Source organism: Ornithorhynchus anatinus, chromosome 5 (genome assembly GCF_004115215.2).
Source record: "Ornithorhynchus anatinus isolate Pmale09 chromosome 5, mOrnAna1.pri.v4, whole genome shotgun sequence".
In the NCBI taxonomy this organism is placed as follows: domain Eukaryota; kingdom Metazoa; phylum Chordata; class Mammalia; order Monotremata; family Ornithorhynchidae; genus Ornithorhynchus; species Ornithorhynchus anatinus.
This window is the reverse complement of record NC_041732.1, coordinates 4,316,431-4,438,735: the sequence shown is the minus strand read 5'-3', so window position 1 is coordinate 4,438,735 and position 122,305 is coordinate 4,316,431. Positions and strand designations below refer to the sequence as shown.

At 58.9% G+C, this 122,305-nt stretch overlaps 6 protein-coding genes across 7 annotated transcripts; 2 read left to right on the top strand and 4 right to left on the bottom strand.

Annotated features, from left to right (window-relative positions):
* Nucleotides 1-1,854: 1,854 nt before the first annotated feature.
* ZNF574 (zinc finger protein 574) lies at nt 1,855-7,548 on the top strand. The gene is given in 4 exon segments (XM_029064345.2): nt 1,855-2,085; nt 4,427-5,240; nt 5,243-5,383; nt 5,385-7,548. Coding segments are annotated over 3 exon segments (2,775 nt in total). The 5' UTR covers nt 1,855-2,085; nt 4,427-4,472; the 3' UTR covers nt 7,251-7,548.
* Nucleotides 7,549-21,298: 13,750 nt separating this feature from the next.
* On the bottom strand, nt 21,299-38,332 carry POU2F2 (POU class 2 homeobox 2). 2 transcript variants are annotated; one of them, XM_029064614.1, is made up of 15 exons: nt 38,249-38,332; nt 35,898-35,963; nt 35,723-35,757; nt 35,551-35,607; nt 34,790-34,909; nt 33,016-33,121; nt 32,027-32,118; nt 31,461-31,574; nt 30,938-31,079; nt 30,660-30,808; nt 28,756-28,932; nt 24,773-24,839; nt 23,419-23,620; nt 23,223-23,284; nt 21,299-21,657 (listed from the first exon to the last, which is right to left on the bottom strand). In XM_029064614.1, exons 1-15 carry the CDS (start codon nt 38,274-38,276, stop codon nt 21,299-21,301), a joined length of 1,776 nt encoding a protein of 591 aa, XP_028920447.1. In that variant the 5' UTR covers nt 38,277-38,332. The 2 variants fall into 2 exon arrangements, with proteins under 2 accessions (XP_028920447.1, XP_028920448.2); XM_029064615.2 differs by lacking the exons at nt 21,299-21,657; nt 23,223-23,284 and having other exon boundaries at nt 23,377-23,620; nt 31,461-31,622.
* Nucleotides 38,333-87,426: 49,094 nt separating this feature from the next.
* On the bottom strand, nt 87,427-92,721 carry DEDD2 (death effector domain containing 2). The gene is made up of 5 exons (XM_029064319.2): nt 92,564-92,721; nt 91,946-92,341; nt 89,634-89,744; nt 89,352-89,525; nt 87,427-87,848 (listed from the first exon to the last, which is right to left on the bottom strand). Exons 2-5 carry the CDS (start codon nt 92,310-92,312, stop codon nt 87,472-87,474), a joined length of 1,029 nt encoding a protein of 342 aa, XP_028920152.1. The 5' UTR covers nt 92,313-92,341; nt 92,564-92,721; the 3' UTR covers nt 87,427-87,471.
* Nucleotides 92,722-96,287: 3,566 nt separating this feature from the next.
* ZNF526 (zinc finger protein 526) lies at nt 96,288-98,289 on the top strand. The gene is given in 2 exon segments (XM_029065022.1): nt 96,288-97,511; nt 97,513-98,289. Coding segments are annotated over 2 exon segments (1,947 nt in total). The 3' UTR covers nt 98,236-98,289.
* Nucleotides 98,290-98,460: 171 nt separating this feature from the next.
* GSK3A (glycogen synthase kinase 3 alpha) lies at nt 98,461-102,020 on the bottom strand. Its single transcript, XM_029066098.2, has 11 exons — nt 101,761-102,020; nt 101,447-101,634; nt 101,070-101,153; nt 100,875-100,985; nt 100,619-100,749; nt 100,376-100,482; nt 100,169-100,266; nt 99,909-100,004; nt 99,623-99,809; nt 99,414-99,506; nt 98,461-99,313 (listed from the first exon to the last, which is right to left on the bottom strand). The coding sequence occupies exons 1-11, from the start codon at nt 101,984-101,986 to the stop codon at nt 99,246-99,248; spliced, it is 1,389 nt and encodes a 462-aa protein (XP_028921931.1). The 5' UTR covers nt 101,987-102,020; the 3' UTR covers nt 98,461-99,245.
* Nucleotides 102,021-104,435: 2,415 nt separating this feature from the next.
* Nucleotides 104,436-111,767, bottom strand: ERF (ETS2 repressor factor). Its single transcript, XM_029064562.2, has 4 exons — nt 111,572-111,767; nt 106,502-106,736; nt 106,245-106,360; nt 104,436-105,811 (listed from the first exon to the last, which is right to left on the bottom strand). Exons 1-4 carry the CDS (start codon nt 111,591-111,593, stop codon nt 104,469-104,471), a joined length of 1,716 nt encoding a protein of 571 aa, XP_028920395.1. The 5' UTR covers nt 111,594-111,767; the 3' UTR covers nt 104,436-104,468.
* Nucleotides 111,768-122,305: the final 10,538 nt, after the last annotated feature.

The following is a 122,305-nucleotide window of genomic DNA, read 5'->3' as shown; positions in this document are numbered from 1 at the left end:
CCCTCTGCCATCCCCCCTTTACCTCTCCGCAGCTAAAGCCTCATTTTCCCCTTTTCCCTCTGCTCCTCCCCCTCTCCCTTCCCATCCCCACAGCACTGTACCCGTCCGCTCAACTGTATATATTTTCGTTACCCTATTTATTTTGTTAATGAATTGTACATCGCCTTGATTCTATTTAGTTGCCATTGTTTTTACGAGATGTTCTTCCCCTTGACGCTGTTTAGTGCCATTGTTCTTGTCTGTCCGTCTCCCCCGATTAGACTGTAAGCCCGTCAAACGGCAGGGACTGTCTCTATCTGTTGCTGACTTGTTCATCCCAAGCGCTTAGTACAGTGCTCTGCACATAGTAAGCGCTCAATAAATACTATTGAATGAATGAATGAATTCTCTGTGCCTCAGTTCCCTCATCTGTAAAGTAGGGGTTCAGTACCTGTTCTCCCTCCCCCTGAGATTGTGAGCTCCACTTGGGTCAAATACTGTGTCTGAACTGAGCGTTAATCAAATTTATTGAGCACTTATCATGTGCAGAGCACTGTAGTGTTTGGGAGAGTGTAGACTGTGAGCCCGTCATTGGGCAGGGATGGTCTCTATCTGTTGCCAAATTGTACATTCCAAGCCCTTAGTACAGCGCTCTGCACATAGTAAGCGCTCAACAAATACTATTGAATGAATGAGAGTGCAGTATAACAGAGTTGGTAGACAACCCCTGCCCACATTGCGCTTACGGTCTTCGAGGGGGAGACAGACTGATTTTGGTACGTCTAACCACACTCTTTCTTGCTATTATTTAATAATAATAATAATAATGGCATTTATTAAGCCCTATGTGCCAAGCACCGTTCTAAGCGCTGAAGGGTTGTCAGACTAGAAGAGGCTCCGATTCCATCCCCTTATCCTCAAATGATCGTCACGAGTGACCGCTTGGCAAGAACTGGGCACGTTATTGTTTCGGATTGATTCTTCCAATTTCACAACACAACTGTTGTGAACACAATTCACAACCTAATCATCGGATTTCGGTGCCATAGCAGATGAGCCCCCCCAGTCTCAAAACTGGCTCCTTAACAAGATAACAGTAATGATAACAACGATGATAATACTGATATTGTTGATTACTCGGTCCTAACTCTACCCCGTGGCTCAGTGGAAAGAGCCTAGGCTTGGGAGTCAGAGGTCACGGGTTCGACTCCCAGCTCTGCCACTTGTCAGCTGTGTGTCTGTGGGCGAGTCACTTCACTTCTCTGTGCCTCAGTGACCTCATCTGTAAAATGGGGATCAACTGTGAGCCTCACGTGGGACAACCTGAGGACCCTGTATCTACCCCAGCGCTTAGAACAGTGCTCTGCGCATAGTAAGCGCTTAATAAATACCAACATTTTTAAACACTCTACTACACGATGATCAGGTCAGATTTCCCCTTGCCCCAGAAGACAGGTTAGCACCTCCTCATCAACATCCTTTCGGGAGACTGGTCGATTTATTTCCTTCTTGGCCTGCCTTCTCAGGTGTGAGGTAAGGATGGGATCCCCCATGTGTAAGAGCTTTAGCCACCGTTACTGTGATTTTTCCCCTCAAAAGGCCCATCGCGGTTGGCCTCGCCCGAGCCGTGGGCTTTGGCTCTTTGTGGACTGGTTCCCCTTCTTCCCTTTCCCCTCCAGGCCCTCAAGATGGCGGCGGACTGCGCTGACGTCACTCCGAGGCTGTTCCTGCCTCTCCTCCCCCTCCCCCCGCGCGCTCGGGCTGGGGGCGGGGCCCAACGGGAGGAAAAGGGGCGGGCCAAGCGCCCGGGGAGGAGGGCGAGAGCCGCGCGGCGATTGGCCGAGAGGCCGGCGGGCGACGCCGAGCTCCCGGCGCGGGATCCCATTGGCTGCCACCCCGACTCTTCGGCCGGCGATTGGGCGGCTCCTGAACCGGCCCGCCGGCGATTGGTCCTTTGAAGGGGCCGAAGCAGAGGGGCGTTGCTGAGGGCGATTGAGAAGGAGGCCCGGGGAGCCCGGAGAGGCGGGTGACGGGGGAGAGAAAGAGGGAGCGGGCGAAGCCCACGGAGCCGGAGAGGAAGCTTCCCTCGCCGTCAGCCGTGTGCAGGTGAGGACGCCGAGGCCTCTAATGGCGGGACGCTGCGCCGCCTTGCCCTGCCTCGGCCCCCTCCCTCCTGCCTGCCTGCCTCGCGCCACGCCGCCTGCGCAGTCGAGGCGCGCGAGGCCACCAACCGCCCCTCCCCCCCCGAGGTGGGCGCGAGCCGCCCCCCCTCCCCACCAGCCCCCTCCGCGCGCAGGCGCGCGCGCCCAGCGAAATAGGGCGGGGAGGAGGCCCTCGCTGCCAACGGTCGCTGCCATTTCCCTGCGCGCGCGCGCGCGCGCGAGGCCGCCAACGGGGGAAGCAAGGGGGGGGAGGGGGGAGGCCTCCAGGTAGGTGGGGGCGCTCAATAAATAATTCCCTCCCCGATTAGCCCGTCATGGGGCAGGGATGGTCTCTCTCCGTGTGGCCCCATGGTCCATTCGAAGCGCTTAGTCCAGTGCTCTGCACAGAGGCAGCGCGCAGTCATTAATTGTTGAATATGATGGGACGAGTGAGAGGGAGCACCATTCGGAATAATCATCGTGGTGCTGGTTAATAATAATGTTGGAATTCGTTAAGCGCTTACTAGGTGCAGAGCCCTGTGCTAAGCGCCGGGGGAGAGACAGGGTCATCAGGTGGCCCCCCCCGTGAGGCGCCCAGGCTTCATCCCTGGAAGAAGCAGCATGGCTCAGTGGAAAGAGCAAGGGCTTTGGAGTCCGAGGTCGTGAGTTCGAATCCCAGCGCGGCCACTTGGCAGCTGTGTGACTCTGGGCAAGTCACTTCACTGGGCCTCAGTGACCTCATCTGTAAAATGGGGATGAAGACTGTGAGCCCCACGTGGGACAACCTGATTCCCCTGTGTCTACCCCAGCGCTTAGAACAGTGCTCGGCACATAGTAAGCACTTAACAAATACCAACATTATTATCCCCATTTACAGATGAGGTCACTGAGACCCAGAGAAGTGAAGTGACGTGCCCACAGTCACAGCTGACCAGTGGCAGAGCCGAGATTCAAACCCATGACCTCTGACTCCCAAGCCTGGGCTCTTGCCACTGAGCCACGCTGGTTAAGCGCTTAGAAGGTGCTGTACTAAGCGCCGCAGGGGGGGACCCAATCCCTCTTATATATATATATATATCCAGTCCCTTTTGTAATAATAGTAATGATGGCATTTGTTAAGTGCTGACTGTGTGCAAAGCACTGTTTGTTCTAAGTGCTGGGGGGGGATACAAGATGATCAGGTTGTCCCACTTGGGGCTCACAGTGTTCATCCCCATTTTACAGATGAGGTCACTGAGGCACAGAGAAGTGAAGGGACTTGCCCAAAGTCACCCAGCTGACAAGTGGCTGAGGGGATTCGAACCCACGACCTCCGCCTCCCAAGCCCGGGTTCTTTCCACTGAGCCACGCTGCTTCCCTCTCTATATATATATACGTAGAAGTTTGTCCTCAAGACTGTAAGCTCGCTGTATTGTTTTATCGTCCTCTCCCAAGCGCTTAGTATGGTGCTCCGCACTCGGTAAGCGTTCAGTAAATACGACTGAATGAATGAATGAATAATGGCACTCCTTAAGCGCTCGCTATGTGCCAAGCACTGTTCGAAGCCCTGGAGAGAGAGAAGTTAAATCAGGATGGGCGCAGCCCCTGTCCCACATGGAGCTCTTAGTCTGAATCCCCATTTTTCAGATGAGGTAACAGGCGCAGTGAAGTGATTCGCCCAAGGCCATGCAGCAAACGAAGCGCATAGTACAGTGCTCTGCACACAGCGCTCAATACATACGACTGAGTGAATGAACGAGCCGGGTAGGGGGGATTAGAACGCGGGTCCTTCGGATTCCCAGGCCCGGGTTCCGTCCGCTGTGCTGTGCTGCTTCTCGTGGGGTTCACCGTCTTAGTCCTCGTTTTACAGGTGAGGGAACTGAAGCCCAGAGAAGTGAAGCGACTGGCCCGAGGTCACAGAGTGGACAGGTTTTGGAGCCTGGATTAGAACCCAGGTCCTCTGGCTCCGGGGCCCCGGGTTCTATCCACTGGGGCCACGCGTGCAGGGAGTTCGGGGGGGAGGAGCAGAAGCAGACCCGGGTGTCCGGGGCTGGAATGAGAGGGCAGGGGATGGGGCGGGGGTCCGGGACGGGGGTCCGGGACGGGGGCGCCGTAGGCCTGAAACGAGATTCTTAAAAGAGGGGAAGGGAGTCGCGAGAAGCTCCCAGCTTTCCCCTTAGGCCTGCGGGGCCTTCTTGCAGCCGAGTGGGGAGACGCTCCAGTGAGCCGTCCTACAGACGGATCGGTGGCCCGGAGGACGGCCCCGGTTCCCCGACCTCCCCCTCTCCGTCGGTGGGAACTGATCCTCTCCCCCCGCCCCCCACGAGGGAGGAGGGGGTCTTCTTCTCGTCCCCCCGCCAGGGCCCCGCTGCCATGACGGAAGAGTCGGAGGAGACGGTCCTGTACATCGAACACCGCTACGTCTGCTCGGAGTGCAACCAGCTCTATGGCTCCCTGGAGGAGGTGCTGCTGCACCAGGACTCCCACCTGCCCCAGCAGCACTTCGAGGTGGTGGGCGTGGCGGACCCCGGGGTGACGGTGGCGGCCGAGGCCCCCGGGGCCGGCCTCTACCAGGCCCTGACGGTGCAGGAGAGCCAGTACCAGTGCCTGGAGTGCGGCCAGCTCCTGCTGTCCCCCGGCCAGCTGCTGGAGCACCAGGAGATGCACCTCAAGCTCCTCGGCGGCCAGGAGGTCCCCGAGCCCCCCGTGGCGGTGGTCCCCCAGAAACTTCCGGCCCTGAGCTCCGGCGGCATCCACTACGAGTGCGTGGACTGCAAGGCGCTCTTCGCCAGTCAGGACCTGTGGCTGAGCCACCGCCAGGTCCACCTCCGCGGCGCCAAGGCCGCGGCCCCCGCCGCCGCCCCCGCCGCCGCCGCGCCGGCCCCCGGCCAGACCCGGGTGGCCGTGGAGCACTCCTACCGCAAGGCCGAGGGGGCCGGGGCGGCCGAGGCGGTGGCCGAAGTGGAGCTGCTCCTCTACAAGTGCTCCGAGTGCTCCCAGCTCTTCCAGCTGCCGGCCGACTTCCTGGAGCACCAGGCCACCCACTTCGCGGCCCCGCCGGCCGAGGCCGGCCCCCCGCCGCCGCCGGCCGAGGCGCCCCCGGCGGCCCCGCCCGCCTCCCCGCCCCCGCCCCCGCCCGCCGAGGCCCGCCGGGCCCGGCCCCGGCCCCCGACCACAGCTACGAGCTGCGCGACGGGGAGGGGGCCGGCGGCGGGGCGGGGCGGGAGGCGCGGGGCCGGCGGGCCCGGCGCGGGGCCGGGGAGGCGGGGGGCCGGGCCGGGCCCCCCCCCGGACCTGCTGTGCTCGGCCTGCGACCAGCTGTTCCTGTCGCCGCGCCAGCTGCAGCAGCACCTGCGCTGCCACCGGGAGGGCGTCTTCAAGTGCCCCCTCTGCAGCCGGGTCTTCCCGACGCCGCCCGCCCTGGACCGGCACCTGGGCGAGCACAGCAGCGAGTCGCACTTCCTGTGCGTGGACTGCGGGCTGGCCTTCGGCACCGAGGCCCTGCTGCTGGCCCACCGGCGGGCCCACACCCCCAACCCGCTCCACGCCTGCCCCTGCGGCAAGACCTTCGTCAACCTCACCAAGTTCCTCTACCACCGGCGCACCCACGGGGCCGGGGGCGCCGCCCCGCCGGCCCCGCCGGCCCCCGCGGCCCCGCCGGCCCCGGAGCCCGCCGTGCCCCTGGCCATCATCATCTCGGCGGAGCCGGCCCCGGCCGAGGACCCCGCGGGGCCGGCCGGGGCGGAGGCGGCGGCGGCGGCGGCGGCGGCGGCGCCCGGGCCGGCGGGGGGCGGGCCGGCGGGGCCGGCCGGGGGCCACCGCTGCCTGCTGTGCAGCCGGGAGTTCGGCAAGGCCCCGCAGCTGGCCCGCCACCACCGCTTCGTCCACCGGCTGGAGCGGCGCCACAAGTGCGGCGTCTGCGGCAAGATGTTCAAGAAGAAGTCGCACGTGCGCAACCACCTGCGGACCCACACCGGCGAGCGGCCCTTCCCCTGCCCGGACTGCGCCAAGCCCTTCAACTCGCCCGCCAACCTGGCCCGCCACCGGCTGACGCACACGGGCGAGCGGCCCTACCGCTGCGGCGACTGCGGCAAGGCCTTCACCCAGAGCTCCACCCTGCGTCAGCACCGCCTGGTCCACGCCCAGCACTTCCCCTACCGCTGCCAGGAGTGCGGCCTGCGCTTCCATCGGCCCTACCGCCTGCTCATGCACCGCTACCACCACACGGGCGAGTACCCCTACAAGTGCCGCGACTGCCCGCGCTCCTTCCTGCTGCGTCGCCTGCTGGAGGTGCACCAGCTGGTGGCCCACGCCGGCCGCCAGCCCCACCGCTGCCCGGCCTGCGGGGCCGCCTTCCCCTCGCCGCTGCGGCTCCGCGAGCACCGCTGCGCCGCCGCCCAGGGCCCCCGGCGCTTCGAGTGCGCAACCTGCGGCAAGAAGGTGGGCTCCGCCGCCCGCCTGCAGGCCCACGAGGCCGCCCACGCCGCCGCCGGCCCCGGCGAGGTGCTGGCCGAGGAGGCCCCCGTCCCCCGGCCGCCTCGCCCGGCCCGGCCCCCGGCCCCGGCCGCCCCCCGCGCCGCCCCCGCCCCCCGCGCCGCCCCCGCCCCCCGGCGCCGCGGCCTGGAGTGCCCCGACTGCAAGAAGCTGTTCAGCACGGAGACGTCGCTGCAGGTGCACCGGCGCATCCACACCGGCGAGCGGCCCTACCCCTGCCCGGACTGCGGCAAGGCCTTCCGCCAGAGCACGCACCTCAAGGACCACCGGCGGCTGCACACGGGCGAGCGGCCCTTCGCCTGCGAGGTCTGCGGCAAGGCCTTCGCCATCGCCATGCGGCTGGCCGAGCACCGGCGCATCCACACCGGCGAGCGGCCCTACGGCTGCCCCGACTGCGGCAAGAGCTACCGCTCCTTCTCCAACCTCTGGAAGCACCGCAAGACCCACCAGCAGCGCCACCAGGCCGCCGTGCGCCAGCAGCTGGCCGAGGCCGCGGCCGAGGCGGCGGCGGCGGCGGTGGCCGCCGGAGGGGCCGCGGGGGCCCCCCTCGACACGGTCACCGTCGTGGAGACGGTGGAGGCCCTGCCCCTGGTGGAGGCCATCGAGATCTACCCGCTGGAGGCCGCCGGGGAGGGGGTGGCCGTCGGCACCGGGTGACGGGACGGGGGGCGGGTCCTCCTCCGCTCCCCGAGGCCCACGGGGCCGCCCCCGCGGACTCCCGGCCCGCCTCGCCCCCGCCGGACTCCCGGGTCCCCGGGCTGTACATAGACGACCCTCGGCGCTTCCCGGAGTGCCCCTTCGGCTCTGTTACCGGTTCCTTCTCCCCCTCCCCGCCGCCGCTCACCCCCCGGCCGCCCCCGGGAGGGAGTGCGGGAAGCCATCTCTTCCGCTCCCGCTCTGCCCGGGCGTGGGGCCGGGGGAGGCGGCCGCCAATAAAGATGGGAGTTGGACCCCGGCTGGCTGGTGTCTGCCTCTGTTTGGGGTCCGGGGGGCGGGGGGGGCGGGGGCGCCTGAAATTGCCCTCCCGGGGAGACCCCGACCTGAAAACCGGGGGACCCCCTCGTCTACGGTGCCGTTGGGCTCCTTGGCCACCAGAGGTCCCCGCAGCCCCGCCGACCGTCCCCTGGCCGCCTCGCTGCTCTTCCCTCCCTTCCACTGTTTTCAGGGCTGGGTTTGGGGGGGAAAGATGGACGGGCGCCCACCCCTCCCCGGGCGCGGAAGCCTCCCGCTCTCCTCAGCCATTCCCCAGGGAAGTAATGGAAATAATCGTCTTGTTTATGAAGCGCTTACTAGGGGCCGGGCCCCGTACGGAGCGCCGGGGCTGGTACAAGCAAAACGGGTTGGACACGGTCCTTGTCCCACGTGGGGCTCACGGCCTCAATCCCCATTTACGGATGAGGGAACTGAGGCACGGAGAAGTCATTTGATAAGGTCACCTGGCAGAAGAGGGGCGGGGCCGGGGTTAGGACCCACGATCTTCTGGATAGAGTAGAATTTAGTAGGTTGAGTCTCCGGCTCCTCTCTCAGGCCGCCCTGGACCCACGCCTGGGAGAGGGAGGGAGGGAGCGCTGCCAAACTCAGCCCTCACCCCCAAAACTGAAGGGGGTCAAGCCTGGCCCAGGAGGTGGGCTGCAGCTAATTAAGAGCCAGAGGCGACTTCAAGTCACAAGGGCCCTGGGCGTATTCTGGGCCAGTCCATCTGGTCCTGTGACTCCCGGGTGGGGAAGGCTGGCTTACCTGGGATACTAAATAGCCGATAAATGCGTGCAGGTGGCCGGGAGGGTATCGGTACCCTTCTGTCTTTGAGCCAGCCTTCATATCAGCACACCTTCCTTCCTGGCAGCCCAGCAGGACCACCCACAGGCTGTTTCTCCACCATTCTTCCCCTTCGGAGGCAAGGGGCCGAGCATTCCGCCGGGCCGGGATTCTGCCTCCTCGTCCTCCTGGACGGTTGGAGGTGGGCTTGCGAGCGGGGATCGGGCCTGCTAAATAATAATTATGGTATTTAAGCGCTTACTCTGTGCCAAGCACTGTTCTAAGCACTGGGGTAAGGTACAGGGTAATCAGTTGGACAAAATCCCTGGCTCACATGGGGCTCACAGTCTTTATCCCCATTTTACAGACAAGGTGGTCGAGGCCCAGAGAAGTGAAGCGACTTGCCCAAGGACAGATGGAGCCGGGATGAGAACCCACATCCTCTTGACTTTCCAAACCCATGCTCTTGCCACTTCCCCAAGTTAACTGTTGTAATGATGATGCTGGTATTGAAGTGCTTACTATGTGCGAAACACTACTCTCCCAAGCTCTCTCTACAGAGCTCTGCTCAAAGTAAGCGCTCAATGGATACTATTGATTGATTAGCGACAGGCCATCCGACAACCCCAACTCACCCATTCTGGCCCCCTCCTGTCAACGGAGCGATCTGGACCTCTCCTGGCCCTGGCCCTACTTTCGGCCTCCCCAACTCCCCAGAGAGTAGTAATAACTAGTGTTTGTTAAGCGCTTACTATGTGCCAGACACTACCAAGTGCTATGGTGGATACAAGCAGATCAGGATGTTCGCCGTCCCTGTCCCACGTGGGGCTCGTCCTCGATCCCCTTGTACAGCTGAGGTAGCCACAGAGGAAGTAAAGTGACTTGCCCAAGGTCACTCCGTAGACAAGTGGCGGAGCTGGGGTGGTGATGACTCTCTTGGGGCAAAGATTTCACCCACAGGCACCCAAAAATGAGCCTTCCACCTCACCAGGGCGCTAAGATTTGAGAGAGACTTTGACGGTCCATTCACCTCCGTGATTTTGAAAGCCATGGCCTTCTTCCTCCCAAGCCAGAGTCCCCGTCTTTTCAGTCCCGTTTTATTCAGGAGCTTCCCATTCCCCTGATCATCCTACTTGCCCTTTCTCTCTCCCCTACATCCTTCCTTGGATGATTCGGTCAGAACTGGCGACTTTTCTCTGCACACGTGTGTGTGTGTGTTCGTTCCTATATGTACATGTACGGCTGTCCGCCCCCTCAGACGCTAATAAAAAAATCACATATGGGCGCTGGACGGATCGAGAAGGCCGGTCTAGGACCCGTAATGAACAGTGATTAATAATTATTAATGGTGATTCATCGTTATTAGCAGCAACTAGTGACCAATAATTATTTATAATAATAATAAAGCCGGTATGGGAACCACGGGCCCAGGTGAACCTTGCACACACATAGAGACTGCCCCTCGTCAGGTTGACAAGTTCCTTGGGGCCCCTGACGCCATTTCTGCTTTTGCCCCCTTGTCTCCCGCTCCTTTCCAAGCTTCTGTTTTGAACGCCACGGGCCAGGCTGGTCTCGATGCAACAATTTTTTTCTTATGTAATATTTAAGCGCTCGGTACGTGCCAGGCACTGTACCGAGCGCTGGGGTAGATAGAAGCTAATCGGTTTGGACACAGTCCCTGTCCCACGTAAGGACTCACAGTCTTAATCCCCATTTTACAGCTGTGATAACAGGCACGGAGAAAGCCAGGTGACTTGTCCAAGGCCACACAGCAACCAAGTGGTGGAGTCAGGATTAGAACCCAGGTCCTGACTCGCAGGCTAGGCCGTGCTGCTTTTTTGTTGGCTTCTAGTTTTCAGTTCTGGTGACCGTGGTGTTAAATGGTCTCTTGTTTTTCTGTTTTCCGCTGATCACCAGAACACACATCTCCTCGGGGCACTTAAATCCATATCTTTATACTCCACTTAAATCTCTACTACCTCCTTCCGGCTGTTATCTATTTTAGAGTCCATCTCCCCTCTAGACGGGAAGTTCTTTTAGGGGCAGGGATCTTATCTCCTAACCGTTGGAGTCTCCCAAGTACTCTTATTACACTGCCCACCGTAAGTACTCAATAAACACCACCGATCGGTTGGTTGTTGGCCTTTTGGCTGTCTTGGGATATTGGGCCAGCAATGGAAGAGCTCAATCGTATTTATCGAGCGCTCGCTGGGTGCCGGGCTCCGTACTAAGCACTCGAAAAAGTACAACACAACAATAAAGGTGACATTCCCTACCCACAACGAACTTACAGTCCGGTCGCCAGTTCCTCGGAGTTGCTTTCCCGAACCGTGCCTCATCACCCCACCTGCCTCCTCAGCCTGTTGTAATTTGGACAGTTTTGTGGTGTTCTTGTTTTCCTGTTGCGGTTTCACCTCGTCCTTGCTCACGCCACAGGAAGAGCGTACTGTCCATCACGAACTTGGGAGCAGTCACTAGCGCTGTGATGCTGTTAAAATCGGTCCTAATAATAATAATGATGACATTTGTTAAGCGCTCACTGTGTGCCAGGCACTCTGCTAAGTCCCAGATGGTGCCCCGGAGAAGCAGTGTGGCCTAGCAGAGAGAGAGGACGGGCCTGGGGTTCAGAGGGCCTGGGTTCTAATTCCAGCTCTGCCAATTGCCAACTGCCAGCTGGGTGACCGAGCGTGTCACTTCACTTCTCTGTGCTTCAGTTTCCTCAACTGCAAAATGGGGATTCAATACCTGTTCTCCTTCCACTGAAGACTGTGTGCCTATGGGGGACAGGGACTGTGTCTGACTTAATTGACTAGTACCTACCCCAGCACTTAGAACAGTGTTTGACACATAGTAAGTGCTTAACAAGTACCGTCAAACCAACAGATGGGGATTAGTACAGCCTGGGCCACCTAATGGGCTTCGTGATTAGGAAGACGCAGCCTTATTCGACTCATTGATTCCTCAAACCGACGCCCCGAGCTGCTGGACAGTAAGCTCCTTGAAGACAGATAGTACATTCACTTACTCCATTGAATTCTCCCAAGCGCTTAGTACAGTGCTCTACACAGGGCGCTCAATAAATAGAGAAGCAGCGTGACTTGGTGGAAAGAGCCTGGGCTTGGGAGTCAGAGGTCGTGGGTTCTATCCTGGCTCCACCACTTGTCTGCTGTGTGACCTTGGGCAAGTCACTTAACTTCTCTGTGCCTCAGTTACCTCATCTGCAAAAATGGGGATTCAAAAATGTGAGCCCCACATGGACAATCTGATTATCCTCTATCTACCTCAGTGCTTAGAACATAGTAAGTGCTTAACAAATACCATAATTATTATTATTATTATTAAATACCACTGACTGAGCCAAAACAAGAACCCTCCAGCCCCTTCTCTAGAGACAGGTGAACCTTCTCACACTGGCATTCAGCCCGGCAAAGCTTCTGTTTTCCTGGCCCCCGGAACAAAGATCCCCACTTTTTTCAGCAAACTGCCTTTTGTTAACACCTCACTTTAGTACCTGTTTTCTTTGCCTTTCTGTGTGAGTGTGTGTTTTTTAATAGTATTTGTGAAGCACTCACTCTGTGCCAGGCACTGTACTAAGTGCTGGGGTAGATAGAAGGTAATCAGGTTGGATACCATCCCTGTCCCACATGAGGCTCACGAGAAGCAGCACGGAGTAGCGGATCGAAGACGGGCCTGGAAGTCAGAAGGTCGTGGATTCTATTCCTGGCTCTGCCACTTGTCTGCTGTGTGACCTTGGGCAAATCGCCTCACTTCTCTTGGCCTCAGTTACTCCATTTGTAAAAGGGGGATTGAGACTGTGAGCCTAAGGACTGTGTGCACCCCAATTTGCTTGTATCCACCCCAGCGCTTAGAACAGGGCCTGGCACGTAGAAGGTACTTAACAAATATAATTATTGTTATTATTACTATTATACACCCTAGTGCTCAGTACAGTGCGTGGCACTTTGTAAGTGCTTAACAAATACCATAACTATTATCATGATCTTAATTCCCATTTTACAGATAGATAAGTGAGTCCCAGGGAAGTGAAGTGGTTCACCCAAGGTCACATAGTAGACAACTGATGGAGCCGGGATTAGAACCCAGGTCATTTGGGCCCAGGCTCTATCCACTAGACCACACTGCTTCTGTTGCCAGTTCTGCCCTGATGAGCCCTTAGCCTTCATACTTTATTGCTTCCCATGAAGTTCTTCAAAGACCACGCACAAGCTCTGACCTTTCAGGCCCCGGACCTCCACTCCTGGAGATGGACAATCCTCGATCTTCTTTCGGGACCAAAGTCATCCGTATCATCCAGAGATAATTGACTCATCAACTTCCTGATGACTCTTTGTTCTTCCTCATTTCTCCACCTTTAGGCACCCCAGACTCCGGGCTTGTATCTGTGTCCAGTTTGGGATCTGAACCAGTGTGGGGGTAATTCATCAGGAGTCCTTTTCTCCTTTTCTTCATAATAATACTTGTTGAGCGCTTACACTGTGCCAAAGCACTGTTCTAAGCGCTGGGGTAGATGCAAGGTAATCGGGTTGGATCCAGTTCTTATCCCACGAGGGGCTCACATGCTTAAGCATAGGCAAAGGGCAGTCTTCTCTGAAAACAGACACACACGGACAGACACACACACGTTCTCTTCCTCTCCCCCGTCCCCCCATCGCTCCACTGGGACAACCCACCAAGCTGTGGAAATCATCACAACTTAATCCAGGTTCCACCTGAACTCTCTTCTCTAAAAAGCAATGTAGGTTTGGGAATTTAGCAACTTACCACCTTGATGATCTCTTTTACCCTTATGGTTAATCATGCAAGGTACCTATTTGACTCTCTTTTTTTGTTGTTGTGCCTTCCTGGGGCACATATTTTACCTCGACCTCCAGGCTTCTAGTAAGCTACTCCCTTCAGCATTTTTCCAAGTTTTTTTTTCTAAAATTAAATATGCACGGGCGGGGTGGGGGACCAGGTTGCCTTCCCTCCCCACTCCTGGCAAGAATGTTGAATTTTAGGTCGATGTCGCTATTGGGGCATAACTCTCCGTATGCATTTTTTCAGTGGTATCTGTTCAGTGCTTATTTTGTGCCGAGAACTGTACTAAGCACTGGGGTAGATACGAGCAGTCAGGTTGGACACGATCCATGTCCCACATGGGGCTCCCTGTCCTAAATCCCCATTTGAATCCCCGTTTGCCTGATGAGGTAACTGGCACAGAGAAATGAAGTGATTTGCCTGAGGTCACACAGCAGATAAGTGGTGGAGATGGGGTTAATAATGGTGGTATTTGTTAAGCACTTACTATGTGCAAAGCACTGTTCTAAGTGTTGGGGGGATACAGGTGATCAGGTTGTCCCACGTGGGGCTCACAGTTTTAACCCCCATTTTACAGATGAGGGAACTGAGGCACAGAGAAGTGAAGTGACTGGCCCAAAGTCACCCAGCTGGCAAATGGCGGAGCCGGGATTAGAACCCATGACCTCTGACTCCCAAGCCCAGGCTCTTTCCACAGAGCCACGCTGCTTCTCTGCGTGGATTCTGCGTGCTTCTCTCTGGATTAGAGAGAGAGTCCTTCTGTCTCCCAGGCCCAGGACCTATCTACTAGGCCAGGCTGCTTCTCATTCTCCACTTATTCATCATAATTAGCATTTACTACTGCCTATTACTCAGAATTTGTTTCTATGACTTGGGCACAAAAAAACTCATTTCTCCCCTCCATAAACTTTACTCCCGACTTCTCCCCTGTGAGTTATTCAGCCAATCCGAATGTAACTTGCGGTCCACTCTCACCACCTACCTTAGTGTGATGGCTTGCCCCTCCTCTCTAAACACATCCTGGTCATTTCCCATCTCCTGGTCAGAACAACACTGTCATTAGGTTTTTTTTATTTTTTGAATATTTGGAATTTCCTTCCAGAGGGATTCCGTGAGGACGCATCCCTGTTCTCCAGATTCGGCAAGTCATTTGAAAAACCGCAGCAAGTCGGCTTACACATAAGGAGAAAATTACACCATCGGAGAAGCTACCAAGAAGACTTCTGGAATCTCCATCTTGGGGAATTTTTAAAGATTTAGTCAACCATCGATCCTAATAATAATAATTATGGTATTTGTTCATTCATTCAATCAGTCATATTTATTGAGCACTTACCGTGTGCAGAGCACTGTACTAAGTGCTTGGAAAGTAGAATTCGGCAACAAATAGAGACAGTCCCTACCCCACAATGGGCTTGTTAAGCGCTTAGTACAGTGCTTTGGCATATAGCAAGTGCTTAACAAATACCATTACTATAATTATTATTACCGAGTACCATTCATTCATTCATTCAATAGTATTTATTGAGTGCTTACTATGTGCAGAGCACTGTACTAAGCGCTTTTAATGTACAATTCGGCAACAGATAGAGACCATCCATGCCCACTGACAGGCTTACAGTCTAATCGGGGGACACAGACGGACAAAAACAAGACAAATTAATCGCAATAAATAATAATGTTGGTATTTGTTAAGCGCTTACTATGTGCCGAGCACTGTTCTAAGCGCTGGGGTAGATACAGGGTAATCAGGTTTTCCCAAGTGTGGCTCACAGTTAATCCCCATTTAACAGATGAGGTAACTGAGGCACAGAGAAGTTAAGTGACTTGCCCACAGTCACACAGCTGACAAGTGGCAGAGCTGGGATTAAGGGGATGGACACCTCATTAACAAAATAAATAGGGTAATAAAAATATATCCAAATGAGCACAGTGCTGAGGGGAGGGGAAGGGAGAGGGAGAGGAGCAGAGGGAAAGGGGGGAAGAGGGCTTAGCTGAGGGGAAGTGAAGGGGTGCAGAGAGGGAGCAGAGGGAGCAGAAGGAAAAGGGGAAGCTCAGTTTGGGAAGGCCTCTTGGAGGAGGTGAGCTCTCGGTAGGGCTTTGAAGAGGGGAAGAGAGTGAGTTTGGCACTGGAGCAGACACCAGATAATCAGGTGGGTCACAGTCCCCACATGGGACTCATGATCTAAGGAGGAGGAACAGGTATTTCATCTCCACTTTACAGTGACAAAACTATCACAGATAAGTTGTTCTGTTTTGCTCTGCTGTCTGTCTCCCCCGATTAGACTGTGAGCCCGTCGATGGGCAGGGATCGTCTCTCTCTGTTGCCAAATTGTACATTCCAAGCGCTTCGTACAGTGCTCTGCACATAGTAAGCGTTCAATAAATACTATTGAATGAATGAATAAATGAAAGTGACTTGCCCACAAAGCGGGCAAAGAGCAGAGCCAGAATTAAAATCCAAGTCCTCTGATTCCCAGGCCTGAGCTCTCTGCTCTGGACTGTAAGTTCTCTATGGTAGGGAATGCATCTGTTTAATGTCATATTGCACTCTCCCAAGTACTTAGTACAGCACTCTGCGCACAGTAAGCGCTCAATAACTACAACTGAATGAATGAATGAGGGTCTTGAAATCCCTATTGCCCTAGGATTCGGATCTTCTGGCCCTGGTCTGTCTCCCGCCATTCCACCCCTGGACAGATGGTGCTGGAGACTTTATTTCTCTCTGTACAGTTTTTAATTTTTTTTTTCAGATGAATGACACACTCAAGTTACAAAAATGGCCTTAAAAGAAGCACATTGTACAATGAACAAGCAGATTGGGAGATAAGAACACTGAAACGCTAACCCGCTACCACGAGAAGAGAGACGGGGAGAGGAGATGGGGTTGGGGCGGGGGGGACTGGGAAGGTGGGGGGGGGGGGGGTGTTACAGACACCGGGACGGACAGAACCAAGTCGGCTGGGGACAGGGGGAACTGGGGGTGTTGGGGCGGGAGGGGGGGTTGTAAAGAAAAAAGATGAGGCTCGAGAGGAATGGGGGGTGGAGGAAGAAGGGGCCTGAGATGGAGACAGATGGCAAAGGTCAGAGGCAAAAAGAAAAGGACATGGGGATTCAAGGGAGATGGGCTAATAGGGATCTTGAAAATGAACCTGCTTGTTGTCCCGGGCCTGGGCCTGACCACCTGGGGAAGCAGGATGGGAAGGAACGTGGAAAGGAGAACAGGATCTCAAAGCCTCCTTAAATCGTCCCGGCCCCCCCAGCTTCCTCACCCTCTGGAGGAGGCGGCGGGGGCCGAATCTCGGGGTCAGGGGGGTGAGGGGGAGGGAAGCTAGTGGAGAGGAGGGGAGGTGTCGGGAAGAGGACGGCAGATGGAGAAGGAAGAGAATAAGGAAGGGGTGACGGTGAAAAGGGAACCCTGCGGAACCCGCTTTCCGCGTACCCGACGGCCTTGGTGCCCAATCCACTTCCCCAAAGAGAATAAATAAATAAATAAATATGGAGCCACCGGGTAAGGAAAGGTGGTGGGGGTTGAAGACGGAGGGCCGGGGAGGCAGGGGGATGGATTAGATGGGGTAGGGAAAGGGGAGAGAAGGTGAGGAGGGAGAGGAGAAGATGGGGCTGAAACGGGGAGATGGAAGAGGAGAGGGATGGGGAGGAGGGGGAAAGGGCGGGCTCACAGACACAGTAAATTGTCTTCTCCGTCCCGGCGACGCCCATCTGGATTTTTTTCTTTTTTTTTCCTTTTTTTGTTAACGAGGAGCTAAAATCTCAAGGACAAATAGTTAAAAATATACATTATTATTCTTTTCTTCCATTTTTGTCGTCTCTTGCTTTGGAGACTGCTGAGGTCAAAGTTCAAACCGTGCCCAGGACCACGGCTTGGGGAGGGAAGGATTGAAAGGGGGAAAAGGGTGGGGGCCGGGGGGGGAGTTTAGTTTTTTTGGGGTTTTTACACTTTTTTCGACAGTATAAAAAGGTAGCGGAGTTGTCTGTGGTTTTTTTTCTTTTAAATGGTTAAAATCTTTGGTTTGTTTTTTTTTTCTCTTGGAGGTCTTTCTCACACTCCCACTCAGAGACCAGTGGGGCCCTGTATCTCTCTCTGTGTCTGTGTCCCTCTGTCTCCTTCTGTTCCTCTCTCTGTCTACCTGTCTTTCTCCATCCCTCCTTCTCTGCCCGTTTCCCTGTCCGTCTCTCTGTGGGGTAGGGGATATCTGGGGGGGACCCGGCTAGGTTCAGCTGGGGTGTCGTCGTCCCCCGCCCCCCGCCAGCTCACGTTCCGTCTCCGTGTTCCCCGGGTTGGATTTTGGGACCTGAGTCTGAAATTGCCCCCTCTCTTCCCAAGTGGTTCTGAGTCTTGGTTGGGGGGGGATGGGGCAAGGGGGTCGGGGAGGGGGTGGGAGGCGGGGGAGGATCTGTAAAGACTTTGGTATCCAGACCCCACGTGTCCCCAAGTCGTGCCCTCTTCCTCCCCGCCCATCCACGGGGCCCTGAACGACCGGGCAGGAGGGTGGGGCGGCAGGGGCAGAGGGGGTGAAGGGAGGGTGGGGGAGCACCCCCCCCCGCCACAGGCGTCACCCCCGGTCCTTTCCCCTCTCCCTCCAAAAGGGGAGCAGAGTGAGGTGGTTTTGGTATTGGCATCATTTTTGGCACAGTTAAGGGGCTCGGCCGGAGGCGGAGGGACCCCCGTCTCCCCCCAGCCCCGGGAGGGGGGGGCCGGGGGATGAGGGGGAAGGAAAGAAGGAGAAGGGAAGCGAGGAGGGCAAGGGCAACAGTTTGGACCCCTCCCCGCCCAACCACCTCCTCCCGGCCCGGCTCCTGGGCTCGACCTGACCCCTGACCTCTCTGGCTCACTGACTCGTTCACTCATCACGCACAGACACACGGACACACACACAGGCTCCGCGCAGACCACAACCACAAAATAAAAAGGATGAGATAGTTTCGTCTCCCGGAGTCGGGCGGGGGGAGGGGGGGAGGCAGAGAAGGGGGTGGGGGGGCTAGGAGGCGCTCTGTCCCCCCACCTCCCCCACCCCACCTCCATCCCGCCCCCTCCACCTGCAGACCCGGCCCAGCCCTCCCCCCCCTACGCCCACCCAGCCCACCCACCCGCCCCGCGCGGACACTATTTGGTTTTTAACATTAAAGTTCGTTGAGGTATTTGGTGCCTTTATATCTCCAGTCCTCGGGGGGAGGGGAGGATGGGGGGACGGAGGGGGGGAGGGGGAGGGTCGGAGGGGGGCCGGGAGCAGGGGGTGGGGAGGCCGGGGGCTCACCTGCCCCTCCCCCTGAGGCCCCCTCCCTCCCCTATATTTGGTTTCACAGCTGTAGTTAAAGCTCGGCGTTGGTTTGTTTGCTTTGGGGGGTCTTCCCCGGTGGGAGGGGAGGGGGCGCCCCCCCCAGCGACTGCAGAGGAGGGCAGCCCCCCACCCCTCCCCCATTCTTGCCCCCTCCACAATCACGTCCTTTCCACCCGCCACCCCGGCCGGAGTGGGTGGGGTGGGGGGGAGCAACCCGACCACCCCCAGAAGAGGGGGGACGAGGTTTAGGGGTGGTGTGGGTCGGGGGAGGGCGAAGGATAGAGTCCTGGATATTTTTCCTTTTTGGTCTAGAATCAGAGTTTTGGTTTTTTTTTTTGTTTTGTTTGCTTGGTTTTTTTTTGTTGTTCTTTGTCTTTTTCCCAACTTTAGTCTGTTGTTTACTCGGCCGTTCTCTCCGGACTGTTCCTCGGGGGTTCTCTCTCGGCGGTTCGCATTTTGGCTTCGGCCTCGGTGCCTTTCCCGGCGGGGCGGGAGCCCGGGGGACCCCCCTCCCCGGCAGCAGGCCCCCTCGCCCCGTCCTCTGTCTCCCTCCGTCTCTCCCGGGTCAGAATCCGCTGAAGGGGTGGGCGGGGGGCAGGACGGGGGACGGAGGGGCCTGGGGAGAATCAGTTCACCAGAACGGGGCTCACGCTGGGTCGTGGTACGAAGCCCAGGGCCTCCAGCCCGCCCCTCCCGTCGACCGTAAGCCCACTGGCGGGCAGGGCCCAGGCCCTGTCGTCCTTTCCCACGCCGGGCGTCTCGCCTCGCTGTCCAGGCCGGTGACCCACTGCCCGGCGGGCCGGGGAGTCAGCGGACGCTCGGCTGCTTCGTGGAAGAGGCATCCGAGGAGGCCTAAGGGCCCGGCGGGCCGCCTACTCTCGACGTGGAGGAAATGGAAATCCCAGGCGGCCCGGAGCCCGACGCTGGTGGGTGGGTGGCGGGGACGAGGGGAGCGGAGGGTCAGAGGCTCCTTCGATCCCGCCGTGACGTCCAGAAGAAAGAGGAGCAGCCGGTCGGCCCGCGGCCTCATCTCCCTCGGGCTCCCCCGCTTTATCGCGGCGAGGCTGGGGGGCGCTGGGCTTGGGGTGCGTGGTTTGGGTTTGGTCCATGGCTCGCTTCCTTCCCAGCAACACTTTGGTTTGAAGAGAGAGAGAGACAGAGAAAAAGGAACAAGGACGGAAAAGGAATCGAACCACCCGAAAGTCTTTGCTTTTTTTTTCTTTTTTTCCTGTGTCCACGGATTCTGGATCCTTTTTTTTTTTTTTTTTTTTTGTCTTTTGGGGTTTTTTGTTGTTGTTTGTTTAAAGCTTTTTCTGTTTGGGGCAGGAGGGTGTGGAGGGGACCGACCCCTTCAGCGTCCATCCAGGGCGCCGTCTCTTCCCCAGTCTCCCACCCCTCGGCCCTCCGGGGGTCCTCTGTCCCAGGACGAGGCCCCCCCTTCCCGACACCCTTCCCCGCATTCATGAGGTATTTGTGAAGAGAAAGAAGCAGTTCTCGCCACTCGCTCCTTCTGGGGACCGCGAGGGTCCGGCGCTTCCGCTCATCTTCCTGGCTCCTTCTCTTCTTCTTTCCCTTAAATATATATAATCTATAGATTCTCTTATTCTTTTTGGTTCAACACGGTGCCGGCCTCCTTGGGCGGCAGAGGGGGAGGGGAGATCCCGCCCCCTTCCCTCCCTCTCCCCCCACCTCGGGTGGCATCTCCCCATCGGGCGGCCCGGCTTCGAACATACGCAAACACACGGTCGGTCCCCCGAGCCGTCCCCGGTCCCCTCCTGCCCCCTCCGGGCCGAGACCCTGATTGGCATTTTTTGGGGGGGGGGGGAAGAAGGGGGTCGGAGAGGGAGAGCGGAGGGGGCGGCCACCAGGCCCGACCCACCCCTCGCCGCCTCCGGGTGCGTGTGTGTGCAGAGGGAGGGAGATACTCTCTTTTTTTTTTGGTTTCTGGGTAATGTCAAAGAACATGAACGATTCCACTGGTAGGCACTGGAATATGAGTTTTTTCGGTGGTAGGGGTGGGGGGGGCGATACCGACGGACGAAGGTGGAAAGGACGGACCTAACTTGCCCCCGCTCCCTTGGAACCCGGTCACCCCGCCCCAGCCCGGCCACGGAGCGCGGAGAGCGGCGCCGAGGGGGACCGCGGGGAAGGGAGGGCGACGGGTGCTCAGGCGGCCCCCTGGAACGGGCAGAGGGGTCGAAGGGAGAGCCGGAAGCAGCCCTCCAGGCCCCCCTGCAGAATTGCCTGCTCCCCTTCTACAAATACAGTCTCAACCCCTGCCCCCTCAGGAGTGGGGGGTGGCGGGGTCAGGGGGCGAGGTGGCGGGGGACGGATTCTGGCAAGCAGGACGCTACAAAACTCTGTACAGACTTTGGATGAAGCTGCCGGCTATTTGGCGTGAGGTTAGGGGGCTGGGCCCTTCCGGCTTCTGGAAAAGAGAAATCCTCGAGGCGGCCTGCCCGAACCCGCTCCGGCCTCCGGCCTCAGCCGGAGTTGGCCAACGGGTCAACTCCGAGCTCCTCAAAGAGGCCCGCGGCAGGCGGGGCGGACCGGGGGCGGGGGGCCGGGGGAGGGAAGGGGGATATTTGGTGTAGCGGTTCTGAGGTTTGGTTCTGGATTCGGGTTTTTGGTTTTATCGCCTCTGGCTCGGTCCGGGCGGCTGGTTTGGCTGTGTTTCTTTTTGGTTTTCTTCTTTTTTTTTTTCCTTTTTTTTTTTTTCTTTTTGGTGTTTCCTCCTCTCTCCTACCTCCTGACCTCCATCCCATGCTGTGGTGCGGGGGGCTGGGGGTGGGCCGGGGGGGATGGGGGAGGCGGAACAGGGGAGGGGGGCCCTCACTCTGGCTTGGCTCCTGCCTCGGCCCCCCCTGGGGTCTGTGCAGCAGCCTCGCTGCAGGAGGAGGAGGAGGAGGAAGAGGAAGAGGAGGAGGATGAGGAGGAGGAGGAGGAGGAGGAGGAAGAGGAGGAGGAGGAGAGGCCTGGCGATTTGGAGATGGAGGCGGCCACGGCGGCGGCGGCGGCGGAGACGAGACCGACGGCCGGCGGGGCGCTGAGCAGGGGCAGCCCGGCGTGGTTGAGGAAGAGGGATGAAGTGACGAGCCCCGGGCTCCCGGAGCCGCCCCCCGCGGCCCCCAGCACCAGGTTCCCGCTGGCGTCAAGGCTGGTAAGGGGCAGCGTGCCACCAGAGGCCAGGGCTGCGGAGACAGGGGGGACGGGCCTTGAGGGGCATCCCCCGTCCCCGTGCCCCTCCCGAGGAAAGACCACCATCACCCGTCGTCACCACCTTCTACCCCGGCTTCCCCTGGTCCCGGGATCCTCCCAAGAGCCCCGTGGCTAAGGGGGGCCGCTCCCTGTGACGGGGCTTTGAGGGCTAGAGGCCTAATGAGGCCTGAGGCGGGGCCTCCCTCAGAGCCGGTGGAAGGGGGCTAAGAGAACAGTTATCTGCCTGGGGCGGTGAACCCCCGAGGTCCCCATGGACCTCTCGCTCTGGCTCCATCTGGGCTCTGAAGCGCTTAGTTCAGAGCTCTGCATACAGCAAGCGCTCAAAAAATACTACTGAATGAAGAAGGTCCATCTTGCCAGCTCTGGCTCCTTCCAGATCTGAGGCAACAGGCCCCATCCCCTTCGGGGTCCTGGTTGCTAAGAGGAACGCTCCCTAGGGACGGGACCCAGAGGCCTGAGGCCTTCTGAGGCGTGAGGCTAAGTAATAATGTTGGTATTTGTTAAGCGCTTACTATGTGCCAAGCACTGTTCTAAGCGCTGGGGTAGACACAGGGGAATCAGGTTGTCCCATGTGGGGCTCACAGTCTTAATCCCCATTTTACAGATGAGGGAACTGAGGCACCGAGAAGTTAAGTGACTTGCCCAAAGTCACACAGCTGGCAAGTGGCAGAGCCGGGGTTTGAACCCATGACCTCTGACTCCAAAGCCCGTGCTCTTTCCAGTGAGCCACGCTGCTTCGGGTAACAGAACCCCTTCATCTCCCCCACATGCACCCCCAACCCGTGCGCTCCTCCCCAGAGGGGAGACTGAAAAGACCTCTTTCCCTCAGCAGTCCTCGTTGCTAAGGAGAGGGGCTCCCCAGCAACGAGACCGAGCCTCTCCATCTTTCCGACCCTCTAAATCCCTTCCCCCGAATTTCCCTGCGTGGGAGCTGAGCGGTCCCCGGTAATGGAAGGAGTGGAGCTGGGATGGAGCAATGCGGCAAGCTCGGCGGAGAGGGATATGTCGGATGGGCGGAGGGTGGGTTGGATGGAATGAGACAGAGTGGAGGTGGGATGGGAGGGCAGAATGCCTTTGGGGGTGTGAATAATAACAATTATAATAATAATAATAATTGTGGTATTATGTGCCAGGCACCATACTAAGCGCTGGGATGGATACAAGCAAATCGGGTTGGACACAGTCCCTGTCCCATATAGGGCTCACAGTCTCAATCCCCATTTTACAGATGAGGGAACTGAGGCACTGAGAAGATCACACAGCAGACAAGTGGTGGAGCCAGTATTAGAACCCGTGTCCTCCTGACTCTCAGGCCGGAGCTCTAGCCACTACACCGTGCTACTTCTCACTACGCCATGCCGTTTAGGAGACGTGGATGGTAAGGGGAAGGGGTGGACGAGGAAATGTGAGTGGTGGGGAAGCGGAGGTGTGGGTGGCAAGGGGAGCTGTCGGGGACGTGGGCGGCGTGGATGGGCACATGGCGGGGTGAAGGGGAATATGGGCATCGTGCTGGGGAGTGACGTGAGGTGGCACGCACCTTGGATGGTGGCCAGAGGGTTGTTGCTAATTAGAGCTGGGCTCACCCCCAGCATTGTGCTTCTGCAAGAGGCAAAGCAGAGAGGGGGAGGGGGGAGGCTGCGGTCAGTGCAGGTGGGAGGGGTCCTAGGTTGCCCCCCCCATAGCAACGGCTCCCTTCCCGCACCCCCTCCTCCCCCACCGACGCTTTCACTTACCCTGTGCTGGGGTTCAGGCCTGACAAGCCGATGGCCGAGTGGCCCCCTTGGGGGCTGGGGTTTGTGCTGTTGGAGGGGGCGGGGGGCGGAGGGGTGACGGAGGGGATGGAGTTGAGGGGGGTGGCACCGCCACCCCCGCCGCCACCCCCGCCGCCCGTCCTGTTGGAGTGCAGGGTGCCCACGGTGGAGGATAAGGTAGTAACTGTCCCAGAGAGAGAGAGAAAACTTAATTAATTCGATTGATGGATGGATTGATAGAGAAGTGGGTGGGGTGGGGGCTGTGCCAGGCGTGTGTCACCTCCTCCCTCCGGCTCCGGGGCGGATCCAGCCCCAGCCTCCCCAGGAGGACCCGAGGCCGGCCGGTGGTAGCCACAGAGCTGGCTTTTCCGGGCTTCCCTGGCCACGGGGACCCCCTGGGTCATGGGACAGTTCTGGGCCCCCTCTCACGGGCTTCACTGATCGAACCAGACCCAGGAACCAACTGTCTCTCTGGGGGTCTTGGGACTGGGTGGGGCTGGAGGGCGGGGGAATGTGACCAGGACTAACCAGCACCCCCAGAGTCACTGCTGAGCGGACACAGATGTCCCAGGAGTGAAGGAAGGGAGACTTTCAGCTTCTCAAGGGCAGGGGTTTTATCTTCTACTTCCTTTGTATGTTCCTCTGGGGCCCAGTGCAGTGCTCTGCACACAGTCGGAACTCCATCAATACTGTTCAGAGAGGAAGAGGGGGCAACTTCTACTCGGTCCTCGGCAAATGCGTGCACACAAACAACATGTACACACACCCCCTTTTATCCATTCGTTCACTCATTCATTCAACTGTATTTATTGAGCGCTCACTGCGTGCAGAGCACTATACGAAGCGCTTGGGAGAGTCCAATAGAACAATAAACAGACACATTCCCTGCCCACAACGAGCTTAGTCTAGAGGTGGAGAGACACACATTTATAGAAATAAATTAAGTGCACACACCCCCTCATATTCATTCTCTCCTCCTCCCATCCCTCACCGCATCCTCAGGCCCTCCTCCTCTCCCTCCCCAGCCTACTCGACCCAACCCCACCTCGGTCCTGCTCTGCCTTCCCCCAGCCCCGACTCCTTCCCCTTCATTCGTTCATTCATTCATTCCTGTTTGTCGAGCGCTTACTGTGTATACTAAGTGCTTGGGAGAGGACAACAGAACATTAAACGGATGCATTCCCTGCCCGCGACGAGCTGACAATCTACAGTCGACAGTCTCGACCAGCCCCTCCCCGCCCTGAGCTGCTTCTCCCCCTGCTTTGGGGTGGAGGGTGGGAGTCGGGTGCCCATTCCTCCCTTGCCCGTCCCTCCCTTCCCTTCCCCTCCAGCTGACCTGTTGTGCTCAGACTGCTGGAAGCCTGGGACATCGGCAGGGTCCCCCCACCGCCCTGGGGTGCCACCTGAGGAGAGAGAAGCGGGAGGTGGGCGAGGGAGTGGTGGAGAGGCCTTCAAATCTGAAGCCAACTGGAAACCGTGGGACCTCGGAGGGGTGGGCTGAGGTGACCGTCTACAGGGACCGCCTCCCAGAAGCCAAGACAAGGAGCAGGAGGAGAGGGTGGCCAGGGCTGGACGTTCCTCCGCAGGCCAGATAAAAAAATATTCCCAGAGAATAGATGGGAATGGACATGGGCTCAGCATCACAGCTCTCAGGTACAGAGCCGGTATCTATTTACCTTAATTTCTGTCTTCTCTTCGCTAGACTCTAAGATCACTGTGGCCAGGGAGTGTGTTTACTGACTGCTGCATTGTATGCTCCTGACTGCTTAGTTGAGTGTTTTGCACGCAGTAAACGCTCATTAAAATCCATCCGTTGGGCAGACCTCCCCACTGTCTCCCTCTGTCCCCACCTTCCGTGCATTTTTCCCTACCTGGAACATCCCCTCCCTACTCGGCTACTCCAAACCAAACTCCTTCCTCTCCTCCCTTCCTTGACTAAAGCCACCCCTCCCTGGCCACGCCAGCTATTAGCCGCCCGCCCGACCGGGTATTTTCCTATCTATTGGTGCGTCAGCCCCACAGCACTTAATGTCCATATCCAGAACTGCTTTTAATGTCCACCTCCTCCTCTAGGCTGTTACCTTCTTTTTTTTACTATTAAGCGCTTGCAAGTGCCAGGCACTGTTCTAAACGCTGGGGTTGATACAAAGTTTATGTCCCAGATGGGGCTCACAGTCTTAATTCCCATTTTACAGATGAGGTAACTGAGGCACCGAGAAATTAAGTGACTTGCCCAGAGTCACACAGCTGACAAGTGGCGGAGCGGGATTGGAACCCACGACCTCTGACTCCCAAGCCCGGGCTCTTTCCTCTTAGCCATGCTGCTTCTCATGAGCAGGGAACATGTCTACCGACTCTGTTGTTTCGTACTCTCCCAAGTGCCTAAGACAGTGCTCGGCACACAATAAATGCTCAATAGATACCATTTATTGAATGATTGGTCTTCCCCCTCCAGACCGTAGCTCCTTGTGGACAGGGAACGGGTCTCCCAACTCTGTTATATTGTACTTTCCCAAGCGCTTAGTACAGTGCTCTGCACACAGTAATAATAATGTTGGTATTTGTTAAGCGCTTACTATGTGCCGAGCACTGTTCTAAGCGCTGGGGTAGACATAGGGGAATCAGGTTGTCCCACGTGGGGCTCACAGTCTTAATCCCCATTTTACAGATGAGGGAACTGAGGCACAGAGAAGTTAAGTGACTTGCCCACAGTCACACAGCCGACAAGTGGCAGAGCTGGGATTCGAACTCATGAGCCCTGACTCCAAAGCCCATGCTCTTTCCACTGAGCCACGCTGCTTCTCCAGTAAGAGTTCAATAAGTACCACAGATCGAAGGATCGATATTTAGTTCCAGAGCCTTTTAAAATTCGGTCTACTCTCTCCTTCTGAACGCTGGTCCATACCTTTTTATTTGGTAAGCGAGCTCATTTTAGGCAGGGAACATGCCCACTAACTGTATTCTATTCTTTCCCAAGTGTGTAGCATAGTGCTCTAAACTGTAAGCTCGTTGTGGGCAGGGAATGTGTCTGTTTACTGTTGTAGGGTATTCTCCTAAGGGCTTAGTACAGTGCTCTGCCCATAGTAAGTGCTCAATAAATGCAACTGAATGAATGTTCTGCCCACAGTAAGCACTCAATAAATAGGATTGATTGATCAAATGAGCCAGGCACTGGACTAAGCCCTGGGGTAGATACCATCTAATCAGGTTGGACACAGTCCCAGTCCCACATGGTGCTAACAGTGTTCTCATTCCCATTTTACAAATGAGGTAATTAAGGCATAGAGAAGTGAAGTGACTTGCCCAAAATCACACAGCAGACAAGTGGTGGAGCCAGGATTAGAACCCAGATCCTTCCAAGTCCCAGGCCTGGGCTGTATCCACTGGGCCACACTACATTATATTCATAAATACACCCCAGAGTTAAGAATAAGAATAAGAATAAGACAAGGACTTGCACCGATATACACCGTAGTATCTAATTTACATAATAAGAATGGTATTTATTAAGCACTTACTATGGGTCAAGCACTGTTCTAAGCACTGGGGTAGATACAAGCTAATCAGGTTGGACACAGTCCCTGTCCCATAGGATACTCACAGTCTTAATCCCCATGTTACAGATGAGGTAATTGAGGCACAGAGAAGCCAAGTGACTTGCCCAAGGTCACACAGCAGACAAGTGGCGGAGATGGGATTAAAACCCATGACCTTCTGACTCCCAAGCTTGTACTCTATCCACTATGCCATACGTAGAGAACCATTATTCTAAATTATGATACTTTAAAAATACTTCCTGGTGGTAAGCGCTGGGGTAGATCAAGATAGTAATTATAATTGTGGTATTTGTTAAGCACTTACTATGGGTCAAGCACTGTGCTAAGCAGGGGGGCAAATACAGTCAGATCAGACAGAGTCCTCTCACTCACATGGGGCTTTGCAATCTAAGAAGGAGTAGGAATTTTTATCCCTGCTTTACATTGGAGGAAACTGAGGCTCAGAGAGGTCAAGTGACGTGCCCTAGATCATACAACAGAACAGTAACAGAGCTGGGACTAGAATCCAGGGTGGCTTAGAGAAGTAATGCAGCCTAGTGGAACGAGCCCAGGCCTGGGAGTCAGGGGACTTGGGTTCTAATCCTGACTCCATCACTTATCCACTGTATGACCTTGGTCCAGTCACTTCACTTCCCTGGGCCTCAGTTTCCTCATCGAAATAGTAGGGATTATGACTGTGAGTCCTATGTGGGGCAGGGACTGTGTCCAACCTGACTGTCTTGTCTCTACCCCAGCGCTTAATACAGTGCCTGGCACACAATAAGAGTTTAACAAATACCACTTGAAAAAAAACCCCAATACTAAGGTCTCCTGACTCCGGTTTTGGGCTCTGTCCACTAGGCAAACCTGCCTCCCATATATAAAGGGAGAAAGCTAGATTAGATATACCATACCATGCATGTAACATATATACTTCTCATTTTATCCCTACTGCCTCTCCCCCATTACACTGTCAGAGACAAGGGCAGCGATCACATCTTTTCCTTGTTTTATATGGAGAGGACCTAATAATAATAATAATAATAATGAGATTTGTTAAGCGCTTACTATGTGCCAACCACAGTTCTAAGCGCTGGGGAGGATACAAGGTGATCAGATTGTCCCATGTGGGGGTCACAGTCTTAATCCCCATTTTCCAGATGAGGCAACTGAGGCACAGAGAAGTGAAGCGACTTGCCCGAAGTTACACAGCAGACAAGCGGTGGTGCTGGGATTAGAACCCATGACCTCTGTCTCCCAAGCCTGGGCTCTTTCCACTGAGCCACGCGGCTTCTCTCAGCCATGCTGCTTCTGGGAGTCAGGAAACCGGGGTTCTAATCCTGTTCCTCCACTTGCCTGCCATGGGACCTTGGGCAAGTCACTTTGAATTCTCTGGGTCTCAGTTTCCTCATCTGTAAAATGGGGCTTAAAGACCGGTTGTTCCTCACTCTTAGACGGGGAGCCCCCGTGAGGCATGGGCTGGGTCTGATCTGGTGTTCTCCTGCCTACCACAGTGTTTGGCACCTACGCTAATTGTGTCACAGATACCAAAATTGTTATGACTACTGTTATGTGTCTTCTGAGGGCCCGGGCAATGTCTCGCTTCCAGGAGGTGTTCAATAAATACTACTGATACTGATGCTTGCTCCTCTCCTTCCTTCCCTTTCACCTCCACTCTCCCCGCCGCCCCCAGCCATCCCCGGTCCACCCATCACCACCGGTCCCCCGACCCCCGCGCTCACCCCCACGGCCCGGACCCCCCCCCCACCCCGGCATCCCCTACCAGGTGGGGGCCGTAGCTGGCTGGCTTGCCCGGGCTGGGCAGCACAGGGGCGGCACTGCAGGGGTTGATGCGTTTCTCCTTCTGGCGCCGGTTGCAGAACCAGACGCGAATGACCTCCTTCTCCATGTGCAGCTGCTCAGCGATGAGCAGGATCTCCTCTGAGGTAGGCTTCTGGTTCTGGGGGGGCCGGGCGGCGAGGCGAGACCGGACGGGAGACCGGTGAGGACCCCGGTCCGAGGCGGGACAGACCGGTGAGGCCCTCAGCCCAGTGGGAGGGGTGGGCGGGGAGGGGGCAGATGGGTGAGGGCACCGGCCCGATGGCGGGGTGATGAGGGAGGGCCCCAGCCTGACTGGGGAGGGGAGGCAAGGGAGGGCCCCGTCCCGATGGCGGGGGGTGATGACTGAAGGCCCAGCCCAATGCGGAGGGAAGATGGGTGAGGGTCCCAACCTAAGGGCAGAGACATGAGTGAGGGCCCTAGCCCCATTGGGGAGAGACCAGTGAGGGCCCCAGTCGGACGGCAGGGGGGAGACGAGTGAAGCCCAGCCCGATGTGGGGAGAAATGGGTGAGGGTCCCAACCCGATGTGGGGGGAGAGGCGTGAGGGCCCCATTCCAATGTGGGGGGAGATGGGTGAGGGCCCCAGCCTGATGCAGGAGAGATGAGTGAAGGCCCAGCCCAAAGTGGGGGAGATGGGTGAGGGCCCCAGGCCGGTTGAGGAGTGGAGACCAGTGAGGGCCCTGGCCTAATGTGGGAGAGACGAGTGAAGAACCAGCCCGATGATGTGGAGATGGGTGGAGGGCCCCAGCCCAATTGGGGAGGAAGGTTGGGGGGCAGTGGGCAGGGTAGAGGAGACGAGTGAAAGCCCAACCCATTGGGGGAGTGGCGGGGCAATGAGAGAAGCCCTCAGCCCAGTGCGGAGGAGAAGAGTGAGGGGCCCCGGCCTGCTTGTGGAGGTAAGTGGGGGAAGAGCGGAAAAGATGGCCCAGTGAACACTCAGCTTTTTGAGAGGGAGGTGAGTGAGGGCCCCCAGCCCAGTGTGGGAGGGGACACCAGTGAGGGCCCCAACCCGATGGGAGAAGGAAGGCCAAATAGGACCCTAGCCCGATGTGAGGGGCAGTTGGTGGGCCAGAGGAGAAGAGTAAAGGCCCAATCTGATGGGGTGAGGGGAGATGACTGCGGCCTCCAGCCCAATGTGGGGGAGTTGAGTCAGGGCCCTCGCCGAATTGTGGATAGCCGGGTAGAGAGACCACAGGAGCCAGAGGAGATGAGTGAAGACCCAGCCCGACTGGAGGGAGATGAGTGAGGGTCCCAGCCCGATGGAGGGCAGGGTGGGTGGGAGGTGGTGGGAAGAGGAGGAGATGATGATGATGATGATGATGGTATTTGTTAAGCGCTTACTATGTGCCGAGCACTGTTCTAAACGCTGGGGTAGGTACAAGGTAATCAGGTTATCCCACATAGGCTCACAGTCTGAATCCTCATTTTACAGATGAGGTAACTGAGGCACAGAAAAGTTAAGTGACTCGTCCAAAGTCACACGGCTGACAAGTGGCGGAGCTGGGATTAGAACCCATGACCTCTCACTCCCAAGCCTGTGCTCTTTCCACTGAGCCACGCTGCTGAGTGAGGGCTCCCAGGACGGTGAGGAGGAGAGATGAGTGAGGGTCTCAGCCCCACAGCACTTATGTATTGATCCCTAATTTATTTATTAGTATTAATGTCCGTCTCCCCCTCTGGCCTGTAACCTCCTTATAGGTAGGAAACACGTCCATCAATTCTGTTACACTGTCCTCTCCCAAGAGCTTGATCCAGTGCTCCGCACCCAGTAAGCGTTCAATAAATATGATTGATGGATGGATGGATTGATGAGGGGCAGGCAGGGGCAGCAGACGGGGCGGACTCACCGCGAGAAAGCTCTTCTCTAAGGCGAAGCGGACGTTGGTTTCGATGCTGGTCCTCTTCTTCCGCCTCCGGCCCGGGAGCCCGTCGAAGCCCAGGCTGGGACTGCTCAGCTGATTGGGGCTGGGCAGGCTGGAGTCCACAGACATGGTCTCTGGACAGGGGAGGGGCTTCGGCTGTCAGACGCCCCCCCCAGCCCGGGCCCCGGGCCCGCCCTCCCTTCCCCAGCCTCCCTGGGCCCCCCCCAGCCTCCGCCCCGTCCCCCGGCTCCTGCTGCCCTCACCTGCATCGTTGAGCCATTTCTCCAGGAGGGGCTTGAGCTTGCACATGTTCTTGAAGCTCAGGTTGAGGGCCTCGAAGCGGGAGATGGTGGTCTGGCTGAAGTCGTTGCCGTACAGCTTGCCCATGGCCAGCCCCACGTCGCCCTGTGTGGCCGCCGACGGGGGCGGGGGGTGCGGGGGTGGAGAGGGGAGGGGAGAAGGCGGGGATCAGCCCTCCTGCTCCAGGGCACCACCCGGCCTCTTCATCTTCCCCCACACACCCTGCCGTGCCATTGGCCACCCCCTGCCCCATGCGGCCCCCGCCCTGGATTCCCCATCACGTCTCACCCCCGACCCCCACCAATCCTGCCCTGGATTCCCCATCCCAACCCCACCATCAGCCCTTCCTCCAGCTGCCCCCCGCCCCATACAGACCACTTCTACCTAACCCCCCCCAACCCTGCAGCCGGCAGCCCCCCGCCCATAGAGCCTCACCCCGGAGTCTCCATCCCGCCCGCCGCCGACTCCAGTCCACCATCTTCTCACCTGAGTGAATCCCAGCTTGATGCGCCTTTGTTTGAAGGTTCGGGCGAACTGCTCCAGCTCCTCCAGGTCGCTGGGCTCCTCGGGGTGGGTGGGGGGCTCCAGGCATTTGGCCGGCTGCGGGTGCGAGAGGTGCGGCTCGGGCAGCCCAGGGCGGGTCACTGCCTGATGGGGCCGGGGGGGGAAGGGGGGGGGCGTTCCAGGCCACCAATGAAGGGGAGTCCCCACGCAAATGTAAACCTGGCCCCCCCGCCCACTCTGTCCTGCTCTGGCTCCCGTTTGTTTGGGCCCAGGACTGTCCCAGGCAAGGAGACAGGTCAGGTTTGAGGGTCCCCCAGAGCTCGTTCTAAGGGTTCCCGGTCCAAACCCCCGGGCCCCCCACAATACGACACAAACCGGTCCACCCCCGGCAGGCCTTGAGAGGCGAGCCCTCCCCGGGCCAGTCGATCCCTCCGAGGTAAGCGGAGACAAGGGTGGTCCCCCACAAGGAAAACCCCAGGGTGAAGGAGCCTTCGTATGGGGTTCCGGTCCCGGTCCCCTTCCTGCCTCTCCAGCCGTTATCCGCTCACCTGGGTGGGGAGGCCTGTCCGGGTCGGGGGGGTCAGAAGGGCCCCCTGGCTTTGCTGAGGTAGCTGGAACAGATTTGGCGTCGGTAGCAGACCTGGAGGGGGCGAGGGGGAGGGGGGCGAAGAATGCGGCTGAGCAGGGTCTGGAGGAGGCAGTGACGGGAAGGGGCTACCCCCACCCCCTCCACAAAGAGAGAGCAGACTGAGGGCAGGGGCCCTCGGCCAGTCTGGGAGGGGCGCGGGGGATTTTGACAGAGCGGACGCTCCCCCGGGACCGCCTCCCCCGCCCCCGCGTGGTCGTGGATCGTGGATCACCCCTCCCCGATGGGGCTCAGAATGGCAGGGCCCCAGTCCTTCCCTGAGGGCAAGACTCCGGAGAGCCAAAACCGTACAAGGCAACAAGGATCAAGGAAAACCCACCAACTTGAAGTCAGACACGCAAACGCTCCCACCCTCGCCCACGATCCCAGGCTGGCATCTCGGACTCTGTTAGATGGAGGGGGGGTGCCCAGGGGACGGGTCCCCTCACAGAATTGGTCTGGCTAATCCACTTTTCTTATAATAGTGTTGTTTAAGGGCTTACTGTGTGTCAAGCTCTGTTCTAATCGCTGGGGTAGATTCAAGCCTATCAGGTTGGACACAGTCCCTGTCCCACATGGGCTTCGCAAGTCTAAGTAGGAGGCAGTAGGGTTTCATCCCCACTTTACAGCTGAGGGATCCGAAGCCCAGAGAAGCAAAGCGAGTTGCCCAGGGCCACAGAGCCAGCAACCGGCAGAGCCGGGATTAGAACCCAAGTCCTCCGACACTCGGGCCCAGGCTCCTTCTACTAGGCCGCGCTGCTTCTCTTAGACCTCTCTCCATCTCTGCCGGGAGGCGAGAGAGGAGCAGGATCCCCGGGGCCCGAGGGTCCGCGGAGTGGACCGGGGGGCTGGGGGCTGGGGAAGACCAGGGCTGGGGAGGCGGGGGCCGGGGCAGGGAGGGTCCGGTCTCACCTTGCTGGCCTTGCTGGGCCTGCGGCAGCAGAAACTGTGCGGGAGACTGGAGGTGGTGCCCCGGGACCAGGACCAGCTGCTGGAGCTGGAGGAGCTGTTGAATGTCCTAGGGCGAGGGCGGGGGGTGGGGAGACAGACACGCAGAGCCGAGGGGCAAGAGGGTGACTCGGGGGGCCACAGGCCCGACCCCGGCAACCCCGGTCCTCCCCTCCTCCTCCCCCCTCACCATCGACATCCGGTCAGCCTCGCCCCTCTCCCCACACCTGCTCCTGAGTGGAAGGGACGCAAAGATTGGTGGGGGTGGCGGGGGCGGGAGCGGTAGACAGCGGAGCCGAGGAGCCGGGGAGAGAGAAAGGGGGCAGCGAGAGAGTGGGAGAAAGAGGGCAGTGAGGAGCTGGGAGGAGAGGTGGCCCAAGAGGGGTCAGAGCAGCAAGGGCGGAAAACAACCGAACACAGTGCTTCGGCCGGGGCTGGAAGGAGGGAGGCCGGAGTACAGGCCAGGAGTCCAAGGTGGGGCGGCGGGACCGAGACGGGGTGAGCGGCGAGGGGGCGGCCTCTGGGCCGGGAAGGGGGAAATAGGGCCCTGAGAGAGGAGCTCCAAGTTGAGGCGAGGGGCCGGGTGTGCGGGGGGACAGAGGTGAGACGGACAGATGGCCGGCCGGCCGGGGGGCGGCCGGGAAGAGTTGAAGGGGGAGCCGGCGTGGGGCAGGCGGCTCCTCGCAGGCGGGCGGGGCCGTGCCGCTGCGGGGCTGGGGGGAGCCCCCCGGGGGGCGGGCCTGACGATCGCCGACACAGAAGGGCTTCCACTTGTGCCTCTAAGCAACTTACTCTGCCTTCTTGCGGGCGCCCTGGTTAATGAGCTCAGTCCTTGTCTGTTTATTGATTTGTTTGTGTGTACGAGAGCTGCCCGCTTCAGCCACGGCCGCGTTTGTCTCTGCGAGATGTTTGGTTTCTCTGTGATGCCGGGGATGGGCAAAGCGACCATGGAGGAGCCTCCCAGAGGAACCGAAGCAACTCTCCGAGACCCCTCGGGGCGGGGGGGGCTCGGACGCCCCCCTCAACCACGCACCCCGTTTCCCACTCCCCCGCCACCTGAGGTGGAAGAGCCGGGGGACCAGGCCCCAGGGGCGGTCCTTACCTGTGCCGTGAGCTGGATAGGCTGGGACAGGGTGAGCTGGGGGGTCCCGGGGGGCTGGCCGGCGGCCGGCGGCAGGTCAGCACCCCCGGCGGGGGGCGGGGGGGGCTGGGAGGCGGCGTTGGCGGCGTTAGCGGCGGCGGCGGCGGCGGCGGCGGCAGCGGCGGCGTTAGACTGCTGCACCGCGGCGGCCAGGATCTGGGCCTGGGCCTGTTGCAGGAGGAGCTGCTGCTGGGCGGGCATCAGGGCCGTGAGCTGCCAGGGGGCCGGGCCCGGCGGGGGCAGCGGGGACGGGGCGGGGGCGCGGGGCCGCACACCCCGAGGAGCAGAGGTGGAGTGAGAGATGACCAGAGATGCCAAGACAGCACACAGAGGAGAGACGGACGGACGGACGGACGAATGGACGGGGAGGCGGTGGGGGGGAGAGACGGGGAGAGGAGAGAGACGGAGTGAGAGGGCGGGAGCAGAGAGCAGCGGGAGCGGCCGTCGAGGGTCGGAGGAGGAGGCTGACCGAGGGGAGCGTGGCGGGGCGCAGAGAAGCCAAGCGCGGGTGGGCCGGGGAGGACCGGGGAGGGCAGCCCCAAGAGGTGGGGGGGGGGCCCGCTGTCACCCTGCTGGTCTCTGCTCCAAGGCACTTACCCCGGCCAGCTGGCTACCCGCCAGCATGAGCTGAGCCTGGGGCAGGTGGGGCTGGGCCGGCTGAGGGGGCGGAGGGGCGGCCGCCGGGGCCGGGTCGCCGCTGGAGTCTTCGGCCTTGATCTGTGGGAGAGCAGGGGGATCTGGGCTCGGGGAGGGCTGCCCGCCCCCGGCCCTCCTAGGAACTGGGGTGGGGGTGGGTGGAGGGGGTGACGATGTACTCGAGGCACCCTGAGTCCGGCTCCTCTTTCAGGCTCTCCTCTCTCCCCGCCAAAACCTCTCCCTGCTTCTCTCCTCCACCCTTCACCTCTCGCCCGCATCCTCTCTCTCTCTCTCTCTCTCTCTCTCTCTGTCTCCTTCCTCTCTTCCCCTTCTCTCCATGGGTCCATCAACCGCGCCTCTCCCACCTCCTCCTGACCGCCTCTCCCGGTCAGGCTACAGGCCTGTAGACCCTGGCTCGGGGAGCAAGTTCGGGGGGGAGCAGGTTGCGGGGAGTGGGATGCGGGGAGGGAAGCACTGGCCCCCGGGAAGCTGGGATGGGGGTGGAGTCTTTGACTTCCTGTTGTTCAGGGCCTTGGGGCCGGGGGGGATTTCCCCAACCACCCCCCACCAACCCTGTGGGGGGGGGGGGGGGGCGGGGGGAAGGAGCGGGGGTGAGTCACGGCCCTGGGGGTAGGAGAGACGAGGGCCTTTCACCATGGCAACCAACCCCCTCCCCAAAGAGCCACCCCCGGCTCTTCCCAGCAGATCCCCGGGGCACTCACCTTGGCACCGGGGCCGGTGGGGGACGGGCTGAATGGGGCGGCCTTGACTGGGGGGTTCTGGCAAAAAAGAAAAGCCATGAGAGGTTGCGGTGACCCCGTGACCCTGCCCTTTCCCACAGTCCCCTGCCTCTCCCACTCCCTCCATCCCATCCGCCCTGCGTCGGGCCCTGACCTGGTGGTTGGCTTCGGGTCCATTTCTTTCGGTATCTGTAGGGGAGCGGGGGGGGCGGGGGAAAGGTGAGCAGTCAGGAGTAGACCTCCCCAGCCCCTTCCCCACCCCCACACACAGACAAATGCACTTCCATCCCCGGGGTGCCCCTCCCCCTGAGCCCGCCAGCACCCGCTACCTGGGGGATCCAGCTGCGAGTCCAGGCGCGGCTTCTCTACCTCCAGGGGTTTAGACATTCTTATTTCTGGAGAGAGGGCGAGGAGGAGAGGGGCACAGGGTCAGCTCCCGGCTCCGGGGCCCCTGGCCCTGCCCATCCCCTCCCCTCCGTTCCCCCCGGGCCCGGGCACCCTACTTCCCAGCTCTCCCCCTTCTCTAATCCGGGCTCTGCCGCTTGTCTGCTGTATGACCTTGGGCAAGTCGCTTTACTTCTCTAGGCCTCCGATACCTCACCGGGAAAATGGGGATTGAGACCGCGAGCCCCAGCTGGGACTGAGAAGTGTAGCCAACCCGATTTGCTTGTATCCACCCCGGTGCTTACTACAGTGCCTGGCACAAAGTAAGCACTTCACAAATACCACCGTGATGATTATTATCATTGTTATTATTATTATTATTATTGTCCCAGGCCCAGGCGTCTGGCTCTCCACACGCCACCTTTCCGCCTGGGAAGAGACCAGGCGACGGGGCGATGGCGGGGGTGAGGATCACGACGGCGGGGCTCTGGGGCTGGAGGCAGAGGCCCCGTATGCTACGGGCGGGCAGTGAGTTGTTTCTGTAGGCCCTTCATAAACCGGGGCGACCCCTCCTGTCCTCCCCAGGTCCCCGGCGCTCCCCACCGCTCGGCTTGGTTTCGGGTGACTCGGGTTTTCCGCTTAGATTGGCGGGCGAGCGAGGAGGAGAGACAAGGCACGGGGGCTTGGCCTCTGGGGTTCGGGGATGGGGCCTGTGACTCAGCTCCTGGAGCCACCCCCGCCCCCCGGATCGATTTCGGCCTCGGTCCGATTCGGGAGGGCCCAACCCGAACCCCGATGCCGACTCCGGCCCGGCTCCCAGCTCCGACGCCCCGGAGCCACCGCCGCCAGACCCCAATTCCCCTACGGGCCGCGGCATCCCCCCGGCTCCCTCGCCCCGAGACCCCAGCCTTGGGAAGTGGGGGTCCTGCCCCCCCAACCCCGGACCCTCAACCTACCCCGACCTACAGCCGGGGAGGGGCTACTCACCTAAAGTGAGCCACTAGTGGAGAGGAGGGGCCTAGGGGTTGGGAGTCCTGGGTCCTTGCCTCTGCCCTCCTCCTCCTCCTCCCCCAGATCATATACACTCCCCCCCCCACACCAAACCGGCTTTCACTTCTCCTCTGCATTTCCCCCAGCCAGTTTTAGCCATGTTTGACCAGCCTCTTGCAGCTCTTACCGAAAACGGCGCTAAAAATAGGGTCTAAGGGCTGCCCTCCCCGCCTCCGCCCCATCTCCCCTGGGCCCGCTGCCCCATCCCCAAGGCGAGAGGCCGAGCCAGCCCTTCTCCCAAGTGTCCCAGGGGGCTCCGCGGGGACCAAACGGGGCAGAGCGTCGGCGCCCCTCCAGCTGGGACCCCCCAGGGTGAGGAGAGGGGGAGGCACAGGAGGGCACGGATGCTGCTCAGCACTCGAAGGGGGACCCCGGCCCACCTCGGCCGGCAATCGGGACGACGGGGTTTCACGCCCACAGGGGTGCTCTCAAACAGGCCTGTGTACACTCAGAAGCCAACAGATGTACACACACCCACACACCGACACACAGACACACACGGGACCCAGGGAAGGACCAGTGGGGTCGCCCCGGTTGGTGCAGGGCCTTGTGGGACAGGGAGATGAGCCCAAGGTCTCCCGGGCCCCTTCTTTCGTCAAAGGAGCTACCAGAATGGAAAGGTCCACTGGCCCCCGGCGTCCCGCCCGCCGGCCCCCAGCCACTCGGCCCGGCTCCCCGTCCGCTTCCTCCCTCTCCGCCAGCCCGCACGGGAACCCCGGCCCCCCGGGAAAAGAAAGAGGGCGGATGGGGGTGCGGTGGAGAGACCAACCGGCGGGGAGGACCGAGGCCTAGCTGTCGGCCTGCCTGGGCCCCGGTTCGGTTCGCAGAAGACGACTATGTGGGGGACCGCCCCCGGCCCCCCACGGAGCAGCCTGTGACACCTCTCAGATTCCCACACCCGCGGGAGACCTCCGGTTTACCCCGCCCCCTTCCCAGACCCCTCCCTCCCACCTGTCCTCGACCCCCTGAGAAGGGGGCAGGCTTGGAGGTGGACAGGAGGGGACAGGGGAGAGAGGAGCTGCAGGCGGGAAGAGAAGACGGGGAGGATGTGGAGGAGGGAAACGGGGGAACGGATGGAAAGGGGGCGCTGGGGGGGGGGGAGGGGAGTCAGACAGAGGAGAAAGATGGACAGAGAGAGGAAGATAAGGAGGAGGGAGACGGGGGTCGGAGGCAGGGGAGGGCAGGTGGACTCCATCCCATCCTCCCTCGCCTCCACTTCCAACCTGGGGGGTGTCCCCATCCTTACCTGGAGCCCCCATGCTGGAGCCGACCATGCTGCCCCGGGCAGGTGGGGAGACGACTGTGTCACCTCCCACCCCCTGGGGCTCGGAGCCCTCCTCCTCCTCCTCCTCCTCCTCCTCCTCCTCCTCTCCTCCTCCCCCCCACGAGCTTCCACCAGCCCCGCCCCGCCCCAACAGCGAACCCTGGGGCAGGAAGTCAGAAAAGAGAGGAAACCACAGGAGCCGGGAGTCGGGTCGGGACCGCCCCCTCGGACGGGGAAACCCCCTCCACTCTCCTCCGCCCCCGCCCCAGGCCCGGCCTGCAGGTGTGCACACAGCTGGACGCCCCCCCTCCGCCCCCAAACCGGCCACGGGAGGGCCCGGGGGACCGGCTGGACCCCCGTCCCGACGGACAAGGCGCTCCCCTCCCGCCCGGGAGAGCCGCGCCTCTGTCTCCGCCCCCGCCCCCGCCTAGACTCTCGACCCGCCGTGGGCAGGGATGGTCCCTCTTCAGTGCCGTATTGGACTTTCCAAGCTCCCAGTCCAGCGCTCTGCGCACAGTAAGCGCTCGATAAATACGACTGAATGAATGAACGGCCGGAAAAGCCCTGCCCCTCCGGAGACCGCCCCCCATCCACCCCACCAGGACAGGGAAGAGACACGGTGGGATAAGGCCCTATGGGGGAGGGGAGGACGAGGCTGGACGGGGGCAACGGTCCCGAGGGGAGGGGGGCAGGTGGATAACACGTCTGGGGCAGAGTACAGCCCCTCCTGGGAGCGGGGGGGATCACTTCTGGAGCAGGCTGGGACACGGTGGGAAGGGGATAAAGCAGCTCCACCTATTCTGAGTGGGGAAGAGAGTTTGGGGGCGCCAAGTGTGGGGGGAAACTAAGGCAGGGCCCCCCTCCGCCCCTTCCCCCCGACACCTCCCGCTCTCCCCACCTTCCCATCCGCTGCAGTGTCGACGGCCGCCCGCGTTTTGTCCCCGCGGCCGCCAGGGGGCGGCAGGCGCCCACCAGATGACAGTCCCGGGGAGGGGCCGGGCCTGGAATTGCCCAGACCCCATCCCCACCCCCGACCCCCCACCCCCGACCCCCGACCCTCCTCTCCAGCAAGGAGACACCGCCAAACCGGACCCATCCACCGACACACGAGACCCCCACCTGCAGCCCCCACGCTGAGAAGGGCAGGGGCCCCACGACCCCCGGCCCGAGGAGGCCCGGCTGGCCCAACCACCGGCCACATTGGGGATGCGAAGCCCACCCACCCCCATCCCACCCCCCTTCGGGGAGAGAACACAAGCCCCCCACGGCGGCGGCCCGGGCCCACGGGTTCCCACCCGGATCCAAGAGCGGGGCCCTCGACCCCACCGTGGCTTTCCCCACGAAAACACAACGAAGATGCAATTGTCCGATGTCGCAGCCGCGGGCGGAGCGACATCCCCCAAACGCTTATATGCCTCTCCGAAATTTAGCCTAATGTCTGTCTATCCCGCTCTGACTGTAAATTCCTTGAGGGCGGGGATCCTGTCTACCTACTCGACGGTACGGGACAATCCCGAACGCTCAGTTCAGTGCCCCGCCCATAGTAAGCGCTCAATAAGTCGCCCCGTTGGACTGATGAAGGAACACACGCCCGGTGGCGTCGGGAAGGCCAAACGGCCCGGACTGAGCGCCCGCAGCCCGTGAGCCCCGGTATACCCCGGCATGTGCCATCGCAACCACTCCGGAACAGGCATTCGGAACTAGGTACACAGACCCGACGGCACCGGGACACGCACACACGTGTGCACGCGTGCACGCCCCTCCTCACTCGGTTCTCCGGACTCTCGGGGAGGTCGGGATCCTGGTCCCCGAGGGGGAGGGAAGGAGGAGGAGGAGGAGCAGCGGGAAGAGGAGGAGGAAAAGGACGAGGAAAACGAGTGGGAGGAGGAAGAGGAGGAGGAGAAGGGGAAGGAGGAGGAGAAGAAGAGAAGGAAAGGGAGAAGGAAGAGGAGAAGGGGAAGAGGAGGAGGAGAAGAGGAGGAAAAGGGGAAGAGGAGGAGGAGGAGGAGGAAGAAGAGAAGGGGAAGCAAGAGGAGGAGGCGGGGAAGGAGGAGGAAGAGGAGGAGAGGAGAAGGAAGGGGAGCAGGAGCAGGAGGAGAAGGGGAAGAAGAGGGGAAGCAAGAGGAGGCAGAGGAAGAAGAGGAGAGGAGAAGGAAGAGGTAGAGGAGCCGGAGGAGAAGGGGAAGAGGAGGAGGAAGAAGAGGAAGCGAAGAAGCAAGAGGAGGAGGCGGGGAAGGAGGTGGAAAAGGAGAAGGATGGGGAGAAGGAGGAGGAGGGGAGGGAAGAAAAGGAGGAAGAGGAGAAGAAGTAAGGGGAGACGGCGCGGGAGGAGAAGGGCAAGCAGGAGGAGGAGAGGAGGAAAAGGAAGGGTGGGGGAGGAGGAGAAAGAGAAGGTTCGCAAGGAAAGGGTCCCCCTACCCCCAGCGAAAGAAGAGAGGATGAGAGGGAGTGGGAGACAGCAGGTTGGGAAGGGGAGGACGGTGGCAGGAGCAGGAGGAGGAAGAGGCGGAGGCCCGCAAGGACAGATCTCCCTATCCCCAGAGGGAGAAGAGGGGATGAACAGACGAGGGGGATAGCAGATTGGAGAGGGAAGGACGAAGGAAGGAGGAGGAGGGAGTGCTTGGTACATAGTAAGCGCTTAACAAATACCATAAACAAATAATAATAATAATAAAAGGAGGAGGGAGGCCCGTGGGGGAGGTCGGAGTCAGGGAAGGAGACGGAGAGGCGGCGTTCCCTCGAGGGCGATGGGGAGGGAGGAAGGGAGGGAAGGAAGGAGGGCCGATGGGTGCGGGCGGGGGTCTGCGGGGGTCTGGGGGCGGGGGGCCGCGGGGGTCCGGGCTCAGGGCCGAGCGGTAATTAAAGGAGACGGCTGGGGCTCCCCAGGGCCCGCGGGGCTGGGAGCTGACACGCGGCCTCCATCGCTCCGCTCATATTTCTCGCCGGATCGATACGTTTGACTCCCGACAAGACAATAATCGCTTGTACGCGGCCGGCGAGTCGATCAAATACATTATTAGAGCGTGATCCCCCGGGGCCCGGGGGGCGGGGGGCGGGGGGTGCCGCAGGGACAGGCGGAACGGCCTCTCTCGAACCCAGGGCCCCCGCCCACCCCTGGGGGTCCCCACCTCGGGGCGGGGGGGCTTCGTCCTTAGCTACCTCCTCAGTTCCTGCTCCCATCCTTCCGTCTGTCTGGCTGTCTCTCTTCCCTCTCCGTCTCTCCCCATCTGTCTCTCTCCCCTTTCGATGTCTCCCCTCTCCCCGTCTCCTCTTTATTCCGCCTTTATGGGCCTCTGTATCTCCAGCTCTGTCTCTTCTCTCCCCATCTATCTCTCTTCCTTCCATCTGCCTCTCTCCTCTTCTTGTCTCTCTCCTTGGCCCTCCCTGTGCCTCTGTCTACCTCTCTTTCTCTCTCTCCATCTATCTCTCTCCATCTGTCTCATTCCTCTCTCGTGTGTGTGTGTGTGTGTGTGTGTGTGTCTGTCCCTTTGTGATTCTCTCTGTCTCTGCCTCGCTCTTATCCTTCTCCATCTCTCCTCCCGTGTACTTCCCAGGCTCCCTTCTCCATGAATCCATCAAAGGGATTTATTAATCACGTTCTAGGTGCCAAGTACTGTACTAAGCGCTTGGGAGAGTAGGATACACTACAGTCGGTAGAGAGGATCCCCTCCCACAAGGAGCTTTCAGTCTAAAGGATAGTCGTGGTATTTGTTAATAATTATAATAATGGTAATAATAATAATGATGATGGTATTTGTCAAGCGTTTACTATGTGCCAAGCACCGTTCTAAGCGCTGGGGTAGATACACGGTTATCAGGTTGTCCCGCGTGGGACTCACAGTCTTAATCCCCATTTTACAGATGAGGGAACTGAGGCACACAGAATTAAGCGACTTGCCCAGAGTCACACAGCCACGGAGCTGGGATTAGAACCCACGACCTCTGACTCCCAAGCCCGTGCTCTTTCCACTAAGCCAGGCTCCTTGCTATGTGCAGAGCACTGTACTAAACGCTGGAGTAGATACAAGGTAATCAGGTTGTCCCACTTGGGGTTCATCTTAATCCCCATTTTCCAGATGAGGTAACTGAGGCACAGAGAAGCAAAGTGACTTGCCCAAGGTCACACAGCTGATAAGCGGGGGAGTCGGGATTAGAAACCACGTCTTCTGACTCCCAAGCCCACGCTCTTGCCACTAGGCCATACTGCTTCCACTGAGCCACGCTGCTTCTCTGTCAAACGCTTACGATGTGCCAAACACTGTACTAAGCAATGAGGGTAGATACAAGTTCTTCAGCGTTCCCTGCAGGGATTGTCCAAGCTCGTGGAATCTGGCCCAAACCACCACCTTCCAGAGGGGGGAAGATCTCACCTAAGGAGGGTGGGGAGGGGGCTGTGGGGTGGGGGACCCCCGCCAGGCACAGTGGGGACAGCTGGGGCTCAGCCAGCTGGGAAAAGCCCTACAACCAGCCAAAGGAGAGGCTGGCTAGGGCAAGCCAGCGGGCACACACTCCTGGCACCAGAGTGAGGGTAGCAGCCCCGGGCCGCATTCATTTATTCAGCCAATTGTATTTATTGAGCGCTTACGGTGGGCAGAACACTGTACTAAGCCCTTGGGAGAGTACAATACAACAATGAAAAGATACATTCCCTGACCACAACAAGCTTACACTATAGAGGGTGGGGAGACAGACAATAGAAATAAATAAATGACAGATAAGAAGATAAGTGCTTTGGGGCCCGGAGGAGAACAAAAGGAGCAAGTCAGGGTGATGCAGAAGGGAGTGGGAGAAGAGGAAAGGGGGGCTTAGTCAGGGAAGGCCTCTTGGAGGAGATGTACCTTCAATAAGGCTTTGAAGGAGGGGAGAGTCATTGTCTGTTGGCTTCCGGTTGCCTTCCCGGGGTTCGGGCCCAGAATTCCCAGGCTCCAGGGCCACCGGCCAAGCAGGAGAAGTAATAGCATTTATGGAGCACTTTCTGCGTGCCCAGCACTGGACTAAGGGCTGGGGAAGAGGATACAGGTGGGAATTAGAGCCTGGCCCTGTCAGGGACCTCATGGGGTTCAGGCCTGGGCCCCTCAGGAGTTCTGGGTCTGGGAAGGCCCAGGAAGTCCCCGCCTGAACCAAACCCCAAGCACTGGAACAGCAGCCTGAACCCTGGGAGGAAGGTTGGGATGGAATGGGTCAGAGACCCCCTCCAAAGCCAGGGCCCTATCAGGGAACACAGATCCCCCACTCCCAGGGTACCCCTGGCCTGGAATTGGGACATCTGAACTCCAAGGGGAATCCAGGTCCAGACCTGGGGCTTTGGTCAGGGGAGAAGTAGCTTCTTCTAGACTGAAGGCTCACTGTGGGCTGGGAACCTGTCTATCAACTCGGTTACACTGGACTCCCCCAAGCACTTAGGACAGTTCTCTGCACACAGTAAGCACTCAATAAATACCAGTGATTGACTACCTGATTGAGCAGCAGCTCCCTCTAGGCTGTAAGCTCATTGTAGGCAGGGAATATGTCTACCAACTCTGTTATATTGTAGTCTCCCAAGCGCTTAGTACAGTGCTCTGTATACAGTAAGCACTCAATAATACCATGGATTGAGTGACTGATTGAGCAGTAGCTTCCTCTAGACTATAAGCTCGTTGTGGGCAGGGAAGGTGTCTGTTTATTGTTCTATTGTACTCTCCCAAGCGCTTAATACAGTACTCTGCCCACAGTAAGCACTCAATAAATATCACTGATCCGATCGATTGATAGATGGATGTTCAGAACCCTGCAGCCAGGTGCTGGGAGGGTGCCAGGGCAAGCATATACCTGGACTGTGGGTATCCCTCACACTAAACCGGCAATGAAGAATGGGTCATCCTCTGGGGAAAGGAGGAAGAGGTGGGGGGCTTTAGTCTGAGGGTGAGAGGGCCCTCTAGACTGGAAGCTCGTTGTGGGCAGGGAATGTGTTTATTGTTGCATTATACTCTCCCAAGCGCTTAGTACAGTGCTCTGCACACAGGAAGCGCTCGATAAATACGATCCTTAAAATAAATAGATCACAACACTCTATTCCACTCACAACCTTCTGCCGGCGAGATCGCAGGCAAGAGCAGAGAGAGGAAAGAGTCAATCAGTTGGTCAGTCGATCGTATTTATAGCATGCTTACTGTGTGCAAAGCAATACACTAAGCGTTTGAGAGAGGTCAATTTAACTTGTAATCTATCATTATTTATTTATATTAACGCCTGTCTCCCCCTCTAGACTGTAAACTCATTTGGGGCAGGGAATCTGCCCATTTATTGTTATATTGTATGGTGTAGTGGGTAGAGCATGGGCCTGGAGTCAGAAGGTCATGGGTTCTAATCCCGGCTCCACTACTCGTCTGCTGTGTGACCCTGGGCAAGTCATTTCACTTCTCTGTGCCTCAATTCCCTTATCTGTAAAACGGGGATTGAGATTGTGAGCCCCACGTGGGACAGGTACTGTGTCCTACCCGATGAGCTTGTGTCCAACCCAGCGCTTAGTAGAGTGGCTGGCACACAGTAAGCGCTTAACAGACACCACAATTATTATTATTATTAATGTACTCTCCCAAGTGCTTAGTACAGTGCTTGGCACACAGTAAACAGTCAGTAAATACGATTGAATGAATGAATGACAATATAATAATAAAGAGGGGGAAGGAGAAAAATAAATAATACAGAGGGGGAAGGAGACAGAATGAGAGAAGAAGAATGGTGGAGGATAAGGAAGGAGGAAGTCAAGATCTGAGATGACCCTTGCCCTCCCCCAAAACCCCACTGTGTTTTCAAGATAAATCTCTCTCCCATCTCATCTTTCTCAACTCCATTCTCCTTCCCCTATCCAAACCCTGTCTCAGTCTCCTCCCTCCCTCAGCCCGCCCCCTCCCCCATCCTTCCTTTCTGCAGCCCAAACCACCCAAGGCTCCTATAATAATAATGTTTTTTATCGAGCGCTTCCTATGTGCCAAGCATTCCCGCCCCTCTCCTCTCCCAAAGGAGTCTCCATCCTCCTCTGACCGCAGTGTTCCAGATCCTGGCCTCCTCTGAAGCCCCTGCTGGGCCTGGGTCTCCCTCCCACCTGACACTCAGGGTCTGCCCTCTCCCCTTCCCACCAGCTCCCTCAGGAAAACAGTTAGGCCACCTGGTCTCCCTCCAGCCCTGCCGCTGCCCCTTGATCCAACAGCCAATTGTATTTATTGAGCGCTTACTGTGTGCAGAGCACCGTACTAAGCGCTTGGGAGGGTGCAGTACAACAATATGACAGGAATGTCCCTGCCCACATTAAGCTTACAGTCTAGAGATGCCAGGTCATCTTTCCTGGGGTTCAGGCTAACACCCCAGGTGGACCGGGGAACTGAGGTGTTTGTTGTTAAGTGCTTACTAGAGAAGCAGCGTGATATAGTGGATAAAGCCTGGGCCTGGGAGTCAGAAGGTCATGGGTTTTAATCCCGGCTCCACCTCTTGTCTGCTGTGTGACCTTGGGCAAGTGACTTAACTTCTCTGGGCCTCAGTTACCTCATCTGTACAAAATGGGGATTAAGAGTGTGAGCCCGATCTGGGACAGGGACTGTGTCCAACCCTAATTAACCTGTATCTACCTCAGTGCTTAAAGAGTGCTTGACACTTAGTAATTACTTGGCCAGTGCCATAATCATTATTATTATTATGACTCTGTGCAGGGTTCTGTGCTACGGGCTGGGGTAGATACAAGATAATGGGGTCAGACACAGCCCCCGTCCCACATGGAGCTCACAGTCTAATCAATCAATCAATGATATTTATGGAGCGCTTACTATGTGCAGAGCAATGTACTAACCACTTAATAATCATAATGATAATTATGGCATTTGTTAAGCACTTACAATGTGCCAGGCACCGTACTACGCGTTGGGGTGGATACAAGTAATTTGGGTTGGACAAAGTTCCTGTCCCATTGAGGGCTCACAGTCTTAATCCCCATTTTACAAATGAGGTAACTGAGGGACAGAGAAGTCAAGAAACTTGCCCAAGGCCACCCTGCAGGCAAGTAGTGGGGGCGGGATTAGAACCCATGACCTTCTGACTCCCAGGCCCGTGCTCTATCCACTGTGCCGCCCTGCTTCACTTGGGAGAGTACAGTACTACTGAATTAGCAGACACGTTCCCAGCCCAGAACGAGTTTACAGTCTAAGCCGGGGGGAGAACAGGCATTGAATCCCCATTTGACAGATGAGGAAACTGAGGCACAGAGAAAGAAGTGAAGTGACTTTCCCATGATCATGCAGCAGCAAGATCCAGTGTTTAGTACAGTGCCTGGCATCTAGTAACCACTTGATAAATACCATAAAAAGAGTGGTGGAGTCAGGTCCTCTGACTTTTTGAGGCCCAGAAGTTGCTTCCCATGGAATAGTGGTGCTGATCTGCCCCCCACTCCCAGGGGAAAGGGAGAAAGGGGCTCATTTGCACAGATTTGGGTACCTTTCCATCCTCCTCACCCTCAGGCAGAAGGGGCTTTGGGTCAGGGGGCTGCAACATGGTCTAGAGGAGAGAGAACGGGCCTGGGAGTCAGAGGACCTGGGTTCTAAACCCAGCTCCACCACTTGACTTTTGTGTGACCCAGCTCTGCCGCTTGTCAGCTGTGTGACTTTGGGCAAGTCACTTAACTTCTCTGAGCCTCAGTTCCCTCATCTGTAAAATGGGGATTAAGACTGTGAGCCCCACGTGGGACAACCTGATTCCCTTGTGTCTACCCCAGCGCTTAGAACAGTGCTCTGCACATAGTAAGCGCTTAACAAATACCAACATTATTATTATTATTATTAACAAGTCACCTCACTTCCCAATGCCTCAGTTTCCTCATCTGTAAAATGGGGATTAAGACTTTGAGCCTTGTGAGGAACAGGAACTGTGTCCAACCTGATTAGGTTGTATCTACCTACCCCTGACATAGTAGTACAGTGCCTGACATAGAGTAAGCATGTAACTAATTCCATAAAAAAAAATCTGTTATCCCCTCTCTCCCTAGACTGAAAGCCCCTTGTGGTCCAACCCCACTACTATGTGTCTATTCCAGTGTTTGGCACAGAGTAAACGCTTAACAAATACCACAAGTATTAGTTTTAACTGCCCTTCCCTGGTTGGAGGGGAGGCGGGAATGGAATTACACGCAGTATGAGAAACAGTGTGACCTCATGGATAGAGCCCGGGCCTGGGAGTCAGAAGAACCCAGGTTCTAATCCCAGTTCTGCCACTTGTCTGCTGTTTGACCTTGGGTAAGTCACTTCTCTTCTCTGTGCCTCAGTTCCCTCGTTTGTAAAATGAGGATTAAGAGTTTGAGCCCCATGTGGAACAGGGGACTTTCCTCCCTCTCATTCAATCCACATATTAGACCTATCGCTAAATCCTGTCCGTGCCATCTTCACAACACCGCTGAAATCTGCCTCTTCTCCATCCAAACTGCTACCACTTTAATCTAAGCATTTATCCTCTTCCACCTTGATTACTGTAACAGCCTCCTTGCTTACCTCTCTGCCTCCTGTCGCTACCCACTCCAGCCCATACTTCACTCTGCTGCCTGTATCGTTTTCCTACAAAAACGTTCAGACCATGTTTCCCCACTCCTCCAGAAATGCCAGTGGTCGCCCAGAATTGCTCTTCCCAAGCGCTTAGTACAGTGCTCTGCACACAGTAAGCACTCAATAAATACAATTGAATGAATGAATCTACCTCCGCATCGAACAAAAACTCCTCACCGCTGGCTTTAAAGCAGTCTATCACCTTGCCCCTTCCTACCTCACCTCGCTTCTCTCCCACAATCCAACCTGCACACTTTGCTCCTTTAATGCCAACTTTCTCACTGTACCTCGATCTCGTCTATCTGGCCACCAACTGCTCACCTATGTCCTGCCTCTGTCCTGGAATGCCCTCCTTCCTCATATCCAACAGATAATTACTCTCCCCCCATTCAAAGCTGTACTGAAGCCCCATCTCCCCAAGAGGCCTTCCCTGACTAAACCCTCATTTTCTTTTCTCCCACTCCCTTCTGCGTCACCCTGACTTGCTCCCTTTATTCATCCCCCCCTCCCAGCCTCCCAGCACCTATGTACATATCTGCAATGTATTTATTTGTAGTAAATAAATAAATACAGTTTCCCTATCTAGACTGTAAGCTCGTTGTGGGCAGGGGGGGTGTCTGTTTATTGTTCTATCCTACTCCCCTCAATGCTTACTACTGTGCTTTGCTCACAGTAAGTGCTCAATAAATATGACTAAATGAGTGAGGGGATGAATGATGTATCCAACCTCATTATCTTGCATCTACTCCAGCACTTAATACAATACCTAGCACATAGTAAGTACTTAATGAATACCATTTTTTAAAAAAAGGTCACAGCCAATCAGAGTCTAGCTCTTCACTCGCCTAAAATTCGACCATATAGCCTCTTGGAAGCTGAAATCTCCATGAGGACAGGATTCGTTAGCAGCTTCTCTCTGCTCCAAGCTGGGCTTCAGACACACAGTTTGTGAACACGCATCAAAAAGGCCCCTCGATGCCAACCAAGCTCCATCTCTGACCTCCCTCTGACCAACCAGGCTAACTCCAACTCTATCCTTAACCCCCCACACCCACTCCAATCTCACAGCTCTTGCTTGATTTTCCCCTAACCTCTCCTTCTCTTTCTCTCCATTGCCACCGTCCTTTCCCCCCGGACTCTCTTCATTCAATTCAATCGTATTTATTGATCGCTTAACTCTGTGCCGAGCACTGTACTAAGCGCTTGGGAGAGTACAATATAACAATAAATAGATACATTCCCTGCCCACAATGAGCTTAGAGTCTCTGCTTTTCCCTCCACACATGACATCTTTGCCAACCCTAAGGAACAAGGAAAGGAGAGGAGAGTTGGACCCAAGTGATGAAGAAGAAGATATTAGAACCTAAGTAAATGTGACACCATTTCGGGGTCAGAGACAAGAGACCTTTCAGTGGAGGGTTCTGGCTCCAAAAATGTCAAAAGAGGGCCTGGAGGAGCCCCGTATTTGACTGTCCCCCACATTTAGAGTGGAAGTTCCTTGTGGGCAAGAACAAGGTTCCTGATTATGTTATACTTTCCCAATGTCACAGATATATCTTTTGAGACCCTTTGGGCTAACATCCATGACTTTTCCTCTGGTAACTTCTTGTGGACCACAAGTTAAGTAATGATAAGAATATAATAAGTTTTAACCGTAATAATAGTTCTTGCTAAGCCCTTACTATGTGCCGAGCACTGTACTAAGTGCTAGGGTAAGTAGAGAGACAAGACAAGCAGGGGACAGAGTTCCTGTCTAACATGGGGCTCAAGGTCTGAGTAATTATGGTACTTGTTAAGCGCTTAGTATGTGCTAAACCCTGTTCTAAGCGTTGGGGTAGATAGAAGTTAATCAGGTTGGACACAGTCCCTGTTCCACATGGGGCTCCCAGTCTTAATCCCCATTTTACAGATGAGGTAACTGAGGCCCAGAGAAGTAAAGTGACTTGCCCAAGGTCACAGAGCAGACTCATAGTGGAGCCAGGATTAGAACTTGTAGTGGAGCCGGGATTAGAACCCAGTTCCTTCTGACTCCCAGGCCCATACTCTATCCACTAACCCATGCCGAGGAGGGAGGGGATTTAATCCCCATTTTGCAGATGAGGAAACTGAGGTACAGAGAAGTTAAGTGATTTGCCCACAATCGCCCAGCAGAAAAATGGCAGAGACAGGATTAGAACCCAGGTCCTCTGACTCCCAGTCCAGGCTCTTTCCACTACACCAGACTGCTTCCAAGATAAATGAATCCAAATGCTCTCTTGAACCTCCTGATACAACTTCCTGTGGGAAAGAATGCCACGGGTCTACGACTTTCTCCAGGAGGAAGTGAAACTTTGACCTCCTCCCACTTAGATTGTGAACCCCACGTGGGTCAGGGACTGTATCCAACCTGATTAACTTGTATCTACTCCAGCGCTTAGAACAGTGCTTGGCACAGAGTAAGCATTTAACAAGGACCATAATAATTATTACTGTGCTTGCTTGGAACCTGCTGCTTTCATCCAGTGGGTTGTCCCCTCTTTGGAATTGTGACAATTTTTTTTTATGGTATTTGCTAATCACTTTCTATGTGTCTTGCATTGTTCTAAACGCTGGAGTAGCTACAGGTTAATCAAGTTGGACCCAGTCTCTGACCCACAGAAGTCTCGCAGACTAAGTAGGAGAGACAATAGGTACTATTTATGAGTGTTTGTTAAGCACTTACTATGTGCCAGGGACTGAACTAACCTCTAGGGTAGATATAGATTAATCAGTTTGGATACAGTCCCTGTTCCACATGGGGCTCACAGTCTCAATCCCCATTTTATAGATGAGGTAACTGAGGCACAGAGAAGTGAAATGACTTGCCCAAGGCCACACGGCAGGCAAGTGGCAAAACTGAGATTAGGACCCAGGTCCCCTGGCTCCCTGGCCCATGCTCTATCCACTAGGCCATGCTGCTTCCCAATGGTTGGAAAACAATTTTGTGTTCTCATTCTTCCTGATTTTGTAGACTTCAATCGTGACCTTTCCAGACCATCCCAACGTGCACACTCCACTCCTCTAAGGCCAACCTACTCTCTGCACCTCGATCCTGTCTATCACGCCACCGACCCCTTGCCCACATCCTCCCTTGGCCCTGAAATTCCCTCTCCCTCACAATAAGAATAACAACCGTGGTATTTATTAAATGCTTACTAAGTGCCGAGCACTGTATTAAGCTCTGGGGTAGATGCAAGATAATCAGGTCCCACACAGGACTCACATTCTAAGTAGGAGGGAGGACAGGTATTAAAGCCCCATTTTGCAGATGAGGGGAGTGAGGCACAGAGAGGTGAAGTGACTTGCCCAAGGTCACACAGCAGGTTCGTGGCAGAACTGGGATTAGAACAGAGATCTTCAGACCCCTAGGCCCAGGCCCCCAACCACTAGGCCGTGCTGCTTCTTCATATCCAATAGTCCACCACCCTCTCCACCTTCAAAACCTTCCTAAAATCACATCTCCTCCAAAAGGCCTTCCCTTACTAGGCCCCAATTTCCCTTATCTTTCCTCTTTTCTGCCTTAACTCACACCTGGCTGTGTATCCCTTGAGCACTTTGATAGTCCAGCCCCTCAGTACTTAGATAAATATTCTTTTATGCTACTATTGCCCCTATCAGTAATAATAATTATGGTATTTGTTAAGCGCCAGGCACTGTACTAAGCGCTGGGGTGGATACAAGTCAATCGGGTTGGACACAGTCCCTGTCCCACGTGGGGCACACAGTCTCAGCGCCCATTTTACAGATGAGGTAACTGAGGCACAAAGAAGTGAAGTGACTTGTACGAGGTCACACAGCAGACAAGTGGGTGGATCCGGGATTAGAACCCATGACCTGACTCCGAGGCCCGTGATATTGTAATGTATTTTAATGCCTATCTTCCCCTGTAGATTATAAATTCTTTGAGGGTAGGGATCCCATCCACCAATTCTGTTGCACTGTGCTCTCCCAAGAGCTTAGTAAAGTACTCTGCACAGAGTAAGTGCTCAATAAATACCATCAATTGATGGTTTGAGTCCTCATCTGTTCTGTCGGTTCCCATGCAGTTTCTCTCTCCCTCTGCTCATCCCGGTTGTTTTCCTCCGCAGCTTCTCCAGCCCGATCAATCAATCCATCAATCAATCGTATTTACTGAGCGCTTACTACGTGCAGAACACTGTACTAAGTGCTTTGGAAAGAACAATGTAACCAAGTTGGTTGACACATTCCCTGCCCACAGTGATCTTATAGCCTAGATGGAGGGGAACTTAGAGAAGCATTGTGGCTTAATGGATAGCGTACGGATCTGGGAGACAGTCAGACCTGAGTTCTAATCCCAGCTCCGCCACGTGTCTGCTGTGGTGACCTTGGGCAAATCACTTCACTTTTCGGTGTCTCAGTGACTTCATCTGTAACATGGGGATTAACACTGTGTAGCCCTATGTAGGACAAGGGCTGTGCCTAACCTGAATAACTTGTACCTACCCCAGCACTTAGTACAGCGCTTGGCACATTGTAAGTGCTTAACAAATACTATTAAAAAAAAGAAAAAACAACTAAGGCTTGGATTTTTATCCCCCTCCCGAGTTGAACAGTTTACACGCGCCAAGACTCAGGGCACAAACCTTTCCCTGCCCTTCTGTGCCCCAAGTCCTAATTAAATTCTTCACCTAACTCACCTTTCCCTTGTGACCCTCCTCTCCCAGTGGCCCCTTCACCAAGTTGCCTCCCTCTCCCGTCTCAGTGAGTAAATCAATAGTATTTACTGAGTACCTTCTGTGGGCCAAGCCCTGACCTCGGCACTGTTTTAAGTGGTTAGTACAGTGCTCTGCATATAGTAAGAGCTCAATAAATACTATTGAATGAATGTTTTTTAAGGGTACTTACTGAGTGCTTGCTGTGTGCAGAGCACTGTTCTAAGCATTTGGGTATCTTGAGTTCATTATAACAGCGTTGGTAGACACATTCTACGATGATTTCCTCCTAAGGAAATTACTCAGGTCAGGAGCGCGTCTGTCTCCTCGTAAAGCAGTGGATTGGTTGGGAATCTGCCCTGCCTCCCCTTTCAGTTTGAGAGTCCTCTGAGAGCCGCCAGATTGTGCCAAACACGCAAACACACGCGCGCACGCGCGCACACACACACACAACCCCAGAGCACAGTGGTTGAGGACAGGGATGTTAAGCTCTAAGCCAACTACATGTCCACTTGTTGTTTCTTGTGCCTAGGCCCCTGTGTTTATTCCCTTTGCAAAAAATACATCCCTGTCCCCAGCGTACCCACACAAGACCGTGTCTACCCCACCCATCCTCCCCTGCCTTCCTCTCCCTCCTCCTCTTCGTCTTCTCTCTCCCGTCCCTGCCTTCCCCCACAGTCTCCTCCCTGGCTTCCAAGGGGAGAATAGTCTACTTGGGATGGCCAGGGAAGGGAAAATGATCCATTTCTTGAGGCCTGCTTTTCCTTTCCCCCCCTCCCCGTGACTGATTTCCTTCGGGCTCAGAACCCGGCTTGTTTTGCTGACAGAGCTGGGGGATTGGAGAGGCGGAGACAGGGAGCGTTCCGCTGCTCACTGCTGGATCCCTCACCACATCCCATCATCTCTCCCCTCCAGCCCATCTGCCCCCTTCCCCTTCGGTCTTCCTCCTCCAGCCCTCCCCCTCCTACCCCTTTCACCAGCCCCATCCTTCCTGCCTACTCCACCGGGCCTTTCCTCCCATCAAATCCCCCTCCTCCCCAAAGGGTCCTCCCTCCCTGTCCCCTAGCCCCTAATTTCTCTGGATAAATATCACTTGGTTGGGAGGGGGCGGAAGCTGGGAGGGGGGCAGGGCTGGGGCCGAAGGGGGAGCAGGTGAATTATTGAAGATAAAACCAGTGGGGGGTGGGAAGGAGGAGGAGGAGGACAACGACAAGGAAAGGTAGCCGAGGTGGGGAAGAGGAGGAAATGGAGAGGGATGAGGAGGAGGAAGAGGAGAGGGAGGAGGAGGATGAGAATGAGGAGGAAAAGGAGGAGAGGGAGGAGGAAGAGGAGGAGGAGGAAGAGGAGGAAAAGGAGGAGAGGGAGGAGGAGGAAGAGAAGGAAAAGGAGAGGGAGGAGGAGAAAGAGGAGGAAATGGAGAAGGAGGAGGAAGAAGAGAAGGAAAAAGAGAAGGAGGAGGAGAAAAAGGAGAGGGAGAAGGAGGAGGATGAGGAGGAAAAGGAGGAGAGGAGGAGGAGGAGGAGGAGGAGGAAGAGGAGGAAATGGAGAAGGATGAGGAGGAGGAAGAGAAGGAAAAAGAGAGGGAGGAGGAGGAGAAAGAGGAGAGGGAGAAGGAAGAGGAGGAGGAGGAGGAAAAGGAGCAGAGGAAGAAGGAGGAGGATGAGGAGGAAGAGGAGAGGGAGAAGGAGGAGGATGAGGAGGAAAAGGAGGAGAGGGAGGAGGAAGAGGAGGAAAAGGAGGAGAGGGAGGAGGAAGAGGAGAGGGAGAAGGAGGAGGATGAGGAGGATGAGGAGGAAGAGGAGGAAAAGGAGAAGAGGGAGGAGGAGGAGGAAGCAGAGTCGGTGATGGACGGTCTGATATTGTGGGGCCGGGGGCGGGGGGTGGTGGGGGTGGCGGAGGGGGGGGAGCCGTCCCGGTCTCCCATTTGGCATTCAGGGCAGCTGACAATAAAAATGCTTTATTGCCGAGAAGCCGGATCGATCGGGGCGGAGGGGGCCGGCAGGGGGGACGCGGACGGCTCTCCTCCGGCCCCGGAGCCGCCGCAGCGCCCGGCCCAAGCCCCCCCCTCCCTCGCCCCTCGCCCCTGCCCTTTCTCTCCCTCTCCCTCTCTCTCCTCTCTCCTGCAGCCGCCACGGCCGCTAGGCCTGATTATATTCCTTCCCCCGGCTTCTCCGGCTCCGGCCTTTTTTTTTTTTCTTCCCATTTCCTCGCCGCTCCGCAGACCCCGGGAGTGGGGGGTAAGGGGGTGGGGTGGGGGACCACCACAAGCCACGTGCTGCTCGGCTCACGGGCCCCCCACACATATGGACACACACACACGCACATACATGCACACACACACACACGCGCGCACACAGACGCACCGACCCCCGGGCCTGGCCGCCCCCCACCCCCTCCCCAATGTCCACCACCCCAGGTCCAGCCCCGGGGCCGCCGTGCTGTGGGCCCAGGGGAGCGGGGGGCAGGAGGAGGAGGAGGAGACCCCTCCCGGGGAGGGGGAGCGGGGGGTCGAGGGGGTCAGGCCGGAACCTGTCCGCCTCCCCTCCCCCCCTCGGGAACAAAGAGAGCGGCAGCGGCCGCCAAGGCCCCGCGGGTGGGGAGGGGGCGACGGGCCAGGCCGAGGGGTCGCCTCCCCGGGGGTGGGGGTGAGGGTCTCACCCCGCTCCATCCTCGAGGCCCCGGCCGAGGGGAGCCCGGGACCCCCGGGGCCGGGCCAGGCCGAGGAGGGCCTAGTGTTTAGAGAGCCAGGAGGGTCCGGCGGGGCAGGGGAGGGCCTGACTGGCACTGTCCCCTGCCCCCGCATCCTCCTCCTGTCCTCCCCACAGTCGGGAAACGGCCACAGAGTGGGGGAGTTGGGGCTGGGAGTCGAGGCCAGGGGGACAGGGGTCCCCGCCTTCCCCCATTCCCCGAGCTGAACACTGGGGAGGGAAGGGAGAGAGCCGGATAGTCCGAGTGGACCTCGGTACCCCGCCTCCCCGGAGCTGGAGCTGCGTGGGACGGGAACCGGGGACCCCGGGAAGGGGTCGCCAACGCCGAAAATGGGGGGGGGGCGACGGTGGGGACCTCGAACTCCGTCTTCTCCCTCTGGGTGGGCGACGTGGGACGGGCATGTGGCAGCGGGGTAGGCCTCGAGGAGGAGGAGGAGGAGGAGGGGCGGGAGTTTTCGGATGCCCCTCCGCCACCTGCCCCGACCCCCTCCCCGCGGGGTGAGACAGAGACCCCCGGAGAGACAGAGACGAGAGGTAGAGCGGAGAAAGTGGGGCAGAGAGCCGGGGGAAGCCAGCCCTGGCAAGAGAGAGAGAGAGAGAGACCCCCGAGGGGCGACTGTCCTCCTTCCCCCAAGGTCCCGGGGTGCAGGGGTCCCGGTGGAGGGGTCCGGGGTGGGCAGGGGAGATCCCGGGGCCCAGGTGGGCAGGGGGCTACCAGGGGCGCCCTCCCCCTCCCCGGCTCCCCGCGCCGGCTATCGACCGGAGCTGTGACATGCCGGATCAATACGGCGGGATATAAAGGCCCGGCCCCGGCCCCGGCTTCGGCTCGGCGCTCTGCCTCGCCCGATCCGCTCCGCTCCGCTCCTCGCTCTCCGCCCCGGACCGTGGGCGGCGGCCGGGGGGCTCGGGCCGGACGCGAGGGGACGGGGACGGGGACGGGGACGGGGACGGGGACGGGGACGGACCTCGAGGAGGAGCCGGTAAGAGGGGGACAATGGGCCGGGGGCTGGGGAGCTGGGGGAGACCCCCGCCGGGGCGGGAGGGGATTTGGGGCAGGGCCCGCCTGGCCCTCCGGGGTTCGGGGGCCGGGGGGTGCCCCCAGGGAGGACGGAGGACGGCAGGAGGAGGAGGAGGGATGCTTGATGAGGTCATTCAAGGGAGGTGGGGGGGAGAGGATGGGGGAGAGAGAGGACTGAGCCAGAGACAAGGTGCAGCACGGGGAGAGACACCCATGGGGGGAGACACCCCCAAGGCGAGGAGAGAGGCCGAGGGTCTGGGGATGGGGATCAAACCTCCCGCCCCAGGCCCCCCTCCCCCCCCCGCCGGCCTTGTGTGTCCGTGTGTGGGTGTGGGCGGGTGCCCCGCTGGCCTCCTGCGCCTTTGTGTAACACGCCGGTCCGGCCCGCCGGCTGCAGGTGGGCCCACCTGGGGTCTGGGTGTCCTTGGGGGTTGGAGGGCAAGCGTGTGTGTCTGGGTCTGTGTGCTTGCGTGTGTGTGTGTTCCGCGTGTCTTTCCCCGAGTGTGCCCCGGGTACGCGGCCACGGTATCTGTAGGGATGCGACCTGCCGGGCTCCTGCCTATGGGACCTCAGTGGGTGTGAGCCCATCCTGGGGTGTCCGTGTGTGTCCGTGTGTGTCCGTGTGTGTGTTTAAAGCTGAGGTTGTGTATGCTCTGTGTCACCTCCCCATCACACACACACATACACGCACGCGCGCTCTTGGGTTCATTCCCAAATCTGGCCCAGTCTCATTCAATTGGGTCCAGTCCCTTCCCTCCCCCATCAACCCCACTGCCCACCTCCATACCCACCCTCAGCCCGCGCCTCCCTCCTGGCTTAGATAGGCACCACCTCAACTCACCAAGCGACCTTCGTCCCTCTCAACCCCCCCCCAAGCCGCCTGCTCCCCCTCCCGCCCGCCCGCCCTCCCCTCCACCCACCACCCCCCACCCCCAGCACAAGTCCAGTCCAACCCAGACAAAAGCAATTACTCCTGAGGTAGGATGTGAGTGTGGGTGTTAGAAACTGAGAAAAAAAAAAACGAGGGAGAGGGAGAGGGCGAGAAAAAGAAAGAGACACAGAGAACCAGAGAGGAGACACAGAAGAGAAGGCGAGAGACAGAGAGACGCAGGAGGAGGGGGCAGAGAGAGGGATGGACAGAGACGCAGACCCAGAGAGTCTCAAAAAGAGACACAGGATCCGATTCCCAGGGACATGGAAATTGAATAGATCGGGTCTGCCCCTCCTCTGGTCTCCCCCAGACCTGTCCCCCTCCGCACGCCCAACCGCCACCGCAGAGTACTGGCGGAAAGATGCCTTTGGGTCTCCCGACCGGTGGCAACGGGGACTGGATCAAGACCTGCAAGAAATAGGGAGCAGGGAAGTAGGGAGAAACAGGGAGCAGGGGAGAGGAGAGAAGCAGGGAAGCGGGAAGAAACAGGGAGCAGGGGATAGGGGAGAAGCAGGGAGGATGGGAGAGGGGAGAAACAGGGAGACGGGAAGAGGGGAGAGACAGGGAGAGGGGAGAGGGGAGAAACAGGGAGACGGGAAGAGGGGAGAAATGGAAAAGGAGAGGGGGAGGAAAAAGAGAGAAGGGAAGAGGGGAGAAACAGGGAGCAGGGGAGTGGGGGACAGGCTTGAGGTGGGAGGGACAGAGGGGAGTTGTCAGAGCAGGGGTCAGAGGCAGAAAGGGCACACACAAATATACGCGGGGATACCGAGCTCCCCAAACACACCCATGGACATCTAGTGCGTATACATACACTCAGACACTCTGCCGTGGCTGAAAGAGATACCCAGTGGGAGATTCATAAACACATATACACAACACACAGATACACACACACAACTAACTAGTATGAGAACGGCTTCCAACCCAGTGTCCTCACCCCTATCTCCTCTCACAGCAATCCTTTCCATCTCTCTGTCTTTGTCTCTCTGTGTTTCTCTTGGGGGTCTCTCTCTCTCCAAATACGCCCCCAGGACACCTGCTAGGCTGACCCCTGACACCCCCACCCCCACCCAGGTCAGCAAAGCAGCTTCCTTTGCACTCCCCAGGGCCCCAAGCCGGCCTTGCCGACCAACAGCCCCACCCCCACCGACCACCACCACCACCACCTCCTTCCCTCAGAGAGGCAGAGATAGACAGAGACCCAGAGGGGGATGGACAGTGGAACTGGAAGGGCTACAATGCAGGAGACAAATCCACGGAGCCGGGGACCAAGAAAAAAACCAGAAACAGCAAAAAAGAGAGGGAGATGAAGAGATGGAAGGCAGGGAGAGATCTGAAGGGGGAGAGACACCGAGATGGGATAACCAGATGAGCACAGGAGAGGGAGAGAAATACAGGGACACCCCTGCCCCCCGCCATAACTCTGGATTTGGGGTTCATTCTCAGCTCATCGTGGGCAGGGAACAGGTCGTCCAAGTCTGTTATACCGTACCCTCCCAAACGCTTGTACAGTGCTCTGCATAGAGTAAACACTCCATAAATACCCTTGATCGATTGACTGATTCTCCCCCAAATAGGACCTGGCCGGAGAACAAGACACAGGCAAAGCTGCCTGCTTCCACCCCGTCGCCTCAGCCCAGGACCGGGACGCCGAAGACTCTCTCCATCGGTCAGCGGGCCGGCCCCCTGCCCCGCCTCCTACTCTCCAGACCCACCCTTTGACCTGACCCCGAGGCTCGTCGGACCCGGGGGACGGGTGGCGGAAGAAGCCCGTCGCTCCCCACCCCCAGCTCGGGAGGTCTTTAAAGGAAAGAAGGCTCTTCCAAGGACTGTTTAAGTCTGGAGGCGGGGGGATGGACTGAATGACTCCCGCACCCAAGGTCGCGTTCTCCGTCCTCCTCCCGCTCCTCCATCTTGGACCGGCTCGGCTCCCCCTCCGGCCAACCTCCGCCTCCCGAACCGGGATTCTGCCACCAACGTCCACCTTCCACAAGCCGACGAAAATGCCCCAGCGGGATAGGCCCCACCCCTGCTGCCCCCCGCCTCCTGTGTATTCCGGGGGCTACCGCTCCCAGCGCGCGCCTCAATAAATCCTGTCGCTGATCTTCCTTCCACCTACCGCCTCGTGGGGTCCTCGCCCCTCGCCCGAACGGCTGGATCCTGTGTCCCCGCCCCGCCCCGCGGCTCGACCAGCCGGTCGTGTCCTCACAGCCCCCATCCCGCACATCCACCCGCCGACATGGCAGCGCCCCGCATCTGGATCCCGCTTCCTGACGACGGGCAGCGGAGGAGGCGGCCCAGACCACCGGCCCCAAAGGGGCTGTGGCCGACTCCTTCACCTCCCTCCCGTGCCCCGGCCGACTCCTCTGTCTCCTTCCTGTGCCTTGGCCAACTCCTCCACTTCCTGTGCCCCGGCTCACACCTCTACCTCCTTCCTGTACCCTGGCCCACTCCTGCACCTCCCTCCAATGCTCCGGCCCACCCCTCCGCCTCCCTCTTGTCCCCCAACCCGCTCCTGCACCCCCTTCCTGTACCTCGGCCCACTCCTGCACCTCCCTCCCATGCCCCAGCCAACTCCTGTACCTGGCCCATTCCTGTACCTCCCTCCTGTACCCCGGCCCTCTGCCCGCCATCCCTCGCCCCATCTGGCACCCTTGTCCTGTCTTGAGGTCAGCTTGATAATCCACCTGTCCCATTTGACAAGCCCGAGGGTGTGCACAGGGGCTTTGCCCACCCTCTCCCTACCCAGCCCCCAGCCAACCCCAGGCCTCCGCCGTCCCGGAACCATGGCGAGGACTGGGCCGGGAGTCCTCCGGGGGCCGAAGCCCAGACAAGGCCAGAGAGATCCCCACGACCCCCTCGTCCCAGAGCTCACAGCCTCCTCTTTCCGTTATCAATCCAAAACCCCACCTTGACCCTTCTCCCAGGTCTTTCCCAACCTCGAATCTCTCCCCCAACAGCACCTTCACTCCAACCCCAACCCGCCACCTGAGCCAGTCGCCCTGAAGGGAGGGAAAATTGGGGAAAACAACAAAAGTGTGAAGAGAGAGAGAGAGAGAGGAGGGAGAGAACAGACTCTCAGAGGACAAGAGAGTCCCTGAAAGAGACACTAGCAGAAAGGCCTAGAGAGAGATGCAGAGCGAAAGAGACAGAGAGAGATTAACGGACAGATCAAGAGAGAGAGAGAGACAGAGACTAACAGAGGGGTAGAGAGAGACTGTGGGAAAGAGAAGGAGACATTGAAATACACTAACGATGGGCATAGAGAGACACTGAAGGAGAAAGAGATACACATAGAGGGAGGCCTAGACAGATGCTGAGAGAAAGAGCCAGAGATGCACATAGAGAGACACCGAGAAAAAGAAAAACACGCTGAGACCTAGAGAGACACTAAGAAAAAGAGACACAGCAAGGGAAGAAGACACTGTGAGAAAGAGACAGTGAGACACTAGCAGGGAGAGAGAGGGCTAGAGAGACCCCAAGAGACAATGACAATGACAGAGAGAGGCCTAGATAGATACGGGGAGAGACAGAGGTACCTTCTAAACAGTAAATGTGTTACGGGGAGGGAATGTATCTGCTAATACTGTACTTTCCCAAGTGCTTAGTACAGTGCTCTGCACATAGTAAGCTCTCAATAAGTACCACTGATGGACTGATTGGTATAGAGAGATGTAGAGAGACTCTCTGAGAAAGAGATAGAGATACACACATAGAAAGGCCTAGAGAGACACTGAAAGAGACAGAGATGCACCCGGAGCCCTAGAGAGATGTCGAGAGAAAGAGACAGGGATGCATATAGAGAGACAAAGAGACACTGACAGAGAGATCTAGAGAGACACTGGGAGAAAGAAAAGATACACATAGAGGCCTAGAGAGGCATTAAGAGAAAGAGACAGATTCACATTGAGAGGCTTAGAGACACACTAACGGAGAGGGCTAGAGAGACACTGAGAGACAGAGAGAGACTTACAGATGCCTAGAGAGACACTGGGAGAAAGAGAGAGAGTTACACATAGTGAGAGGCCAAGAGAAAAACCCAAAGTGACTTAGAGAGATGCTACCAGAGAGGGCTAGGGAGACACTGTGAGAAAGAGATAAATATAGAGAGCACTAGAGACACACTGAGAGAGACAGAGAGACCCTAACAGAGAGGCCTAGAGAGAGAGACACTGAAAGAAAGTGACAGAGAGTCAATAACAGAGACACTGAGAGAAAGAGTCACTAACAGAGACACTGAGAGAAGGAGACAGAGACAGCAAAAAAGGGGCCTCGAAATACACTGAAATAGTCCAAGTGACATTCAGAGAGAGGGCTGGAGAGACTATCCTAGTTGGGCGGAGACGTCAGAGAGAGAGGAAGACCCAGTGCCAGAAAAACAGAGATACGACGGAGAGAGAGACAAGAATAAAGCAAGATGGGGCAGGGCGAGGGGTGTCGGGGGAGGCTGAGCAAGACAGGAAGTGAGGGGTGGTGCTGGGCCAGGAAGATGGCAGATGGAGAATGCCAGGTTGGCGACAGTCGGGAAAGGATGTGAGGGGCGAGCCAGAGAGACTTGACACCCCATGTCTCTCCCCCAGCCCGGATTCTTCCAGCCAGGCCCCCTCCCCACTACGTAACCAGTTGCTACAGAGAGAGAGATAGAGAGAGACAGAGAGACACTAACAGAGAGGCCCAGTGAGATACTTGGAGAAAGAGACAAACCCTAACGCAAAGAGCTAGAGACTGAGAAAAAGAGATACATGTAAAGGTCGGGCACTGGATGAGCCTAGTCCTGCCCCCGCTGTTCTGGGTGATCCAAGACACCTGCTTGACCTCTCTGGGCATCTGTGAAGTGGACAGTGTCATCCCTGCCCCTCTCATCCCCCGGGGTCGGTGAGGGTCAGGCAAATCACTGGAGAGCGGGAAAACCACCGAGGAGCTGGAGGTCCGGTTACTGATCGCTGTCATCATCCTCACCTCCAGCTGCCAGAGGAGACCCTCAGCAGGCCAGGAGGGAGTGGGAAGGAAAGCCTAATTTCTCCACCCCACCTCACCCCAACCCCCACCGGTGAGTCTCCCGACACGTCTCCCGTCTCCGAGGCCCGGTCGGCCCAGGTGTCCTGGTCGTCCAAGGCCCGCCCCCCGGTCGCCGGTTACCTCTTGGGCAGAAGCAGTAGAGTTAACACATTCAGTCCAGCCCTGTCCAGTCGAGAACCTGTGGGAAGAGAGAAGAGGGTCAGATCCATAGAGGACCGGGAAGAGAAGAGCGGGCAGAGACAAAGAGAGATAAGCGGAGATATGGGGGGGACAGGGAGGGCGAGAAAAGGAAGGAGAGAGGGGAGAGGAAAGACTAGGGGAACGGAAAGACAGGAAAGAGGAGTAGGACGGACAGAGGCGGTCAGAGAGCCGAGTGGAAAGAGGAAGTGTGGTGAAGGATGGAGAGGCACCTGCAAACCTTGAGGGAGATGGGGGGAGAAGGTGGGGGACCCCGCCAGCCCCGCCTCAGCCCTCGTGGGCCCATCATGGGTCCGGAGGCTCCCCCAGCCTCCCCCACCTAGGCCGGGGCCACAGGCTGCGGAGCCCCCATCGTCGCCCCGTCCCACTGGCTCCCGGCCGGTCCCCCGGGGGGCCGACCCCCGCCTGTTCCCCCCCCACACCCAGCGAGGGGCGGGGGAGCTAATCAGCGGCTGTCATCTCGCCGCTGAGGTCTTGGTTAAGGAGATTTAGGGCCGGGATCAATAGGAAATTTAAAAATCGATGCCGCGCGCGGGGGAAAATCGATGGCGTTTAATCGCCTTGCCGATCCCCAGTCAAAACAATTAGCCGCGCCGAGTGTTGAACACGGCGGCGACACAGCATTAACCGTCAATATTGGTGTAAGTGATGGCGGGGCCCTGCGGGGGGACCGGGGGGGCCGGGGGGGGAATCCCCGGCTGGGGAGGGGCTGGGGGCGGGCCGCGGGGGGTCCACCACTCCCTTCCCTCCTGACGCATCTCTGGGGCTGTGAGCTTCTCCCCCAGCAGTGCCCCGGCGCTGGGGTCGGAGTGGCGTTTAGGCCCGGCTCTGGGGGAGCGGGACGGGAGTTCGCCAAGGCCACCGGTTCCCTCGAGGAGGCCCCGGGGGTTGAGGGGAAGGGGGGAGATGGACGGGGAATTGATCTGACAAGTTCCTAATCAAATGGTCAATAGCACTGACCTGACCACTTAACCTATCGATAAGCCGGCCCAGGAGGCAGCAGCAGATGGGAAGAGGAGAGGCGTGAGGGGAGGGGGCCTGGGAGGGGTGGGGGCGGGCGGCGGGGAGACGGCAGGAGAGAGGAGGTGGGGCCATGGCTGCCTGCAGTACATGTGTACGTGTGCGTGTGGGTGTCTGGGCCTCTGGGTGAACTGGAGGATCTGGGGGTGAAGAAAAGATTGGGGAGCAGGGGTCTGGGAACAAACACTGGTTTCAGGGTGTCTGTAAGACAGCAGAAGAAGGTGAAGGATGTGAGAGAGAGAGAGACAGAGACAGAGAGGAAGAAAGGAGAGGGAGAGCGGAGGGAGAATGGGGTGGTGGTCCCTGGAGCTGCTCCCCAGAAGGAACTGGGGTGGGAGCGTGGGTGTCTGGGCTGGGGGACGGTGAGTAGACGGTCAGTGTGAGTGTGGGCAGGAGGAACCGTGGGAGATGGAGGGGGGGTGCCTAGGGCATGGAATCCCGTTCCAGGTCCCCCACTGAGGGAGGGAAATAAAGGGAAAGGGTGTGAGTCTGACATCCACCTCAGTGTTTAGGCCCAGTGTATGGCACACAGTAAGCACTAATCGATACCATCATGATGTGAGCGTGAGTGCGCAAAGAAAGGGAAGAGAGGATGAGGATGTGTGAGGGAGTGATGGAAAACACCTAACGTTCGGGGGGGGGGGTGAGCGTAGGTTCATTCATTCAATCGTATTTACTGAGCACTTGCTGTGTGCAGAGCACTGTACTAACTGCTTGCAAGAGTACAGTAGAATAGAAAGACATATTCCCTGCCCGCAATGATCTTATAGTCTACCTGGGGGGAGGCAGTTGTGTTCTGAATGCTTGTTGCATAGGAGTTTTTGTATGGGTGTGATGTGAGCCCACCATGCGGGACAGGCACTGTGTCCAACATGATTAGTTTCTATCTCCAGTGCTTGCCACATAGAAATCACTCAACAAATACTATAATGGTAATAATAATCATCATCAAAATAATGATGTATCCTTACATGTATGGGTGTGCATTTGTGCGTGCTTGTGTCTGTAGGACAGGGCTGATGTGTAGGCCATGAGGTGGCTGAAATCTGGGATGGGGATCAGGAGAGTGGGGCAAGATCCCGGCTCCGCCGCTTGTCTGCTGTGTAACCTTATGCAAGTCACTTAACTTCTCTCTGCCTCAACTCCCTCATCTGTAAAATGGGGATTAAGACTGGTGGCCCTATGTGGGACAGGGACTGTGCCCAACCCGATTACTTGTATCTACGCCAGCACTCAGACAGTGCCTGGTATATGGTAAGGGCTTAACAAATATTGTTATCATTATTATTACTAGGAGGAAAGGGGTGGCGAGGGAGGCAGGAAGGAGAGGATTCCAGGGCAGGAAAGAAGAAAGGGACTGAATGGCGGGGGCAGTTTGGGGTTGGGAGGTGGAACTGTGGGGCGGTGAACAGTGCAGGGAGATCTGGAGAGGAGCAGGAGGGGGGACCAGCGGGTTAGGGCCCAGGGGTGGTGAATAGAGCAGGGAGGACCTGGTGAGGAGCAGGATCGGGGCGGGGGGACGGAGGGAGGGAGTTGGGGGGCCAGAAGGTGAGGGCTGGGGGATGGTGAAGAGCGCCGGGAGATCTGGAGAGGAGCGGGATTGGGGGACCAGAGGGTTAGGGCTGGAGGCCAGTGAACAGCGTGGGGACACCCGATGAGGAGTGGGGTTGGGAGGCCACAGGGTGGGGACTGGGGGGCGGCAAACAGCGCGGGGAGGAGGACCTGGGTTACATCAGGTTCCCCTCAATCTGGGGAAAGCTCCTGTGTGCAGACAGACGACCCTACGGAATCACACGCACATGCACACACCACAGGCATCCACTTGCCGAGCACACAGACACTCCCCACACGCACCCCTGCCACACGCACACTCCAGGCACAGAGACCTATGAACGCACGGCTGACACACCCACCCTTGTGTACACCTGAGTGTGTGCCCGAGGGATCCTGTGGTGGGTGGGTGTGTGCGCGTGTGAGGCTGTGTCAGAGAGCGGGTTTCTGGGTTCCAGTGTATGGGCGTGTGTCTTTGTGTGGGTGTGTTAGTGTCCTGATCTCTGCCCCTTCACGTTCAACCTCCTGAATATTTTTAGGATGGGGGCGATGTGGGAGGCGGGGAGGGGATGTACTTGTGATCTGTGCACGGATGGCGCAGGCGACGGTGAATCTGCTCGTCGGTGTATTTTGGTAGGAGGGGGTGTGTTCCTGGGCAAGTGTGAGTGTGTGTCTGTGAGTATGGGCAGGCCTTGCTCCCCCACTCTGCCTAACCATCCTTGCTGGGCCTCCCTCCCTCCCAACCCACCCCATCCCCGTGCGCCCCCAACACACGTTCACCCCCCCCTTCTGCCAGACACCAGACACACAGGCATATGTGCCTGTCCTCCGGCTGGCGGAGGGCTTCCTCTGGGCAGCATGGCGGCTGGGGGGGTGTCCGCTGTCCCGTGTCACAAGGTTAATTTTTCCGCAGCCAGTCAGCCAGCCAGCCAGGCTGGCCGGGCCCTGAGGGGAGAGTGGGGGAGGGGCTGCCCCAGCCCCCTGATAAATATGGATCTCAGGGCCGCCCCTGCCCCAGCCAGCGACGACGACCGATGCCGAGGTCAGATGGGGTTGGGGGGGGAGGGGAGGAGACAGACCCCGGGAGCGGGCCCTCGGGGGTAGGGGCACAAAGCTGTCTACCTGCACCTGAGGCACATACACAATCACACCCGCACACCATCATTCACATCCACGCAGTCTCAAACGCACACAATCACACGCAGCCACTTACACACGACCACAGAATCCCACACTTGTGCACACCTAATCCACACACTTCATCGCACCCACTTTTATACCTCCACTCAATTGCACACATGCACACAAAAACACACACGTACACAACTGTCCATGTGCACATTCACCCCATCACACAAACACACGCACACACAATCACCGTCTTGCCCACTCTGGGAGAGTGCTATGGAAAGCAGAGATGCTCACAGGATCTAAGGGATTGGGAAAGAGTGGGGCAGGGCACCTGAAGAAAATATTGTGGGAGGAGATGGAGGAGGAAGAGAGCGTGGAGGAGGAGGAGAAGGAGGAGATGGAGGAGGGAAAGGAGGAGGAGGAGGAGGAGGAGAAGGGAAAGGAGGAGGAGGAAGAAGAAGAGAAGGAAAAGGAGGAAGCAAAGGAAGAGGAGGAGGAAGAGAAGGGAAAGGAGGAAGAAAAGGAAGAGGAGGAGGAAGAGAAGGGAAAGGAGGAAAAGAAGAGGAGGAGGAAAAAGAGAAGGGAGAGGAGGAAGAAGAGGAAGAGAAAGAAGAAGAAGAGGAGGAGGAGGAGGAAGAGGAGGAGGAGAAGGAGGAGTCTGGAAGGGCAAAGTGAATTCTGGGGAATTTTTTCCCCCTTGTCTTTCAGAACACAGCAAGGTACCCGGGGGTTGGGGTTGGCTGGGGCTTATCTTTGATCACCCCACAGGGTCCATGAACCCACAGAGCAGGGCTCAGGCCCTCCTGTAGACACACACACACACAGAGACACATGCACACACACACAAGCACACACACACACACACAAACATGGGCCCACGCACCATCCCCATCTTGGTTCCATGGATACACGCAAGGCTGCGACACAAACAGCCAAATGTCTCTTGCCCGTTTGCCTCCCTGCAGCCGGCACGACCCCCGGGGCCTCCCTCGCTCCTGGGGCTTGGTGGGAGTCCAGAGCCCACTCATCCCTCTGGGTCCTGGGGCCAGGCCAAGCCCCCCACCACCTCCAGGAGGAGTTGCCTGCAGACGGCTCAAGGACTCACAACCACACACATACACAGCAAAGTCAGACACACAAAAGACTCACTCCCAGACAGAAGGCAGAGCCCCGCATCCCCAAAAAGCACGGAGATCACCCCCCCCTTTAGCTCTAACCACCAACTCTCGGAGAGTCCCATGCAGACAAAAGATGTGTGGCACCCTCCCCACACATACATATACACACGCATACACACTCTCCGGGGAAATGCAAATACAGTACACACTTGTGCACACGCACGCACATACACACACATTCACAAAGGCCCGCGGCCATCCTCCCGCCAGGTCTCCCACACGGGCACCCGGCCGGAGCGGGGGCGGGGGGGGGGGAGGAACGGGGGACCGGGGCCAGGTCTTTTCTGGGGAAGGGAGGGTGGTCATGGAGGGGGTCTGGTCCAGTTATGGCTGGGGCTCCCATTCATGCAGAGGGTTGGGCAGGGGCCGGGGCAGACGGATGGGCAGGGGCAGGGGAATGGGCAGGAGGCGAGGGGGGGGACACGACAAAGGGGCGTGGTGTCTGGGGAGATTTGGCCGAATCTGACCATAACACGCACTGACCCCACCGCAGTCTCCTGAGCACCGAACGACCAGCCGAGCTGGCGGACACAGCCGGCGATGGCCTCTCTCTGCCCACAACATATACAGGCACACACACCCTAAAACAAAGCACATACCTGTGGGGAAATAACCAGACAAACACAACCGCACTGTAGAGTGACCTACAGATCAGGTCTCTCATCCTCACCGCCCCACCATACACACACAGAGACACAGACTCACACCCGCCAGCATCCCCTTCTTGGGTAGTTTGGGGGTGATGGGTGTCGCGGGAGATGGGGGATGTGAGGAGTTGGAGGGGACCCGTGGGTTTGGGTATATGCGGGCTGGGACATGTGGGTGAGTGGTTCTGTGTTGAGAAGGCACACGGGCACGATGGTGCCAGCCTGAGAGTGGGGCGGTCTCTCCCTCCGAAACGGGGTGGGGGACAGGGGTCTGCGCTTCACTCAGGACGTGCGGAGGTGCTGAATGCATGTGTGGGAATGTGTCTGTGTGTGTGCGTGTGTTGCAGGTGTGGCGAGGGAAGAGGTCTGGGGCAAAGAGGGATCCGGTATTGGGGTTGTTGTCCGGGAGCCTTTGTGGGGAATGCGTGTACGCGCTTGTTTATGACCCAACCTATTGCTTGCAGAAATGTGTACGTGGGAGGGTGGCGGGGTCGGGGGGTGGTCAGAAAGGAACCCCTGAGGTCCAGGGATTGAGTGACAGTTACTCCCCGCCTGTTTCAGAACAGGCAGGAGGCCTGGGTCTTGGGGGGCGGGCCACGAAAGGATCTCTGTGCCTCTGTGTGTGTGTGTTTGTGTACGCAAGCACCCGGGATGTAGGACTGGGTGAGCTGTCTGCCCCCGGCCCCTCCCATCTTCCACCACCACCGGTGTTCTTCCACCTGGAGTCCACAGACTCCGAGGGACCTGGAGAGGTCATCCCCTCTATCCCCCCCCATCCCCTGCCGCCTCTGGCCTGTTCCCCAGCTCCTCCTGACTGGGTCCTCCAGAGAACAGAGCCCCGGGTCCTCCGGCACCTCGTCCCCCGACACCCTGCAGAAAGGCCCACGTTCACGGGGGGCAGGGGAGGAGGACAGTGGCAGGAGAAGCTCTGGGCCTCAGGAAGGAGCGCCGGGGCAGAGGGACGATGGAACCGGGGAAGGGTCCAGGCGGTGGGCTGGGAGGGAGAGAGGGGAGCACAGTGCCCCGGCTGGGACGGAGTGAACCCCAGGCCCCAGCTCTACCCCTGCTGCCACGGCCCACGTGCCAGCTAGACCCCCTGGCTTGGGCCCATCCACCCGAAGCCCAGGATAAACATGTCAGCGGGAGAGAGATTCTAATCGGAAACCTAAATCCCACTCCCTGCTCGGGCTGCACTGGGGAGGTAGAAGAGGTTGGGGGCATTGATGGGGTGTTGCAATGTAGTGCTTTTACACACACACACACACACACACACACTCTGCATTCAGCCCTGTCTCCACACTCCGAGTCCCCTCTCCGAATCTACCCCACACACTCACCCCTCCACCTCGGTGCGTTCTGACCCTGCGCCCAAACCCTCATCCCCATCTGCTTTGCCCTCCCCCACGGCACTGCACACACACACACATACACACACACACCCCTCTGTGCCCACACTCATCCAGCGTACACACACTCACTGGGCACACACCCACTACTCTCCAACGCACCTGCGATCCTCATGCCGACATCTGCCCCTCACAACCACACTCCGCACTGCACAACAGTCTCAAACCCCACGGTCGGGACTTTGCTGTCAGTACCCAGCCCTGTGCCCAGCTCTCTGCCCATCCCTGCACAAGTCGGGGGGAGGTTCCTGGAACCCAACCTGAGCTCTGGGCACTGCCGGGTCTGGGCAGGGAACGGGAGGGTGGGCATCAGGGGGTGGGGCTGCTCCCTCTAAGACCCTCTTTGGTTCTGCTTCCCCTTTTCCCCCATCTCTCCGATTCTTGCCACCCAGCCAACCCACACCCTCCCTGAGAAAGAGAGAGAACAGGCTAAAGAGAGGGTCAGGGAGATGGGCGGGAGGGATGGGTAGGGGACATGGGGGGGAATGGGTAGGTGATAATGGGGAGGTGGGGGTTGGGAATGGGAGAGGGGGGTTTCTGACCAGTTTGGGGGTGTTCTGTTTAGGGTCTAAAGTAGTACCTCACCATCCTCCGTTTAGGGCTAAGACTGTAACAACGATGAATAAATGAAATCCAGGATAGAGGCTGGGGGACAAGGGAAGGAAGAGACGGGGAAACAGAGGCTCAGATAGGGACACTCAGAGGTAGAGGGACCGACAGGCATCCAGAGAGACAGACAGAGGAATAGAAAATCACCCAGAGACAGAGAAAGGGGAGAAAGGAAATAAAGAGGAAGAGAGGGAGAGCGAGAGCTGGACCTCTGTGTGTGAGTGTGTGTGTGTGGTGGTGGTGGTGTGGCGGGGGGGCGATGCAATGAAAGAAAGAAAGAAAGAAAGAAAGGGGGAAAGAGGGAGAAAGAAAGAGGGTCAGGAAGAGGAAAAGGCAGGGGATTGGGAAGAGGGAGAATCAGTGAGAGCAGGGAAAGAGAAAGGGGAGAAGGAGAGGGAAGGTGCGAAGGGAAAAGAGGATAAGCAGGAAAGGGGACAACGAGAGAAGAAGAAGGGGGAAGAATTCGAGAGGAGAAAAGAGAGGAAGAAGGGGTAGAAGGAGGAGGTGGAGAAGAACGGTCCCCCCCAGACCCTCACCGAGTCCCCCATTCTCTCCCCACCCTCCTCCAGGACCCCCGGTAGAGAGAAGGTCCGGGGGGGAGTGTTGGGGGGTGGGGGGCCCTCTCCCTTTCCCTGCCCCCGGACAAAAGGAGCCGCAGCCCCCCACCCCAGCCCCCAGGACCACCCCCCCCTCCGGTTTTGCACCAGCGCGCCCCCCTTCCTTCCCTCCCGCCCCCCCATCTGTCTCCCCCTCTTGCCCCCATGCCCCCCCGCCCCAGTCCCCCCCTCCTCCGCTTTTCCAGCCGCAAATGCAATCGAGGCTTCGCAGCGCAATAAGGGGAAGAAGCGGCAGGCTACCCCCTCACCCCCCCACCCCACCGCCCTCTGCGCTCCGACTCCAATCCCGGGAGCATCTCCCCCATCGCCATCCCCGCAGACCTCTCTTTTTGGGGGGCTAAGAAAAAAAAAGAGGGGGGGAGGAAAAAAAAGAGAAAGCTCCCGTTTGATGCCCAAGGCTGTGTCGGCCGCGGTGATGGGCGGCTCTGCCCTTCCATTCTCCTGCCGAGCCGGGGCTTTTTGTGAGCCGCGGGCTGGGCTTTCCCCGGTTCCCGGGACCGGCTCCCGGTTCCGACTCCCGGGCCGCCGTCGCTCTCCTCCGGGCTCCTGCCCCTTTGGTCTCTCGGTCCCCCTCCTCTCCCTCCGTCCGTCTCCCCGCTTCCCTCTCCTTCTCCCCTTTTTCCAGGTCGTTTCCCATCCCCCCCCCCCCGCCCCCCGTCCCGGTTCCCCCCTTCTCCGTCCCCGGCTCCGAGCCGCGGCGAGAGGGAAAGCGGAGAGCGCCGACGACGGCGCCGGCGAGCCGACGGAGGAGCCGGGGGCCGGGGAGAGAAATAAAGCGTCGGAGGAGCGAGGAGCGCGCTCCCCCGCTCCCTCGGAGCTCTCTGCAATAGGCCGGGCTGTCTGCATTAAGCCGTTTGCAATCAATAAAACGCGGGTCAGATTATGCAAAGCGCAGATATTAATATGCAAAGTTTTAAAGATTTTTAAATGGAAGGGAGAGAGGCGCACGGGCAGGGGAGGCGAGGGGAGAGGGAGGCAGGCAAGGGAGGGAGGGAGGCGGGGGGGGCCGGCGGGGGGAAGCCGTTGCACCTTACCGCTGCTTCCATCGGTAGGCGCCGCTGTCTTCGCCATGCGCGTGAGATGCACGGCTCAGAGGGGATGTGGGGCTGGGACGGGGATGCCGCCGCCGCCGCCGCCGCCGATGCTGCCGCCGCCGAGGCCGAGGCCCCTGCTGCTGCTGCTGCTGCTGCTGCTGCTGCTGCTGCTGCTGCTGCTGCTGCTGCTGCTGCCGCTGCTGCCGCCGCCGCCGCCGAGGCCGCCGATGATGCTGCCGCCGCCGCCGCCGCCGCCGCCGAGGCTGCTGCTGCTGCTGCTGCTCCTGCCTTGCTCTGCCCGCCTCTGCTCCTCCTCGCCTCGGCTGCCGGCGCGCGAGCCCAGGCGCGCGCCATCCCCGGTTCCCCCACCTTGTCCCCATGGCAACCCCGGGCCCAAGGATGCTTACAGAGAGAGAGAGAGAGAGGCGGGGAGAGAGAGGGGGAGAGACACACACACACACACAGAGAGGGGGAGAGACACAGAGAGAGGAGGGGAGAGATACACACAGAGGGAGAGACACAGAGAGAGAGAGAGAGAGGCGGGGAGAGGGGGAGAGACACACACAGAGAGGGGGAGAGATGCCCACACAGAGGGAGAGACACAGAGAGGTGGAGAGACAGAGAGAGAGAGAGGCGGGGAGAGGGGGAGAGACACACACAGAGGGGGGAGAGATGCACACACAGAGGGAGAGACACTGAGAGGCGGAGAGATACAGAGAGAGGGGGAGAGACACACACACAGAGGGGGGAGAGACACAGAGACAGAGGAGGAGAGAGTCACACACACAGAGGGAGAGACACAGAGGCGGAGAGACACACAGAGAGACAGAGCGAGAGAGACGGAGATGGAGAGACACTGAGAGAGGCGGAGAGAGACAGAGGCGGAGAGAGACAGGGACGGAGAGACAGTGAGAGAGGCGGAGAGAGACCGAGAAAGGCGGAGACAGAGCGAGAGACAGAGACGGAGCGACACTGAGAAAAGCGGAGAGAGATGGAGAGACACAGAGAGAGGCGGAGAGAGACAGGGACGGAGAGACACTGAGAGAGGCGGAGAGACACAGAGGGAGAGCGAGAGACGGAGAGACACTGAGAGAGGCGGAGAGACACACAGAGAGAGGCGGAGAGACACTGAGAGAGACGGAGAGACACAGAGCGAAAGGCTGAGACAGAGGCGGAGAGAGAGACGGAGAGAGACAGCGGGAAACAGAGAAAGGTGGAGAAAGAGAGAGGAGAGACACAGAGTGGGGGAGAGAGACAGAGAAGAGAGACACAGAGAGGGGGAAAGAGACAGAGAAAGGTGGAGAAAGAGAGAGGAGAGACCCAGAGGGGGGAAAGAGACAGAGAAAGGTGGAAAAAGAGAGAAGAGAGACACAGAGAGGGGGAAAGAGATAGAGGGAGAGGCGAGGAGAGACACAGAGGGAGAGGGGCGGGGAGAGATGAGAGAGGAGGAGAGAGACAGAGCGAGAGAGAGGCAGGGAGAGACAGAGGGAAAGAGAGACGCGGAGAGACACACAAGAAGGGGGAAGAGAGATGAGAGAGACAGTGCGAGACAGAGGCAGGGAGAGACAGAGAGAGGGAGAAGAGACAGAGGGAGAGGGGCGGGGAGAGATGAGAGAGATGGAAAGAGACAGAGCGAGAAAGGAGGAGAGACACAGATGAGAGGGGAGAGAGATGAGAGAGAGGCAGAGACAGAAAGGCCAAGAGAGACAGAGAGGCACAGAGAGACACGAGGGGAGAGAGGCACAGAGAGAGGGAAGGGGAGAGATGAGAAAAGTGCAGAGAGGCAGAGAGAGACACACGGAGGGGAGAGAGGCCGAGACACAGCGAGACGGGCCAGGGAGAGATAGAGGGAGAGAGACACAGCCAGGGAGACAGAGACAGAGCGAGAGAGAGGTGGAGACAGGTAGAGGCGGAGAGAGACAGCGAGAGACAGAGAGAGGAGGAGAGATAGAGGCGGACAGAGAGGAGAGAGGCGGAGAGACAGAGAGATAGAAGAGGCGGAGAGACAGAGAGGAGGAGAGAAGCGAAGAGAGACAGAGCGAGAGATAAAGAGGCGGACAGAGAGGAGAGACAGAGCAAGAGACGGAGAGACAGAGAGAGCAAGAGATAAAGAGATGGACAGAGACGGAGAGAGCGAGAGATAAAGAGACAGAGAGAGATAAAGAGGCGGACAGAGACAGAAAGAGAGATAAAGAGGCGGACAGAGACAGAGAGAGATAAAGAGACGGAGAGGCAGAGCGAGAGATAAGGAGGCGGAGAGACAGAGCGAGAAATAGAGAGACAGAGAGCGAGAGATAAAGAGATGGAGAGACAGAACGAGAGATAAAGAGGCGGACAGAGACGGAGAGACAGAGGGAGAGATAGAGATGGACAGAGTCGGAGAGAGCGAGAGATAAGGAGGTGAACAGAGACGGAGAGACAGAGCGAGAGATAAAGAGGCGGCGAGACAGAGAGAGAGGCAGAGCGAGAGATAAAGAGGCGGACAGAGACGGGGGGGGGAAGCGGGGCGTTGAAGAGGGGGCAACAAGGGAGATGAGGAGGGGGAGGAGGAAGAGGAGCAGAGGGAGCATTAGGGGCTTTGGGTGGGGAAGCTAAGGGGAGGGAGGGAAGGGAGGCGGGGAGGGGGAGAAAGGGGCTGTCGCCCCCTGCAGGCCCCCTCGAGGAGGTGCAGGAGGGGGCAGATAGGGAAAGAGAGGCCAAAGGGGGCTGGGCTACACACCCCCGCCGGCCGGGGCAGGGGGCAGGGCCGGGGGCACAGAGCCGGGCACGGGAGGAGGACGACGAGGACGAAAAAGAGACACACGCACGCTGCTCTGTTAGGGGCCCGGGGCTGGAGAGACACAGAGTGTGTGTGGGTGTGTGCGCCCATACGTGTGCATGTGTGTGCGGGGGGGGGGGGGCGGTGGAAGACAGCTGTGTGCACGCATGTACGGGATCAAAGCCAGAAGCCATCGCCCGGGATTTTATCCACATCACCAGCACCCTCAGTACTAGCAAGACACTACTCTGGACGTACTCTGCACGTGTTGAACGCTCGAGAAGTACCCCCGCCACACACACACGGGCTAAGCGTGTCATTGACACACGAAATACATGGTATGCGTCCTCTTCGCACACACTAAATACATTCGGTCTGCAGCCTGGGAGGAAATATCACTAAATACATTCGGTCTGCAGCCTGGGAGGAAATATAACCGGGCCCGACCCTGAGAACGGCATAAAGTCTGGGAGTGTGTATACCCATTCGGAGGGAAACAACCTGCTTGCTTGTGGGCAAATGTGTGCATGGATGTTTGTGTGTCCGTGTTTCGGGTGGGTGCGTGTGGCGGGGGGTGAGGGGTGGAATTCTAGCTGTCTAGAGGATATGGCCCTGTGTTTCCGAGGATGTGTTTGAATGTCTCTCTTCCTCTGTGTGCATGTGTGTTTTTGAGAGCGTTTCTGTGTTTGTAGAGAAGTAGCATGGCCTAATGGATAGAGCCCGAGACCTGGGAGTCCGAAGGAGCTGGGATCTAATCCCAGCCTCAACACTTGTCTACTGGGTGACCTTGGGCAAGTGACTTCACTTTTCTGTGCCTCGGTTGCCTCACCTGTAAAATGGGGATTCATTCATTCAATCATAGTTTTTGAACACTTACTGTGTACTGGCCTCTGTACTGAGCGCTTGGGAGAGTACAATAATGAACAGACACATTCCCTGCCCACAGCGAGCTTACAGTCTAGAGGGGAGGGAGACAGGCATTAATTTCAATAAATAAATTACAGATATGTACAAAAGTGCTTTGGGGCTGGGGGTGGAGGGGAGAATGAAGAGAGGAAGTCAGGATGATGCAGAAGGGAGTGGGAGGAGGAGGAAGGGAAAGCTTAATAGGGGAAGGCCTCCTGGAGGAGATGCGCCTTCGATAAGGCTTTGAAGGTATGGGGAGAGTCACTGTCAGATTTGAGGAGGGAAGGTATTCCAGGCCAGAGGCAGGATTTGGGCGACAGGTGAGTTGGAGGCACAGTGTGAAAGTCAGCATTAGAGGAGCGAAGTGTGCGGGCTGGGTTGAAGCAGGAGAGTGGCAAAGTGAGGCAGGCGGGGACAACATGATGGAGGGCTTTAAAGCCAATGGTGAGGAGTTTTTGTTCGATGCGGAGGTGGATGGGCAACCGCTGGAGTATTTTGAGGAGCGGGGTGGTGCGTCCTGAACGTTTCTGTAGAAAAATGACCCAGGCAGCAGAGTGAAGTACGAACTGGAGTGGGGAGAGGTAGGAGGCTGGGAGTTCAGCAAAGAGGCTGATGCAGCATCCAGGCGGGATAGGGTAAGTGATGGTTATTAAATGTGGTAGCGGTTTGGATGGAGAGGAAAGGGCGGATTTTAGCCATGTTGTGAAGGTGGGACCGACAGGATTTAGTGATGGGTTCAATATGTGGGTTGAACGAGAGAGAGGAGTCAAGGATAACGCCAAGGTTATGGGACTGTGAGTCAGGAAGGATGGTGGTGTCATCTACAGTGATGGGAAAGTCGGGGGAGGACGGGGCTTGGGTGGGAAGATAAAGAGTTCTGTTTTGGACATGGGATTAAGACAGTGATTTGGGGATTAAGCCTGTGAGCTCCATGCGGGACATGGACTGTGTCCAACCTGATTATCTTGTATCTCAGCCAGTGTTTACTATAGTGCCTGGCACATAGAAAGTGCTTAACAAATACCAGTAATAAAAAAGGGAATAATAAGCATATCTGTGTTTCTGGGTAGGGGCCTCAAGCCAACCTACTCACTGTGCCTCCTCTCTCTTGGCACCAAACTTTTGCTCTCACTCGCCCTTCTGCTTGGAGCTCCCTCACTCCGCGCATCAGGTGGCAGACCACCGCTCTCCCCATCTTCAAAGCTCTCCTAAAATCGCGTCTCCTCCGGGAGGTTGTCCCCGATTAATCTCTCATTCCCTCTACATACACCCATATGGCCCTCTGCTCTCACTCCTGCACTCCCATAATCAATCAGTGGTATTTATTGAGCACTTGCTGTATGCAGAGCACCGTACTTATGCGCTTGGGAAAGTGCAGTATAATAGACTTGGTTGATTCAATCCCCGCCCTCAAGGAACTTGCAGTCTACGGGGGGGAGACAGAAGTAAAATAAATTACTGAGGGGGGGAAATAGATCGCTTAAACACTTATGTTCTCTCTCACATGCACATCCTTGTAATTTCAGCCCATCTTGACCCTCCACCACTTCCTCCTTCCTATAATTTGTTTTGATATCCCTCTCCCCCACTAGCTTGTAAACTTCTTGAAGGTCAGGATAGTGAACTTTCTAACTCAAGTATACTTTTCCAAGCACTTGGGACAGTGCTCTGCACAGAATAAATGCTCAATTCAGATGACTATTTATGGCCATGCGTTCTTATATGTATGTCATATTGGTGCATGTATATTTCCAAGTGTCTGTGTGTTCTATATAATAATAATGTTGGTATTTGTTAAGCATTTACTATGTGCAGAGCACTGTTCTAAACGCTGGGGTAGATACAGGGTAATCAAGTTGTCCCACATGGGGCTCACAGTCTTAATCCCCATTTTACAGATGAGGTAACCGAGGCACAGAGAAGTGAAGTGACTTACCCACAGTCACACAGCTGACAAGCGGCGGAGCTGGGATTAGAACCCATGACCTGACTCCCAAGTCCGTGCTCTTTCCACTGAGCCACGATGTATCATGGCTGTGCACATATATGTCTGCAAATGTGTTTTTCCATGTGTGTATATAGTTGTTGCTAAATATATGCCATCCCTGCTTGTGTGTCTGTGTGTGTGGGTTTCTACATTTATGTCACAGTTGTGCATGTGTGTTTCTGTAACTGTCATGCCTGAACTTCTCTATGCACTTCTGAGATGTGTTTAACAATCGATATTTATGAAGGTGATAATAGCTGCATTTCATCTATTCCTTTCTGTTCTACGCCGTATGTAGCTTTCTGTTTGCATGTATGTCTGGAGAGGTTTGTATTTGTATTTCAACATGTGGCCATCGCTCATGTGGCTCTGGTGTAGTGTGTAAGCCGTGCTGTACTTTTCTGCTAGAATTTATGAGTGTCTGAGCTTCAAGGCATGGTAGATGTGTGTAATTCTATGTGTCTGTCACTGTGGGACAGACAGGCAAGTCTGTGGATTTGCATAAGTTGTGTGTGTGACTGAGTGTGATTAGATCAGTGTGAATATTGCTGTGTATAATTGACTTGGGGTGGGGGGGGGGGTGTATGTGTATCATTGTGGTAATGATTGAGGCTATCGTGTGAACCTGTATCACTGCACAGCTGATTGAGGGTATGGGGTGTCTGCATGAAGGCGGGGTGTGAATGTCCTTGTGTGTCTGTGTGTTTTTCATTCATTCAATAGTATTTATTGAGCGCTTACTATGTGCAGAGCACCGTACTAAGCACTTGGAATGTACAAATCGGCAACAGATACAGTCCCTGCCCATTGACGGGCTTACAGTCTAATCCGGGGAGACAGTTTTTGGTGATGTAGGTCAGGTTTTTGTTTTCCCTCATTAAGTCATGAGCTCCCAGAGTGGAGGAATCACAAGGTATATTTTTTCCATATTGCTCCCCAAGTGTCCAGGACAGGACTCTATATTAATAAATCGTTAGATTCTGAACTCTTCCAGGCAGGATCGTGACTACCAAATATATTGTACTTTCTCAAGCTCCCAATAAATACCACTGATTGATTGACTGATCCATCTGCACATTGAAGGCACTCAGTTCTGTTGAGGATGATGATGTGATTGAGGACATGTGATTGACTGGGTGGCATATTTGTCTGTGTGTATGCGAGCAGCAGAACACCACCAATAATCATTAATCCCTAGGCCCCCAATTCTATCTCTCCACCCCTCTGTGTCAATTTGGCTGCGGATCAATCAGTCATTGGTATTTATTAAGCGCTCGCTATGTGTAGAGACTGTACTAAGCGCCTCAGTTCCCCTATCTTCCCCTCTCCTCTGCGTCGACTTGGCTGATGTATCAATCGATCAGTCATGTATATAGCTATAATTCTATTTATTTATATACTGATGCCTGTTACTTGTTTTGATGTCTGTCTCCCCCCTTCTAGCCTGTGAGCCGGGTGTAGTCAGGGACTGTCTCCTTTATTGCTGAATTGTATTTTCCAAGCGTTTAGTACAGTGCTCTGCACAGAGGAAGCATTCAGTAAATCCCAATCGATATGAATGAATTTAAGTGCTTACTATAGGTAGAGCACTTAACTAAGATCTTGGGAGAGAACAGTTCAACGAGCTAGCGGTCGCGTTCCCTGCCGATACCGAGCTTACAGTCTAGAGTTCATATAAATAGTTTATATAATTTAAAGATATGTACAGGGAGCCCCTTAAACATTTACCTACCTAGCCTCTGCGGCCTTTATGTCCATATCATTATCCTCTTCTACTTGCCCCACCTTTAATCGTTTTCCTGTCTGTCATCCCCCTTTAGACTGAAAACTCCTCCTGGGTAGGGATCTACCAACTCCATTTTATTGTACCTTCGGAGGACCTGGGTTCCGATCCCGCCTCCGCCACTTGTCTGCTGTGTGATCTTGGGCAAGTCCACTTCTCTGTGCCTCAGTCACCTCACCTGGTAAAATGAGATTAAAAGTGTGAGCCGCACGTGGGACAACCTGATTACCCTGTATCTACCCCTGCGCTAGTAGAAACAGTGCTCTGCACATAAGTATGGTATTAACAAATGCCATAATTATGATGATGAGTTAAATACACTCGATTGACTTTTTCTTGCAGCTCCAGTTTCCCCACTCCTTCCTCTCCTTTCTTCCCCAGGGGCCTTCTCCTCCACTAAGGTCCTTCCGCAACCCCCTCCTCCCCACAATGGGATGGAAATGGAGGGAGAAGGCAGGGCTGGACATCCCTCATGTCTGCTGTGGGCAAGTCACTTCACTTCTCTGTGCCTCAGTTATCTCATCTGTAAAATGGGAATTGCACCCGTGAGCCTCACCTGGGACAGGGACTGCGATTTGTACAGTGCCTGGCACTTAATACTTGTGGTATTTGTTAAGCACTTACTGTGTTCCATGGAGTAGATATAAGGTAATCGGGTTGGACACAGTCCCTGTTCCACATGAGGCTCACCGCCTTACTCCCCATCTTCCAGATGAGGTAACTGAGGCACGGAGAAATGAAGTGACTTGCCCAAGGTCACAGAGCAGGCACGGCGGCAGAGCTGAGATTAGAACCCTTCATCCTCTGAATCCCAAACCCGTGCTCTTCCACTAGGCCATGCTGCTTCTCTAGTAAGCGCTTAACAAATACCACAGTGAACAATTCTGGATTCTCCAGGACTTTACTGAAGGCAGGGAGGTGCTGAGGTCCAGACGTGGTAAGGGGAGGTGCCGAGACCAGGCGATCGGTCCGGAGGGTGACCGGCCTGGAGGGAGGGAGAGAGGCCAATGGACAGAGAACCACACGTGGCCAAGGAGGCGAAGGGCAGAGCTAACTCGAGGTGGACCGGACAGGCTCGGAAAGGGAAACTGAGGGCTGGGAAAGGGAAATTAAAGGCCCGGACAGGGAAAGCAGAGACTGATAGGGGAGGAATAGAAAATGGCCTGGGCTGGGAACGACTTGGAAAGCTGGGAGGTCCCAGGCCGACACAAGCTCAAGGCCAACTACAGCAGGTCTCCTGACAGGAGCTGCAGTTTTGAGCAGCATGGCCTAGTGGAAAGAGCACAGGCCTGGGAGTCGGAGGACCTGGTTCTAACCCTGGCTCTGCCCGTGCCTGCAGTTTGACCTTGAGCAAAGTCACTTCACTGCTCTAGGCCTCAGTTCCCCATTTTTAAAAATGAGGGTAAAATACCTATTCTCCCTCCCACTTAGACTGTGAGGTCCAGGAGGGACACGGACTGTGTCCAACCTGATCATCATGTGTCTACCCTAGCCCTTAGTCCCGTAAGCGCTTAACAAATATCGCAATTACTATTATTATTATAAAGCCCCAGCCAGGGCCAATCTCATCCTCTGCCCCTCCCAGCTAGGGAAAAGGAGTGAGGAGGTACACCTAGAAGACATTAATAATAATAATGATGGCATTGTTAAGCGCTTACTATGCAAAAGCTCTGTTTTAAGTGTAGGGGAGGAGACAAGGTGATCAGGTCTGTCCCACGTGGGGCTCACAGTCTTTCATGCCCATTTTACAGATGAGGTAACTGAGGCACAGAGAAGTAAGTTAAGTGACTTCGCCCAAAGTCACATAGCTGACAAGCAGCAGAGCCAGGATTAGGAACCCATGGACCTCTGACTCCCAAGCCTGGGCTCTTTCCACTAAGCCATGCTGCTTCTCCATTAGCGTGGCAGCATGGCATAGTGGATAGCACACAGGCCTGGGAGTTAGGTCATGACTTCTTAATCCTGTCTCCCGCCACTTTTCATTTCATTCAATAGTATTATTGAGCTCTTACTATGTGCAGAGCAACTGTACTAAGCGCTTGGGATGAACAAGTCGGCAACAGATAGAGACAGTCCCTGCCGTTTGACGGGGCTTACAGTCTAATCGGGGGAGATGGACAGACAAGAACAATGGCAATAATAGAGTCAAGGGGAAGAACACATCTCGTAAAAACAATGGCAACTAAATAGAATCAAGCCTCACTTGTCTGCTGTGTGACCTTGGGCAAGTCACCTCACTTCTCTGGGCCTCAGTTACCTCATCTGAAAAATGGGGATTGAGGCTGTGAGCCCCAGGTGGGTCAACCTGTTTACCTTGTATCTACTCCAGCGCTTAGAACGATGCTTGGCACACAGTAAGTGCTTAACAGATACTGTGTTATTATTATTAGAAGGCACTCCCCGGGACTAAGGCTTCCTCCTTGACAGGCAGGGAACAGATCTGTTTTTTTTGTATTGTACTCTCCCAAGTACTTAGTTCAATGCTCTGCACTCAGTAAGAGCTCAATGAATATGATTGAATGAATGTCTCCCTCTTCCTTTTTTTTTTTGGTATTTGTTAACTGCTTACTAGGTGCCAGGCACTGTTATTAATATAATAATAATAATAATGATGGCATTTGTTAAGCCCCTTACTATGTGCCAGGCACTCTACTAAGCGCTGGGTGTGGATACTGGCCAAATCGAGTTGGATACAGTCCCTGTCCCCACATGGGGCTCACAGTTCTCAATCCCCCTTTTTACAGAGGAGGTAACTGAGGCACAGAGAAGTGAAGTCACTTGCCCAAGGTGATACAGCAGAGAAGCAGTGGGACTCAGTGGAAAGAGCAAGTGTTTGGGAGTCAGAGGTCACGGGTTCTAATCCCAGCTCTGCCGCTTGTCAGCTGTGTGACTTTGGGCAAGTCACTTCACTTCTCTGGGCCTCAGTGACCTCATCTGGTAAAATGGGGATGAAGACTGTGAGCCCCACAATGGGACGACCTGATCACCTTGTACCCCCCCCCCCCGTGCTTAGAATAGTGCTTTGCACATAGTAAGCGCTTAACAAATACCAACATTATTATTATTATTCTTAAGTGGTGGAGCTGGGATTAGAACCCACGACCTTCTGACTTCCAGGCGGGGGCTCTGAGCACTGGGGGGAAATACAAGCTAATCAGGTCAGACACAGTCCCCGTCCCGCGTGGGGCTCACAGTCTTAACCCCCCCTTTCCAGATGAGGCAACTGAGGCCTAGAGAAGTGAAGTGACTTGCCCAAGGTGACCCGGCAGACAAGCTGGGGAGCTGGGATTAGAACCCCGGGCTTTTTTGACGCCCAGGCCCGGGCCCCGTTCGCTTGGCCACGGTGCTTCTCACGCTTGTTTCCTTCCGAACTAAGGGGTCGAGGCCTGTCCCTCCCCGGACCTTTGGCAGTCCGTAGGTCTCCCCCTCCCCTCTTCCACTGGGGTCCCCTCCTCCCCGACGCTGAAGGGCGCAGGAGGGGACACTTCGGAGCCCAGGACACCGTGGGACACGCGCCATCTCGTGTCTGCCGACGGAAAGACCAGACGCCTTTTAAGAACGAGATAGAGGAAAGATTCCTTTGAAATGTGGTGGTGGAGAATAATAATAATAATTGTCCTGTTTGTTAAGCGCTTACTAGGTGCCGGGCCCCGTACTAAGCTGCTGGGGAAGATACAAGCAATTCGGGTTGGAACCAGGCCCTGACCCAGGCGGGGCTCACAGTCTCAGTCCCCGTTTTACGGATGGGGAAAGTGAGGCGCAGAGAAGTGACTTGTCCGAGGCCACACAGCAAAAGCGGCGGAGCCGGGGGTTAGAAAACATGGCCTACCGGACTCCCAGGCCCCGGGCTCTAGCCACTACGCCATGCTGCTTAGGCTCTCGCGAATACCGGGGACGGCCCGAAAAACAAACCGACGGGTTTTGGTAGCCACTTAAGCCGATGTGGCCTTTGGAAGGCCAAATGATTCGACTTAATTCGGCATACATTGGACACATCATCAGGGGACTAATTCTCCGGAAAAGACACTAATGCTAGTAAAAGGCCAGGGAAAAACGTGGAAGAGGCAGGACCGGCAAGCCAGATGGATCGAAACCATAACAACGATAACTAGCGGGGCTCCGGATTACGCAGAAGACAGGACATTCTGGAGAAAATAGATCCATAGAGTCGCTACGAATCGGAAATGACTCGACGGCCTTTGAGAAGCAGCGCGGTGTAGTGGCTAGAGCCCGGACCTGAGAACGGAAGGTCATGGGTTCTGATCCAGCTCCACCACTTGTCTGCTGTGTGACCTTGGGCAAGTCACTTTACTTCTCTGGGCCTCAGTTTCCTCATCGGGAAAATGGGATTGAGACTGCCCCAGGTGGGACAGGGATGTCCAACTCGATTTGCTTGTTTCCACCCCAGCCCTTAGTATAGTGCTTGGCACATAGTAAGCGCTTAATAAACACCATCATCATTATTATTATCAAATAATACATTACCAAATAAAATAATAATAATAATGGAAGGATGGGCTGCCCACCCTGGCCCCGATTCTGTCCTCTCCCTCGTCCCTCTTCTAGACCCACGAATCACCAGCAAGGACCGCACTGCGACAGACCCATGGTCCACCCAACCCAGGTTTCTGTCTTGGACATTTATAGTAATAATAACAATGGTTATTATAATTATGATGGCATTTGTTAAGCACTTACTATGTACTAGGCACTAAGGGCTGGGGTGGAGACAAGCAAATTAGGTTGGACACAGTCCCTGTCCCAAGCGGGGTTCACAGTCTCAATCCCCATTTTCCCAAAGGGGTAACTGAGGCCCAGAGAAGCAAAGTGACTTGCCCAAGGTCACACAGCAGACAAAGTGGTGGAGCTGGCATTAGAAACCCATGACCTTCTGACGGCCAGCCCCGTGCTCCATCCACTAGGCCATACCGCTTCTCTTTACTATAGTTATATTCACGTCTGTCTCCCCAAGTAGGACCGTAAGCTCACTGTGGGCGGGGAACATGACTGCCAACTCCGTGGTATTGTACTCTCCCAAGTTGTTTAGTGCAGTGTTCTGCACCCAGTAAGCCCTCAATAAATGGCCCTAGATAATGATGATAATGCCAATAGGAAAATCAGAAGAATCTTGTGCTGAAGCAAGCACAGTGCCTAGTGGAAAGAGCCTGGGAGTCAGAGGATCTGGGTTCTAATCCCCGCTCAACCACTTTTCCATTGTGGGATCTCGGGCAAGCCACTTAACTTCTCTGTGCCTCAGTTACCTGTAAAATGAGGATTAAGACTGTGAGCCCCTTGTGGACATGGATTGGGTCCAACCTGAATTATCTTCTGTCCTACACCAATTCTCAATAGTGGTCTAGCAGAGAGTAATCACGGAAATACCATTAAAAAAATAATGCCTTTGCTTGGTCTTCCTTCTACTTAGACTGTTGAGCCCCATGTGGAACAGGAACTGTGTATTGGACCTGCTTATCACACACCTACTCTAGTGCTCTATCCGGTACTTGCCCATTAGAAGGCAATTTTTATTATTGTTGCTGTTGTCTTACTCCTGCCCGTCTCCGACAGCCCGGTGCACCCTCTTGGCCACTTCTGTGTCCCGCTCCCCCGTCCTTCCCCCAGCCCGCTGCCCACCCACACCCTCATCTTCGGGTACCTCAAATAGCGGAGTAGTGAGGTGGGGGCGACGGGTCTGCGAGCGGAGGTTGGGGGGATTGAGGAAAAGTGAAGGGAGCGTGGGGGGGGGGGATGGCGGCAGGGGCAAGGCTCCCCCTTGGAGCAGGGGAAGGAGAGCAGGACCGAGTTCCATCCTCAGAGCTTCCGTCGGCGACGAGACCCCCGTCGAGGCAGCGTGGCCCAGGATGAACAGGAGGAGGGGGACATGGGACCCACATCTGGGTTTGTCTTCCCCAGCTGGCCCTCTACTGGTGTTGCCCAGGGGGAGACAGCTCTCCGTTCATCTCACTTAAGCAGCGCAGGGCTCTCCACCAACCGCCCCCGAAGCTCCTGTCGCCGGCCGTCAGGGACGAGTAACGGAAGTAATGGGGTGCACCGAGATTGAGGTAGGGTGGCTGGAAGAGCGGGATCTGGGATAAGGGAGGGGAGAGTTGGAGAGTTGTGCCATTCTCAGACCAATGGGGGTAGAGCGGGGGCTAAGAGTGATGGAGGCCGGGGACGGTGTGTGTGTGGGGGGGTCTCAACAGGGGCTCACCTTGGGCTGGATTGAAAGGAGGGGGCGGGGAGTGGGTCAGGGGTGGAGGAGGTTTGTCCAAGGTTAAAAGGATGGGGCCTGGGGCAGAAGAGTCAGGCTCATTGCACTACACGGCATTGGCGGGTGGGTAAGACAACGGCTGACACGAGCCAGGTCTTATGGGTCACCTTCAGATGGGGCCAAGCACTCTCACTTCCATACCCCATCCCTGACAGGACACTCCTCACCCCCAAGGAGTCAATAACCATTTTACTCTGTGACCTTGGGCAAGTCACTTCTCTAAGCCCCAGTGACCTCACCTGTAAAATGGGGATTAAGACTGTGAGCCCCATGTGGGACGGGGACTGTATCCAACCCAATTAGCTTGTATCTACCTGAGCGCTTACAACAGTGCTTGACCCATACTAAATTTTTCACACACACCCTCATTATCAGGGACAAAAAATGTCTCCCTCAGGAACTTAAATCCCTCATGCAATGGTTCCGATCCATTTTCCTTCCCTGCCCGTGAAGTTCGTGTGGTGCAGCAGAGCCATGACCTGCCTCTGGTTAGGGTGGACACTGTGGGCAGGGAATGTGTCAGTTTATTGACGCATAGTACTCTCTCGGGTGCTTAGCACAGTGCTCTGCAGGCAGTAAATGCTCAATGGGGGAAGCAGCAGGGTTCAGTGGAAAGAGCCTGGGCATGGGTTCTAATCCTGGCTCCGCCGCTTGCCAGCTGTGTGACTGCAGGCAAATCAGTTCACTTCTCTGTGACTCGGTTACCTCATCTGTAAAATGGGGATTAAGACTGTGAGCCTCAGGTGGGACAACCTGATTACCCTGTATCTCCCCCAGTGCTTAGAACAGTGCTCTGCACATAGTAAGTGCTTAACAAATACCAACCTTATTATTCCCGGGGCCTCAGTTCCCTCATCTGTAAAATAGGGATGAAGACTGTGAGCCTCATGTGGGACCACCTGATGACCCTGTATCTCCCCCAGCGCTTAGAACAGTGCTCTGCACAGAGTAAGCGCTTAACAAATATCAACATTATTCTTCTTCCTGGGGCCTCGGTTCCCTCATCTGGAAAATGGGGATTAAGACTGTGAGCCCCACGTGGGACAACCTGAACCCGCCCGGCGCTTAGCACAGTGCTTTGCACATAGTCGTCGCTCAGTGGAAAGAGCCCGGGCTTGGGAGTCAGAGGTCATGGGTTCGAATCCCGGCTCTGCCACTTGTTAGCTCTGTGACTGTGGGCAAGTCACGTCACTTCTCGGTGCCTCAGTGACCTCATCTATAAAATGGGGATTAAGACTATAAGCCTCACGTGGGACAATCTGATTACCCTGTATCTCCCCCAGCGCTTAGAACAGTGCTCTGCACATAGTAAGCGCTTAACAAATACCAACATTACTATTAATAAAAGCCATCATCATCATCATTACGATCGACGGACTGGACAAGGGGGTGGGCGAGCAAGCTGCCGCCAGTTCCCCAGCCAGCCGGCAGGCGGCGCCCTGAGCGGCCCCAGAGGATGCTGGGAGATGGAGTCCAGGCCAGAGCCCTTCGCTCAGGGGTCAACGTCCGCTCAAGGTCTGCACCTTCGGCGGCCGGGCGGGTCGGACAGGCCGTCCATCCGGGAGGCGGCGGCCCGGTGGACGGGTCAGGGTAGACGGGGCTCGGGTGGAGACGGGGCGGGACGCACACCTGTCGCAGAGGCCGCGGAGATGCCTCCCCCGACACCACGGACTCAGAGATGCCAACAGACGGGCGGCTGGCTGCGCACCTGCCCTCGGCTTTATTGGGGGGTGGGGGAGAGATCAGGGTGAGGGGGGAGCTTTCCTCTCCAAAGCGGCGCCCGGGAAACCCCCACCTCCCCACCGCGCGCTCCTCAACCGTGAGGGGTCGGAGGGCGGCCGCCTCCGTTCCCTCCCCCTCCTCAGGTGCAAAACTCACATCCCCGGCAAAACCCTGAAATCGTCCTCCGAGCGCAGAGGGCTCGAGGGGCGCCCCGTCGTCGCCGTCCGCCCCCGGGCCGGGCCGGGGGTGCGGGAGGCGGGGATTGCCCTCTGCCCCTCCGGGACTCTCTCGGCCTCTTCCTCTCTCCCCGCAGAGCACCCCGGGGGAGGGGGTTAGGGAAGGGAGGATGAGGCCGACGGCTGGTCCGTCCCGGGTCGCCCTCCGGGCCCGAGGCGGAGATGGGGTGGGGGGGTGGGGGAAGGGGGGTGGGGGGGTGGTCCCCCGGCGCCCCCCCGGGGGGTCAGGAGGGGGCACCCCCGGGCTCCTCCAGCAGCAGGAGGCGGCGGCCGGCCTCGTAGTCGCCCTCGTCGACGCTGACGAGGAGCCGGATGGGCTCGCGGCCGACGGCGTCGCGCAGGGCCTCGGTGAGGAAGACGCCGCGCAGGGCCCGCAGCAGGGCCCCGCTCAGGTAGTCGCCCCAGAAGGCGTCCAGGTAGGAGAGCTCCGAGAACTTGATGTCGCACACCACCGACCCCAGGTCACGCGACTTGAGCACGGCCGTGGCCTGGCTGAACAGGTCCAGCTGGCGGGCCAGGGGCTGGGGCCGCCGCGACTGCACCCCCTGCTGCAGCGCCCGCGCGTGCTCGCAGTACTCCGCCCGCACCCGCAGCCGGATATCTGCCGGGGGAGAGGCGGGCCGCCGTGAGGACCTCCGCTCTCCCCTCAGACCCGTCCACCCCCGGGACCCACCCATCGTCCCCCGCCGAAGAGCCCGGTGAGCCAGGAGCCCGGGTCCGGGAGGCAGAAGGACCCAGGTTCTAATCCCGGCTCCGCCGCCTGTCGGCGGCGGGACCCTGGGCGAGTCACTTCGCTGGGCCTCGGTTCCCTCATCTGGAAAATGGGGATCGAGACCGTGAGCCCTTGGGACGAGAATGGTGTCCAGCCTGATGACCTTGTAGCTACCCCGGTGCTCAGAACATAGAAAATCATCATGCCCATCTCCCCAGGAACCTCCTCTGGGAAGCCCTCTCTGCTTGGCACCCCAGCCCAATGTAGGCAGGGAAATGTGTCTGTTCTATTACTTATAAGACTTAGTCCAGTGCGCTGCACACAGCAAGCGCTCAATAAATATGATCGACTGACTAGGACTCAGAAAAGTGCCCATGCAACTTAGCCCTGTGACCACTACCGTTTGCTGCTTCCTACTTAGTCCCCGTACTGGGTATCCAATGTGGACGAGTTGGATAAGTGCCCAATCAAAACTCAAAGTTCCTCAACATCGGGAACCCCGTGTCTCCATCCTCTGCCATTCTTCCCCCAAGGGCGCTCAGCCGGATCCGGTTCTGCTCGAGGGTGGGGACCCCATTTCTCCTTCCTCTTTCACCCCCCTCGCTGAATACAGAGAGGGTGACCCTGGCTCCTGAGCTTGCTCCCCTGCCCCGCCGCCCCCTTTCCTTCCCTCTCTCCCCCCTCATCCAGCTCTCCCCTCAGCCCAGACCCCTGCCATTCATTCTTCCTCTGGTCTCTCCGGGACCTGCCCCGACTGCGGGGCAGAGACGAGGGACCCAAAGGGAGCTACTTCTAGGTCTTGAGCTTCCAATGAGGAAACAAGTCCAGCCTGGAACTGACAGGCTAGGCTGCCCTAATGGGCATGTATAAAAACGCCACCACACGGAAAGAGTTTTCCAAGCCACAAAAGCTCTGATGGTGAGCAAGGGGGCACAAGCTAAGAGGGCCTGAAGAGGGAGGAGGGCTGGGCCCCCCCCCCCGCCCAACCAGACTCCAATCGCTCTCGTCATCCAGCTGCCTCCCACTGTCCCTGCCCACTCAGGTCCGCCCCTGGCCTGCATAATCTGCTCCCTCTCACCCCGCTGCTCCTCCTCATCCCACTCTGCCCTCCGCTTCTGTCCCAGTGCTTCTCAAGGAGGAACAGTGTCACGTGCTCCCGAACCTCCCTGCCCCTCCACCCCCGGGACAACCAGACCCGTTTGGCCGCCGCTCGGCTTGGACGTCCCTCGAGGCCGGCACGGGTGGAGGTTGGGATGGAGGAGGGTGGGGAGACCAGGACGGACAGGACAATGAATCCGTCGCCCCTTTCGCACCCTGCCCCCTGTGCCCGGCTTGCCCCCCAGGGCCCTCATCAACAACCCTCCCCCTTCTCAGTGCCCCGGCCCCTCGTACCGCAAGTCACTTTGTTCAGAGGAGGTGCGGGGGCGGGAGGAGGAGGAGGAGATGCCGGAGGCGGCTGTGGAGGCGGCAGCTGCTCCTGACGCCGGGCCGCGCCCCTGCCTCGCCGACGAGGCCCCGAGCTGGGCCGGCCCCGGCTCACCCGCTGCCTCTTCCCAGAGGATGATCCTGAAGGAAGGGAAGGTCGCGAGAAATCGGAGGGGTGAGGCGGGGGCGGGTGGACGGTCAAAGGAGGGGCAGACCCCCTTCCCGGGGCTGGGACCCCTCTGGGCTCACCTGTCTCCCACTGGCCCTGCTGAGGGTCTGTAGTGGCCGGGCCCAGGCAGCTGCCCACACGTCGCTCTGACGGGGAGACCGAAGGGCCACAGCTGTAGCGCTCGGGAGACACTGAGGAGGAACCGCATTGCTGTTACGCCGGGAAACTGGGGGTCGGGGGCCCTGGGTTCTAGTCCCAGTTCTGCCCCCGGCCTGCAGCGTGACAGCCACTCTGGGCTTGTTTCCCCAATGGTTAAAACGGGATTACCGCCACCCCACCTTCTCCCACCTACAGGAATGTTGCGAGGGCCAAAACAAGTCAAGGGAAAGAAGTGTGGTTTGGGGGAAAAAGCATAAGCTTGGGAGTCAGAGGTCGTGGGTTCTAATCGTGGCTCTGCCACCTGTCAACTGCAGGCCTTTAGGCAAGTCGCTTCTCTGTGACTCAGTTCCCTCATCCGTAAAATGGGGATTAAAAGACTGTGAGCCCCATGTGGGACAGCCTGATTACCCTGTATCCCCCACACCCCAAGTGCTTAGAACAGTGCTGGGCACATAGTAAGTGCTTAACGAATATCATTATTATTATTAATCCCTGCTTCGCCACTTGTCAGGTGTAGTACTTTAGGCAAGTCACTTAACTTCTCTGTGCCTCAATGACCTCAACTGAAACATGGGGATAAAGACTGTGAGCCCCACGTGCAACAACCTGATCCCCCCGCCCCCCAGCGCTTAAAACAGGATTTTGCACATAGTAAGTGCTTCACAAATACCATCACTTTTATAACCTGTACCTAGAACAGTGTTTGCGGCATAAGTGCTAAACAAATATCCTCGTTATTATTATTATAACCTGTACCTACAACAGTGCTTGGCACATAGTAAGTGCTTAGCAAATACCATCACTATTATAACCTGTACCTAGAACAGTGTTTGACACATAGTAAAGGCTTAAATACCCTCACTATTATAACCTATACCTAGAACAGTGCTTAGCACATAGTAAGCGCTTAACAAATACCCTCATTATTATAACCTGTACCAGGAGCAATGCTTGGTGCATAATAAGCACTTAAATACCATCACTATTACAACTTGTACCTAGAACAGTGCCTGGCACATAAGTGCTCAACAAATGCCCTTATTATTATAATCTGTACCTAGAACAGTGCTTGGCACATAGTAAGCGCTTAGCAAATACCCTCACTATTATAACCTGTACCTAAAACAGTGCTTGGCACAGAGTAAGGGTTTAAATCCCACACTATTATAACCTGTACCTAGAACAGTGCTTGGCACACAGTAAGTGCTTAACAAATAACCTCATTATCATTATTATAATCTCTACCTAGAACAGTGCTTGGCACAGAATAAGTGCTTAAATCCCACCACTATTATCACCTGGACCTAGAACAGTGCTTGGCACATAGTAAGCGCTTAACAAATACCCAGTATTATAACCTGTACCTAGAACAGTGCTTGGCACACAGTAAGCGCTTAACAAATACCCTCACTATTACAACCTATACCTAGACCAGTGCTTGGCACATAATAAGCGCTTAAATCCCACCACTATCATAACCCGTACCTAGACTAGTGCTTGGCACAGAGTAAGCGCTTAAATCCCACCACTATAACCTGTACCTAGAACAGTGCTTGGCACACAATAAGAGTTTAACAAATAACCTCACGATTATTATTATAATTTCTACCTAGAACAGTGCTTGGCACAGAATACGTGCTTAAATCCCACCTCTATTATAACCTGTACCTAGACCAGTGCTCGGCACATAGTAAGCGCTTAAAACCCACCACTGTTATAACCTGTACCTAGACCAGTGCTCGGCACACAGCAAGCGCTTAACAAATACCCTCACTATTACTATTATAACCCGTACCTAGACCAGTGCTTGGCACACAGTCAGCGCTTAAATCCCACCACTATTATAACCCATACCGAGACCAGCGCTTGGCACAACTGTGGGCAAGTCACTTCACTTCTCTGTGCCTCCGTTCCCTCGTCTGTAAAATGGGGATGAAGACTGTGAGCCCCGCGTGGGGACAACCTGATTCCCCTGTGTCCACCCCCGTGCTCAGAACAGTGCTCTGCACAGTAAGCGCTTAACAAATACCAACATTATTATTATCAGTTAAGCGCTCAGCCCAGGCCGGCATCATGATGATTAAAGAGTGGCTTAGAGCGGGGTCGGCCTCCAAGGTGTCATTAGGACGAGGGCCTCCCCCTTCCTCGCCCAATTGCCCCCGGGGTGGGGTGGGGGGATGGGGGGGTCTGGTGGCCGGTCCTTGCCCTCCCTCTTCCTCCTCCTCCTCCTCACCCGGGCGGGGCCTCTTGAGCGTGAGATGCGGCAGCAGGTCGTGGCGGGTGAGGACGCGCAGCAGCTGCAGCAGAGGCCCCAGGTTGCCCTCGTCGCACTGTCCCCGCCGCTCCAGCTCCAGCAGCAGCTCCAGGCCGCTCCGCGCCGGGGGCCGCGCCCGCTCCCAGCCCCCCGCCGCCCCCTCCCCGTCGCCCTCGGGGGCCTGCGCCTCGTCCAGCAGGAAGGACAGCACGGCCACGTCGTTGTCGGTCAGCTGGGCGCCCACCACCTCGAACATGCGGTGCAGCGACAGCAGCCCGTAGTAGTCGAGGCACTCGTCCTCGTCCCAGCACGGGGGCGGGGGCGGGGCGCCCGGCCGGCCCGACATGCTCCGCGCCGCCGCCGCCGCCGCCGGGCCTGGGGAGAGCGAAGGGCGACGGCTGGACACGACCCCCCTCCCCCGCACAGTGGTACGGCCCGCCTCCCTCCCCGCCGAACCCCTGCTCACCCCCCTCCCCGTTGGAACCTTCCTTCCCCCCCCATCTCCCAGTGGTCCCGTCCCACCCCCGTCCCCGTGGAACCGTCCCCGCAGCCACCAACCGGCCGTGGCGGGGGGGGGGACGGACCCACCCTCCCTACCCCAAAGACGCCGCTCCGGAGGGTCCGAGGCGGCCCCGGCGGCAGGGACTTCCTCCTCTCCTGTCTGCCCGACGCCCAAAGTCCCCAACGGCGAGCTCCGCCGCCGTTTGGGTCGTTCTGGTACCTTCTGAGCGACTGCGCCTGCGCCGCCCCCTCCCCGCCCCGCCCCCTTGAGCTCGCGCAGGCGCAGAGCCCCCTCTCCCTCGGAAGCCGCCCGTCGGGCCTCTCGTCACGCGCGGCCTCAGACTTGTCCTCGTGAGCCCCGGGGAGGTTGGTCGAGGTGCGCATGCGCGGTGGACCTCCCCTCAATGTGTCCCCCCCCCCCCCCCCCGTTCTGGTCCAGAGGCCAACCCACGTTGTAATAATGTTGGTATTTGTTAAGCGCCTGCTGTGCGCAGAGCACTGTTCTAAGCGCGGGGGGACATACAGGGTCATCACGTTGTCCCACGAGAGGCTCCCGGTCTTTGTCCCCATTTGACAGATGAGGGAACTGAGGCCCAGAGAAGTGACTTGCCCACAGTCACCCAGCTGCCAAGTGGCAGAGCCGGCATTCGAACTCATGACCTCTGACTCCCAAGCCCGGGCTCTTTTCATTCAATAGTATTTATTGAGCACTTACTCTGTGCAGAGCACTGTACTAAGCGCTTGGAATGGACAGATCGGTAACAGAGACGGTCCCTGCCCTTTGACGGGCTTCCGCTGCTTCCATAATCCCTCACGGGAAGGACAAGACGGGAACCGGCATTCATTCGATTGTATTTATTGGACGCTTACTGGGTGCAGAGCACTGTGCTGAGCGCTTGGAAAGTACGACTCGGTTATGATTCCCCCGGTGATGGCCTGCGCTTCTTACGAGAAGCAGTGTGGGTCAGTGGAAAGAGCCCAGGCTGGGGAGTCAGAAGGTCACGGGTTCTAATCCCGGCTCTGCCACTTGTCAGCTGGGTGACTTGGGACGAGTCACTTCACTTCTCTGTGCCCCAGTTTACCTCATTTGTCAAATGGGGATGAAGACTGTGAGCCCCACGTGGGACGACCTGATCACCTTGTATCTCCAACGACGCTTTGCACATCGTAAGCGCTTAACAAGGGAAAGAGCCCGGGCTTGGGAGTCAGAGGTCATGGGTTCAAATCCCGGCTCTGCCACTTGGCAGCTGTGTGACTGTGGGTAAGTCACTTCTCTGGGCCTCAGTGACCTCATCTGGAAAATGGGAATTAACTGTGTGCCTCACGTGGGACAACCTGATGACCCTCTGTCTACCCCAGCGCTTAGAACTGTGTTCTGCACATAGTAAGCGCTTAACAAATACCAACATTATTATTGTTATTATTATTAAAAGTCCTGACTGGTCCCACGTCTCGCCCCGCCAGGGAGACGGTAGCGGCCCATTCGAGTTCCTACTTGTCCTTTCAGGGCCTGAACGTCCACCGCCCCCTTTAAAGGTGGAGCTCCCGCCCTTACTCGGGGAGGGCGACCCACCCCCGGCCGAGGCTTCAGGCTCCGCTGTACGTGTTGTGTGTCTCTGTGTGTGTCTGTGTGTCTCCCCGACCTCAGGCCCTGTTTGGGTTTGTGGTTTCCGGGGCGGGGTGAACGAACGCGTCCCTCGCCCTCTGCGCTTTTGTGAGTCAGGCCCCGTCACGAGCGTGCCGGGTTGTTGTCCCTGACGTGTTCCTGTCACCAACAGACTCATTTCCTTAACGCCGTGCCTTCCTTTCCTTTACCGTCTTCCGAAGCGCAGTGCTGGACCAGAGGCAGGAGCTGAAGGAAGGAGGAGAGCGGGGGACCCTCCCTTCCCCCTCTCGGGGGAGAGGAAGAAGAGTCCACCCTACCGGGGACCCAGGGCCCCCGTCTCCTTAGAGACGGCCCGGAGGGAAGAACCCGGACTTGGGAGTCAGAGGTCAAGGGTTCTAATCCCGGTTGCGCCACTTGCCAGCTGTGTGACTTCGGACAGGTCACTTCCCTTCTCTGGGCCTCAGTTCCCTCAGCTGGAAAATGGGGATTAAGACGGTGAGCCCCACGTGGGACAACCTCGTTGTGCTCTCCCCCGTTTAGACTGTGAGCCCATCATTGGGCGGGGATGGTCTCTATCTGTTGCCGAATTGTACATTCCGAGGGTCTAGTACAGTGCTCTGCTCATAGTGAGCGCTCAATAAATACTATTGAATGAATTAACCTGATTACCTTGTATTCCCCCCAGCCAGCGCTTAAAAGAGTGCTTTGCAAATAGTAAGCGCTTCACAGATGCCATCAAAATTATTATTTTTATGCGGCGGGGCAGCAAAATGGGGGACGGGGACAGTCCCCGAGGGATAAGGGAGCCCAGAGCCTCCCAGACCCCGGAGAGTGCCCCGGGGCTCCCCATCCCCACCTTCTGCTCTTCCCCCTTCCCCTCAGCACTGTGCTCGTTTGTATATATTATCTATTACCCTATTTATTTTGTTAATGAGGTGTAGATCTCCTTGATTCTATTTATCTCGATGATGTTGTCTTGTTTTGTTCTGCTGCCTATCGCCCCCGTTTAGACTGTGAGCCCATCATCGGGCAGGGGTGGCCTCTACCTGTTGCCGAATTGCCCATTCCAAGCGCTTAGTCCAGTGCTCCGCACCTCACAAGAGCTCAATATATACTATTGAATGAATGAAGCTGAGTACCTTTTATCCTCCCCCCGCCAGCGCTTAGAAGAGTGCATTGCACATAGTAAGCGCTTCAGATGCCATCAATATTATTATTATTGTGCGTTGGGGCAGCAAAATGGGGGGGGGGGGCACCGATACAAGCGTGGATCAGTGGAAAGAGCCCGGCTTGGGAGTCCGAGGTCATGGGTTCGATTCCCAGCTCTGCCCCTTGGCAGCTGGGTGACTGTGGGCAAGTCACTTCACTGGGCCGCAGTTCCCTCATCTGTCAAATGGGAATGAAGACTGTGAGCCTCACGTAGGACAACCTGATGACCCTGCATCTCCCCCAGCGCTTAGAACAGTGCTCTGCACATAGTAAGCGCTTGACAAATACCAACATTATTATTCTCTGGGCCTCAGTTCCCTCATCTGTCAAAGGGGGATGAAGCCTGTGAGCCTCATGTGGGACCACCTGATGACCCTGTATCTCCCCCAGCGCTTAGAACAGTGCTCTGCACCTAGTAAGCGCTTGACAAATACCAACATTATTATTCTCTGGGCCTCAGTTCCCTCATCTGTCAAAGGGGGATGAAGCCTGTGAGCCTCCCGTGGGACCACCTGATGACCCGGCCTCTCCCCCAGCGCTTAGAACAGTGCTCTGCACCTAGTAAGCGCTTGACAAATACCAACATTATTATTCTCTGGGCCTCAGTTCCCTCATCTGTCAAAGGGGGATGAAGCCTGTGAGCCTCCCGTGGGACCACCTGATGACCCGGCCTCTCCCCCAGCGCTTAGAACAGTGCTCTGCACGTAGTAAGCGCTTAACAAATACCAGCATTATTATACAGATTACTGAAGGAAGGGAGGGGCGGCGCGGGCGGAGGGCGGACGCCCGTAGTGCGCAGGCGCGCGGGGGCGGCTCCCCCCCTCCCTCCCGGCCTCTGACGTCAGACGGCGCGGATTGGCCGCCGGGAGGAGGGCGCGGCAGCCAATGAGCGGCGGCGATGGTGCGGGGTGTCGCGGCCCGGGGCTGAGGGGAAGGGGCCCGGTCGGAGCGCGGCCGCCTCAGGGGGTGGCTGAGCGTCCGGCCCGGGCCCCGCTTCCGCCCGCCATGGCGGAGGAGGCGGGGGGGGAGGAGGAGGCGGGGGAGGAGGAGGCGGGGGAGGAGGAGGAGGAGGACGGGGCGGCGTCCGTGTTCTTCCAGCCGCAGTACATGTGCTCCGAGTGCGGCCTGCTGTTCGACGCCCTGGAGGCCGTGCTCCTGCACCAGCAACACCACCTGCCCCCGGACCCGCCCTCGACGCCCGACGACGGTCGCTTCCGGTGCCTCGAGTGCGGCCAGCTCCTGCTGACGCCCGCCCAGCTCCTCGCCCACCAGGACGCCCACGTGCAAGGGGCGGGGGTCCCCGACCCGCAAGACCGCCTCGACCACCTCCCCGGCCGGGTCCAGTACCAGTGCGGCCACTGCCGGGAGCTGTTCGCCTCCCCCGGCCTGTGGCTGGCGCACCGGGATGCCCGGCACCCGGCGGACGCGGAGCCGCCGCCGCCGCCTCCGCCGCCATCTCCGCCGCCTCCGCCTCCGCCTCCGCCCATGGAGCCCTACGAGTGCCCCGAGTGCGCCCGGCTCTTCGCCACGCCCGAGGACTTCCTGGAGCACCAGGGCACCCACTTCGCCTCGCTGGACAAGGAGGAGAGCGACGGCGGGGAGGACGAGGAGGAGGGAGAGGAGCCCCAGGGGGACGCCGGGCAGGAGGCGGGCGAGCCCGAGGCCCCGGGCCGGGCCCACCGCTGCGCCGACTGCCGTCTCCCCTGGCCGTCGGCCGACGAGCTGAGGCGCCACCGGCGGGACGCCCACGCCCTGCCGCCCGCCGCCTTCCGCTGCGCCCAGTGCCAGCGCGGCTTCAGCTCGGCCAACCGGCTCCTGGCCCACGGCCGCGCCCACGAGGACGCGACCCACGAGTGCCCCGCCTGCTCCAAGGTCTTCAAGAAGGCGGCGTCGCTGGAGCGGCACGCGCGGCTGCACCGGGGCGAGGCCCGCTACCTCTGCGTGGACTGCGGCCGCGGCTTCGGCACGGAGCTGACGCTGGTGGCCCACCGCCGCGTGCACACCGCCAACCCCCTCCACCGCTGCCCCTGCGGAAAGGCCTTCAGCAACATGACCAAGTTCCTGTACCACCGGCGCACGCACGCGGGCAAGAGCGGCGCGCCGCCGGGCCCCCCGCCGCCGCCGCCGCCTCCGCCTCCGCCCCCGCCCCCCGCCCTGCCGTGCCCGCAGTGCCCCAAGGCCTTCTCCTCGCCCGCCCGGCTGGCGCGGCACCGGCGCGCGGTCCACGCCCCCCCCCGAGCGCCGCCACCGCTGCGGCGTCTGCGGCAAGGGCTTCAAGAAGCTGGTGCACGTGCGCAACCACCTGCGGACGCACACGGGCGAGCGGCCCTTCCAGTGCGCCGACTGCGGCAAGACCTTCGCCTCCCTCGCCAACCTGAGCCGCCACCAGCTGACCCACACGGGCGCCCGGCCCTACCCCTGCCCGGACTGCGGCAAGCGCTTCACCCAGAGCTCCAACCTGCAGCAGCACCGGCTGCTCCACGGCCGGCCGGCCCGCCCGGGCGCCCCGCCCCCCTTCCCCTGCCCCCGCTGCCCGGCCGCCTTCTCCCGGGCCTCCCGCCTGCGGGCCCACGCGGCCGCCGTCCACGCCGAGGGGGCCGAGCGCCCGGCCTTCCCCTGCCCGCTGTGCGGCAAGGCCTTGGCCAGCGCGGGCGGGCTGTCCCGCCACCAGCGGCGCCACGCGGGGCTGCGGCCCCACGGCTGCGGCGTCTGCGGGCGGCGGTTCGCGGCGGCCGCGGGGCTGCGGCTGCACCAGCGGGTCCACGGGCTGACGCCCCCCCCGGCCCCCCCGCCGCCCGCCCCTCCCCGCCAGACCATCATGTGCAACGAGCTGGGCGAGACCATCGCCATCATCGAGACGGCCCAGCCCCTGGCCCTGGAGGACACGCTGCAGCTCTGCCAGGCGGCGCTGGGGTCCGGCGGCCTGCTGCAGCTCGACGCCGCCTTCGTCTGAGGGGCGGGGGCGGGGCCGGACGCACATTAAAATTTGGCTTGCTGCTTGCCGGGACCCCGGCCGTCCCCTTCTTACCTCGTGACCTCCCCACCCGACGGGGTCCGGGGGCAAGGGGCGCCCCTCCCAGCCCGGCGTGGCCCCGCCGGACCGTGTGACCCCAGGTCTCCTCCGCCCCATCCCCTCTCCCCCCGGCCAAACCCAGGAAGCAGAGGCCGGGCTAGATCACCCCTTTTCATGCCAATAATTTATTGGAGAGCGGTCTGTACACAGGCAAACCCTACTGGAGCGAGGAACACGTGGGGCGGGGCGGGGGGGGGACGGGACGGGAGGGTGGGGGGAGGCAGGCCTGCTCTGCTCCTTCTGCTTTAGCCCAGGCCGTGGGGACGAGGAGGGCCGGAGGAGAAGGGGTAGGGCGGGAGGGGGATCACGGGAGCGGGGTCCCGGAGGGGGGAGAGAGGCGCCGGACGGGGATGGGGAGGGCAGCGTGAATCAGTGACATTTTCTTTAAGAAAAAAATTTTAACAATCTATTTACACCAGGGAAAGCTAGGCACGGGTCGGGGAGGATGGGTCCACACCTATTTACAAGGGACGATGGGGGGGGGGGTAGGGGGGAGCGTGAACCTCGCCCTCCACCCTGAGTCGGTGGGGCTGGGGGAGCAGGGGCTCCTCCAGGATAGGGGAGTCTCTTCCCCTTCCCCCTTGCGCCGCCCCCCACCCCGGCTTTAAAATCCTCTTAAAACGCCCGCTTCCCCACAAAGCCAAATCAGACAGGGAGGGGAAAGTGGGGAGAGGCTGCATGCCCCTCCCCCTTCCCGCCCCACCACCCCGCCAGCAGCCCCCTCTCCCAAGGCCAGGCCAAGGTAGGGGATGGGGGGGGGGGGGGGCCCCCGGAGAGAGGAACGGGCCGGACGCCGCCTCGCTGACTCTCCAGGTCCTTCCAAGGGGGCTCTTCCCCAGGGTGGGGGTTGGGGGGGGGGAAGGGGACAGGGTGACAGGAGGCCGGGGCCCTCAGGAGGAGTTGCTGAGGGACGGCGAGGCCTCGGCGGGCGACCGCTCCGTTCCGAGCCGGGGCTCTCCTACGGAGAGGGAGGGCGGGCGGGTGAGTGAGTGGGGCCCAAGCCCGCCCTGCGCCCCCCTCGGTCCCCCATCCCCTCCCGCCTCGCCCCGCACACTCACCGTGGGAGGCCGGGGTGCAGGGAGCAGAGCCGCCCGGCGACCGCAGGTGAGAGGGGATGAGGACGGTGTTGAGGGACGGCTGGATGGACAGCTCTGGCCGTGACAGAGGAAGGGGCGGAGCCGGGTCAGGGCCGGGGCCGCGAGGAAGGAGGGACCCGTGGGGCCGGGCCCCCGCCCCCCCCCCCCCCCCCCCCCCCCCGCCCGCTCACCGACGGGGCTGAAGTTGAAGAGGGGCGGGAGCTGGCAGCTGTTGGGCATCTGGGCCCCGGGGCGGCGCAGGTCGTCGAAGAAGCTGTGGGCGCAGGCCTCCAGCGGGGAGAGGCGCGTGGCCGGCGTGTACTCCAACAGGCGCGAGCACAGCGCGATGGCTTCCGGCGGCGTCCGCGTCTTGAACACCTGGGGGTCGAGGGGGTTGCGACCCGGAGGTTCCGAGGAGCCCCGCAACTGCCCCCCATCCCTGTTTCTCCGCCCCCAGAGCCCCACCCCCCGCCGCACCTTTGCCCACGGGTGGGCCTTGATCTGGGGAAACTTGAACTCGGTGTAGTTGGGATTCATCTCCCGAATCTGCTCCCGGGTTGGAGTCCCCAGGACCTGTCGGAGGCCGGGAAACCGTGAGGTCCGGCGACCCCCGGGGCCGTCATCCCGCCGGGACGCAGGTCCCACGCCGCCCCGCCAACCGCCTCTGGTCGTGCCGGGGAGAGGAGGGGCCCGACCGGGAGGAGCCGTTGGGGGGTGGGCGGCTACGGTCCCCCCACCTTGATGATCTCCACCAGCTGGTCGACGCCGCTGTCCCCGGGAAAGATGGGCTGGCCCAGGAGCAGCTCGGCCAGGACGCAGCCGGCCGACCACACGTCTGTGAGGGGAAGGGGAGCCGGCCCGCTCGGTCTTGACCGGGCCCCCCGCCTCCGGCCCCGCCGCCTCCCGGTCCCCCCTCCCGCCGCCCTCCCCCCGGCGCCTCTGACCGATGGACGAGGTGTAGTCGGTGGCGCCGAAGATGAGCTCTGGGGCGCGGTAGTAACGGGAGCAGATGTACGAGACGTTGGGCTCCCCGCGGACCAGCTGCTTGGCGCTGCGGGAGGTGGACAGGGGAAAGAAAGCGGACGGGTTGGAGCGGGGAGGGGGATGACCGGCGGCCAGAGGGTGGGTGTGGGGGGCTGGAGGCGGGGGGCTCGGTCCCCCCTCTCTCGCCCCTCGGCCCCCCTCACCTGCCAAAGTCGCAGAGCTTGAGGACGGCCGTGTCCGGGTCGACCAGGAGGTTCTGGGGCTTGATGTCCCGGTGGCAGACGCCCTGCGAGTGGATGTAGGCCAGGCTCCGGAACAGCTGGTACATGTAGACCTGCAGGCCAGAGGCCGGGGGAGAGGAAGGGGGCGGGGAGCCACGGGCGGGGAGGTCAGGACGGGCGATCAGGGGCGGCGGGGGCCGTCGGTTTCCTCCCGCCCACCTCCGCCCCCTCACCCCACCTTGATGTAGATGGCGGGGATGGTCAGCTTGGCCTTGGTGAAGTGGCGGGCCACCCGATAGACCGTCTCCGGCACGAAGTCCAACACCAGGTTCAGGTAGAGCTCGTCCTTCTGCCCGGAGAGGAGGGGGCCGGGTGATCTCTCCGGGGCTCCCCCCGCCCCGCGCCCCTTCCGCCCCCCGCGGCCCGGCCTCACCTTCTCGCCGCTGGAGTAGAAGAAATAGCGCAGCCGCACGATGTTGCAATGGTCCAGCTTGCGCATGATCTGCAGCTCCCGATTCTAAAGGGATCCACCCGGGGCCACTTACCGAGTGCGGGGCGCCGTACTGGGTGTACTGGGCGCCTCGTAGAGTACGCCCCGACGGCGGGTGGAGGGGTTCCCGGCCCCCGGGGAGCCGGAGGTCTGGAGGGGGAAACCCGGCCTCCCCCGTCACCGGGCTGAGCCGGGGGTGCGGCCCACCCGCCGCGGGACCCCCAGAGTGCCCGCCATCCTGTCCCTGCCCCCCGGGCCTCCCTCCTGGGGCCCGCGGCCCGGCCTTGGCACCTCGACCCCGACCCCGACGGCTCGGCTACCTTGAACCTCTTGTCCTGCAGCACCTTCTTGATGGCCACCAGCTCCCCGGACTCGGCCAGTCGGGCCTGGTAGACGACGCCGAAGGAGCCGTTGCCGATCACCTTGATGTCGGTGTAGGACACCTCCTGGGACCGCTCGGGTCCCTGTCCCGGGGTGGCCACCACCGTGGTCACCTTCCCGCTGTCACCTAGAAAGCAGGCCGGGGGGGGGGGGGAGGGGGAGGCTGACCTTTGACCTCCGCCCCTTTCCCCCGCCCCCGATCTCCCTCCTCGCCCCCCCTCCCGGTGCGGTCCGGCGGGACCCCGTGACTCACGCCCCAGTTTGACTCCGGGCGGGGGGAAGCTGGTCCCGGCCCCGCCGACGCTGCCGGTCCCTCCGGCGGCGCCCCCGGATCCCCCGGGCCCCACCGGCGCCTTGGCCCCTTGGCCGCCGCCTCCTCCTCCTCCTCCTCCTCCGGGCTCCGCGAACGAGCTGGTCCGGGGCCGGCCCGAGCCCCCGGGGGCCCCGGCTCCTCCCGCCGTGGGGACTCCGCCGCTCATGGCGCCGAGGCCGCGGGGCTGGGGCGGGGGCGGGGGCGGGGGCGGGGGCGGGGGCCGCGGCCGGGCCGGGCTCCGGGGCTGCTCCAGGCCGCGGCCGCTCCGCTCCGGCTCCGCTCCGGCTCCGGCTCCGGCCGAGCGGCCAGCCGCGGGGCACTCTGGGAAATGCAGTCCCTGCCCCTCCCCCCCCCCCCGTTAGGGGGCCCGGCGCGCGCCGGGGCAGCGCAGGAGATGGAGCCCTCCGCCCCGGGGGCTTCTGGGAAACCGAGTTCGGAGGCGGCTCCTCATCCGGGTCTCCGCCCTCCCGAGGAATGCTGGGAAGCGGAACTCCCCCCGCCCCCCGCCCCCCTCACCTCACCCCGGGATCGCGGGAGACCGCGGAGGGATTCCTCCCCCCCCGCCTCACTCCCCGCCGCTCCGGGAGCAATTCCGGGGAGCGGGGGAGGCGCCTAACTAAAGTCCGCTCTCCTCCCGCGGTCCCCGCTTTAGTGGGGAGACGGAGCGCGGGGCACCCCCACAAGGGCGGGGGTCGGGACCCGGGCGGGTTCCGCCGGATGCCGGGGACGACGGTCCGGGCGATCCCAGAGCGCTCTGGGAAATGAAGTCCAAGCCTGAAAGTCCAAGCCAGACGGAGGGGCCCGCCTTCCCCTTCGCCCGTTGTCCGCCGCCCCGATCGTCCGGGATTCTTCGTTCCCCCTCCCCCCGCTCCCCGACGGAGCCCCCGGCCCGGCCGCCCCTGGGCCGCGCGCGGGCGGCAACTCGGCCTCCCAGCAGCCCCCGGTCCCCGCGCGAAAACTCCATGTCCCAGAAGGCCCCGGCCTGGCGACCCCGAGGCTTCTGGGAATTGTAGTTCTCGGCGCGGGGAGGACTGGGCCACGCCGCCCCCTGGCGGCCACCCGGCGCCACGCCACGCCGCTCGGCGCCGCGCCGCGCCGGGCGGGAGGAAAAGTCGTCGTCGTCGTCGTCGTCGTCGTCCCTCCCGGGGCGGGCGGCTTCCCGCGGGACCTCCGCGGCCGGGGGAGAGGATGGGGCGGGGAGCGCCACGGCCGTTATATAACGGTGATGCTTCGGCCGGTGGCCCCCCCTCCCCGCGCGCCTGGCGCCGCCGCCCGGCGCATGCGCGGCCCCGTGGCTGCGCCCTCGGGGTCCCGGCCCTGCGGGGGCCTCCTCGGCGCATTTGCATCCGCGTTGCCCCGCAACGGGGCCCCGCCCCGTTTCCCGAAATAGTCGCCGCCGCCCCCGGCCCCCCGACCCCCCCCCCCCCCCCCCGGAGCCTTACATCACCCCGGGAGCGCGGCCCGGCCGCCCCCTCCCCCCCCTCCATCCTTCCCCCTCCATCCCCGAGACCCCCAGCGACGGCCTCCCCGCCCCTTCTCCCCCCCAACACACACTCAGCCAACCCGGAAAAGGTCCAAAGAGTTTTTATTGTTTCCGATACATTCTCCGGCGTCCCCCTCCCCAGACCCCCACCTCGGGTAAGGCTCGGCACCCCCGCTCCCCCTCCGCCCGCCCCCCAAAGCCCACCCCGGGGCGGGGGCCCCGGCGCCCCCTCCCCACCCCCGCGGGGGTCCGGGCCGGGGGGGGGCCCCCCGAGGTGGGGAGCCGGAGGAGGGGGCTGGGGGTGGGGTGGGGGCGGCAGCAGGTGACGTTGGCAGGCACTTGTGGAGAGAAACTCTGCCCCCTCCCTCCCCTTCCCCCCAGAAATTTTTGGTTCATCAGAAAACTGGCCCTCACCCCCGGGGAGGGGGTGGGGGGCAGCGGTCAGTCAGTCACCCTGGACCCCCCCCCCGCCGGGGGAGGGGGGGGGAAGGGGCTTGGGGGAGGGGGTGGGCCCCAGGCACTAGCTGAGCCCCAGGTAGGGGGCCGAGGAAGCAGGGGGGGCAGGGAAAAGCGACGGGGGGGGGGGGAGGTGGGGGGCGGGGGGAGACTGTGCTGTGCCCCAGAGGGGAGAGGAGGGCAGGACTCGGGGGGAGAGGGCAGGGGACTTGGCGGGGGGAGGACGGGATGGGCAGAAGGCTTTTATTCCTAAGCGATTGTTATAAAACTTCCTGGGTGATGAGGCCTCCGCCTCCTTGTTTTTTTTTTCTTTTAAAAATAAAAATTCCCCAAACCAGCAGGCCCCTCTCCCCCCTCCCCACCCCCAGCCCTCCCCCAGCCCAGAGATCAATACAGAGACGGGGACAGTCCCGCCCCCCGGGCTCCCCTCCCCTCCACCACCCCCGCCCCCCCGCACCCCCCCACCTTTCAACTGAACCATAAAAAACAAAAATGAAAGATTTTATACAAAACTGGGGGAGGGAGGAGAGGGGCAGCCGGGGAAGAGAACGGATTTGGAGCCGGGCCCCAGAGACCCGCCCGCCCCCCTCCCCCAGGGAGGAGTGGGTGTGTTGGAGGGGGGGAGGGGGGGGTTAAGGCAGCAGAGGAGCTGGGGAGCGGGGGAGAAGGGGACGATTCGGGGGGCCGCGGGGCGGGGGCCGGGGGGGCCTCAGGAGTCCCGGTTCTCCAGCGAGAGCTGGGCCGTGGCGTGCTGCAGGTCGGCGCTGACCCGGCGGGGCGGGGCCGGGACCGGGGGTCCGCCGCCGGGCCCCTCGGCCCCCGCCCCGCCGGGGCCGCCCCCCGCCCCGTCTCCGCGCACCTTCTTGTCCTCGCCCTCGTCGTCGGGCCCGGCGGGCCCGCCGCCCCCCTCCAGCCGGCAGTCCTCGCTCCAGCGCCGCTTGAAGCGCAGCTTGAGGGGCATGCACTGCGCCCCGGGGGGCTCGCCGGGCTCCGGCTTGGCGGGGGCCGGGGGCGCGCGGGGGGCCTTGAAGACCTCGCCCTCCCCGTCCTCGTCGCTGATGTCCGTCACCTCCACCTCCTCCGACTCGCCCTCGGAGATGGGCTCCACCTTGATCTGGGGCGGCGGCGGGGCGGGGGCGGGCGCCGGCTGGCCGGGCCCGGGGCCCCCGTCCCCGCCGGACCCCTTCTCCGCCCGCTGCCGGCGGCCCAGGGGGGGCGGCTGCAGCTTGAACTTGAACGGGGAGGAGGAGGAGGAGGAGGAGGAGGACGACGACGAGGAGGAGGAGGACGACGAGGAGGAGGAGGAGGAGGACGACGGGGCCGGGGGCGTCTCGGGGGGCAGCGGGGGCAGCGGGCACTTGTCCGGGCGCTGGGGCTGGGGCACCACCAGGCCGGGGTAGTGGAGGAAGGCGCGGGGGCTGAGGTGGTAGTTGTAGACGCTCTGGGTGTGAGCCTGCAGGTAGCGTTTCATGTCCTCGGGGCTGAAGGAGAAATGGGAGCCGCCGGGCGCCGAGGCCCCGGGGCCCGCCGCCCCGGCCCCCGGGTACATGGGGCTGAGCGTCGGGGACGGGGTGTAGGCGAGGTGGGTGGGCGTGATGGGCAGGGCCGGGGAGAGCTGGGGCGGCAGCAGGGAGCCCGGCCCGGCCAGCGGCGAGACGGGGAAGGGGCTGAGGGGCTCGGGCCCGCCGCGGGGGCGCGGGTAGACGCGGAAGACGCCGGCGTCGGGGGGCAGGCGGGCGAGGGGCGGGCCGCGGAAGGCGCCCAGCTCGGGGGGCCCCGGCGGCCGGGCCCGGGGGTCCTCGCCCAGGGGCTCCTCCAGCTCCGAGGTGGCCGAGGCCCCGTCGCTGCAGTCGCTGACCGAGCCGCGGCCCAGCCGCCGGGCCACCACGGCCGAGAACAGCGACGACGCCGAGGCGGCCGCCGCCGCCGAGCAGGCCGGCGGGGAGCGGGGGTCCTCCGTGGGCGACAGGGCCTCCGACGGCGTCGACGGCGGGAAGCGGAAGTGGCTGCCGCCCGACGGGACCGGGGGCGCGCTCTGGGGCACCGCCCCGCCTGCCGGGGGGAGGGGGAGACCGGGGTACCCGGGTCAGGGCCCCGGCCCCGGCCCGCACCCCCGCCGGGGCCCAGGGGGCGGGACGGGGGCGCGCCCTCCCGCGCCCACACGTCTTCCCTGTGGCCAGGGAATATGTGTTGCATCATCCTCTCCCAAGCGCTTAGTACAGGGCCCTGCCCCCGGCAAGCACTCGATAAACACGCCCGACGGGCTGACTGCCCGGGATGAGGGGCCAGGAGGGCCACCCTGGCGCGGGCGCAGACCCACACGCTCTTGGGGGAAGGGAAGGCGTCTGTCAGACCGTCCTCTCCCAAGTGCTTAGTCCCGTGCTCTGCCTCCGGTAAGCGTCTAATATATACGACTGACCGACCGACCCCCCTCTCCGCCCCCCTCAACCTCCTCGCTCTCCCCGCCCCGAGGCGGGAGACTCACCGGCCAGCCCCACGTCGATGAAGGGGTAGTTCACCAGCACCAGTTTGTTGAAGTTGAACTTGTAGGTGAAGCGTTTCCCTTTAGTCTTGTGCAGGATCCGCTTGTTATAGTAGTAGCTGCGGGGGGGTGGATGGGGAGGTTGAGAACAGGGACCCCCCCCCACCCACACACACCGCTCCGGGCGCCCCCGTACCCCTCCACGCACACACGCCGACCCCCAGCTCGCCCACCCCCAGCTCGCCCACCCCCAAGCTCACCGCAGGGCCCGGCTGAGCTTGTCATAGTTCATTTGGGGCTTGCACTTGCGGACCCCCCAGAGGCGGGCCACCTCGTCGGGGTCCTTGATGACGAACTCGCCGTAGTCCCCCTGCCAGGCGATGACGTCCTGGTACTCCTCCTTCCGCAACAGCTCCAGGATGAAATGCCACAGCTGGATCTGCCGGGAGCCCGGCGACGACTCGGGCTTGTAGGCCCAGTCCGGGAAGGCGAAGCCTGCGGGCGGGAGAGGAGGAGGAGGCCCGCGGTCACCACCCCGCCCCCGCCCAGAACCCAGGTGCCCCATCCTTTCTTCCTTCGCCAGGCCCCGGCCGGGCTCGGGTCCACAGCTTGAGCCCAGGCGCCTCGGGAGGGGGTGCGGGGGGGAGGGGGGAAGAGGGAGAGACCGAGGCAGGGTGTGAGGGAGTGAGCGGCGCTGCAGGGGGAGAGCTGGAGCCGGCGGAGGAGACACCGGGAGAAACAGGAAACCGGTGGCTGCCGGGGCCTGGGGCCGGTGCCAGGGGCTCGGGCGGGGAGCCAGGCCGGCGGGCAGGGCTGCCAGAGGGGGAGGGGCAGGAAGGGGCAGTCGAGACACACACGCACACCCACACATCCACACGCACATCCACACCCGGAGCTCCCCGAGTCTCAGGGCAGAGCTCCCACCCGCCCGCCACCATCCGACCCCCCCGCCCCTTGCTGAGAGACCACCCCCCTTCCCCACTCGCCCGTCTTGAGCCGCTCAGACGCCCCCGTCCCTTCTCCCACCTTATCTTCCCCCCCCCCATCCCTTGGGGGCAATTACGCTTCCAAGGAGCAGAGCGGCAGGGGTGGGTCGGGGATGGGTTTTGATGAGGTCAGCACCCGCACGCGTGCGTGCTCCTCTTGCTTGAGATAGAGGACTAAGTGCTCCCCGATCCCTTCCCAGAACCCAGGGGATGTGCCCGTGGTGCTCTCTTCTCCAGCCACCGCTCCCCTGCTGAGACCCTCCCCAGATCCAGGTGTCTTTTCTTTTCCCCGCCAGCACCCAGAGGCGCTCCCCCTCCCCCCGACCCGCCCCGGCCCAGCCCCGACTCCCTCCCCACCCCTCAGCCCATCTTTTGCGGCGGGTCCCGGTGTCTCTAGGCCGGATGGCGGGAGACAGGACCGGTCTCCCTAGGGCCGAGGTAGCATTAACCTTGGGCAGAGGTTGGCGGCGGTGGGCCGGGCCCCAGGGGGAGAGGTTGGTGGGGGGGCGGGAGGGGGCGGGGGGCTGCGGTTGCCACCATTTCCCAAACCCCAATCAGGCTCCATCAATAATTCAGCGCCGACACAGCCGGTAATGGAGGGGGCGGGGGGGGGGGGGGGGGGGGGGAGAAGGCGGGAGAGAGGGGCCAGCGGCACCAAGGGCACGCAGGAAAGAGCAGAGCAACCGTTCAGTTGTCATCTGGTCACCCAAGAGCCCCAGCCCCCAACTCGCCCTCTGGAACGCCCCCTCCTCCCTATCCAGCCCCTTCGCCGGCTCCTGCCCCCTCCTCGGGCCCGAAACGTCCTGCCTCGGGAGGGCGGGCGGGGGAGAGGATGGAGACACCCCAGGGTGGGGCGGGAGGAGGGGGCCGCGACCCAGCGACTTTCACCCCCTTCCCCTACTCTCCCCACCCTACCGGTCCCGGTCCGTCCGTCCCCCCACCCCACCCCGGCTTCCGTGTCCCGGTAACCAGGCAACCGGCACCGCGGCGACGGGGCCTGGGAGCGGGGGAGCGAGATGCTAAAAATAAACTTTGCGGGGAGAGAGAGAGAGAGGGAGAGGGAAAAAGAGAGACTCACACACAAAGGGAGAGAAGGAGGCCGGAAAAGAAGGGGGGGGTGGAAATCTCACCCCAGAGCCAGCTGCATTCTGGGCTAGGGATGGGGGGAAAGGCTGCCGCTGTTGCTCCCCCAGTAGGCCGGCCTCCGGCCCACCTGGCAGACCCCGGACTTCTTCCGTCCAGCTCCCGGCTCTATGCCATCCCCGGGCCCCGGACCGCCCGCCCGCCTCCGCGGGCCGCCACCCCCCCGGCCTCCCCCCCTCCGCCCCGTCCACCCCGGGGCCTTACTCTTCCCTGAAGCGAACCCACGCACCCCGCCCCTCCCCAACCCAGGTGTCCGGCTTCCCCAGCCGTCAAAAACTCCGACCCAGACATACACAGGGGCCTTTTCCCCAGGACGGGGGTGACGTCAGGGTCTCTCAATGGGGCTCTGTTCCCGAGGGCGGCAGAGACAGGCACGGGCGTGTGTGTGCGTGTGTGTGTGTATATGTGTGTGCGTGCACGCCGCTGTGCGGAGCACTTGTGAGTCGTGTCCCGCCCCCCCCCCCCCGCCCCCGTGCAGATTCGGAGGGAGGGGGAGCGTAGGAAGTCGAGGTTGGCAGAAGGGGTCCCCGGGGGGACGCGGGGAGCCGGCCTTCCCCGGCCAGTCAAACCCCCTGAAAGTTGCGGGGTGAGTGGCAAAGTCATCCTAGCGTGTCCTCTGCACCCCCCCACTCCCACTCCCACCCCCGCTCCGGCTGCCAATGGCGCCAAGGCCGGGGGAGGGGGAGGAGGAGGAGGAGGAGGAGGAGGAGGAGGAGGAGGAGGAGGAGGAGGACCAGCCAGAGCAGGGAGGAAAACAGGAAGTGGGAACTAAGAGGGGCGGAGAGCGGACAGACAGGGAAGGAGGGGGCCAGTCAGCGGAAGGCCAGGGGACACACACATACACGCGTGGGGGGGACACACGCAGGCGGGTCCGGCCGGCCGGCCCGCCCGTCCCCTCCCTCCACAAGTCCGCACAACCTCCCTCCCGGGCCCGGGGCGTCCCGGCCTGCCACACCCGCGGTGCCCGGCGGGCAGAGGCAGAGGCCTCGGCGGCGGCGGCGTCTGGTGCGGGTGCCGGGTGCCGGTGCCAGCACGGGCACGGGCAGGGGCACGGCCGCCCCCACACGGCGCGGGCCCCGGGGCCTGGGTGTGTGTGTGTGTCTCTCTGTCTGCGTCTGCCTCTGTGCGTGCGTGTGTGTGTGTGTGTGTGTGTGTGTGTGAGAGAGAGGGGAAAACAAGAAGAGAAGAAGAAGAGGAGGAGAAAAGCGGGCGAGCCGGTCCCACAAGCGAGGAAGGAGAAGCAGGGCTGGGGAGCAGAACCTCTGGGTCCCGGCCAAAGTGTCCGGCCCCCGGTCCGGCCCCGGGGCTGACCCCCCTCGGGGTGGGGGAGGGGAAGGGGGAGGGAAGAGGGGGGCGGGGCGGGGGCGGGAGCGGAGCCAGGGAGTCTGAGCGCGGCCCACACGTGACTGACCCTAAGACACGCACACAGGCCCGCACGGGCAGGCGGGCGGACAGGAGGACACACAGACGCCCCCTCCTCGCGGGCGGGGTGGCCGAGCCCCCGCCCTCCGGCCCCCGACCCCCGACCCGGGGGGGCTCCGCTCCCGGGCCACGTTGGGGCACAGACACACACACACACACCTACACACACACACACAGACACGTTCTCGCCGCCGCCGCCGCCGCCGCGGGAAGAAAACAAGTTTGAACAGCGGCGCCCCCCGCCCCCTCCTCCCCCCCTTATCCCTCCTCCTCCTCCTCCTCCCCGCCAGATTCCGACAGGACAGACCGGGGCGGGGGCGAGGAGGGGGGCGAGGAGGGGGTTGGGGGGCGGGAAGTCTCGCCCCCGCGCCCCCCCCCCAAGCCCCTTCAAGGCCCGAGAGGGCCGGAGGGAGCAGGGGGAGGGGACCAAAGTCCAGACAGGGGCAGGGGGAGGGGGAGAGGAGGAGGAGGAGGAGGAGAAGGAGGAGGAGAGGGGGAGGAGGGGGCTGGAGGGGTGGGCGGGGGAGGGGCGAATTAGAAAGGGGGAAAGTCCGGGGTGAGAGAGGAATGAGGGAGAGGAGGGTTGGGGGAGGGGGCGGGGAGGGAAATCAAGGCCCGGAGAAGGCGGGGGGGGGGGGAGCCGAGCCCCTTCAGGACCGACCGGGGGGGGGGGGCGCAAAAAAAAAGGCAAACGCCTCCCCCGCGTCCGTGTCCCGCCTCCCCCCCGCCCCTCCCGGGTCCGGGGGGGTGTCCCGGGGGGGGAGGGGGTGTCCCCGGGGGCCGGGAGGGGGGGCAGGGGGTCCCCGGGTCCGGCGCCACCTTAAGTGTCGCGCGGCGCGGTCGGAAACAAAAAGTTCCTTTTTCGACCGTTCGGCTCCGCTCCCAACTTTGCGACTCGGCGCGGGCGGCGGGAGGCGGGCGGGGGGGGCGACCACCGGGCACCCACCGATCACCGGGGGCGGGGAGGGAAGGAGGGAGGGAAGGAGGGAGGGGGCGGGAGCCCCGGGGCAGGGCCGGGCCGGGGGCAGGCGGAGGAGGAGGAGGAGGAGGAGGAAGGCAGAGGAGGGGGCGCCCCCAGCCCCATCCCCGCCCCCCCTCCGGCCACGCGGCGCCGTGAAGGTCAGGGCCCGGCCCCCGCGGGGGGCTCGCACGGCGCGGCCCGACCCGACCCGGCCCGGCCCACGGAGCCCCCACGCTCACGGGGGTCCGCGCCTCCCGCCCCCGCAGCCCGCAGCCCGCCCCGCAACGGGCCGGAGGAGCGGACAGGAGGCGACGACACCCCACCATCCCCCCTCCCCGCTTTGGGGGGAACGGGGACGGACACACCAGTGTCTCGTGTGTCTGTGACTGGGGAGGGACACACGCGCGCACACACACACACACACACACACAGAATCCGTCCCTTTTTAAGGGGGGAGGGATGGTGGGGCCCAGCCGCGGCTGCCGCCCGAACCCCCAGGGAGGGCCTCCACCCCCCGGCCCCCCGGCCCCCTCCTCCTCCTCCGCCCCCGGCCCCGGGGCGGCGCGGCCCGACCGGCCGAGAAGTAGCAACAAGTGTGCCGCCCCCGGCCGGCCGCCCCCTCCCCTCCTCCCCCCTCCCCTCCCCCCCGGCCGGGGGGCACGGCCGACCCCCGCCTTCCTCCCCCGCCAAAACTTTCTCCGCCCCGCGCCCCCATTTCCCCCGGCAACAAGTCGTCCCCCCCCCCCCGCCGCCCGCCCGGCCGCCCGCACGTGCCGCCCCCTCCCCTCCCCTCCCTTCCCGTCCCCTCCCGCCCCCACCTGTGTCCGCCGGGGTCTTCATGTCGCGGGTCCGGGGGTGCGGGGGTGGAGGGGTGGGGGGCGAGGCGGCCCGGCTGTCCCCGCTCCTGCCGCCGCGGCTCCCCGCCGCTGCACCGGGCCGGGCCGGGCCGGGCCCGGACTCCCGCTCCCTGCGTCCCCCGGCAACTTCCCCCGTCCCGTGGCCCGGGGCCCGCTGCCGCCCGCTGCCGCCGCCGCCGCCGCGCCCGTCCTCCTCCGCTCCGCTCCGGTCTCCTCTCCCGGCCGGTCCCGTCCCGATCCCCGATCCCCGATCCCGTTCCCGTCCCGTCCCGTCCGGTCCTGTCCCCTCCCGCCCGCCGCCTCCCGGGTTAATATCGCAGTCGGGCCCGGGACGCCCACGCCCCCCGCCGGGCGACGTCACCGCCGCGTCGCCATGGAGACGCTGCTCCCGCCCCCTCCCCCGCCCCCCGCCCCCCGCGCGCGCGCACCCTCTCTCTCTCTCTCTCTCTCTCTCTCTCACACACACACACACGGACACACACAGACACTGACACAGACACTGGGGCCCGGCTTGAAGGGGCCGCGGGGGGATGAAAGGAGGCAGGAAAGAGGGGGCGAGGGGTCAGCGGGGTCACCCCGGATGGGGCGGCCGCCCCTCCCTCCCTCCCTCCCTCCCTCCACACCTGACTGTGCTTCGCCCCCTTCATCCTCAAGCCTCCGGATGCCCTCAATCCCTAAATAAAGCTCTTCCCGTCGCCGTCCCTCGGTGTCTCGGGTCCGAGAGGCCCGGTCCTCGGCCCCCCGGGCCTCGGCCCCCCGGTCCTCGGCCGCCGGAGAAGGCGGGGAGCCCGTCCGGGCCGCAGCCCGGGAGCACGTGGAAGCCTTCCCCTGCAACATGACTAACGATCGGCATAATTACCGGATCTGTCGGGCGGGGGGGGGGGGGAGCGCTCGCTGGGTTCCAGGCCGGGGTGGGCTCACGGTCTCCATCCCCCTTTCACGGAGGAGGGAACGAGGTCGGCGACCCGCTCGAAAGCCCCTCTGAAAGAAAAAAAGGAGGGTGTCCGTTCAGCGCTTCTTGGGTGCGGAGCGCTGGCCCCAGCGGATACGACCATGACCGGGTCGCGCGCGGCCCCCCCGGCCCCCGCGGGGCTCACGGTCTTCACCCCCATTTTACAGAGGAGGTGACTGAGGCCCAGAGAAGTGAAGCGGCTTGCCCGAGGTCACCCGGCGGACAGAGTGGCGGAACGGGTAGTAGATCCCGGGCCCCTCCGACTCCCGGCCCGGGCTCCCCTCGCTAGACCGGACCACGCTCCTCCAGGCCCCAAGCTCCTTCCGGGCCACCGTGCTCTCCTAGGCGCCCAGTATAGTGCTCCGCACGGTCTAAGCGCTCAATAAATACCATCGATCGGTATGCATTAGAGAGGGCTTCCTCCCCTGCAGCACTGAGGAGTGAGAACCTCTTGCTCCTCGACTCGAAGGACCAAGAAGGCCTACTGGAAGCTCTCCCCCTCGTTCATTCATTCAAGTGTATTCATTGAGCGCTTACTATGTGCAGAGCACTGTACTAAGCGCTTGGGATGTACAATTCGGCAGCAGATAGGGACCATCCCTGCCCAATAATGGGCTCACGGTGTAAGGGCAATGAGGTTGTCCCACGTGGGGCTCACAGTCTTAATCCCCTCGAGACCCTCTCTAGACCAGAAGCTCGCTGTGGGCAGGGAATGTATCCGTTCACCGTTCTTGGAAGAGGACAGACTTTGGGCAAACTACTTACCCCCCCTCCTCCGCCACTTGTCTGCTGCGTGACCTTGGGCGAGTTACTTAACTTCTCCGTGCCTCGGTTCCCTCATCTGTAAAATGGGAATTAAGACTACGAGCCCCACGTGGGATGACCTGATTAGCTCGTATCTACCCCGGCCCTTAGAACAGTGCTTGGCACATAGTAAGGGCTTAACAAATACCATCAGTAGCATCATTCTTCCCCTTGACGCTGTTTAGTGCCATTGTTCTTGTCTGTCCGTCTCCCCCGATTACACTGTAAGCCCGTCAAACGGCAGGGACTGTCTCTATCTGTTGCCGACTTGTTCATCCCAAGCGCTTAGTACAGTGCTCTGCACATAGTAAGCGCTCAATAAATACTATTGAATGAATGAATGAATCATTACAGCGCTCTGCACCCAGTAAGCGCTCCACTGATTTGATGAAATGAATGAATAGTCTGCAGCCCAAGGATTCGTTTAATGGTATTTATCGAGTGTTTACTGTGTGCAGAGCACTGTGCTAAATGCTTTGGAGAGTAGACTCTAACAGAGTCGGTAGACACGTTCCCTGCCCGTGATGAACCTGATGGGCTGAGGAGAAGTAGCACGGCCCTAGAGGAAAGAGCACCTACCTGGAAGTCGAAGGACCTGGGTTCTGATCCTGGCTCTGCCACATGTGACCTGCTGGGTGACCTGGAGCAAGTCACTCCTCTGAGCCTCAGGAACCTCATCTGTAATAATAATAATAATACTTGTGATATTGGTTAAGGGCTTACTATGTGCCAGGCCCTGTACTAAACACTGGGAATGGGGGAGTACGAGCAAATTGGGTTGGACAGAGTCCCGGGCCCACGTGGGGCTCACAGTCTCAATCTCCATTTTACAGATGAGGGGACTGAGGCCCAGAGAAGTGCAGTGACTTGACCAAGGTCACACAGCAGACAAGTGGCCGAGCCGGCATCAGAACCCGTGACCTTCTGACTCCCAGGCCCGGGATCTATCCACTCTACGGTGCTGCTCAAGCCTTAGGTGGGACATGGACTGTGTCCAACCTGATTAGCTCGTATCTCCCCCGGCGCTCAGTACAGTGCCTGGCATATAGTAAGCGCTTAACAAGTACCGTTAATTTATTATTATTTTTTTTAAAAAAAGCAGCTTTATTCCTACACTTTCTCAAGGGGGGAGGCGGTCATCTGTCTAGTCTTACTCGCTGCACACAGGCTATCTTCCCTCCACGGTTCTTAGAGGAGAAGCGGGGCCGGGGGGTGTCCCCAGAGGGGTCCGGGGTCGGAATTCGAGGGGGAGGGCTCTGACTGACCCGGCTGGGCCCGGGATCCTGGCTGGGAAGGAAGTGACCGTGGGGGCCGAGGGCCGAGGCATCCGGCAGCTGTCCTGAGGAAGGAGAGGGCAAGACCGGGAGCCCGGCAGCCGGAGAGCCGGAGGCGGAGGAGGCGGAGGAGGAGATGAGCGCGGTCTGGGGCCTGGCCCGAACGGGCAGGGATGCGAGCAAAGAGTGGACGGGGGCCAGGAGTCTGGGTGGACGGTACTGCACTCTCCCAAGCGCTTAGTACAGTCCTCCGCACAGAGCAACTTGACTTAATGGGTAGAGCACGGGCCTGGGAGTCAGAAGGACCCGGGCTCTGATAATAACGACGATGGTATTTGTTAAGCGCTCACTATGTGCCATGCGCCGCTGTAAGCGCTGAATCCCGCCGCTTGTCTGCTGTGTGACCCTGGGCAAGTCACTTCTCTGGGCTTCAGTGACCTCCTCTGTAAAATGGGGATGAAGACTGTGAGCCCCCATGTGGGACAGGGACTGTGCCCAGCCTGATGGACTTGTATCTACCCCAGTGCTTAGAACAGAGCTTGGCACATCGTAAGCACTTAACAAGTACCATGATTATTATTGGTATCGTTACTAAGTATCATTGATTGATAGAATTGGGAGCTGGAAGGTGGGCAATCAAGCAAGCCAGTCGCGGTCTTTTACTGGGCGCTTAACTGTGTGCCGAGCACTGTTCGGAACGGAAGCAGAGTGGCCCAGTGAGCCCGGTCTGGAAGTGAGGACCTGGGCTCTAATCCCGGCTCTGCCGCTTGTCTGCTGTGTGACCCTGGGCGAGTCACTTCACTTCTCTATGCTTCAGCCTCCTCATCCGTAAAACGGGGCATAAGACTGTGAGCCCCGGGTGGGACAGGGATGGTGCCCTACCCGATTTGCTAGTATCCACCCCAGCGCTTAGTACAGTGCCTGGCACAGAGTAAGAGCCTAATACCACAATTATTATTATTATTATAATTACTATTATAACTTAATGCTTGGAAGAGTGAAAAAGAGGAGGTAGACCCAATGTCTGACCCCCAAGGAGCTTACAACCCGGTGGGGGAGGTGGACGTTGAAACAGAGTGCAGGAAGGGGATTCATTCATTCATTCAATCACATTTATTGAGTGCTTACTATGTGCAGAGCACTGTCCTGAGTGCTTGGAAAGTACAATTCGGCAACAGATAGAGACAATCCCTCCCCAACAACGGGCTCCCACTCTAGAAGGGGGAAGACAGACAAGGAAACAAGACAAAACAAGTAGACGGGCATCAATAGCAGCAATGTAAATAAATAGAATTATATACACATAACATTTATAAAATAAATAGAATAATAAATACATACATGTAGACCCAAGAGCTGTGGGGCGGGGAGGGGGGTAGAGCAGAGGGAGGGAGTCGGGGTGATGGGGAGGGGAGGAGGAGCAGAGGGAAAGGGGGGCTCAGGCTGGGAAGGCCTCCCGGAGGAGGTGAGCTTTCAGTAGGGATGCAACAAGAGTGTATGAGGAGATGGTCCCCTGGGGTCAGGGGTCAGGGGATGATGGGAAGCAGCGTGGCTCAGTGGAAAGAGCCTGGGCTTCGGAGTCAGAGGTCATGGGTTCGACTCCCAGCTCTGCCACTTGTCAGCTGGGTGACTGTGGGCAAGTCACTTCACTTCTCTGTGCCTCAGTTACCTCATCTGTAAAATGGGGATTAACTGTGAGCCTCACGTGGGACAACCTGATGACCCTGTATCTCCCCCAGCGCTTAGAACAGTGCTCTGCACATAGTAAGCGCTTAACAAACACCAACATTATTATTATGATGGCTCTGTGGGGATGGGAAAGGGAGAACCAAGATGGGAAGATGAGACCCCCCACCACCACCCCACCCCCGGCCCGCCCCGTGTCCACAGCAGGGGAGAGGGGCTGGGGATCCGGGCCGCTTGGGGTCCATGAGAAGCGGTGCAGTGAGGCCCAGTGGAAAGAGACCGGGCCCGGGAGTCAGAGGACCTGGGTTCTAATCCTGACTCTGCCAGGGGCTTGCTGTGTGACCTTGGGTGAGTCACTTTGCTTCTCTGCATCTCAGTTACCTCACCTGTAACATGGGGATTAAATCCTCCCCTCACTAACTTAAACCCTGAGCTCCAGATCCATGAACTGTGTCAAGCCTGATAGGCTTCTATCTACCCCAGCGCTTAGAACAAGCATGGTGTCGTGGAGCGAGCCCGGGCCTGGGAGTCAGAAGGTCATGGGTTCTAATCCCGGCTCCGCCGCTCGTCTGCTGTGTGACCTTGGGCGGGTCACTTCGCTTCTCTGGGCCTCCACGACCTCATCTGTCAAAAGGGGATTGAGATTGCGAGTCCCACGTGGGACAGGGACTGTGTCCAACCCAATTTGCTTGGATCCACCCCAGCGCTTAGTATAGTACCTGGAACATAGTAAGTGCTTAACAAATACCATAATCATTATTATCAACAGTGCTTGACACAGCGTAAGCGCATAACAAATACCATTAAAAAAGGGGAGGGAGGGAGGAGGACGGGGTCAGGAAGCAGGATGCCCGGGACCTTGGAGGAAAGCAAGCGGCCGACTACTCTGTTGTACCGTACCCACCCAAGTGCTTAGTACAGAGCTCGGCACATAGTAACCGCTCAACAAATATGATTGATTGATTGATTGATTGATTGGAGGATGTCTGACTTCTTGGAGAAGAGGAGGGGGGAGAAAAGAGGGGAAAGGGAGAGGGGAGGAGGGGGCAGAGGTTAAAAAACTGAATGGTAGTCAGGACAGGAACAAGGGAGAAGGGAGAGCCTCTCCTCATTCTCCCAGATAATAATAATAATAATTGTGGAATTTGCTAAGCTCTTATTGTGGGCCAGGCACTGTCCTAAGCCCTGGGGTAAATACAAGGTAATTGCATTGGACACAGTCTCTGACCCACATAGGGCTACAATCTCTGTCCTTAGGAGGTGGAACGGAGCTGAACAACGCTTGTGCCCGTGGAAACGAGAAACCAGAGGAGGGAAGCTCGAGGCAGGCGGTGAGACCCAGAACAGCAGAGAGAGAGAGAGAGCAAGAGACGCAGAAATCAAACAGAGGCCAGAGACCCAAGAGACCTGGGAGAGACCCAGAGAGGAAGAGAGACAGGTAGAAAAACAGAGACGTCTAGAGACAGCAAGCGGGATATCCGGCTAGACGGATTGAAGCGCTTAAGGAGAGAGGGATGTGAGGAGGAAAACAGTCGAGAAAGGAGTCTGAGAAAGAGGGACAGAGAGATACGGGGGGGGGGGGGGGGGGAACCAAGGGAAAAAAGAAAGGATACATTTATAGTGATATAGACTTCCATTTTCAACACTTGTATATATATTTATTCACTCTTACGTTCAATTATTTTGATTACTTCGACTGAAAATATTTTTATGTACGTTTCCCCTTCGGAGCGCTAGCTCCTGCTGGAAAGGGAATCTGTCACTTTTTTTTTAATGACATTTGTTAAATGACTTCTATGTGGCAGGGACTGTACTAAGTGCTGGGTAGACACAAGCTTGTCATTTCTTTTATATATATATTTGCTTTGTGCTTACAGTGTGGCAGGTACTGTATTCACTACTGAGGTAGATACAAGCTAGCCAGGGGTTTTTTACGGTGTTTGCTTCTCTGCATCTCAGTTACCTCACTATTACTATGTGTCAGGCAGTGGGCTAAGCATTGGTGTAGACACAAGATAATCAGGTTTTTTTATGGTATTTGTTAAGCATTTACTACGCCCCAGGCACTGTACTAAATGCTGGAGGTAGATACAAGTTAATCAGGTTTTGGGGTTTTTTTGATGTTATTTGTTAAATGCTTACTATGTGGCAGGCACTGTACTAAGTGCTGGGGTAGATACAAGTTAGTCAGGTTGGAAACAGTCCGTGTCCCATAGAGGGCTCACAGTCTTAATCCCCATTTTACAAATGACAGAGTAGGATTGAATCCCCATTCAACAGATGAGGTAACTGAGGCCCAGAGAAGTGAAGTGACAATCTCCAAGGTCATGCAGCAGACACGTGGCAGAGACGACATTAGAACCCAGGTCCTTCTGAAGCCCAGGCCCAGGCTCTCTCCTCCCTGCATCACCTTCGGGGGTGGGAGGGAAGGGGTTGACGTGGGGAAAGAACGCCTCTTTCTCACTCACAGGATTCTCTCTCCCTCACTAAGAACCTTTCTGGGCCCTACTGTCTTTTCTTTTTCTTTACCGTCGGCTTTAAAGCACTCAATCCCCTTGGCCCCTCCTCCCTCACCTCGCCATCCTCCTACTACGACCCAGCGGGTACACTTTGCTCCTCTGATGCCAACCTACTCAATGTACCTCGATCTCATCTATCTCGCCTCCGACCTCTCGCCCACGTCCTACCTCTGGCCTGGAACGCCCTCCCTCTTCATATCCGACAGTGACCCTCCCCGCTCTTCAAAGCATTACTAAAGGCCCATCTCCTCCAAGAGGCCTTCCCTGACTAAACCCTCCTTTCCATTTATTTATTTTCATTAACGCCTGTCTCCCCCTCTAGACTGTAAGCTCCTTGTGGGCAGGGGATGTGTCTACTATATTGTTGAATGGTACTCTCCCAAGTGCTTAATACGGTGCTCTGCACACAATAAGCATTCAATAAATATGACTGATTGATATTATTAGTAGCATGATTATTATGGTACTTGTTAAACATTACTAGGTGCCAAGCACTGTTCTAAGCACTGGGGTAGACACAAGTTAATCAGATGGGATACAGTCCGGTCCCCCACGGGGCTCACTAAGTAAGAGGGAGTAGGATTGAATCCCCATTCAACAGATGTGGTAACTGAGGCTCCGCGAAGTGAAGTGAGTTACTCGCGGTCACACAGCTGAATGTGGTGGAGCCGAGATTAGAACCCAGGTCCCCTGACTCCCAGGCCCCTGCTCTTTCCACTAGGCCACGCCGCTTCTCGGTGGCATAACAATAGTAGCAGTAATCTTCATTAAGTGCTCACTCTGTGCAGAGCACTGTACTAAGCACTGGTAAAGAGAGTCTACAGGTTGTAGACAGAGACCCTGTCCCTCAAGGAGCTCACAACCTATAAAGGGAAGCGTTTAATAAATATTATTTCTCCTCCTCCTCTCCCAAGTGCTTAGCTCAGTGCTCCACACACAGAAAGTGCTCAATAAATACCAGTCATTGACTGAATGACATCAGACCCCATTCTGCCCTAGGTCCCAGTGGCAGAGACCTGAAATTTTAGAATTTCGGGAATTTTATGTTCTTGTGACAGCGGGGACTTGACTGTTGGACTCTGAACAGTCCTCCCGGGATGGTCAAGAGCAGGAAACTGAAAAGTTTTGTGATATTTATTCTCATCTTTGCCTCTTTGGGTTTTGTCATTATGTTATTTTTCCTTCCTTGTGAGTTCGTTTGCCAATATTCCCCTCTTTCCCACCTCTTCTTCTTTGCTTGTGAGCCTCTTTAGAACCAGGGACCTCGTCTACTTGGAATAAGTCTATTTTTTTCTCAGGGCTTAGGACAGTGCTTTGCACGTAGTGTCTCGTCTTATGCTGTAGCGTCGGCGGCGACCCTAAGCGACGCCGCGGACGCATCTCTTCCAGAACGCCCCACCGCCACCTGCAATCGTTCTGGCAGCCTAAAACCCATAGAGTTTTCTTGGGAAAAATAAAGACGTGGTTTACCGCAGGGTAGGGGCCTAATGAAATTTACTGCTATTAAATATGACTATCACTGCTAAGGACCTGGGTTCTAATCCCGGCTCTGCCACTTGTCTGCTGTGACCTTGGGTAAGTCACTTCACTTCTCTGGGCCTCAGTTGCCCCAGCCATAAAATGGGGATTAAGACTGTGAGCCCCCTCTGGGACAGGGACTGGGTCCAATCTGATTAGCTTGTATCTACCCCAGCACTTAGAACAGTGCTCGGCACATAATAAGCTCTTAACAAATACCATCGTTATCATGACTAATACTAAATACTGCTGCTATTATTCTTATTATAGGACTTAAGTGCTTACTATGTGCCAAGCACTGTTCTAAGCACTGAGGTAGATACCAGTTAATCAGGTTGGACACAGCTCCCGTCCCCCATAAGGCTCACAGTCTAAATAGGAGGGAGAAGAGGTATTGAATCCCCATTTTCACAGTTGAGGAAACCGAGGCACAGAGAAGTGAAGTGACTTGACATAGAAGACAAGGGGCAGAGTCGGGATTAGAACTCTACCAGGTCCGCTGACTCCCAGGCCCGTGCTTTTTTCACTAGGTAATAATAATGATAATGATGATGGCATGGGTTAAGCGCTTACTATGTGCCAAGCACCGTTCAAAGCGCTGGGGAGGATACAAGGTGATCAGGTGGTCCCACGTGGGGCTCACAGTCTTCATCCCCATTTGCCAGATGGGGTAACTGAGGCCCAGAGAAGTGAAGAGACTGGCCCAAAGTCACACAGCTGACGCACTGCTCCTCTCCTGCCTCCACTATTTCTATGACTACAACTTGAGAAACAGGAGGACCTAGGGGGTAGAGCACGAGTCATGGGTTCTAATCCCGGTTCCACCACAGATGGGGCTGGGGGTTCCCCTTAGGACAGCATCCTCCAAACTGGGGGACGGTCACTGGGTTTCCCCTGCCCCGATGTGATCCCTTTGGTCATTTGTGGAAAATCCCTTTGGATGGTGGTTGCTTCCTCCCAGCTCGGTCTGACTCTGCCCCACCACAGCACACGGTGACTTCCCCAAGGATTATCACTGTTATTATCATTATCATTATTATATCTATTAAGTGCTTATTCTATGTCAGGCACTGTGCTAAGCGCTGGGATAGATACAAGATAATCAGGTTGGACACAGTCCCTGTCCCACATGGGGCTCACGGTCTAACCTGATCAACTTGTAACTACCGCAGTGCTTAGAACAGTGCTCAGCACATAGTAAGTGCTTAACAAGTACCATAATAACTATTATTATTTGCAGGAGAGAGAACGGGGATTGAATTCCCATTTTGACAGTTGAGGAAACTGAGGCACGGAGAAGTCAGTCAATCATATCTAATGAGCGCTTCCTTTGTGCAGAGCACTGTACTAAGCGCTCGGGAAAGTACGATAGAGCCATAAACAGTGACATTCCCTGCCCTCAGGAAGCATACAGTCAAGAGGGGGGAGACAGACATCAATCCAGTGCGGAGAATAGTGCTTGGCACATAGTAAGCGCTTAACAAATACCATCATTCTTAATACAATGGAAATGAAGGGGGAAGGCCTTCCGTACCAGAGGCAAGACGTGGGTGAGAGAGACAAGGTCGATAGGTCAGACACAATCAGACCCATTGTGGTCCAGTTTGAGCCCCCGATGGCAGCAAGAACACTGTGAGTGACCCCCCCCTTCCGCCCCCCACAACCGTGCACCCCAACAGTCACCTGCTCAGTGGATGACTTCTTCCCCCACAGTGTTCTGGACCGACCCCCGCCTCAGTCGGAGTAACCTGATGGTGAAGCAGATCAATTCTTCGTCGAATGATCTACCCTGGCGTGGTATAATCACTCATTCATTCATTCAATCGTCTTTGTGCGCAGAGCACTGTACTACGCGCTTGGGAAAGAACAGTACTACAATAAACCGTGAAAATCCCCGCCCACAACGAGCTCGCAGACCAGAGGTGGGGGAGACGGATATCAA

Coding starts and splice junctions, on each gene's coding strand:
- DEDD2 (XM_029064319.2), bottom strand. CDS start 92,312: ATGTCGGGCCGGCCGGGCGCCCCGCCCCCGCCCCCGTGCTGGGACGAG. Junction 89,526..89,633: donor GCAGGGCCAGTGGGAGACAG/GTGAGCCCAGAG, acceptor CCCTTCCTTCAG/GATCATCCTCTGGGAAGAGG. Junction 87,849..89,351: donor TCTGAACAAAGTGACTTGCG/GTACGAGGGGCC, acceptor CTCCCCCGGCAG/ATATCCGGCTGCGGGTGCGG.
- GSK3A (XM_029066098.2), bottom strand. CDS start 101,986: ATGAGCGGCGGAGTCCCCACGGCGGGAGGAGCCGGGGCCCCCGGGGGC. Junction 100,750..100,874: donor TCCCCGCCATCTACATCAAG/GTGGGGTGAGGG, acceptor TCTGGCCTGCAG/GTCTACATGTACCAGCTGTT. Junction 99,314..99,413: donor CTGCACCCCGGCCTCCCACG/GTGAGTGTGCGG, acceptor CCCTCTCCGTAG/GAGAGCCCCGGCTCGGAACG.
- ERF (XM_029064562.2), bottom strand. CDS start 111,593: ATGAAGACCCCGGCGGACACAG. Junction 106,737..111,571: donor GAAGACCCCGGCGGACACAG/GTGGGGGCGGGA, acceptor TCCCGCCCGCAG/GCTTCGCCTTCCCGGACTGG. Junction 105,812..106,244: donor CATCGACGTGGGGCTGGCCG/GTGAGTCTCCCG, acceptor TCCCCCCGGCAG/GCGGGGCGGTGCCCCAGAGC.
- POU2F2 (XM_029064614.1), bottom strand. CDS start 38,276: ATGGTCGGCTCCAGCATGGGGGCTCCAG. Junction 31,080..31,460: donor TCAAGCTGGGATTCACTCAG/GTGAGAAGATGG, acceptor GCGGCCACACAG/GGCGACGTGGGGCTGGCCAT. Junction 23,285..23,418: donor GGCCTGAACCCCAGCACAGG/GTAAGTGAAAGC, acceptor TGCCTCTTGCAG/AAGCACAATGCTGGGGGTGA.